Genomic DNA, 118,990 nt, shown 5'->3' on the forward strand with positions numbered 1-118,990 from the left:
GGGTTGTCCTCAAATTTGTGATCCTCCTGTCTCAGCCTCCAGACTTGCTGGGATTATAGGCATGTGCCATCGCAGCCAGCAAGGATAACAATTGTTGAATTCAGGTGGAGAGTGTACAAATGTGTTATTTAGTTCTGAAAAGTTAAAACTTTTCTGTACATTTAAAAATATTTCTTAGACATGGGTGTTAAAAAGGGTTATTATATTGGCTAAAGAAAAAGTATTCAAAATCAGATTAGTTTAGAGAGTTTGGTTCAGGGCCTTTCCACACTACCTCACCTAATCCACATCACATCCCTGTGGGGTAGGTGGCACAGGGCACATTTCACAAACGAACAGAAGCTCAGAGAGATAACAGGTTTGCTCAAGGTCACACAGCTTAGGCCAAGCCAAGAGTTGAACCCACATCTATCCAAATCAAAATTATCTGCTTCTCTTTTTAAAGCCTCTTCTCTCCCATGCCATTTCCCAGGGCTGTTGGATAAGGCGAGACCCATGTGCATTTACCACGTGTCAGGCATTGCATGTATTAGTCAAATCCTCACAACAACCTCATATGGTCATTACTAATGACATTCCCATTGTATTAAGGTACAGAGAGTTTAAGTAACTTGCTTAAGGTCACAAGCTAAGAATGGAAGAGCTGGGAGTTAAAGAACCCAGGCAGTCTGGCTCTATAGCCTCCCCTTAAAAGGGTCAAGTTAACAGTGGAAAAAGTACAAATTGCTTTGGAATATAGAGTAGGATTAATTTTGGTTCTCACAGAATCCCTGAAAAGTTCCCCACTCCTGGCTTCTGACATATTCCAAGACAGGGCTCTGATTTCAGATGTGCCCACATGGGGGACACTTGCCTCTTGGATTCACCTGGGAGCTTCTTGAAGATGGTAGGGTGCTACTGTCACTCCCCATGGGTCTCTAGCTATTGCTCACTGCCTTCTGAGGTGCTCTGGATCAAGGCTGATCTTGAGGTACTGTTTTAGATATGGTCCCGTGCTAAAGTGATGGGGTAGGGCACCGATTTGCCTACAGAATGAGCTGCAGGGTCCAGAGAGAACACTGAGGCAGTTTACGGCTCAGTAGTCAAGAGCCTGCCTTCAGAGTCAGGCCAGTTTTGAGTGGAAGGGCGTGACTTACTTCTTCCTATAGCAATGTCAGTTTCCTCTGGTTCCCTGTTCCCTGGGATGTGCACCTGTCTACAGGTCTCCGACTTCACTTGCTGGCCTTGGGTTCAACCTGGGGCCAGAGTGGGCTTTCTCTACCTCAGGGCCTTTGCCCGGCTGTTCCCCCTGGTGGCACTGCTCTGTCCTCACTTTGTGGCTGGCTCTTTCTCACCCTTGGTCTCAGCTGATGTCAGCTGCTTAGGGAGACCTTCCTTGTCTACTGTAGCCTGCTGCCAACACATTCTCCTGTTTTATTTCGCTCATATCTGTTATTAGTACCGGATAATTATTGATCGATTTGCGTTTATTCTCCTCCACATGAATGTAAGTTCAAAGAAGACACGAGATTTAATCTGTTTTGTTCTCAGCACCAACAATTGCATCTGGCATTCAATAAATAAATAATGAATTGATTGAATGAATAAATAAACGAATGAATGAAAGCGTATACCAGGCCGAGCCCCCCAAGCGTTACAATCCCAGTTCTTCTGCCGCAGTGGGCTACCAGACGGTCAGACTTTGGAGATGGCCCCTTGGTCCCCTTCTAGAGGAGCCCGAGCGCGAAGCCGGCTGGCTCTTGAGAGACGCTCCCCGCAAGCCTGGGCGGTGGCCCCGCGGGGAGAGGGGCTGTCGTCATTTGGTGACGCTCCCTAAAGCCACCGCGCTGCCGCGGGGGCGACGGGGGTCGGGCGGCGAGCGCGCGCGCGGGTCTTTTGCGACGGTGCCCGGCGGCGCTGGCCCCGCCCCTCCGCCCCCGTGCGGCCGCCCGCCCCGCCTCCGTCGCTGCGCTCGCTCCGGGCCGCGCGGCCCCCGCCCGCTTCATGTGGCCCGGCCCGCGGCGGCCGGCGGCTGGGATCGGCGAGGCGGCGGCGGCGGCGGCCCGCGAGGCCCGGGAGGCGGCGGCCGAGGCCCAGGCGGCGACGCACGGGAGCGGCGGGAGCAGGCCCGGCCCTCGAGCGGCCGCCCGGCTGCAGCATGCGCGCCCGCCGGGGGCTGCTGCGGCTGCCGCGCCGCTCGCTGCTCGCCGCGCTCTTCTTCTTCTCGCTCTCGTCCTCGCTGCTCTACTTCGTCTATGTGGCCCCCGGCATAGGTAGGAGGGGGCCTCCCGGGACCCGACCCCGACCCGGGCCCGGCGCGCCCGAGGCCGCCGCACCTTCCCGGCCGGCGCGCCCGGCCCCGGGGCCCCGCCCGCCGCCCCGCGGACCCCTTCCCGCCGCCCCGGCGCGGCTCCCGGCATTCCGCGCACCGACCGGGCGCCGGCGGCAGCGCCCCGCCGCCCGCGCATCCTCCCCCGGCGCCGGAGCCCCCTGCCCGCCCGAGCCGCGCTCCCGCGCCGGGTCTCCGGTCTCCCGGTCCCCCGGTCCCCGGGTCCCGCCCGACCCCTGACCCGCCCGCGCTGCCCACTCCCCCGCAGCGCCCTGCGCGCCCCAGGCCCCCGAGTCCGAGCCCGGGGAAGGGGGGTATCCGCGCCCTCCTTTCTTCCACTCGCCCGCTCCTAGCCTTGCGGGTGGGGAGGAGGCGGCTCCTCGTGTCAGCCGGTGCCTGCTTTGGGGACCGAGGGGAAGTTTGAATTGGCCCCAGTGGAGGGACTGTGACTAGGGCCTCCGGGAGCCGCTGCCAGGTGGAAGTGGGGGGAGCGTGGCGAAGACAGGGAAGGGGACTGGTTCTTCTCAGAGGCTCGTCCTCTAAGGAAGACAGCCCCGAGGAGCGCACCCCGCCCGCACGCACTGTGAGAACCGAGCCGACGGAGGACAGAGGACATCCAGGTCAAATCTGGATCCCAGCCCCTGCCCGGGATGACCTTGGGCAGGTGACCGAGCCTCAGCTTTTCTCCTCTGTAAAATGGGGGTACGGACCCCAACCCATAAAGATTTAAGGGTGGAAGTAGATAAATGCTTTTTAAAGCTATTATCACTATACCTGGTACATGAGAGTTTTCAAAATAAGTAAAAACATTGATTATGTGTAAGTTTCAGAAAAGAAGGGAGTAGGTGGAAGATTTAAGGAATGTCTTTACCTGCCTTGGCATCACCATGGAACTCAGATAAAACCTCAGTGTTGGGCGAAAAATGAGCAGAAGATGCTGTTGGGGGGTGAGGCAAGGACAGTAAATTCTGCTGAAAAATTCTGATTATTTGGGTGTCAGAGATGATGGTTTAGCTATAGGGAAAACGCCTTTTAGTGTTGTACTAGTAACGAGTGCCATTGTCTGTTGACTGCCAGTACTGAATTGGCAGAACAGAGAAATTTCCAGATAGAGCAGGAGATTCTCTCCTGATTATTTAAAAAAGCATATTTTCCCTTGATGGTTAATATTGATGTTTGGTACTGTGAACTGGATCTGGGAAGCTGGAACAGGCAGCATCAGATTACCCTAACCATTTATTTACCCAGTGTCTTAGGGAAATGCATCCCTCTAGGGAAGGAGAATATGTGGCTTGTTGGCACTGAATGATTAGATGGTAAAAAGATAGGGATTCTGGCAGAACAAGAATAGATGACTAATTAGTGGAATTAATTGAGAAAATAATTCATTAGCATACTGGATATTAGATTTCTTAAAAGTGGATCCGAAGTGATGGGTTTGGACCCAGAGGCAGTTGTAGAGCCATTCTCCCCCTCCTTTTGTGAAAGTGACAGGTATTTCTGGTCTAGTTCCATAAGTCAGCTATATCTAAAGGGGAAACTGTGTCCCATGGAGGAGATAATCACCCTTTTGATTGGAAAGGTTTGGAGCCAAATTCTTCTACAGAGTTGAAAATTAGGATTAGTCAAGATTCCCCAATGGTAGACTTTTGGTCCATGGAACTATGCTTAAAAAGCCATATATTGTATGACTGAAAGATGTAAAGCACTTCAATTTTCATCAGTGTCTCCTTGGATCTAAGTGTTTGCAAAGGCTGATCTACTTAGTTTTCGGTTCTTTTAGTGGGAAACAGGAACAGTAAAAAGGATGTGGAGGAGTCCTGGTCTTTACACAACAACTGTTAGGTTTAGCTGTTTGTCTTGCCTTGTTAATAATGAACTTAATTTTCCAAATGTCTAGCTTTGGACTGTGGGGAGGCAGATGCTCCCAAAAGGTTAAGGCAGCCTGAAGGAATACATGTGCCTTGGGATATGAAGACCTTATTTGAGACAGTTATTAAAATGAGCTTAGAAAATATATTAGTTTGAACCACATGAAATTCTGTTTTGTAGGTCAAAACAATGTATTAACTGTTTCATATAGTTTGGTCTGAAACATTTGCAGATAAGGACACATCTGTTTTCTGGCACAATGGAAAGTGGCAGACTCCTGTTTCCTCCTAGGTTTAATTTTTTTCCCGTCCTTGCTCTTGATTTATTTTGTATAACTTGTGGCCATGTGCTCAAGGGCAAAGAGAAATTATCACTCCACTAGTACAACTATATTCAGAAATAGGTAAACTTGAATTTGGAATGAAAAAAATCATGTTTTTTTTTTTTTTTTTAAGTTATTTGTGTTTAATACCACTTAGACAAAATTTCAGCCTAACTATTAACTTAGTAATTTTTAGATGATTGTAGTTCTTAACATTGTTGATCCATAATCAAAAGCAAATGGAAATTTTCTTGGACTTGAGAGTTTTCTGTGAAATGGGGGTAATGATACCAACTGACCTAGAAAATTAGGTACATGGGAAATTCCTGAATGTGACCATAGTGTGTTTGCAACAAATCCAAAGTACTCTAATATCCCTATCCAATCCAGTGAGTATTTTAAAAATATGGTTGCGCTGGATGTTATGTTTTTAATTCAGAGGTAGTGTTTTAGGGCTATGGTTGTAGCTCAGTGGCAGAGTGCTAGCTTAGCATGCGCAAGGCACTGGGTTTGATCCTCAGCACCACATAAAAATATATAAATGTTTTTTTAAAAAAAGAAATAGTGTTTTATATCAGCACTGTAGGAGAAATCAAAAGGATGGGCAGAAAGTATGAGAAAAGTGGTGGATTTGAAAAGGGAAGAGGAAGGTGATAAGATCATGAACATGTATGGCGTCTGTCCTCAGTTTCACCTGCAGGATTGAGGTATCCCTTTTCCTTTCAGGACTCTGAAGAAAACTTTGAACATATTAATGGCCCTTTAACTTAAAAAGAAATCTAAGGGCTCAGAGTACTTCTAATGTTCTAGCTTGATCCGGTCTTTTAAAAGATAACAGAAGTGAGCTATTTACAAATATACATAAAAGTGCTGATTTTAAAACATGGTAGGGACTTTATGGTGCCATCATGGCAAGGTACAGGTTCTTGACCTCTGCACATTGTTAACACAGCAGCCAGTACTGTGTGGTTAAGTGTAGTAGTTTGTACATTAATGGAATTTTGTTAATTAAAGTTCTGTTCTGCCATTTAAACTACTTTTCTCTTGTTCTTTGATTGCTGAAAAAAGGAAATGAATGATTTTCTTTTTTTTTTTTTTTTTCTTCTTTTTTTGGCTTGCTTAGTTTCAAGAAAAGTTTGATTTATGGCTAGCTTTTAGAAGGCAGGAACCAGGACTCTAATTTCACCTGACTTGATCAAATGACCTTGAGCAAGTCACTTGACTTCTGTGATCTGATACTTCAAAAAAAACAAAATGAAGCTATTTGAAAAACTAGATAGAACTGCATCTTAATAGAGTTTTTAGTCAGCTTTGAAAAACATTCCTCAATAGAGCTAGGGAAATGTTTTAGTATGTAGAAGGTTGATGATTCGTGTACGTGCTATACAAATATTGGACCTAAGGTTTTAGAGAAGATACGCGTTTTATATAATCAAATATCATTTTTTTTTCTAATAATCACTAAAATTTTTCAGATTTCCTCCAGTCAAGTATATCATGAAACAGACTTTTTTTGTTTTTTTCTTTACACCAACATACCCTTTGAACACCAGGTACTTAATGCCTGGGCTTTTCTCGAATGAAATGTGTATGGGGAAATGTGGGTTATTTCATTTTAGAAAATTAAAAAACCTCATCCTGCTAAAAGACACCTTCTGAATTTCCCTCAACCCACACACACTCTGGCTCACATATTTGAGTATAGTGTTGTGCATTCTTTCTTAGAAGGAATCCATATTTGGAGAACAGGTTGGAGTTATAAAACTGAGCAGCACCACCGTTGACCAGGGTTTCTCAGGGGTGGTTTCTGTCCTCTATGCGGAGGTGTTTTTTTTTTTTAATATTCATTTATTTTTTAGGTGTAGATGGACACAACACAATGCCTTTATTTTTATGTGGTGCTGAGGATGGAACCCGGGTCCTGCCCGTGCTAGGCGAGCACTCTACCGCTGAGCCACAATCCCAGCCCCTATGCAGAGGTTTTGCTATATTGGAATCAAGGTCTTGGGTTTGGAGTTGAAAGTTTCCTTTTTTTTTTTTTTTAATACTTATTTTTTAGTTGTAGGTGGACACAGTATCCTTATTTCATTTTTATGTGGTGCTGAGGATGAACCCAGTGCCAGTGCCTCATGCATGCTGGGTGAGCGCTCTCTACCCCTGAGCCACAACCCCAACCCCGAAATTTTCTTTAATAGCAAAAGCAGGCTAGTCCTGGATAGTCTGTGGGAGCAGCTGTTCACACAGTCCCGGTCACTCTTCTGGGACATGGGTACTCTAGTCAGTGAGCGCTTCTGCCACAGGCCTGTTTTTCCCTCCTGAGCCGGACAGGCTAGTGGGAGCAGTGTGTGATGAGCCCCAGGAAGGAGGTCTCTGTGGCCTTGCCTCTCAGAGTCTTTGGGAAGGTAAAATTCAAAGAGGTGGCAGGACACAATGCTGCTGGCTGTCCTTCTGCCTTGTATTTTGTGCCTTTTCGACCCTGGAAGATGTGCTGCGCGCATCCAGGGATGTGAAACAGACACAAACTTGTAGCAGGCCAGAAGCGGGGAGTGTAAAGCGGGGCCTGTAAAAGGAGCGAGAAAAGTGGAGGTTAACAGTGGTCAGGATCAGAATAATCGAAGCCAGCAGATTGGGCATGGGTTAGGGGAAGAGAGAAGGCGGGCCTGTGTGTGTATCAGTGAAAGCACAGTTATCCTTCAGGTTTCACGCTCCCCGGATGAGGGCTTGCCTGCCTTTGCACACTGCACACTGTGTGTGTTTTGTAGAATATTGTGAGAAAGTTAAAGAAATTTAAGGTCACTGGGTCGTTAATCTGGCATTTGAGTGTCTTTCATGTTCCTAAATATGGGGGATCTTTGAATTCAGTTTTTTTTTTTTTTACTTAAACAATAAGAAATTTGATTACTTTATTTAACAAAAGTCTTCAAGTTGGCAGTTCCAGGGTGAATTCTAAGGTTTGAACTGCTGTTCTTATTTCATAGATGAACATATAAACCCAGGTTAGGTTATTATCTTGCCCAAATTGGGGAATTAGTAAGATATTCCTGAGTATGATTAAAAAGACGTCACAAGAGACGGAGAAAAATAGAAGGCAGTGTGTAATTAGGTGCTCAATTGTGCGAGACTGGCCCTTAAAAAGATGGGGTTCAGATCTGGGAGAGAGGCGTGTAGAAGGTGTTCATTTGCTTTTCAACATAGTATTTGTTTTTGGTACCAGGAATTGAACTCAGGGGCACTCAACCACTGAGCCACATCCCCAGCCCTATTTTGTATTTTATTTAGGGTCTCACTGAGTTGTTTAGCACCTTGCTTTTGCTGAGGCTGGCTTTGAACTCCTGATCTTCCTGTCTCAGCCTCCTGAGCTGCTGGGATTACAGGTGTGCCCCACTGTGCCTGGCTCAACGTTTTTTTTTTTTTTTTTTTTAATTTAGTTTTATGTTTTTTTTTTTTTTTTTTAATGTGGTTCTAAGGATCAAACTCAGTGCCTCATGCATTCTAGGCAAGCGCTCTACCACTGAGCCACAACCGCAGCCCTCAACATAGTTTTTTGGTACCTCCTCTTGTCAGATGTGCGTTGGGGAATTGAGTGATCTAGAAGGGGTGAGGTCGAGCTATCTTTTATCATAGTACTGTGATTCTTGCGGGAGGGTTTTGTACCTGTGCTTTTACTATGATGGGAAGACGGCTAAGTACAAGTTACTTTGGATCGTGCTGGGAGTGACTTGGGAGAGCTTTTGAAGAAGTGATGTTTGACCTGGGGTAGAGCCAGTCACTCACCAGTCTCAGATGAAATGGTGGGGGCTGCCCAGCACACAGAAGGGCTCTGAGACTGGAGTGAGCTTGGGTGGAGTTGGCTGCAGTTTTGTGCGTGAGGGGCCTTCTTGTTCAGGAAGGTAGGAGGCTGGGTGCAGGCCATGGGAAGATCACAGAAGAGGAGTGAACCTGAGCTGAGAGATCACCCGCCCAGTCAGCCCTGACTGAGTGGGCAGATTGTTTTCCATTTTCTTACTCATCAAATAGAGGATACTGCTTTTCCCAGGGTGGTTGTCAGAATTGCGCACTGAGACTGGTACAAAGCCCTTCATGCTGTCATTATTTCTTACCGTAGGTGATGTCCTCCTGCTCTGTACGGATTCCAGGGTCCCTTTGACATCTGAAGTTAATGATTTGGAGCAGGTGTGTGACTGGGACCTTGAAGTAGAAAGCAGGGTAGTGATTCCTTTTATCCAGTAAAGATCCTCCCCGCCTTTTTGTGTGTGTGAGGTGCTGGGGATGAAACTCAGGGCCTTGTAAGTGCTGGGCAAGTACTCCACTGCTGAGATACATCCCCAGCTCTCGGACCCCCCACCTTTTTTTTCCCCTAGGGGAGCTTTACCACTGAGCTACATCCCTAATCCCCCCATCCCCCCCTTTTTTTTAGAGAGAGAGAGAGAATTTTTTAATATTTATTTTTCAGTTTTCGGTGGACACAACATCTTTATTTTATTTTATGTGGTGTTGAGGATCAAACCCAGCGCCCTGTGCATGCCAGGTGAGCGCACCACCACTTGAGCCACATCCCCAGCCCCTCCATCCCTTTTTAAAACTTAAGTTGCAGATGGACACAATACCTTTATTTTATTTATTTATATGTGGCGCTGAGGATTGAAACCAGTGCCTCATGTTTGCCAGGCAAGTACTTTACCACTGAGTCACAACTCCAGCCCCCCTAGTCCTTTGTGTGTGTGTGTGTGTGTGTGTGGTACTGAGAATTGAACCCAGGGTCTTATGCGTGCAAGGCAAGCACTCTACCAACTGAACTATATCCCCCCACCCCAAGTCCTTTTTAAATTTTTATTTTGAGACATGGTCTTGCTAAATTCTTGGGGCCGGCCTTGAACTTGCAATCCTGCCTCAGCCTCCTGGGTTGCTGGGATTATAGGTGTGTACCACCACCCTGGCTAAGGAACTCCAATTTTAAAGGTCCTGCGGAGGGGCTGTGTCTGCTTCAGGCAGCACAGCCTCGGTCTTTGGGGTGAGGGAATAGCCCCCTGTGAGCAGCCTCTTTGTTTAGGACATTTGCCTGGGAACACAGGTCTTAGAATTTCTACACTGAGTCTGTCTTCCAAAATCATTTTGACAAAGAAAGGGGAAAAAAGAAGGTGTGTTGTTTTGGTCAAAGGGAAAAAGTGAAAGAATTTTACAGGGAATATTTTTGGGAATTTTATGGGAATATCTTTGGGATGTTAAGAGCATTTTCCCCCCTTTTCCTTTTCAGTCCTCTTTTGTCCCCAGGGCAGTCCTTTTAAGTTTCAGTCTGCAGAGTCAGTTTTCCCCCTTCAGCTGCTAAGCATGGAGCAGAGCCCTGGACTCCTCCTCAGTGCTCTAGGAAGCTGGATCTTAAGTGGAAGTGAGTGCTGCATTTTGACCCACTCATTCTTTTTACAGGGTGGCTTTATGCTGAGGAGCATTCAGAGTCCTGCCAGTCCGGTGGATTCATTCTGTGTTTTCCCAAGCATGGGAATCACGTTCAATAATTTACAGTGCTACTTTTTTTTTTCAAAGTCCTCTCTCAGTTTGTTAGTTGAAGTGAACAATTATTTGCCCCTGGGCATCGTCCTTCTTCTTTTGAGGTGAGAGTTGCCCAAAGACTTTGCTGCCAGCAGAAGGGAGCGGGCCATTGTTTCTGAGGTGCCTTAGTTACAGCATCAATTATGGACAGCTCTCCCAGGAGTTGGCCTGAGGGGGCCGTGGAACTGTGGTGCTGAGGGTCAGGCGCCAGAAAGCAAAGACCCAAGCAGGCCCAGGGTTGTGTCTGAAACTTAAATTAACCTGGGGTGTACTAGAGAGCATAACTAAATAAATATTAGTACCCAGGGAGCTTTTTCCGCCCTCCAGGGGTCCTAAAAGTACAATTAATAGATATTGAAATCTTTTGCTTAATTCTCCTATGTTGAACAGCCAAAAATTTGGAAAGATGGGGGAAAGAAAACAGTTTTTTTCTCATTTAAATCTGCTGGTTATTTCATCCTGAGTTCTGCTGTTAGGCACTAAGCCTAAAGTGTATTCGTGATCGGATGTGTGTATTTTTCTGTTTGTTAGCCCATCGACCTGTGAAGGTGGGAAAATGTTATTTTCCCACATGATCGGGGTGTGTGTGTGTGTGTGTGTGTGTGTGTGTGTGTGTAGTACTGGGCAATGAACCAAGGGGCGCTCTACCACTGAGCTACTTCCCCAGTCCTTTTTATATTTAGTTTTGAGGTAGGCTCTCGCTAAACTGTGGAGGCTTTGAACATTTGATCCTCCTGTTTCAGCCTAGAGTTGCTGGGGTTACAGGTGTGCACCCACACCTGGTGCTGTGGTCATTTTGTGTAATTTAAAAAAGAAAAATCCTTTTAAAAAAAATATCTTTAGTTGTAGGTGGACATACCTTTATTTTGTTTATTCAGTTTTTTTTTTTTTTAATGTGGTGCTGGGGAATCAAACCCAGCAACTCATGCATGCTAAGCAGGCAGTCTACCCCTGAGCCACAACCCCAGCCCTCCCCCCTTATTTCTTTTCATAAAAATAACATAGTCATCAGCTTAAGGAAGTCAAACCAGATGAACCAAAAATGATAGTAGACTGACTTGGGGATTTATGATGTATTATTTATTCCTCAAATTTTCCTATTAGGTTCCTATTATCTTCCCAGCACTTGTAATTTTCTTTCTTTTTAAAATTAATTATGTGGCTCAGTGGTCAAGTGCTTCCCTAGCATGCCCTGGATTCCATCCCCAACACTGGAAGAAAAAAATACCCTAGGCGTCCTAGTAGATGTGAAATGGTACCTCACTGCAGTTTCAGTTTGCATTTCCCCATTGACTGACAGTGCTGAGCATCTTTTCATGTATTACTGGCCATTTGCCTATCTTGTTTAGAGAAGTGTCTACTCAGGTGTTTGCCCATTTTTGCTTTTTAATTTTTTTCAATTTTTTTGTACTGGGGATTGAACCCAGGGACACGTATCAGATTTGTGATTTGCAAATATTTGGTCCCATTCTATGGCTGTCTTTTCATTCCCCAGATAGTGTCCTTTGATGCACAAAGTGTTTAAAATTAAGTTGTTTTTTTTTTTTTTGTGTGTGTGTGGGGGGGGGGGGGCGGGTGCTGGAAGTAAATCCAGGGCCTTGTGTGTGTTGGGCAAAACTTTTAATTTTAATGAGGTCCAATTTATTTATTTATTTATTTTTTCCTTTGTACTTTAAAGATACCCTATCCTGCAAGTAGTATCACTTAACTTTTGGTCTCTACAGTGTTCCCATTTCTTTTTCTGCCCATGAAGCTACTGAGTTGATTGTATTTTATGTTTTTGGTACTGAGGATTGACAGTAGAGGTGTTCAGCCACTGAGCAACACTCCCAGACTTCTTACATTTTGAGACAGGGTCTCACTGAGTTGCTGAGGCTGGCTTTGATCCTCCTGCCTCAGCCTTCTTAGCTGCTGGGATTATAAGCATGCCTTGCAGAGCCTGGCCTGATCTGATTTTTGAGAAAGCTAGAATCAAAGTTTTGTTTTATTTTTTATTTTTGTTCTCTTGTGCCAACTGTAAGCTTAGTGTTAGTTTCTTGATTTCAGGTTCTTTGTCTTTAATATTGCTCCTCTGTTTGCCAAAGCTGAGATGCTCTCCATTGTTAGATGTTTCAAGTGTTTGAAGGAAAAGTCTTCTGGCACCTCTTCTGAGGGCAGGGGGTAGCCGTATCTTTTGTATTTCTTGTTTGTTGGTTATTTTGTTCAGCAGGACCTAAGTAGAACTCAAATTTTAACATTTTCTGCTTCTAACTGCAGTTCTGTAAATGCATGTAAGACAGGGCTAAATGTTGGGACACATGTAGCCCTGTCTTAATTTTTGGTGTGGGGGACTGTACCATTCACAGGTTATGCATAAATACAGAAGAGAACTTTGTAAAATACGGGTTGGTAAACAGTTAATGAGATGGGGGCTCATTTTTTTTCATATGGAAATAAAAGGGGAAATAAATTGTCCTTGGCAACTGCTGGGTTCTCACCTGTTCACGTGGTGCTACTTAATAATAAGTGGTGATTGATTATAGTAAAGACTCTGAGGTGGGACTTCAAGCCTGCTATTGTGGGAGTTTGTGTGTGTGCCTTCAGATTCTAAATTCTTTATTCCCTAGAACATTCCATCTGTCTGCTCAGGCTTCCCTAGTCCATGACACAGGCGCAGGCTCCCAAGATGGTCCTTGATGACCATAGACAGGTGTTGTGTGACCACAGAATTTTTTTCCCCTTTTCCTTTATAATATCAGAAAATGAAGAATCAAATAATGAAGAAAAAGGACAATCTAACTTAGAGAAACCCGCTGGACCCCTGCAACTCTGATTTGGTAAAACCTGGCAATTTTAGTATATTTTTCTTGATACCAGCTGAATTGTATGTGGTGTTGTCCAAGTGAGAAGGATAATAATAGTGATTATAGGCAGGTGGTACTAGGAAATGTTTAATATTTGGGGGCTTGGGTTAAAAGGTTAAATAACAAATTTGGCTTTGCATGTATTTGTCTGATTTGCCGCCCATTTGTATATCTTGTTTAGTAAATAGTCGGTAAGCAAATGAAGGCAGGTGAAGGTTGGCAGATCTGAAGTTCTAAGGTGTAAACTAACCTCCTGTTCCCTGCTCATTTGTGTATGTTGAAACTTGCTGCACGATTGAGCCTTTAAGGTGAGGAACTAAGAGGATCAGATAAAAACATGGATTTGTAAAAATGTTAATTACAGTTGGAAGTATGATTCACAGCACAATTTCAGATTCAGGTTCATGATGCCCCCTGCAGTCAGATGCTTGGAGGCTGTTCGGGGGCCAGATTTGTGCACAGTTGAGAAGTGTTTTCTGGCCCACTTAAGACTCAAGATGAATTTTAACATTAATTTCAAGTCGCAGTACTTTTTATTTTATATAGCATGTATATTGATACTGTAAATCACAAATTCATGTATTAATGCTTTGTCTTATGCCTAAACCTGAAATCTATATAAAAAAATTGACAAACATAAGGAAACAATTAGTACTGACAAGGATTGAATTTAGGCCTTTTCACAAGCACTCTAACTGAGCTACAGTTCAGCCCTTCTAAAATTTTTATTTTGAGCTGGGCACAGTGGTGTACATTTGTAATCCCAGTGATTCAGGAGACTAAGGCAGAAGGATCTCAAGTTCAAGTCCAGCCTCAGCAATTTATCGAGGAGGCCCTAAGCAATTTAGTGAGACCCTGTCTCAAAATAAAAAACAGCAACAGCTGGGTGGAAGGCGCACGCCCGGGATCCCAGCAGCTCCGGAGGCAGAGGCAGGCGGATCAAGTTCAAAGACAGCCTCAGCAATGCAGTAAGGCCCTCAGCAACGCAGGGGCCTTACTCTAATCAGAAAGGGGGCTGGGGATGTGGCTTTGTGGTTAAGTGCCCCTGGGTTCAATCCCTGGTACCACCAAAACAACAACAAAAAGGGGCTGGGGATAGTAAATGCTCCTGAATTAAATTCACAGTACCAATTTTTTTTTTTTTTAATTTTGAGACAAGGTCTTACAAAATTGCCCAGGCTGACCTTGAACTTGTGATCCTGTCTGCCATGTCCTAAGTAGTTGGGATTATAGGGGTGCATCACTGCACCCATTGGTATAGTAATTCTTACATATTGCTGTGAACATTGCTTCCAATTTTAATTAGAAAACACTTAAGTTTTCAAGTTTATGGTAAGATATATATTTATGGCTTAAATATGCTTGCCAATCTTTGCTTTGGATATGAAAGATTGTTTTATTCTTTATTTCTTTGAAAGAGGGACAAAGAAGAAACACTTTCTGAAAATGAAGGCCAAGCGGGTGATGTGGAAAGTCAGCATCATTCACAAACAGCTGTTTTTTGTGTTCCATATTATTGAGTAGAAAGTGGAAATAATTTTCCTTCTGTTGCTGCGATTGTCTAAGCTAGGCCCGAACCTGGTGGTTGCTTTGTCTGAAAGTGGCCACTGGAATCCTTCGCTGTGTGTGCTGGGCCTGTGTTGTGTGTGGGAGGAAGTTCAACGTTTGGGTTTTGGTGTTGGATTGATTTTCTGTTTCATTGTTGACTTGGCACGCCTAGCTTTTTTATTCTGGTTTAAAGTATTAGGAATCTTAAAGATTTGTAGGAATTAGAAGATTTGAATTTCATTTGGCACTAAGGGGAAATTAACTCCAGGTTAAGGGCTGCTTTTTGGGTTGGCTTTATGATCAAGGTAATTTTTTTCCTTAATAATTATAGAAAATTTCAAACATATAAGTGTAAAGTGCATAGTAGAATGGGCAAAAGTAATTTTTTGGTGTGACCAGGGATTTATCATGCAACACATAAAGGTGAAAGAGCCTCTGCCCCCAAGTAGAACATAATCACAGACTCATCCTTAATCTGTTTTTTTTTTAACATTAAAAATAATTTTTTTAAGCTGTAGATGGACACACAATATCTTTATTTTTATGTGGTGCTGAGGATGGAACCCAGTTTGATATGTGAGGCAAACACTTCACCACTGAGCTCCAGCTCCAGCCCATTAATCTGGGATTTTTAAGCTTCTTGGTAACTGAGTGCATTTTAGTTCAGGTATCTTGCTGACCCAGGTACCTCTGAAAAGGAGTGACAAACAATGTGTAAGCTCATAGGAACACTGTGAGGATTCAAGGGAGGCTGTCAGGTGTTTGCAGGGCTTGCTGCATCAGGTAAGTGTCCTGACCACAATGGTGGATGAGGAGAGAGCTGGCCAGGTACAGAGGGAGCCTCCTTGTACCAGCAGCGCCAGCAGCGCCAGCAGTCTCTGCGTGCAGAGGAGACTGGCGTTTCCGGAGGAGTTCTTTTCTTTTTGATTACTCAGTGTTTTCATTTGAACTCAAAATTTAGAGCCGCGAGTGCCTCCCATGTGGTGGCCTTACCCTGAAGGTGCTGCTGAGCCCCAGGAGCAGGTGCCAGGGCCACTGTAGCTGCTAAAGTCTCTCAGGTACTTAGGGAACACTCTAGTGTACATGGCACCTGTGTCCTTTTGACTCCCTTGGCCTTTTTTTCCTGAGAATCTCTTGTTAATTTCTGTAGTTATTTATAGCACTTTGACCAAAGCCACATGGGGCTTACAAAGGAAAGGGTGGCAGTAATGCCCAAGTAGGACTTGTTTGGGCACAGATACTGTGGTCTGTGTTTAGTGACATTCCCCAGCAGCCACAAGTCAGACATCACCACTGGTCTTATTTTAGTATTTAGTTTTATTAATTTATTAGCTTTATAATTAAAACAGTCTGCATAGATGGAAGCCGTAGTCTCAGGTGGTGGGGTGTGGGTGAGAATCAGGCAGTCCTCATTGTGAAGGTTGAGACTTACTGGTAGATTATTTATGTAAGTAAGCTGTGTCATCAGAGACATTCCAGAATGAGTCATGTTTAATTAGGAACTAACAAACGTTACCACCCTTGTTCTGTTGAACTATGTTTTTAAGCTATTAAGTCAACCTTAAGAGTGATAAAAGGAAATTCACTAATTTATTCATAATCATCTCTTCATCACAAGTGTCTGTTTGCCTCTCTTCTTTACACACATGCGGATATTTGTAAGTTTTGAGACTTAGGAATTGCCAGGCCAAGAGAAAAAGCATGGTAACAATTCAGTAAGTGCTGGGGCTGTGATGCAGTCTTTTTGCTGTGAGACCCTTTTCCAGGATAGTTCTGCTTCTGGTACTTTACTACACGTAGTAATGTCTGCGTGTGAGATTATTTCTGGCCAGGGGTTCTTGATTAGAAAGCTGTAAAGAAAACATACTTGCTGGTTTTACCCATGGGGGAACCTTGATGGGAATTTCTCGTGTCTTTGGCGTCAAGTCTGTTTAATCTCATTCCGAAATACTGTTGACAGAATTAAATAGAAGATTTTCAAATATCATTGAATGTTACCCCACTTCTTCCTTTGCTCGGATCCCACTAAGTGGAGATAATAGCCTTTTTTAGGGAGCAGTTGGACTCAGTGATTGCTCTTCTCTGCCTGTTAGGAATGAGTAAACTTGGGTCAGGCACCCAAGTTTACTTTGAGTTTACTTTTTTTATTTATTTACTCCTGTAATCCTAGCTGCGGGGGGCGGGGGGGTGAGGCTGGAGGATTTCAAGTTCCAGGTCAGCCGGGCAACTTAGTGAGATTCTGTGTCAAATTAAAATTTTAAAAATGGGCCGTGGATGCACTTTCCCAGCACAACCGAGGCCTCAGGATTGATACGCAATAGTACAAAAGGGAAAAAAGAGTGACCCTGGAAGATTAAGACGCTGTTGAGAGGTGGTCCCAGGGTCCCCTGGTCTCGGTTTCTTTGGAGTCCTGAGGCTTGGCTGCGCTGGCCACAGCACCCAGGCCTCTGCTGTCCTTCACTCCCCAGATGCAGCTGCATGGTGCAGCGGCGCTTTGAATCCATCCTCAGAGTTCAGCTGTGGCTTCCCTGGCCCTTCGGGAGGTCTGCTTGGAAGTGCTAGGTATAATGCACATTCAGAGTATTTCCTTGCTTCTGAGCTGTTGGAAATGATTAGGTTGAAATTAAATGTGGTATGTTCTTTTTCCACTTCCCTTTTTAATATCTTTACATGCTGTATGAGAATATTATTGATGTCATATAATTTTTTTTTTCTGCAGTGGTAATTATATATAGTTGGTTTTGCTATAGTGTGACTTAAGTATTTCCAAAACATCACTGTATTATACAGAATTGTTCAGTAAAAGCCAGAGAGCTTGGAGGAGAAATAATGTTATGTATCTACCATTCACACATTCCATTAGTGACACATTAAATTAAAAAAAAAAAAAAAAATGGACCAGGCAAGGTGGTGCTTGCCTGTAATCCCAGAGACTTGGGAGGCTGAGGCAGAAAGGCAGAAGGATTGTAGGTTTGAGAGCAGCCTTGGTAACTTAAGGAGAGATCCTGTCTCAAAATAAAAAAATAAAAAGGGCTGGGCTGGGCTGGGCTGGGCTGGGCTGGGGTTGTGGCTCAGCGGAAGATGCAAGGCCCTGGGTATGATCCTCAGCACCACATAAAAATAAATAAAAATAAAGGTTTGTGTCCAACCAACAACAACAAAAACAAACAAATAAATAAATAAATAAAAAGGGCTGGGCTGGGCTGGGGACGTGGCTGAAGCGGTAGCGCGTTCGCCTGGCATGCATGCGGCCTAGGTTCGATCCTCAGCACCACATACAAAGATGTTATGTCTGTCGAAAACTAAAGAAATAAATATTAAAATGCGCTCTCTCTCTCTTTAAAAAAAAAAAAAAAAGGGCTGGGCTGTAGCTTGGTGGTAGAGCCCTTGCCTGGCATGTGTGAGACCCTGGGTTTGATCCCTAGCACTACCAAAAAAAAAAGGTCCTAGTGAAAAAACAACATTAGCACAGTTTTGCACATTAAATGTTTAAGACATACCACGAGGGCCTGGGATTGTGGCTCAGCGGTAGAGCGCTCGCCTAGCACTGGCAGGGCCTGGGTTTGATCCTCAGCGCCACATAAAAATAAAGGCATTGTGTTGTGTCCATCTACACCTAATATATATATTACTATCTCAAAGTTAAAATGTTGCATTTTTACTTTGATATAGTCCTGAAGTTTGCTTGTGGAACTGGGTCTCTGCAGCTTGTGCCCAGTCACTGGGAAGTGGTGGCAGGAAGGTAGCCACGGTGTCGCCCACTTGTGTGCTGGGTGGCTGCTGGGTGTTGGAGCTGTGCGGTGCACGCTGGCTGTTCAGGTGGGGGTAGTTTTCTGGGTGTTCACCAGGGAGGAAGTCATACATGCAAAAACAGAATTTGAGTCACGCTCATTGTTCCTAGGTATTCAAGCATTATAGCAGAACTGACGGTAGGAGACAAAATGTGATATGTAATTTGAACAAATGTATGGAATTTTAAAAAAGCTTTGAAATGTCGATTTACAGAAAAGTTATAAGTTTAGTCCCGCAGTTTTTTCTGTTTGGTAACATGATGTTCCGTCTTCCCCAAATCCTACAGTGTGTTTTACCAACAAGCACTGTCCAAAAGAGAAACTCAGCCATTAAAATTAAGAAAATAATATTAATACTTCACTACTATCCAGTTACCCCAATGATGCCCCTTTTATATCAAAAGGATCCAATTTAGAGTCATAGTATTTTGTTGTCCTATTTCTTTGGTCTCCTGGAAAATCTGGAAAGTTCTCAGTCCTTCTTGACTTTCATGACTTTGACACTTTGAAGGGTGACAGGCCATCTATTCTGCAGTGTGTCCCTCACTTAGAATCCATTTGTTTATGGTCCCATATTCATTTTTTTCCCTGCTAGGAGTTGAACCTCATCCTTGTGTGTGCCACTGAACTGTATACACCTCATCCCTTTCTGTTATTGTTTTGAGGCAGGGTCTCCCCGAGTTGCTCAGGCCTGCCTCAAACTTGTGATCCTCCTGCCTCAGCTTCCCTTGTATCTGCCTTACAGTGTGCACCCACAGGCGATGTGGACTGTGACCTGTTGAAGGCCGCATTGTCACTTGTTCCAGGGGGTATCTGCCTGATTTTTCCAGCCCATTTTTTTTTTTTTTAACTTTTAAGTTTTCAGACAGGGTATCACCATGTTGCTAAGGCTGGCCTTGATCTTGCTTTTTTTGGGGTGGGGGAGTGGGTCCTGGGGATTGAACTCAGGGCACAGAAACACTGAGCCCAGGTACCAAAGCACCAGGGCTGTGTGGCGTGCCTCTGTAGAACCAGGTGCCTGTTGTTCATCATCGGACCTGTCAGTGGGGTCGTCTTTCTGTCAGTGTGGACTTACATATTTTGTTTTCGCAGTGCTAGGGGTTGATGGTTTTCTTTTCTTTTTTTAAGTGGCACCAACCTGCAGTTTTTCTGTTAATTTTCATGTGTGGTTGTGTTGATTGGCCATGGGGAGCCCTTGGCTCGGCTGTTTGTCTCGCCGTGTCCCGCCACTCCTGAGCATTCGCGTTCTGGAAGAACAGGGTATTTGAGGCAGGTTGTGCTTTACCCATCCAGACTCAGGATGGGCTTTCTTCAGAAACCTCTCGATTGTTCTGGGGAGAGTGGGGGTTTGGAAGCCAGCATCTGGGTGCTGGCTGCGCTCACTGCCCCTGGGCCCTAGCCCCGGTGTGGCGCAGCCTTGTCAGTGGGAAGGTGTGTGTGAAAGAGAACCCCCCCCACCCCGCCACACGGTGGGATTCCCACAGTGACGCCAGCTGCGGCGCCACACCCCGGGGCTCATTCTAGCTTGCTCCCTTTCCATATTTTTAGCTCCCGTTGTCCTTAGCGCACTTCTGGGTCAGTCCCCGTGGGACCGCGTTGCTCTGCCCTGCCCTGTTGGCCGTCCTCCCTGCGCACAGGCTGCAGCTCTCTGCCCACGGCCTGCCTCTGCTCCAGCTTGTGCTCCAGCCCCCTCAAGCTGGCTGCCAGCAGGGGCGTCCTCCTCGCCCTTCCTGGCTTTGACGCTCCCAGGCTCAAGGGATGGCTCCCCAGTGTGCACCTCACCCACCCCAAAGAAAGGGGAAGAAAGCCCCCAAAGAAAAATTCCAGGGGTGCTCTACCAATGAGCGACACCCCTGCCCCCACCCCCCCTTTTTAAATTTTTAAATTTTAAGACAGGGTATCACCAAGTTGCTAAGGCTGGCCTTGATTTTTTTTGGGGGGGGGCGGGGAATGAGGATTGAACTCGGGGGTGCTCGACCACTGAGCCACCTCCCCAGCCCTATTTTGTATTTTATTTAGAGACAGGGTCTCACTGAGTTGCTTAGCACCTCACTTTTGCTGAGGCTGACTTTGAACTCATGATCCTCCTGCCTCAGCCTCCAGAGCCACTGGGATTACAGGTGTGTGTCATCGTGCCTGGCTTATATAAGACTTTTTGATAAATTCATATTTTAGGGAAAAATATTTGCCTTGGCTATGTCATCTAGTTTTACATCCTGAAAATAAAGTCCCATATCTATTGGAAAAAAATTTTTTGCTTGGTTTTGTTTGGGACACAGGGTATCCCTCTGTTGCCTAGGCTGGCCTCTAACTCTTGTCCTCAGTTGATCCTCCTGCCTCAGCCTTCCAAGTAGCTGAGTCCATAGATACCACATGCCATGTTGAAATTCTTTAAGACTATTTTCTGTGTCTCTCGACGTTCTAGATATTCTTGATGTCTTCATACAGACTGCATGTTTTTACCTAACCATAGGGTGACAATGTTGGGAAACAGTCATCCCTTATTATTATGATAAACTTTTCGCCCTCCCCTCTCCAGCCTTCCCTTATAGATAGGGACTGGGTGTTTGATAAACTGTTTTCCCAAACATGCGAATGAGCCTGTGGTTTGTCTTGCTGGCGCTCTTGTTCCTTGGCCATCCATACCCCCCTCCCGCCCTGATGAGAGCAGCCGGCAGGTGCTGCTCTGTCTTTGCAGAAGCGCTTTGCGTGAGCCAACCTGTTAGCACACTAGCTCTTTGAGACGTAGGTGTGGTACATACGAGGAAACCAAGGCTTGGAGAAATTGAAGAATCGGTTCAGAGCCAGGCTGGTGGTGCACACCTGCCATCCCAGCATCTTGGAAGGCTGAGGCAGGAGGAGCCAGCCTCAGCAACTTAGCAAGGCCCTAAGCCTTAGGGAGACCCTGTCTCAAAAATAAAAAAAGGCTGGGATATGGCTCAGTGGTTATGCACCCCCAGGTTCAATCCCTGATTTACAGTCACCCAACTTGTACAGGGTAGATCCATGATTGGAGCCCAGGTGTCTCACCGCTACTCCAGCCTGTGCTCTTGAATAACTCTTTTTGTTTTTTGCTGAGGCTGGCCTCAAACTTGCAATCCTCCTGCCTCAGCCTCCTCAGTAGCTGAGATTATAGGCTTGTGCCACCATGCCCATCTCTTGAAAGTTATAGTTGGAAAATGAAAAGTAGATGCCATTAACGATCTGGAAACTCTGCTGCTTAAGTGGCTATATTGCTTAAATAGGTGCAAAGCAGTGGTGGGCACGAAGCCTAGCCAACCCCTTGACTCTCGTGTTGTCACAGGTATTCTCTTTACATAGACAGTGCACTTTGAAATATGAAGAAGAGAGCTTTTCTAATTTCCCTCTGGAAACTGGTGTGAACATTAGAGTCTTAAAAAGTGGATACTTAAGCTGACTGGTGCTTTTAAAAGAAGAGCAGCGGAGACCTCTGTAGCGCACTGCCTCCTCCCTCCAGCCTGCCCTGGAGTGGGGTTATGTGGCTGATGTTGAGGGGAGTGCAGTGTCTGTCCTGTGCTTTCAGTGTTTGCAGGTGCAGAGGTTAACTGTTTTGTGCCTTTGTTCCTTTTCATGGCAGCTCTCACTTGCCCCTGGCATTAGGTGTTTGGAGGTGGCTGTCTGAGGAGGGGGAACCCTGAACCCTCCCAGCCTCTGGGTGCAGAACTGCAGGCCTGCCCTGGAGTCGCACTGGCACTTACCCTTACTTGCTCTTCTAACTCCGGGCCAGTCCTGTCTGAGCAGAAGCACCCACCGCCAGCCACGGTTTCGTTTTCCTGTTCTTGGTGCAAGGGATCAACCCAGGGCTTCACCAATGCTAGGCAAGTGCTCGCCCGCTGAGCTGCACCCCAGCAGGCTTTTTGAAGTCTCTGAAAGTGGCAAAACTAAAGGAAGCTGGTTTCTTGATGATGCGTAGTCATTAGACGGGTAAGGCTATTCATGCTCAGAATTCCTGAGCCCCGGAAATCAGAGGTGTAGAGAGCCTGGCTCACAGGCCCTTGGAAACCATGAGCCAGTTTTGCTCTGTGTGGAACAACGGAATTGCGTGTACCTGGGCGATGACACACTGCCGCGAGCTCAGGCCAGCCGTACCTCCTGTGCTCCTGTCCCAGCCCTGCAGTTTGCTGATTTTGTGTCTTTGGGCCAATTGCTGAATGTCCTGTTTCTACACCAGTGTCCGTAGAGGAGTGATAATAGCGAAGTGCTTATTAGCGAGCCCTGCAGTGGAGAGCATGTCCAGTTATATCAGCTGAGGCCTGGACTGCTATTCTGCCTGCTGGGACAGCATAATTTTGGATGTGGTCTCCGTGTGAATTCACATATAGAGAGGATCTGAAGAATCGCAACATTTTGAAGTAAAGCAGATATTCAAGATTCCTGGGCCTACCTCTGTATTTTACAGATATGGAATCTTGGAGCTGTTACTGGGCCTGCGCAGCCAGACTAGATCAGAGGCCCAGCGTAGCTCTGGGATGGAGTTTCTGCAGCTACAGCAGGAGCTGTAGTGGTGATGCGGCAGGGGTGGGGGTTTAGCTGGGGTGGGCAGAGAGGCTGTGTGTAAATGGAAGCAGCTGTTCAGCCAACCATTGTTTTTATAATGCAGATGACAGTGAATAGGTTAAGACAAGTTGGCAGGTGAGAACACCCTGAAGACAGTGAGGAAGCTGTTTTTAGGGGCAGAGTTTAGAACAGGTGAGCGGCCATCTGCTGCTTTACAAACCTGGGGTGAGTGGGTTGCCCAGGTGTTTCGTTGCTGGGAGAGCCAGGTTATGTGGGTCTTTGAAGTGGCAGCAGGACAAATCGGGTACAAAGGGCATTGTAACTCCATCATCACCAGAGTGTGATAAGATCTGTCACATAGGGGTCATTACAGGTCAGTTACATTTCAGGTCAGGTTTTGTTTTCTCCCCAGTAACTTTTAAGAAAAAGTTGGCTTATAAAATAATATATTCAATGTATAAAATTTGAGAAATACAGCAAAGCATATGGTAAATCAAGGCAGCCTAAAGTCTCATAACCTGATGATCACAGGCTGTTGACATTTTGGTGCTGACTCCTCTGACGTCTTAGTTTAGTTTTGTATGTGTGTAATTTAAAAACATAATTGAGCTTGTGTTGCATGTACACTGAAAGTGTTAAAAAATATTCTAGAGGCAAAACTAGTGTCAGGTTTTCAGTCTACTAAAAAATCCCACAGAAGACCTGCGTCGGGGTGTGCGTCGGGGTGTGGGCTTTGAAGCTGGTGACTGTCCTGTATCTGTGGGGTTTTTATTAATATATATTTTTAATTGGCACACAGTAATAGTACATGTTTATGGGGTGTGGTGTGGCATTCAGTGCATGTATTATTGTGTACTGATTCCATCAAGGTATTGACATATTACCTCAGTCACATGTCATTTCTTTGTGCTGGGAACAGTCAGACTCCTAATTCAGAATAGTCATTTATTTGATTGTTGTCTGCCACAGGTGTTCCACTGTGCTGTAGAACATCAGGCTGTTCTTCTCACCCTGAGCCTGTCAGCCCTTCTCTCCCTCCCGCAGCCTCTCCAGGCTAGGTCATCCTTCCACTCTGTACCCCTTTGAGATCCACCCGCTCCTGTGCATACGTGAGAACATGCAGTGTTTGCCTTTCTGTGTGAACCTCTATTTTATCAGAATGACTCATATTTTCCATCTATAGGTTGTTTTAAATAAAAGTCATAATAAATTCCTTAATCCTCAAGGAAGTTTTGCCTGACTCAACAAACAATTTTGATCATTTACAACTCTTATCTGCTATTTGTTAAATAATACCCAGAGCACAGCCATAGTCCGCTAATTTATGTAAAATTAACTGATTGCAGGGTAACTGCAGGTCACAGCGCGAACAGCATTCCATCCTCTCCAAGCTAGGGTTCTATTTGGTCAAATGCAGAAGAGAAAACCAAGTACTCAAGGAATATAAATTATAGATACATTAACATCGAAGGTAGTGATTCTTCCCTAGAATATTTTGTGCCTCTGTGAATTTATAAAACAGCATTTCAGGAAACAAGAATAGTTGTTATACCTACGTTGGGCAATTAACCAGGGTGCTGCTGCCTTTGGAACTAAATACAGAATTATTTCATTAAAGGCACTGGCAGTACATTAATCATTACTTTTCTAAGATCAACACCAGAGACTTGATTGTTCAAAATGCAGTGGTTGAAAACAACGCTTTTTCTGGGAGGGGAAAAGGAGGGTAGGACTTGGGGAAGGGGCTTGAGGAAATTTTAGGGGTGATGGTGATGCTCATACTCCTGATAGAGATTTGGGAGGCGTACGTTTACCCACACCCAGCATGTGTACATTAAGCATGGTGTGAGACTGTACCCTACCAGGAAGGGAGAGAAATAAGCTATATTGATCTCTAATTAATGATATGTATGCTGACGTTTTTAGCAGGAAGCGTATTGATCTGTGTGTTTACCTGGAAAGCATCACAGAGTAAGATGGGTTGATGGGTGGAAAGATGGAGAGCGTGGTGGTGGTTAGAGTCAGGATGCTGAGCACGTGGGAGTGTTCACTAAAATTCTTTGAACTTTTGCTGAACATTTGAAACTTTTCATAATAAGATGTTGGTTTAAACATGTTATAGATTCGCATCTTTAAAGTTCTCATTACCTGAAGGCAGTAATGGAGACATTCAAATCCTTTAACTGGGAGGGTTGAAGGTTCTTCATCTTTACTGCCTTAAGGGTCTCCCATTGTCTTTCTTATTGTCTAAAGATTCCTTTTCTGATTATTGTACTATCCTGGGAGTGATTAGGTAAAATAAACTGTATAATTGTCAAAGACGCTCTATTACTGAGCTGTATCTCCAGTCCCACTATTTTATTGGATAGAGTTATTTTTAAAAACCCATAGTGGTATCTGGATCTTTTCCTATTTTGCTCTTTATTTTTGTTCTGTCTCTTGGTAATTCTGATTGAAAACTGGGCACTATATATAAAAAACTGTAGCCCTGGATGGCTTTTATCTGTGTCAAAGGCGACTCATTCCATTTGCTAGGCAAATAGGCTGGGGACTGATTCCATATATCCTCTTGGCAACCACCAGTGTTTGGGTCTTGACATCTCCCACAGGCCCATGTGTGTCAAGTTTTGGTCCCAGGATGATGCTCTTGAGGGGTGGTAGAACCTTTGGGATGTGGGCCTAGTGGGAGGAGGTCTTTTTTTTTTTTTTAAGAGAGAGAGAGAGAATTTTTTAGTTTTTTTTTTTTTTAGTTTTTGGCAGACACAACATCTTTATATGTGGTGCTGAGGATCGAACCCAGGCCGCACGCATGCCAGGTGAGCGCGCTACCGCTTGAGCCACATCTCCAGCCTGGGAGGAGGTCTTTAAGTCACTGAGCACATGACCTTGAAGGAGATGGTGGGACCAAGGTCCCTTCCTCACTTCTTTTTGCTTCCCGATGAGTGGTTTTGCTCATTTCCACCATGGTGTGCTGCCTTGCCATGGGCCACCTGATTATGGACTGGAACCTCTAAAATTGTAAGCCAGAATAAACCTTTTTCTAAGTTGGTTATCCCAGGTATTTTGTTACAGGAACAGAAAGCTGACTAACACAGCACCTGAGCTGAGCACAGCTGTAATGTGATTTGAAGTCAGGCTCCTTCTGCCTGTGGTTTGTCTGTGCCCAGCAGTGGTTCCAACTGAGGACCTGGGCTTGCACCTTGGCCTTTGCCCCATGCTGTCTTCATTCAGTTTTTATCTCCCCAGCACATGGAATCACTGAAGACTCTGCTGTGCTCCTCAGAGGCTTTCTTTGAGATTCTGCAAATGCCTTCAGGAGGAAATTGACTCAGTCCTTTTCACCAGAATCCTGGCCTTTTGCCTCTAGTTTTGATTCTGCAGACCTGAGCTACCATCACAAGCTCTGCTGAGTTCTCTGCCTGTTGGAGTGACTCCAGTTCTGTGCTCCGGCTGTGTGCCTGCTGCCTCGGCCTTCCTCCTGGCACCTAGAATTGTCCAAGTTCTGAGGGGGGGGGTCCACCCTAAGGGCTCAGACTTCTCTCAGATCTTGTTGGGGCTGCCTTGACAGCTCTCTGAAGACTTCAAACTTTTTTTCTTTTGTATTCTGGCTTTTCTAGTTCTCCTAGGGATCTCTGGTCTGCCATTACTACTTGGTCATAACCAAAACCTGGAGCTACTTTATGCAAATCCAGACTCCATGAGAAAGCCACCAGGAGATCCTTAACAGCAAAGATGACGAACCTGGCAGTCCTTAGTAGCAGAAGCTACTTCATGCAAACCTTTATACAAATCTTGCAAGTGTTGTTCCTCATGTTGTAGAAGAGATGATGTTTGTTAACCTGTATTGTACTTACTAAGGAAGAGACAGTTTATAGGGAGTTGAAAAGAAATGTGTTTATTTGTTAATCTGTAAGTGACCCTGCAGCATTGACTCGACACTCCCTCGTCACCAGCACTCTGTATCCAACAGTGTCAGGGTGGATGTGAGGCAGTGCTGGTTCCTTGGTCTCCGCATTGTTGATATTTTGGGCTGGATAGTTGGTGCTGTGGTATTAGCAGGTCCGTGGCCTGTACCCACTTAGGTACCAATAGCTATGTCATCAAATATTGCCCGATGTGCTCTGGGGAGCAAAATCAACCCTAGTCCCTAGTGGTGAACTGCTGGTCTAAAGGCAGGCCTTAGCATTCCTAATTTTCTAATATTGCCAGAGGAGTGGAGTTGAATTTTGAATCACTCTGGTCATTTTTTTGACCATTGAACTGTTTGCGGGTCTGGCCTGACAGTTGGTGGTGCTTGGGGCTGCCCCATGGTGTTAGGAGTAAATGGATGTTTTTCATCATTAGCTTGTCTTCTGGGGATTAAGCTCCGGTGGCTCTTTCTCTGACTTGGGGTAGAGAAGATGGTCTCTCTGGGTTTCTAGGTGACAGCACAGCCTGGCGGTGGTGTTCCCTTCTGCAGAGCTGTTAGCCCCGTCTTCTTTGCTGTCTAATGCGTGTCCAGTCGTTTCTTAAGCTAACAGGGCGAATCAGCGCAGGAGTAATCATAAGAAATTCAAGGTGGGAAGTCCATTGGAAAAAACAACTCAGAATTAGGGCGAAAACTGAGAGTTAAAAGAGAACAAAGGTTTGGGATCAGCGTGGGCAAAAAGACCCTCAATCGAAACAACAGAAGGGGGCGGGGGAGGATAACTTGGAAGACACTAGTTGGAGTGGACACTTCTGAAAGGCGTGAGGGCCCAAAGTGATTGCAGCTGTTAGTTACTGTTTCTCCTACTCTGTGGACAGTTTCTGGTTTTCCAAGTCATTCCGCTTTGATGCCAGAGGTCTGATTAATAATGCATGCCTTTTTAAATAGTCCTTCCCTCCAGCCGTGTCTTCTAGGTGCTGAGTCAGAGGAGGCTGTTAGAGCCAGCCAGGACCAGTGAGGAGGAGGTCCTCTGCAGTGCCCTGGCGGGCCATTGTTGGTGCATGTTTGTCTTGTGGCAAGCTTTTCTCCTTAAATGCTTCAACATTTCTGTTTGGAGGATGCTACTTTATTTTTCCTGAAGAATAAGACTTTAAAAGCTATCCAAGAATGTCTGGTGACCTAAGTGCTCTGAGCCAGGGCTCTGAATGTTAGTGAGCGGTGCGCTTGGTTTCCAGGATGGCGCTGGTGTTTTCCTGTCTGGATGTGTTTCTTCTGAGTTCTGATTTCTGTTTAGTACAACTAAAAATAGTTTCACAAAACCACTGTTATGCCTGAAAGTAGAAGAGACAGATATGAAGGAACGGGGCAGAATTAATTGTTCCACGAATGCCGGGAACCAGCCCTTTGCTCTCTGGACAGCCTCTGCAGAGTCTGGCCTTTGAGAGCCCAGCAGCCGCTCTCCCTGCTGCTTCCAAGTGCGGTCCTGTCTGGGCCGCAGTTTTTCATTGTCTCTTGGTTAGGAAATCACTGTTTTGAGAGTCCCTGGGATAAAAAGATGTGTTAGAGCTACCCGCGGGAGCTCTGGGATGGTAACGTGGAGAAGGGTTGCTGTCTGGGGTGAGCATGGCTCTGACTCTTGCTGCCTTTAAGCTCTGAGCGGCCGAGCAGACCTGTCCAGTCAGCTCCTGATGTGGACGGGGCGTTTAAGTGCTGGAGCCGGGGTTTCCCGGGGACAGGATTCACTGTCGCCATGGATTTTAAAGGTGTCTTAAAAGTTATTTACTTGTTTCCACATTCAGAATAGCTTGTGGACACAAGCAGTTGTACTGTAGTCACAACCTTTCTATAGACCTAAACTTAGAATAAAAGGCTCATAAAAGTGACCACTGTCTGACTGAGCAAAGCCTGACAAGTTCTGATCACTGCATTCTGGGTCTCCCCTGTGTTGTTTCTCACTCTGGAAGGACCAGGAAGTTTGGACATGAGCTTAGGACCACACACTGGCAGAGTTGGGGGCTCAGACTTCTGTCCCAGTTGAATGAAAGCCTGACCCCACCCCATGTCATCTCTGTTCACTGGGGAGTTGGGAGAGAATTATTTCAACCAGTAGAGGCTCAGTGCATCATGGTCCGCTGTAATACGCCTTGATTTCTTTCTGATGTAGCCCCAGTAATTTTGCATGGTACTTATTTATTTGCACAATTGTGTCCTTGGAATGTGGCCTCTTTCAAATGTTGGAAAAGCTTTTTTTTTTTTTTTTGTAATTAAAATGTCAATTCTGAGCTTACAAATTTAGGTGCTAACGGTACCAGCCCTGTTCTGCAGAGCCCGCCTGTGTTGCTTCTCTGCCAGCCAGTGAGGTGGCTGTGTGACTTTCCTCTGTGCTTGAGGACGCTCTACAGTGCCTTTAGGTGATTTGGCAGGGTTGCACAGTTAATGTGTGACAGAGCCAGCGCTCACACCTGGTTAGTCTTTGAGGATGGGCTCTTAGCCACCAAGCTTTATGTCTGTCTCATTGTCTATGAGCTCCTTAGATGTTGATGGATAAATAAATTAATGAATATAAAAGCAAGGTAGGTAACAATGCAGTTCAGGTTTTTATCTTTTTCACTTCTCAGGGCATAACTCATGCTGTGTCTGTAAGGGCTGGTCAGGCACTGGCGAGGGCTTGGGACAGCTGAAGATGATGTTCTGTTGGGGAGGCAGCTCCTAAGCCCCTCACACCCACAGTTAAGCCTCATGATAGAGATCCTTTGACTGTCGTTCCTAGATCATTCAGTATTTCAAGAGAAGCTGGAAATCTGAGTTTTTGTGTGAGTTATTAGCAGCGTTTAAATAAATATAGTATGTACTGTGTTCCAGTCTTTATTCTTTAGTATTTTACAAATATTCAAACTATGGATATTGTTATCCCCATTTTATGGATGAGAAAACTGAAGCACAAAATAATTAAATAATTTGCCCAAAGTCACTTGACTGATGAGGATTTAAACTCACACAGTCCTCCTCCAGGGTTGATAGGTAGGAAGAAAACCAGAAAACACCTGGTAGACCAGACAGAACACTTTATGTGCGGATGTTTTGCAACTTCTGAGCTGACCATTAACTATTCATGAGATCAGAATAACTTAGGTTGGGATCTAGCTTGACATGATTACAGCCATCTTGGTGGTACCCACCATTTGCCCAACTAGTGACCCTGGCATGCATCCCATACCCAATGGGATAAGCATAATCATTAAGCTAGCCAACCAAGTAGTTTGTGTTGGCCACCCAGTCTGCTTCTTAGCTGCATTTAACATGTTAATAACTTTGAGAAAGCCCAGGTGTGTTCTGATGTCAGTCAGCTTGTCCAGCTTAGCATATTAACTCCTTCCTCTCTGTGTGCAGAGGTCCACCTGTCCTGTTGCCACTCAAGACACATCCGTCCTTAAATCCCTAACAAATTGCTCTCTGTGCAATCCTGGAGTTGCCGGCCTTTCTTTATTATTTTTTGGTTCCAGGGATTGAACTCGGGGTGCTTTATCACTGAGCCACATCCCTGGCCCTTTTCTATATTTTATTTTGAGACAAGGTCTCGCTGAGTTGCTCAGGGCCTCACTAAGGTGCTGAGGCTGGCTTTGAACTTGTGATTTCCTGCCTCAGACTCCCGAGCTGCTGGGATTATAGGTGTGTGCCTTGCCTGCCTCTTTCTTCCATCTCTCTGTACCTTTCCTGTTTGGCAGCTGATTCTCCATACACTGGGTTTTAGTTTTCACTTAGAAAACGAGATAAAGTTTCATAAAATTTAAGCATCATCGAGCCGGGTGCAGTGGCATGCCTATAATCCCAGCATCCCAGGAGGCTGAGGCAGGAGGATCAGGAGTTCACAGCCAGCCTCAGCAACTTGCCAAGGCCCTAAGCAACTCATCAAGACCCTGTCTCTAAATAAAATATAAAAAAAGACTGGGCATGTGACTCAGTGGTTAAGCACCACTGGGTTCAATGCCCAGTACCAAAAAAAAAAAAAAAAAAAAAAGAAATAATATAATTTAGAAAGTTAAAAGTTCTTCAGTAATTCCATCAGTTCCTCTAGCATTCTTTTAAGCTTTTTCCTGAATATAAACCTATATAATTTCTGAGTTTATTTTGGGTATATCAGTCTTTTGGGGGGTGGGGGTGGAATGGAACCCAGTAGCACTTCACCACTGAGCTACATTTTGAATTCTGTTTTTTGAGACAGGGTCTCACTATGTCACTGAGGCTGGTCTTGAATCCATGACCTTTCTGCCTCAGCCTCCTGGGTTGCTGAGATCACAGGTGAGTGCCACTGCACCCAGCACCTTAGACAGAGAAGCCGCATTTGTCAAGGCCTTTGGCTGACAGCTGGTAAATCCAAAATCTAGAGTACTTTCAAAGTGGCCTTTTTTGGGTTACTTGATTTTTTTGGGTTCTCTTGCTCTTTCCTTCTGTTAAATACTCCTTTAAAAAGTAATACCAATTTTTTAAGCGCAGGTTTGGTGGTTTTTCACTAACTTATCCCGTTTTATTAACCTGCTCCATTAAAAGAGGAGTTTCCCCTCTGGTTCTGGTTATTTCAGCTAAAAAGGAGGGATGGAAAGTACACCGTGGGCGACCGGAAGAGGGTAACAGGATATGTGTCAGTTAAAATGGTGACATCTGTGGTGGTGGTGGTGCTAGGATCGTCCGGGCCTTCCATGTGCTGGACACGTGCTTTAACACAGGCCTACTTTCTAGTCCTTTTTAATTGAGAAATTTACCTTGAATTTTGGAGCATTGTTCTGTATTTGAAATGTGTTATAAATTGTATTTTCATATTCTAGTTTCAGTTGGGTCATATTCTTGACTATCTCTGTTAACTATTTTATCCTCCCTCCCCCCAGTTAGAATAGAAATCACGAGCTTTCCCCTAGGCTCACTAAGTATATTACATAGATTCTCTCAACTGCATTTGACAATATTTATTGCTGTGCTACCAAATACTGTGCACTGCTCTGGGCCCGGGATACAGGAACAGAACATACAGAAATCTCTGCACGTGCAGAGTTATATTCTGCTGTGCAGGGGTGAAATCAGACAGATAAAAAGGCAAATCACGTGTCATAGTAGGTGATTAGTGCAAGCAGAGAAGGGGGAAGGTGTGGTTCTGGGGAGGCGTGGGGAGAGTCTGTAATATTAAGTAGTGTGTTCAGGCAAGGTCTCACTGCAGGGACGGCTGCGTAAGACTCCCTTATGCCCCAGAGGGGAGAGAGCAGCATGGGCAGTGGCCCCAAGGTGGGAGCTGGCGTGGGGGTCTGCAGAAGAGCCAGGAGGCCACCGTGGCTGGTGTGGAGGGAGGGAGGCCAACAGTTGAGCTCAGAGGGGAATGCAGATCATGGAGCTGGTGTGGACAGACTTGCTCCATTAAGGGCAGGTGTGAATGCACAGGCTTGGCTTTGCCTGTGCTGAAGCATCCAGAAGTACTTGCCTGGTTTGTTCAGGGTCGTGGATTCAAGTCCCCGCACACACACAAAAAAGTCACTTCCATTGTGTACAATGTTTCAAAATGCATTCTACTGCCATTTATAATTAGAACAAAAAAATAATTTTTTTAAAAAAGTCAGAAAAATAATTCTACACTGAGCATTTTTTCCCGCACTGCAGCCTTTCTTCTTATTGTCATTATTCCAGTAACAATAAAGCGTAACAACTATTTATGCAGCATTACGTTGTATTAGGCATTATGATAGCTATTACAGTGCCTGTAGCACTTTTGACTCTTAGTGGATTGTAAGTTCAGAACTTAATGTTCTTGGGTTAGGTTTATTATTTGCTACTTGTCATCTGAAGTTGTAATTCTGGTTTTCACATATAGCTTTAAAAATTGTTCAACTGATGCTGGGTATGGTAGCATACACCTGTAATCCCAGCAACCTGGGAGGCTGACGCAGGAGGATCACAAGTTCAAGGCCAGCCTCAGCAATTTAGTGAGGCCTAAGCAACTTAGTGAGGCCCTGTCTCTAAAAATAAAAAGGGCTGGAGATGTGGCTTAGTGGTTGACCACCCCTGGGTTCAATCTCTAGTATCTCTGCCCCCTTGTTCAAATAAAGTATAGGGAGGGTATGCATCAGCTATACCAAATGCTAGGTCATTTTTTTTTTTTTTTACAAGGAACTTAAGCATCCTTTTGGCTGATACTTTATTTATATATGTACTTATAAGAACAGGCAGTAGGCAGGATTCAACCCTAAAGTCCTTGACTTCTGATTTAGAGCCTTGGAAGGCTTTGTTCAGAGTTTGATGCTTTCTCTGAGTAAGATGAGGATTCACTGCAGGGCTTTTTTTTTTAAATTTATTCATTTTTTTATTAATTAAAAAATTTTAAAATTATTTGTCTTGATTTGTTACACATGACAGCAGAATGCATTTCAATTGATAGTATACATATGGAGCACAATTTTTCATTTCTCTGGTTGTACACAAAGTAGAGTCACACCATTTGTGTCTTCATACATGTTCCTAGGTAATGATGTCCATCCCATTCCACCGTCTTTCCTACCCCATGCCTTCTTCCTTCCCCTCCCTCCCCTTTGTCCTATCCAAAGTTCCTCCATTCCTCCCATGCTCCCCCTCACCCCCATTATGGATTAATATCCACTCATCAGAAAAAGCATTCAGCCTTTGTTTTTTTGGGATTGTCTTACTTCACTTAGCATGATATTCTTCAACTCCATCCATTTACCTGCAAATGTCATGATTTTATTCTTTTTTAATGCTGAGTAATACTCCATTGTGTATATATATCAAGTATCCATTGTTCTCTCCTTTGCATTGTGCTTAGTTTGGGGATTGGCCTTATCGCCCCTGTCCCTGTGTAATCATCTGCTAAGCAAAAACTTTTACTAATATATCTAGAAATTGGAGGGACTTTGCTTTGGGCTCCAGGAGCCCTGAGGTCATGTATTTCTGTCCTTTAGCAGTAACAATACCAGCAGTGTCATTTGAAGTGACTGTGGAGGCCAAGGATCTCCAAGGCCTTCATATATTTTTTTAAACCTTAATTTAATTTATTTATTTTTATGAGAACCCAGGGCCTTGCACCTGCTAGGTGTCGCTCTACGACTGAGCCACAACCCCAGCCCCTCCAAGACCTTCATATTAATAGCTCGCTTAGCAGTGGACTCTTAAGCCAGATCAGAGCAACGCTGGATTCTCAACTCATTTTTCTATAAATGGGAATAATGCCTCCTTCCTCAAAATTAAATGAAACTTCTGAGCTTTAATTTTCCTTTTGATGAAGAAGGCATGAACAGGAAGGAAGTCTGAGAAGAACATGTGTCATAGTCACCCTTCCGTCTGGGCTTGTCCTCTGAGCCTGTCTGCCCCTGGATGTGTTCCAGGGCTTGGTGGTGGATTTCTTGAGCATTCCTTACTGGGCTTTCCCCTAGATCTCCTCCCCTTCCCGGGGAGCACCTGCACCAAGTGGTGGTATCCCCTCCAGGACTTGTGACTCTTGGCTGGTGCCTGTCCAGTGGCTGCAAGAGGACAGCGTCCACATTCTTGGAACTGTAGGTGAATACACCCAGGCAAGGGCCGCCCTCTTGTCCAGCCACATGCTCGTTCACTTGTCCTGGACTATATGTAGGTAATGCTGGGACACGTTTCCCATCCTGTTTGAGTTCCAGGGCTGGTTTCTGTCCTGATTCCTTTGAGCGGCCCCGGGGAAGCTAGTTGACCTGGTCTTTCATTTAGCCGGGTGGCCTGTGCTGTACTTCACAGGCACACCAGGAGTGGGGAGGTCCAGGCCAACAGCAGTGTCATCTGATTCTCTGCCTTTAGCTTTCCTCTGCTCTCAAAAAATAAAATTTGGGGGCTGGGGATGTGGCTGAAGCGGTAGCGCGCTCGCCTGGCATGCGTGCGGCCCTGGTTCGATCCTCAGCACCACATTCAAACAAAGATGTTGTGTCCGCCGAAACCTAGAAAATAAATATTAAAAAATTCTCTCTCTCTCTCTAACTCTCTTTCTTAAAAAAATAAATAAATAAAATAAAGTTTGTTTATTCTCTCGCCTAGGGTGGAATGTCTTTTAGAGCACATGCCAACATATAATTTAAGAGAGATTTACCCATTCCATCAACCAAACCAGAGATGTGATTCTGGAGGGTGTGACCTGGGTTTTATATGGCCTTCCAATTACATGCAATGTTTGTTTTATCCATTCAAGTGCATAAGGGAAGAAAGCAGTGTCCACTCTTTCCAGGTGCAGACACTTCCACCTCAGAAATCAGGAATTCATTGAATGAACATTCTCATGTATTCATCTTACTACGTGTTCTCGAGGAGCCTACTTTAGTGTAATTGCCAGCAGACGTCTGTCCCTAGCATGTGGGCTCAGAGGTTGGTATGCTCACAGTCTAAGTGGTGTGTGAGGAGAACTAGTCCACTGTGACTGATGCTCAGTGGTCAGGGGGTTGAGGCGCAGCGCTGTCCTGGGTGGAGGGGAAGGGGGGGTGGTACATGGAGAAGGAGGTTGGTGAGGCTCCAAAGTGTCCATGCTGGTGCTTTTAAGGCTAGACCTTTGGGAAGGAGGTTACAAGACTTAAAGAGGATGAAACCACTGTAGCTTGCTCTTAGGTCTCCTTTGTTCGCAGGTTGTCTTTATTGACATCTCCGACACCCTGCACTCCCCGCTCAGCCCCTGCTCAGCAGTGCCATTAAAAAGTTGTAGCATTCTCTGATACTCCGAAGGTCCTTCTGAAAAACCTGCAGAAATACCCCAGGAAACAAAAAACGTGCAAAAATAGAATGACTGCTTAAAGACATGAACAGGTACCCGTCCTAGGGCAGTATCGGAGTGCCCCAGTCGCAGTTATGGGACGATCATGTAGGTGGAGAATACCGAAGACATCGCTGCGTCTCGGGATGATCCCCATATTAATCACCAGAAAAACAGCAGATGGCGGTCGCCTCAAACAAGTTGTTCTTTTAAATAGGGGAGACCTTTCACCTTCAGGTCTCATCTCCCCTCCCTTAGAGGGCCAGACAGAGGTGCACAGGCTCCTGCCCAGGTACGGCCCTTTGATCAGCCGACCTCCAAGCATCTTGTGTGCCCCTGCTTCAGCACTAGGACTGTGGGGTCTTCACGGCTACCCAAGCTCAGCCACCGGAGCTTTCAAGAGGGAAGAGATTGGCAGGCCATCTAGAGCTGGGTCTTGAAGAAGGTGCTCATTCTTTTTTTTTTTTTTTTTTTAGTATTAGTGTGATATTTAGTCAATAGCTTAACTTCATCTCTGCTTTTATTACTGCTCCCAGCATCAATTATTTTTCATAAATGCAGATGTAATCTCATAAAATTACTTGGTATTAGTGTCTTGCTGTGAGCATCATTTTGAGTGTTTTGTGCTCTAATTGCAAATGAACAAGACACGAAGAGAGTCTGTCTGTGGATTCATCTACAGGGGTAAGTTGGATGTAAGGTTGCTGTCAGTGTTACTTGGTCAATATTTTTTCTTGTGAGGGAATTTTTCATTTGTTCTTAATATATTTAATAGCTTTCCTGTAACCATTTATAAATTTTTAATTTACCTTTTTACCCGATCATATTTTAATCCCTCTAGGGTGGACAGAGTCGTTGTATAGATGAGGATCCAAAAAACGTGGAGCTGTGTGGGGCTGGGGTTGGGGTGAGACAAGGGTCCTTAGTGAGCACGGGGACCTGAGGAGTCTGGGTGGGAGGGCACGCTGTCATTTGAGGTCAGCGGTGAGGTGTGTGTTAGGGTAGCCTTAGAGTTCAGCTGCTTCTTGAAGGTGAAATCGCTCACCCCTTAAAGATTTGCTAGATTGAAAGAAAAAAGCCTAGAGCTGAAAAAGTGCTCCTTTCTAGCAGCGATCTAACTGAGAAGCACAGGTGGCTTCTGACGGATTCTGAATGTCAGGCATTTGCTGAGTTTAAAAATAACTCTGAGAAGGGAGAACCAAGGGAAGAGGGGCCAGCTTTGTTGGGATCTTCCGGCAACAAGAGAAACAAAACCCAGCAATACTAGATTGGCTCTGGCAGTTCTGTTATTGCCGGCGCTGCCTCCCTGGCAGGAGGAACCGGGCGTTGGTGCATTGATTGGCATAGGCTCTGGGGCAGAGGCCGTCCGGGAAATCCACAGGGCCACCAGTGTACCGCGCTGTGGTGGGAAATGGTAATTGGCCTCTCGAGTGAATGAGGAGACCCCGAGGGTAGGGTTCTCTTCCCTTGGTAAACTTACTCCCTCTGGCAGTCTGGTTAGTATTTAAAAAGAGTGCCAAATCTATTACAGAGCATTGTAATTTAATTTTTGTTGCATTTCAGAGCTATATGGCTGCCAGCACAGGATTCATACCCAAAGGTCTTTGGCCCAACTAAATTTTAACTGTTTACCTCTTTAGTTTTTGTTTGTTTGTTTTTTAATTTTGATGTGTGCTGGCCTGGGACTTGTTTTTTTTTTTTTTTTGGTGGTGGGGGTAATGGGGAATTAAACTCGGGGCATTCAACCACTGAGCCACCTCCCCAGCCCTATTTTGTATTTTATTAGAGACAGGGTCTCACTGAGTTGTCTAGTACCTCGCTAAATTGCTGAGGCTGGCTTTGAACTCGTGATCCTCCTGCCTCAGCCTCCCAAGCTGCTGGGATTATAGGTATGTGCTACTGTGCCGGGCCCATAAATGGAATTCTTGATTCCAGAAAACAAATAATGAATTTTGGGGAGTGGAGTATTGCCACCAAATGCTTTAACTCCACGTGTGAACATTACTAGGATCTTTATTCCCTGAATTACAATTCTTTTTAAAAAATGTCTTCATTAGCATGTTGTAGTAATGTATAGTTTTGGGGCTTGCTGCGACCTGTTCAGGCATGCATGTAACATTTGGCTCCATTTAATTTCCCGGTACTTTACCTTGCCTCCCCAACTCCCTTTCTTTACTAATCTCCCTTCTGGTCATCTAATTGGTAAGTTGTGATCATATATAAAGTGGGGTGTGTTGTGTCTTATAGGCACATAGCACCATTTGGTTGATTTCATTCCCCCAAATTTCCTTTTCCTTTCTCCTCCCTCCCCTTTGAGTCCCTTTCTCTACTGAATTACAGTTCTTGACCCACTTATGGGATTTTTAGTATACTTGGATTTAGGTTTAACTGACAATTTAGATACATCCATCTTTTTAATCATGAACAATTGAAAAATTTTTTATTTATCTTTTTATCATGAAAAAATGAAAAACTTTCATTCAGGAAAGTTAACGCAGGGGACATATCACTTTCCGCCCAGAGTCATCAGTCATCATCATCTTGCTTTTTTGTTGTTGTTCTGGGGATGGATCTGAGAGGTACTCTGTCTCTGCCTACCACTGACCTACACCCCCAGGCTGTTTTGCTTTATATTTGGAGGCAGGTCTCCAATTTACGATCCTTCTGCCTGTGCCTCCTGAGAAGCTGGGATGACAAGGTGTGTGCCTCCGTTCCTGTCCTGTTGTAACTCTGTTTCTGTTTTTTCTTCTGAGCCATGGGAAATTAAATTGTTGATAGTTACCAAGACAGTTAACTTCTAAATATTTAATTTCCAGTCTCTTTTAATAAGCAGTATTTCTCTGTATAACTGTTGCAACTAAGAAAATTAACAGTTTTTTCATAATATCTTCTAATATCCACTCCACATCTGGATTTCCCTGGGCTGTTCAAAGTGTTTTTATAGCCCCCCCCACCCCCAATGCCATGTTCCCCCTGGCCCTTTGGTCTATACACCTGCCTCTCTCCTCTAGGCCAGTGGTTGTGTAGTACCCTACATTCTGGAACTTCCTGATGTCAGTTTGATGTGTTCCTTAATGACCTATAGTTTTGTAACCCTGAAGATAGTTCCAAAATCTTGATTAGATTTAGGTTAAAAGTGCTTGGCAAGCATATTCTGAAGATAATATTAGCTGGTTCTGGTGTTAGTGGTACCCAGTTTAGTCCCTTCATTAAGTAGTTCCTGAGTAGCTGAGTACCTCACTGTTAATACACATTTTCCCCCTTGAAATTAAGTAATCTGTGGGAAGAATTTGTTTTTCATGTTCCAGAATACAGTCCTGAGTTTTGAGTAATCATTCTGCTGTTCCCACGTTGCCTGTCGAATAGGCTGGCCCTTCTGTTTCTGTGGACTTGGGTCTGAATTGTTTTAGTGGGTGAACATCATACAACCCAAGAAAGAAAAACCAGGGCTGCGGGTGTAGCTCAGTGGTAGAGTGCTTCCCTGGCATGTGCGAAACTCTCAGTTTGATCCCCAGCACTGCTGGGGAGGGGGAGGAAAAATCAATGTCTGATTCTGGATGAAGTGATGGAGCACTTTCTCTGGCGTCTCTTGCCTTTCTGTGGAAGGCATGGCTCTGATCTCAAATTTGCGGTGTTGATATCAGCTACAATGATGCCTTCTTGAACAAATCCCCACTGGGGATGGAATGCAGTGGTGGAGTGTTTGCCTAGAATGTGCCAGTCCCTGGGCTCCACCCCCAGCACCCCCCCCCCCCAAAAAAAAAGTAGATAACCCCATTAGTCTGTTACAATCTTCAGGCTAACAGTAATGTGATTATAATATATTATCCCCACAGGACATGAAGAATAATCTCCTTTTCAAAAGAGGATCAGGACCGAGACCAAAGAACAGGCCGTGGAAGAGTGTATTTGGATTGTAGGCCAGATAGAGGAGCCTGGCTTGGCAGAGTTAAAGCTAGGAGTGCCCAGTTGGAAGGGTAATTAGGAGTCATTAGGGAGGAGGCCAAGGTGGAGCAACGGCTTAGGCAGGGGAGGACTTGAGCCTAGAGCAGTGCAGATGGGGAACCCTTAGTAAGACAGCCTGCTTGTGTTTCCATGTCCCCTTCATACAGAAAGGTCTGATCACCTGTGGACAGCCACTCCAGATGCTCTCACCTTCAAGTCCTGATGACCACGGGGATCTGAAAGATCTCTGTACTCTGGCCTGGTAGTGCCATGACTCCTGGCTCCATCTTTTCCCTCTCTCTGATAATAAGGCGTGACCCTGGGAGTGGGCGGCACTCAAAGGGTTGAGCTGCACTCACCTGTTCCCTTGTAATCCTACCCTTTGCCTCATTTGAATGGCTTCTCCCCAGTAAAAGGGTTCAGCGTGTGCTCTCTCCCTCTTTCCACGGAACCTAAGGTTGGAGGAGCCATCACAGGACCCAAAGAAAAAGTTATTTCTCTGTCTCTGTGTGATTATTTCGTGCTGCCCAGTTCACCTGGAGTGACCTTGAGTGTTTTGTCTAGGAACTCGACAATCACCTTTAAAAGAAAAACCGACCCCGTGCTAAGGCAGCTCCTAAGATCACACTCCTGAGGTGTGACCCTAGACAGTGAGCAAGTGCTGTGTGATAAGGCCTCCTTGGTGACTCTGGAAACTGAGATTTTGGGTTTGTCAGTTCAGACCTGGTCACTGAGAAAGACATCCTTGAATGCACTTCTTTTTCTGGAGGAGTTCCTCAAGCTCTGCCCTACCTCACTTTAGGAAGTGGCTGATCTGTATATCCAAGAACCAAATTAGGTACTGTTGATTACAGTCAAGTCCTTCAACTCCACGACTGATTCAACACATCAAGTAAGAAATGAGCCCTTCCAATACCATGGGAAACATCTTCCCTCATCTCCTTTTTTTTTTTTCCTATTCTTATTACCAAATCTTTAAAAGTTCATTTTTTCTTTGCCATAAAAGTTCGTATTCCATAGCCATTCTCAAACTGAGAATGGACTTCTTACGGATGTATGTGTTTCTTCAGGGCGGACACCTGAAGGTAGGAGCTCTTGGGTGGCTGTGAGCATCTTTGGACTCTGGCCAAGTAGCAGTTACCAGTTGATGCTGGTTTATGCTGCCATGAACAAGATAAGAGATACTTACTTCAGCAGAGCCTCACCAGAGTTCTTCATTATTAGCTATTTGGTTTAAAAAAGAGGTGTCCCCAAGGAGCTCATGTGTGAGACAGTGCCAGAATGTTGGGAGGCAAAATGAGCAGCTCATGAAAGCTATAATCTAATCCACGGATTATTCCACTTGATGGATTAACTGGGTGGTAGGGAGGGTGTGGCTGGAGGAAGTAGGTCACTGGGGGTGTGCCTTTGGGGTTTATATTTTGTCCCTGGCAAGCGGAGTTCTCTCTCCTTCCTGGTTATCATGCCTTGAGCTGTGACCCTCTGCCACTCCCTTCACGATGATGCTCTGCCCCATTGCAGGTTCGGAGCTGTGGAGTCAGTGACCATGGACTGACCCCTGAAACCATGAGTCAAAGTAAACTTTCCCTCTAGTAAGTTCTCGGGTCTTTGGGTCTTTTCAGTGATGCAAAAGCCAACTAAAACATTAGCTTTTGAGTCATTTAGACAAGCAGCTTCTAGCTTTGTCTTAAAATTTCATCGCATGTTTGCAAAGGGCTGGAAAAAATTTAGTTGTAGGCAGGTAACATTTCAGAGTTGAAGAAATTAAGCTCTTTGCTCTAGAATTGCATTCTTTTAAATCATGACTCATTGAGAGGAACTTCCCAGGAGACCAAAGGAGACAAACATTAAAATTCATTTTCTCTCTACCATGGTAAGAGAGGACGCAGAATTAGATGCCTTCTGTGGTTCATGCTGGCCCTAGGTGGGCAGGCCCCGTCCCTCCCTGACCCACTGACTCAGGCTCTGCTCCCTCGCCCCTCCTCTGGGAGGACAGGCAGGCAGCAGGGGGCATGGAGCCCAGCGGGGAGAGGGAGGAGGAAGATTGTAAACCTGAGGTGTGTGAAAGCCAGTTTCTCCATTTGGGAAGAAGGGAGAAACAATGAGTTTATTTAATTGTTAGACTGTTTAAAAAAAAAAATTGTAGTTGTAGATAGACGGAAAGCCTTTCTTTTTTTTTTTTTTCAAATGTGGTGCTAAGGATTGAAGCCAGGACCTCACACGTGCTAGGCAGCCGCTCTGCCACTGAGCTCTACAGCCCCAGCCCCTATAATTATGAGATTAAAAAACAATTTTTTTCCTCTTCATTTGTAGATGGACACGGTACCTGTAATTAATTTACTTATTTTTATGTGGTGCTGAGGATCAAATCCAGTGCCTCACACGTGGTAGGCAAGGGCTCTACAACTGAGCTACAGCCCCAGCCTCTATTATAGAGATTTTCTTTCTTTTTTTTTTTTAATATTTATTTTTTCGGTGTAGTTGGACACAATGCCTTTATTTTATTTACTTATTTTTATGTGGTGCTGAGGATCGAACCCAGGGCCTCGCATGTGCTAGGCAAGCGCTACCGCTGAGCCACAGCCCCAGATTTTCAAAGACACTTTGCAACTAGTGATTTTCAAGTCCAAGAGGAAGAGAGATGAGTCAAGATTTCCAGGGTTTGTGTAATTTTATAGAATCCCATTTAAAGTTCTGTGGTTTGTATTTGGGAAACAGTCAATGTGGATATAAACTGGTGACACCTTTTATTCAGGAAACTGTTCTGTAACGTAACAAAGTAAGTTTGCAGATGATTTCCTGGGCTATCGGGTAGGGTCAGGACCTTGCTCCAGTTTACTAATGCCATTGTCAGATTAGGAGCTGAGGTCCAGAGAGCCCGCCAGGGTCAGGGACGTGAGCAGCGTTGGTCTCCGCAGGCCAGCAATGCCCTCTCTGCCACCTCCATCTTTCTCCCCCAGAAGGAGGATCTTGTGGTGGTTTCTTTCTCTTCCCATCATGGCTGTGGTTTAGGTGGTGGGTTATCCACTGCTCCCAAGAGATGGAGCACTAGAGTCTTAGGTATGCCTCAATTCTTGGTTTCTGTGGACAGTTCTGGTTCTGAGAAGCTCTTCAGGGACAACTTAAGACTATGGTACCGAATTGGCACGTTTCCTGAACGGAACGTGGATGTGGAAGTAGTTCAGGTCACAACGGCCTGTGCCAAGCTGTAATTCATTAACAAATAGCCAAATCCTGTTATTCATCCAACACCGCAGAGGAGACAATTAGACGGTCTGTACTCCTAGGGAACTTAGAGTTGTTGAGGAGAGACACATGGAGAAGTCCTGTGTCAGCTGGAAAAGAGCTCAAAGGAGGGAGTGGACAGGTCTGGTCTTGGGGGAGGATGACAACAGGAGAAGCTAGGAAGAGTTCCATTGGAGCTTAACCCAGCTACTAGGAGACAGGAGGACGGCAAGTTCAAGGACAGCTGGGCAACTAGTGAGACCCTGTCTCAAAATAGAGAAGGTCTGGGTGCAGCTCAGTGATGGAGAGCACTTGGCTGGTAGGGGTGAGACCCTTGGTTCAGTCCTCAGTCCTCAAAAGAGAAAGAAGAGGGAAAAAAGACAAAAGCTGGGTCTGAGCATTAGGAGCCTGGAACTGTAGACAGGCTGGGGCGAGGTTCAGCTCCAAAAAAAAGGGGGGGGGGACCCACCCTGTTCTGGCGTCTGTGCCCCGAGCTTCCCAGCAGCATGCTGTCCCCCCTCACGTGACTTCCCCAGCTAGGACGCCAGGCTTCTGTTCAGTGCTGGCAGCACCCAAGGGTGTTGGTGGTTCTCTGTGCCCTGGGTTCCATTTGGGTGTGTGGCAGGGGATTAGGGCAAGTCTCCCCCCCCCCCCCCCCCCCGCCCAAGGAGCACGTGCCTGTAGACAGGGTCAGTGTGGTGCTGTTCAGAATTTACAGTTTTTATTTGTAATTAGAATTTATTTTATCTTTTAAAGAAGGAAAGAAATAAGAACTTTTTTAACCTTCAGAAAACATTCTTTTGGATATGAATCTTTTATTATTGCATTTTCTTATACAGAGTAATGGGTTTCGTTATGGCATATTTATACATAAAATAACATTCTTTGATGGTATGCAGTCCCCTGCCTGTCCCCTGCCTTCTTCTGTAGTCTCCTTGTTATTTTCATGTCATCTCTTTAATCCAAGGTTCCACACATGAGGGAAAATGTGTAATTGTCTTTCTGGAAGAAAGACAATTCTCAGTTAAGTGGTTGCCGTACGTTCTCAGTTAAGTGGTTGCCGTAGGTTACTCAGTCGGTTCATTTTTGTTTAGACAACTTTTCCACGTCTTGTCTCATACACAGCTTAACAACGCACAGTTTAATAGACCCCCAGGTCACTGGAAATGTTTACACAGTACTTCACAGCTGTTCACTTTACCGTTTGGCTTTTGGTTTTAGTGGGAATAACAGCATGGAGAATAACTAAAGACTGACTCTGTGGATTTCTGTCTGAAATGGGAAGGACTGGGAAAGTAAAAGATCAAATTGAGTTTCTCTCCCCAAATAATTCTTTTGGGGAGGTATTAGGTATTGAATCCAGGGGTGCTTAAGCACTGAACCACATCTCCATCCCTTTTTATTTTTTATTTTGAGACAGGGTCTCACTGAATTGCTTAGGGTCTCAATAAGTTGCTGAGGCTGGCTTGGAACTTGCGATCCTTCTTCCTCACCCCCTGAATTGCTGGGATTACAGGTGTGCCACCATGCCTGGGCCCCAAAATAAGTTTTGAGATCATTTTCTCTGTTGATATGTGTACTACCCCACCCCCAGTTTTCTTTAACCACTTTTTATGTGAAAATAGACACAGGTGCTCCAAAACATTTGAATAGATGTGACAATGTTGCCAAAAAATTCCTTTCATCTTGAAATAAGAAAGCTGTATTTGTTTCTTAAATGTGTGCCACCGTGTGCTCACAACCTTGGACCTCAGCATCTCCTGGTGCCTGCTACGAGCGTCCAGTATTTTAAATAGATTTGAAATGCCGACATTCATGATCTCCATTAGAGCTGCAAATTTAGAAAATTTCATAAACCTTATAAAATGTGTGGGAGGCATCATGCCATCATGAGTATTGGCACCACTGCTGAAGTGGAGTATTGGAAACCGGTTACACCTGAGATGTACACAGTAAGGATCCAGATGAAGGTGGGGGGGGTCCGTGGGGAACCTAGCTGAGGGCTAGGTGTCGAGCCCCTGGGACACTTCCAGTGAGGTTGCTGAAGACATGGGCTCTGGACAAAAGACTGCTGAGAAATCTCTGCTCCAGATGTCAGTGACTTCCTCAGACCTCAGTTCCTCGTCTGTAAAATGGGGTAACCACCTGCCTATCCGTTACCGTGCAGATGAAGTGAGATGACACACAGGGATCTGGGAACAGCACATAAAGACTCAAATAAGTGCATTAATATTTTCGTAGGAATCCATTTCTTCATAAGCAGAACGAATGGATTCATGTTTTCAAAACACCTGATTGGTATAGAGCAGGTGATGTCAGATTGAGGGTAGAGTTCAATTATTTTTTAGGTTCTGATACTATAGTGACACAGCCACACAGTGTACATAGCAGCTGAATTCACAGTAGCTAAACTGTGGAACCAGCCTAGATGCCCATCAATACATGAAGGATAAGAAACTGTGGCATATATACACAATGGAATATTACTCAGCATTAAAAGAGAATAAAATTGTGGCATTCGTAGGTAAATGGATGGAGTTGGAGAAGATTATGTTAAATGATGTAAGCCAATCCCCCAAAACTAAAGGCTGAATGTTTTCTCTGATTAGTGGATGCTGATCTATGATGGGGTGGGGGGTCATGTCATGGGAAGAATGGAGGAACTTTGGATTGGACAAAGGGAGGGTGAAAAGGGGTAATGGGGGTAGGAAAGATGGTGGAATGAGGTGGTCATCATCGCCTTAGGTACACGTATGATTGCATGAAAGGTACGTCTCTACACTATGTACAACCAGAGAATTGAAATGTTGCGTTCCATTTGTGTACGATGAATTGAAATGCATTCTGTTGTCATGTACAACTAAGTAGAACAAATAAAAATAATACATAAATAATTAGGTAGCACAGGTTTTACAGATACCCTAATATGCAAATAAATAAATAAATAGATAGATAGATAGATAAATAGATAAATAAAATCTGTGCCTAGGGGTGTACCTGAGTGGCAGAGCGCTTGCCTAGCACATGTGAGGCAGTAGGTTCCATCCTCAACACTCCATAAAAATAAATGAATAAAATAAAGGTGTTGTGTCCATCTACAACTTAAGAAAAAATAATGTTTGTTCTTTTGACACGCTTCTTTTGACACACTTTGTTTTCCCTTTTTTGCGGTCCGGGGGTTGAGCTCACACACAGTAGGCAAGCGCCCTGCCCGAGCGCCTCCCCCCTTCCTAGTTCCTGTTGTGTCCTGGGGATATGCTTCTCACCTGGGAGGGGCACGCTGTGAGAGTGGCCATGAGCCCCCTGCCCATTTCCTTCTGTTGAGTCCCCTTTGCTTCTGTTCTCTGTTTTCCTCCCCGTCCTTAATTTTACTTTGAAAGCATGGGCATGTGAATGAGGTATAACCACGTATTCAGAGATCGGCTCCAGTGTTTTCCTAAAACTCCCACATTGTTGTCTGGAGGGGGTGTTGAGAGCCGAGAAACGTGATGAGTGAGCCCAGGGAAAGGACGCAGCCTGCGCTGCCCGCCAGGGATGGGGATGCTAAGCAGCTCCCTGCTGGCTCTGCAGCCCTCACTGGCCACCCTCTCTGCCTAGCATGAGGGTGTCCATGGCTTCACTCCTCCTGCCCACCTCTTCAGGATTCTGAAGACGTGCTTTCTTCCTGCTGCTTCATGTAGACAGAAAGGACAGACTGGCACAGTTTGGGTGCCCAGCTTAGAGTAACCAAAGCCTCACTCATTCATCCAGGAGGCTTGGTCTGGACAGTTCAGTCCATAATCATCTGGAGCTCCAGATTTTGACTAGGGCTGAATTTACTTGTTTGATTGATTTCTACTAGTCGGTCCCCTTGAATTGAAGTGCAGTCTTGGCCCACTTCTTCCATGCCAAGTGCAGCATATGAAGCCTTTTGTAGTCTGGATGCTCCTGCTCTAGCTGCACCTAGGTGCCCTTCATGGTGACCGTGCCGGGCTGACTTTAGTTGCTCAGGTGTGTTTTCTGCCTGTGCCTGAAAGTCTTCGTTTCTGCTCTTCCTTTCCTGTGTTAGGGCTCTTCCTTCAAGACCCCACCCCCACCCCCACTCCAGGAGGATTTTCCTGGCCCTCGTGATGTGACAGATGTGACTGGAGGCCAGGCCTCCTTGTTAGCCTTTTCCAAGATGACCCTGGGACTGTTCAGGTCGTTTTCCCTGGAGTGAAGGGCAGTCCTGGCACGTAACACCTATGTGATGACTCTTGGTGACCGTGTGCTTGAGACAGTTAGAAGGGCTCGTCACCAGTCTCTGTGACTGGGGTTCTGTGTCTGTTGTGAGGATGTGGGAAATCATGAGGGGTCTTTGCTAAGCAAGTTCGGGGAACCTTGGCTCTCCACATTCTCCCCTTAAGCATCCTGAGCTCTAGGTCAGCTCTGAGTCTGGCAGAAAAGTAAAGTAACCTACTTAACCTGGCAGTTGCAACAAATTTAATTAACAACAACTGTTTCTTTCAGAAAAAAAGAAATGGCAGCCTCACAGGGAGAGAGACTAGTGGTGATTATGCAAACACCCCTCACCTGCATCTGCCACTTGCTAGAATTTTGCCACATTCCATGTGGCTCCACAGACACCTGAACCCCCTGCGTGCATGTGCACATTTTTCTAACCATTTGGAAGTAAAGTTGTAGATATCTGATGCTAGCCCCCTACACACTTAAATACGCTCCTCCTAAGAAGAGGACACTCTGCATGACCACGGCGCTGTGATCACTCAAGAACCCGAGGTGGGCTCGGTGTGTTCCATGTTGAGGTTTCTTCCCCTTGTCTCAGTGTGCCTTTCGCCCTTCCTGTTTCCTGTTCATGGTTTAATAAGAGTTCATGTGCTGCATTGGGTATGTCTCTTAATCTAGAACGGTTCCAGTACTTTTATGTGATGCCCCACATTTTGGAATTCTCTTCTGATCTCCTCTGAAATAGGCTAGCAGGACCACTGGGTAGGAGGAGCCGGCTCCTCTTACTTGCCTGTGTTAGGAGGTGCAACCTGAGGATGCTGGGGTGCCTGGGTCGGGACCCTTGGGTGTGGGGGAGGGGTGAAGGTGGCTGCTACTCGTCCTGCCTTTTGATCTGGGTTCTGGTTACCTAGGCATATCCATGCCTAGGTATGAGCTGGGACCTTGGTGAGGGGTCAGCGAGCGCCCGCCTTTGCAGCGTTACACTTCCTTGCGTGATTAGCATGTGATACGTGGGGTGAGGCATGGGGCTGTGTTGTGGTTGCCTCCCTCCAGTTGGCCTTTCCCTTTCCCCTGAGGGTTTAGCAGCCCTGAGCCCTTGAGATCCGTGCCAGGGGGTGACTCAAGTGAGGCTTCAGACACCAGACCTGCCAGAGTCCTCCCAGATCCTTAGGGGTGTTTTTTTGTTTGTTTGTTTTGAACAGGGGATTGAACCCAGAGGCCTTAACTGCTAAGCTACAGGGCCTCGCTGAGTTGCTGAGGCTGGCTTTGAACTTGTGATCCTCCTGCCTCAGCCTCCTGAGTGGCTGGGATTACAGACAGGGCCACTGCCCAGCCCTTGATGGTTCTTTTTGTCCTTCAAGTGTACTCCATTAAGGATGTCGTGTCTGAGTGCTGTGTTCACAAGTTACTTGAGTTGTTTTCTGTGGGCCCTGTTTTTCTTGCTGGTAATTCGTTCATGGATTTCCTCGTTTTTTGGTGACTATTATTGACGTATAATGTACGTATTAAACCTGTGTGAGTAAGTGAGCAGCTTGATGGATCTTTACAGCTTGGACATGCCTAGGTAACCGGAACCCAGGTCCAAAGGCAGGACGAGTAGCAGCCACCTTCACCCGTCCCCACGCCCAAGGCGGGGCCCTCCGTGGGCACGTGGGTTGGGGAGCTGCTCTCAGACGATGCGCACACCCATCCCACCACACATGGCTTTGGTGTCTGGCTTTGCTCCACGTGACGTGTGGAAGCCCTCCCGTGGTCCCAGCTCTCTCCTGTTGCTGTGCAGTAGTCCCCAGATGGGGGCAGGTCACTGGTGAGCCTCTGGGCCATTTGATGTTCAGGACCCTCCCAACAACTCCGGGTCTCCTTTGTGCCCTCGTGCACTCCGCCCGCCGCGAGTCCTTATTCAGCCACTTGCCTTTGGATGAACTTTCAGTTTTTTCTTTTTTTCCCAGGGTTTCCTGTTACAATTAATGTCGCACAAGTTCTGGATAAACTTGTGCTTTATAGTAAGGGACATTTTTTTTTTTTTAATATTTATTTTTTAGTTTTCGGCGGACACAACATCTTTGCTTGTATGTGGTGCTAAGGATTGAACCCGGGCCGCACGCATGCCAGGCGAGCGCGCTACTGCTTGAGCCACATCCCCAGCCCGTAAGGGACATTTTTAAAGAGCTTTTCTGAGGAGTGGGAGCAGCAGGGAGCACTTTGGGGAGGAAGCTCATCTCTGGCCCTGCCCAGTGGTGAGGGCGCCGGGCCTTTTCTGGTGCTGGGTTCCGGAGAACGGAGTCTGGCTGGTGGGAAATAAAGGCTTCCAGTGCCATCGGGTCTCTCTGGAGCAGGGTGGCGCTGAGGAGAGTCCACTGCCTTGTCCCAGTCCTCGCCCTTTATCAGCACATTTACTTGTGAGTGCATCTCACTGTGTGTCCTCGTGTCCCTGGCGCCCTGTTCTGTGTAGCCACCGGGTGCCCTCCTTGTCCCCCTGGAGCTTGTGTCCTAGTGGGAGGCCAGGTAGGCTCGCAGATGTGTGGCCCTCCAGGGGACGCAGGAGCAGGGGCAGTGTGGGGAGGCTCTGGAGGGCGGCTTTCTCCTCAGCCCACCCTGCTGGCCTCCAGGGGGGCTGGCGAGCGAGCGGGGAGTGCGTGACATGCACGCTTAAGTGTCCGGCTTCTTTCTTCCCCTGTCGGGTTCATGATGTCAAATCAGGTGGCTCCTGATTGGGAGAGTCAATTTCATTGTTTTGTGAGGAATTTTTCCAAGTCATGGTCATTTTTAGTGTGTTCAAGGGGACCTGTGTCGCCTGATGACAAGTTGGAGGCTGGCTGGGATTCTGACGGAGGGGGAGAGTAGGTCTTCCTGTTAGAGTCCTGGGCAAGAGGAGGCAGGCTGCTCTCTTGGCCAGGAGGTAACCTTGGTCCCCTGCCTCCGGTGAGGCCCTGGCCCAAGGCTGCTGCACTGGCCTCTGGGTGTAACCTCAGTGGGGTTGATTTTTCTCAGCTGCACTGTGGTTTTGAGAGCTTCCTCACCTAGACTCAGGAAGAGGTGAGAATTGGTATCTGATGACATGCACAACGCAGGGTCCTTGTCCTGTACTGCGCTCACAGTTCTGGCCGCAGCCATCCGCTGCCTGCCCCCTGCCTGCCGAGGGAGCTCATCCTGGCGTCCTGGGGCTAGAGCTGCGCACAGTGAGGCAGGTGCCCAGCAGGATGAACAAGCAGCCAGCCGCTGCCCACTTAATATTGTGCTTTAACTGCTGTTCAGCCGCTGGCTCAGGCTCATGCTTCCGCAGTTTCCAGGGCGAAGGGCATGAGTTAGGTCATGAAGCGCCTGACTTTACCTGTTGGGTTTTGACTTGCAGTCATATAGCCTTAGGCGAATTACCTCTGGAGGGCTTGGTGTCCTAAACAGAAAGTTGAGATGGTATTTGTCACAGAGGTGTGAACCCTAAAGGGAAAGCTGGTGTGGGAGGGCACAGAGTTCCTCCTTAGGCCAGAGCCCTGGGCTGAGTCGTAAGGCTTCTGACAGAGACACTGGGAGGCCCTACGTTCATTCTCTACGACCAAGTGGCACAAAACAGAAGGGAGCTTAGCATCTGCTGCTAAGACAGGGGAGTCCGCTTCCACTGATCTCAGTGTGGGTCTGAGGAGCGACTGCTGAATACCTACCTGACCAAGGGGAGGACCCTCTAAAGTCCACTCACAGAAGTACCCCAAACAGAATTTCCCAAAGTGAGCTCTGCAGAGAGCCACTCCATGTCACTGGTTATTATGCAGAAAAAGGTGCTGGGTTGGGAAATGGCAGGTTAGGGAGCTGAACATTCTGGGAATTTCTGGGCCTTGAGTCACTGTACATTACAAATCTCCAGAAGGGGCCGAGTGGACAGTTCTTTCGCAACAGGTGGAGCAGGGCTCCTAGTGGCTTTCCTTGTTCCTGGGCTCCTCCGAGTGCACCTGGACCACTCTGTCACTGTGGGCGCTGCTTTGTCGAAGGCAGACAGCTGGGCCAGTGTGCAGAAAGAGCAAGGATGGGAGAGGGAGGCAGGTGAGAGGCAGCGGGTGAAGGGGACTGGGAAACACTGTGGCCTGAACCAGGGTAGACTTTTCTTTGCAGATGGTGTGCGGACTGTGTCTGTGTGCATGGAATCCGTCATTTCTGGGGTCTGTGGAAGCATGAGAGGGTGTTGAGGAGTGTCCTTAAAATCCCAGCTGGTCCCAAGCCTGTGAATTTGTGATTATTTCCTTTTGTTTGATAATATTTACTTCCTCAGTCTTTTTTATTTTTAAGCATTGTACTAGTTCCTGTGGATAATTAGAAAAAGTATTAGCAAGTGTGAATTTATTAGCTGAATGGTGGCACTAGCACAGGAGACACGGGCGGCAAACTCAAGACAAAAGTAAACAAAAGCCAATTTTGGAGATCTGTTTGAGAAATGGAAGAGAACTGGCCTGGTACCAAGGCTTCCTCCAGAACCACGTCAGCTGTGCTTGAGGGGTTAATAGGATGTGCCTGGCAGCAGAGGACAGAGCCCCTGCAGGTTAGTGGCAGCTCAGGGATGAAGATGGAGCCCGGGTGGGCATCTGCATGGCCAGGACTGTGAGGAGGAAAGATCCCTGCAGCCGGGAGGGAGCTGAAGACTTGAGAGCCACGTGGGTCTTGAAACCTGGGAGGGAGGTGGTGACAGTGTAGCTGGGCCAGGCAGTGAAGCAGAGTTAAGAGGGTTGCACACTGGGTCACTCCAGCACCTTCCGTGGCCCTGGTGGCGATGCCTGGAGAACCCGAGGCTGAAAGTAACTGGCGTTAGTTGGGTCATAGTTGCTGGCCTCTTAGGTTAATTTCAAGGATTGAGAAAAAGAATCACACACTTCAGGACACAATAAATACGGACGATTTTTATTTATTGGGTAACTGAAGTTCCCGGTAGCGGTGGGACAGCAATACGGTATCTGTCCCCCGAGAGCTGGTTATAGGTGCAAGCTCATGGGCCCTGCATACCCAAGGACTCGAGCCTTGCAGGAAACAGGCTTTCCGAAGATCTGGAGGAGCAGGACAGGCCTGGAGAGGCGTGGGGAGGCCATCCCACAGGAATTCACAGCTGGAGGCACAGCCGAGGGGGGAGGGCTGAAGGGGCTGGGCCCCTGTGGTCTGTGCGCAGGTGGGAGGAGTGGACTCTGCAGGCCCAGCACAGGCTCAGCTGTGCTGCTCCGTGAACACTGTCACTGGTTTAGCAGTCAGTGGGGATGAGGGGAGATTTCAGGGCCACAGCAACATATTACATAGCCCAGATGATAACATAGAACAAAGTTAGAAACTTGGTACGAAGTTGGAATCTTAGGGTCATTGGCTATTCATGGATGGCCGGCCCGCTGCGAGCCAGCACTGTGCTGTATTCTGGAGTTAGAAAATGAGACGTCACTCCTGTTGCTTAGGTTTCGCAGAATTACATGTTGCTTGGGTTTGGAAGCTCTCTTTTTCCTTAGCTTTTTCTAGCCATGATATCTGATCTGTTTTCTGACGGAGTCGGAAAGTAGCGGCGCCTTGGTCAGCTCAGAGCACTCTGAGCCACGCCCCACTCCTGACGCTGCACACTGACTTTCTGCTCATAGAGGGGACTTGGAATCTTTGGACGAGCTTGTGTCCATTTCATGTTGGCCTCTGGGGTTTAACACTGGGGAGTTGTGCCCGTCATTGTCCCCAGCCTCACTCCCATCACCACTACCAGCATAGATACCAAACACAGCCGCTTGGAATAAAGTAAATTGACTTTTGAGCGTCATTCATTCATCTGCTCAGTCACTGTTTACTCCCATTATGTCCCTGACACTCTGGTAATAATGATCAGTGTCAGCAGGGTGCTTCTGTTGAAGAGCAGAATTGGTGGCCCAGGCTGCACAGGCTGCCTGGAGGGTCATTCTGCTGAGGCCCGTGCTGCCTGCGGCTAGGCTAGAGTCCGGCCAAATGTTGGGGTGGTTCTACCTTCAGACACAGAGCTTGGATTGTAACTGGCCACCCATGAAGAACACCCCTTCTCCCTGATGAGGGGGAGTGAGTAAATAGAATGCCTGATTGGGAGTGTTTTAAAGCCACACAGTTTCTTGAAAATAGGCGCCCTCATGTTTGAGATGGCAAATGGGGTGCACGAGTTCCGTTCGACGTGTCTGTGATCTCCTGGTTTTGCATTCTAGAGAGACTTAAGGGACATCAGGTGGTCACCCTGCAGAGATGACAGTGACAGATTAGGCTGGCTAATCTGAATGCTCATCTGTTCAGTGTATGCCCAGGTGACAAGACCATGCTGCCTGCGCTTTCCCTGTTGCCTCGCACCGTTGTGCTGGTTGGTGGGGACGCAGGGCGGCTGGCATTCAAACCCCACGGGAGGGTGCAGCCTTAGTCTGCCATTTCAGGAGGGTTCACAGGACCAGACCCGGTTCCAGTGTGTGCAGAGGCAGAGGAGTCAGCAGTTTCAGTTCTCTGTGTGGGGCCATCTAGTGTGGAAAAGGTGGCCTTAAAGAGAGCAGAGACCTCTTAAAAATGATTTAATTGACTCATAAGAGTCTTCCTAGGGCTGGGGTTGTAGCTCAGCGGTAGAGTGCTTGCCTTGCATGTGTGAAGCCCTGGGTTCGATCCTTAGCACCATGTAAAAATAAATAAATAAAAATAAAGATATTGTGTCCATCTACAACTAAAAAAAAATTAAAAAAAAAAAAGTCTTCCTAGCATCACGGTGCTAGGACAGAGATTGGGGCTGGAGACCAGCTTTTCTACAACTGATGAGTATTGACAGAAATTCCCCTGAGCCCTTCCAGGAAATGTTAGTGTCCTGAAAACACTGAATCCAGTGTGGAAAGTAGAGATGTGGCCTTGTCGGGTTTTAGAGCTGAAAGAGGTTTTAAAGGTGCAAAAAGTAAAGAAATCCATGGCTCAGCGGTGGAGCGCTCGCTCACATGTGAGGCCCCGGGTCTGATTCTCAGCACCACATAAAAATAAATAAATAGAATAAAGACATGGTGTTCAATACAACTAAAAAATAAACGTTAAAAAAAAGAGAGAGAGAGAAACCCAAAGTCGCACGCTGCTGAGTTCCTGTGCTCTGCGCTCTTGTTCTGCAGTGAACACCTACCTCTTCATGATGCAGGCTCAAGGCATCCTTCTCCGGGACAACGTGCGGACGATAGGTGCCCAGGTGTATGAGCAGGTGGTGCGCAGCGCTTACGCCAAGAGGAACAGCAGCCTGAATGACTCAGGTATGTTCTTAGTAAAAGGGAGTCCTGGGGTGTCTCCTCCCAAGGGGTAAATTGGCTTGAAAATGGGAAAGGGTGCGTTTGAAGGCGGGGCGGTTGGCCTGGCCTCGCTGGCATCGCTCCTGCCCGGCGCCTAGCTCACTCCTGCTCACAGGCCTTGAGGGCGAATGGGTGGCTTGTTACCTCTCCTGATGCTTTTCAGGCAGGTAAAGGGCCTTTCAGAATACTCTCAAAGACCCCCTTCCCTGTAGTGGCTACCAGTGTCCTGCAGTAAGCAGGTTAGGGGTCTGCTTGGGACCACGGCAGAGCAGGAGTTCCAGAAGCTACTTGAGGAAATGGTTTTGACTTATTTTCAGGAAACGTGTTTGTCCAGCTGCTGGTGGGAAGGGGAGTTTGATCAGGCTCCTCGGACTCGCTGCATGGCTTAACACTGGGCTTGTTGATCTGTTTTTGAGGTACACGTGGTGGGGAGGGGTCATGTCTGTGTGGTGCTCTGCGGTGTCATAATCTGGCGCTGGTTGCTGAATCAGGAGAGGTGGTCCAGCTCTTTGTCCTCTTGGACCCACTTGAATTTTTCCAGCCTGAGACGTCTCCAGCCCCTGTTCACGGGTGCTGTTGTCGAATCTGAACGGATTTCCATTTCATGATGATCATGTGATTTGGGGACAGTTTTCACAAATCACAGTGGCAGAAAGGCAGCTCCTGGAGCAGGTGCAGTGGGTGTGCTGGCTTTCCCTCTGGCCAGGCGTGGCACTCATCTGTGGTCTGGTCTCTGCTGCGTGGTTGGGTCTGGTGTGTGAGCTTCCCTTGCTTAACACACACCTGAAATAACCAGCCTAGGAGACGCTCACTGTGGCTCACCGTCTGGGAGGTCCCAGGCCACGGTCAGCTGGCACCATTGCTTTGGGCCTGTGAGAGGCCGTGTGTCATGGTGGACACTGGGTTTGAATCTCAGCACCACAGCCAAATAAATAAATAAAATAAGAAATTTCATTAACAACTAATACAAATATTTTTTAAAAAGACTGTGCCCATCAAGTTCTTCACCTTTAAGATGAAGCTTTTCCTTTCTTTTTAACTTTTCCAGAAACTGAATACAACAAACCTTACAAAAGGAGGTTTTCCTGTCCAGCCTGGGATGGTTTAAAAAAAAATTAGAAGGGTCTGAGATTTTTACATAAGCACTCAAAATTTGCCTCCTATTTAACCAAGGATAATATGCTTTTCTGTGGCTTCTTAGATTCCATCTAAGCCCAGTTGTTTGTGTGTGTGTATATATATATATATATATATATTTTTTTTTTTTAGAGAGAGAGAATTTTTAATATTTATTTTTTAGATTTCGGCGGACACAACATCTTTGTTTGTACGTGGTGCTGAGGATTCTACCCGGGCCACACGCATGGCAGGCGAGCGCGCTACCGCTTGAGCCACATCCCCAGCCCGTTTGTGTATATTTTTAAGTAGGTTCTTTCCTCTGACTCAGTCCTGTCTCCTGTCATAAGTTCTGAGATGGTCTGAAGTTCACTGTAGAAAGTGAAATTGCTTTGCTGTGAGAATTACCCTATGGTACTTGGGAAATCAAGAGAAAGTATTGCTTCTTGAAGGGAAGTTAAATCCTTAAAAGATCGACCATCAGCCTGCCGCTGGCCAGTTTAGCAGCAACGTAGGTTGTGAGTCCGCAGAGTGATAAGCCCTTCGCCCCTTCTCCCCGATGGGCTTTGGATCCAGCGCTGTACCACTGAGCTACACCCCTGGCCCATTTTGCTTTTTATCTGGAGGCAGGGTCTTGCTAAGCTGCTGAGGATTTGGGATCCTCCTGCCTCAGCCTCCTGAGTGGCTGCGGTGCCACCACACGCAGCTGTTTGTTTTGACCCTGTCTGCTTTGTCTTCTGAGTTTTGGAAATGACATCTGACCACATCATTTCTCTGTCTCCTCTCTAGCCGCCCCCTCCTGTCTCCCTTTGCTGTTGATCCAAGCCAGGGCCTCAAGCCTGCTAAGATGGGGTACCACTGAGCCATACTCCAGCCCCTCCATTTTTTCGCAGGGAGAAAATAATCTTGGGGTTGGATAGTGACTTACCGACCCCTGCATTGGAAATTCAGCAAGCCTGTCTTTGAGCAGTTGCCTCATTAAGTAGGCACAGAAGACACTGATGTTGGGTAGAGGCCCCCTGAGCAGGGCGTGCAGTGACCCGCTACTTCTTGGCAGTCCCTGTGCCATCTTCCCAGGGCCAGAGCTGCTCATTTCCTCTGCCTCTTCCACAACTTTTTTGTTTGTTATTTGTTACCAGAGATTGTTATTTGTACCAGAGATTGAACCCAGGGATGATTAGCACTGAGCCACATCCCCAGCCATTTTTATGTTTGTTTTTTTTTTTTTGAGACAGGGTCTCACTAAGTTGCTGAGTCTGACTTTGAACTCACTATCCTTTTGCCTCAGCTTCTGGAATTGGTGGAATTACAGGCGTGCACCACTGCGCCCAGCTGTCTTCCATTTCTTTAAAAGGTTTCTATGGTTACTAAGAAAGTAGATTTAATTTATTTTTTATTTTTGCAGAGCTGGGGATGGGACCTAGGGCCTCGTGCATGCTAGATAAGCACGTTGCCACCGAGCCTCTTCCCCAGCCCCTTTTGACATTTTTGCTTAAAGGATTTAAAATAAGAAATGAGGAAATTAGGTTTTGTTTTGTTTTACCTCTAAGGTGTAGTGTATTTGAGAGGTGTTGTTTTTTTTTTCCCTTAAATGGCACATTATTAATGTAGAAGTCAGAAGAAAAGTATTGTTTTGTTTCATGCTACTTGTTACCGTGTTTATTTTTTCGATGTTTGAAGGAAGTAGAAGGCAGTTTATCTTCTGACACATCCCAAATAGCAGGATCCTTCCAGATGGAAATGTCTGGTCTCTTTTTGATTTTTTTCCCCCTCTGAAATTTCCTGTTTCCTGTTGAGGTTGTGCCTTTAAGGCTTGAAACTGCCCTTGCCTAGACTATTCCTCTTCTGTTTTTGTTGTGGCCTGTGGCCTTGAAGGTGTGTCTAATGGTGGTGCTGCTGTTCCCACCAGTTCCTCTCTCCTCACCAGGGCCCCGTGCCAACATAGACCCATCAGGGACATGTTGGTCAGCAATGGGACATCCTTTTTTTTTTTTTTTCTTAAGAGAAACACATCTCAGAATCATCCAGGGTCATAGTTAGTACTTGGGTTCTTCACATAGATTTTGAAGTCGTTATTACCTTCAGAAGGAGGGTTGGCCCGGGATCGGTTTGCATGTGTGAACTGAGAACTTGGAGCTACTTTCTGTGAAATAGTTTTGCCTCTAAGGCTTGGACTTCCTTGGTTTATGTCTTCACATTCTGGTTTCCACAAGTGCAGGTTCAGTGTCTCAGGACAGGTCTAGCTAGAAGGGCAGAGTCTTCCTTTGTTAAGACCCAGTTAAAATCCCCTTCAGGCCGCCTCTCATTGGGTTTTGCCATAGGTGCTTACAGAGTTGGTGCCAAGTCCATGTATTTTGAAAGAATTTAGTGATTCATTCAATTCTTGGAGGCCCTTTCTCAGTGCTTTTTAAAAAATAATCTGAGTTGAAGATTCTGCGGTTCTAGGTTGCAAAGTGAATGTGAATACCAAATCTTCATTTTCATGGAATCATCACGAATCTAAAAGGACTGGGAAAGAGACGTCAGTAAACACTGCAAGAGCCACGCAGCGCGGTGCAGAGGCCCAGCCCGGGCAGCCCGCCACGCACCAGCCCCCTCCTGTGTGCGCTTGGCGCTCCCCTCTATCAGTCTGGAAAGGCAGGCAGAAGGTCCTCTTCCCGGGCCCCAGTTATAGTCCCTAGGAAAAGGGCGTCTGCTGCCACCCTCTGCAAAGCCCACTGAAGTGAGGGGAAGGTGCATTCATTTTTTAATGTCAGGAATCCTTAAGAATGAAGAGGGGAAGGACCCTCCAGCCAAAAGCCTTGGAGGTCGGAAAGCAGAGGATAAGAGCAAACCCGTGGTAACAGACGTCTGGGTCCCGAGAATACTGACTGCTCATGCAGCAGCAGGGACAGCCACAGCCAGCCCAGACACCAGAGTCCCCCACAAGCCAGGAATCACCAATGTCTGCTGTTTTGGGAAATAAGAATTAAGGTGCAGCGAAGATGAAGCTGGGCTGGACGCTGTTGAAAAGTGGCCAAGGCCAGTTCTCCTCCCCAGGCATCCTAGCACGGGAGGACGCGGGAGGACGGGGACCTCAGACCTCAGAGTCCCACTGTTTCAGTCAGCTGTTCTGTCACCGTGACCAAGTGCCTGACAAGAACAACTTAAAGGAGGAAAAGTTTACTTGGGGCTCACAGTTTCAGAGGTCTCTGTCCACTGGTGGCCGACTCCATTGCCCTGGGACCTGGTGAGGCAGCGCGTCGTGGCAGAAGGGCCACTGCAGAGGAGGACTGCTCAGCTCATGGCAGGGTCTGGAAGCAGAGAGGGAAAAAGAGGAGGGGAGAAGGGGCCACAGGGAAGGTGCGTCTCCCAGGGCACCCCAGTGACCCTCCTCCAGCCATGCCCACCTGCCTGCAGTCACCAGTCAGTCAGACTAGGATGGGGGGATTTGAGTCAGAGCCCTTGCCACCCGGCTTCTCCCTCTGAATCCTGCTGCCTTACGGGAGCTTCGGGATGCCCCCATCCAAACCATCTCCTCTCCCCTGCTTGGCAGCTTAGCAAGACCTTCTGTCAAAGAGGGCTGGGGCTGGAACTCGGTGGGAGAGCGCTCGCCTACCACACCTCTTGCTCCTCCTCCTCTTCTTGCTCCTCTTCCTCTTCGCACTGCGTGGACAAAAGACTGACCGGGTGGCCAGCACAGTGAGGGACGGTAGAGCCTCAGTGAGGCACACTGATAGGAACTCTCCCAATTTCTGTGAGAAGTTCTTCATACATCCAGAAAGAAATTACTGGCTGCCTGTAAAGATTAAGAACTCGGGGGCTGGGATGTGGCTCAAGTGGTAGCGTGCTCGCCTAGCATGCATGAGGCACTGGGTTTGAGTCTCAGCACCAAATACAAATAAAACAAACAAACAAACAAGAACTGGAAGGCTTCAGCCCTAGCAGCCACAGTGCAGCCACCTCGGAGGCAGGGACACAGCACCTTCACGTCGCAAAGGGAGATTATTTCCAGTCGAGAATTCTATAAACTGAACCACACCGTGACTCAAAATGAGAAAGAACAGAAACTCTGAAATGCACAAGGTTTCAGGACTGCGCTTCCTCTCGCTCCCCTTAGGAAGCTGGGGGGGTGTGAGGCTCAGTGCAACGAAGGTCTTCTCCTCGAGGCCTTGACACAGCTAGAAAGCCACTGGTCACACCTCCCGCAGGGAGTGGAGTTGACAGTCCTTGGGCCACAGTAAGCTGAGCCAGAGGAAAGGCAGGAGGTGGCTCCAGGAAAGCTAGGGGCAGACTTCCTGGTGCTCAGCCCTGACATTTACTACACCATCACGTCCACACTGCCGAGGACCCCAACCCCAGCTAGGGTAGGTGACGGTAGGGACCCTGGGGGCAGGAACTGGAGAAGGGAGGGGGTGACCTCCTCACCTCCTGTAGTAGGAAGTGGCCGACCAGCTTTGAGGCCACTTTAGGGCTGATAGAGGCAAATACTCAGTGTAATTGTCCCCAGGAGGGAGAGAAGAAGCCTGTGGCAGGAGGGGAACCTGGTTAAAGCCGTCCCCTCCAGTTCCCTTTCTATCAGTGGGTTCCTGTTTTAAGTGGTGGCTTAAAGCCACCCATGCCTGCTCCCAGCTGCACCGAGGAAGGCCTCTCCAGAGGCAGGAGGGATGGCGTTGCTCTCATGGACCGCTCTGAGTTGCTTTTCCCCTTGTCCCCCCAGATTACCCTCTTGACTTGAACCACAGTGAGACCTTCCTCCAGACCACGACCTTTCTTCCTGAAGACTTCACCTACTTCGCCAACCACCCCTGCCCCGAGAGGCTCCCTTCCATGAGTGAGTAGAGCGCCAGCTCCCCAGCCTCTGCTTTGAAGCAGATTAGTGTTTGTGTTTGTTGAACTCGCAGCGGGTCCGTCTGCTGGTCTCCCTCTCTGAAGCCCATAAACACTCCTGGCCTCTGGAGGCGGCCCGCTGCAGGCATTGGTGCTGGCTCCGCGTCACGCCTCCCAGGCTCGCCTGGGCTCGGCTGCTGCTCCTGCCCCTTGTTTATAAGCTGTGGTCTATTAGGTTGTCCTGGAAAAGGCAGAGACAGCCAACTGTGTCCCCTTGGTACAGATCACACTGTTGTTAGCCAGTTGGGTAGGCATATGTTATTTTCTTCACAAGCTGCTGTGTGTTTGAAAAAGTCTTGGGCCTGGTGCAGTGGCACACGCCGTCATCCCAGTGACTTGGGACACTAAGTTTGTGGCCAGCCTCACCAACTTAGCAAGACCGTCTCTCTAAATAAAAAATAAAAGGGGCTGAGGGTAGCTCAGTGCTAAGGCACCCTGCATCACTACCCAGCATCACTCAGCCAGCCAGCCAATAACATCAGTTTGTGATATTTTTTCTGTTGGAACTCCACGTGTAATCTGACACATTGACAGCTCACGCTTTTTCTGTACTTTGGGGCTTCTTAGTTGTGCTTTTTATTTTTTAAGACAGAAGCTAGTGTTACCACGTCATCCTTTTGCTAGCATTTATTGTTTGTTGAGTGTGTCCTCAGCCTAAGTCAAAGACTAGTGTTCTGAGACTGGACACGATCCCCTGGGCCCCGGCTCACGGGCAGGTGAGTCCGGAGACAGCAGTGTGATTGGACCTGCATCAGGAGCGGGCTAACACACCTGAGCTCAGCCACTCTGTCCTTCTCTGAGAAACTCAGCTGCCGTTCTGCACCCTGGGACGAACTCTGAAGTCCTAACTCCTTGAGCAGCTTCTTATGGATGGCAGTGCTCCGCTGAAGTGCAGAGATGGAAAGCCACACAGAGGACCCCACTGTCCCCTGGCACACAGTCAGATGTGAAGGCTCAGAACTTCTCCAGAGAATGAAACCCTGGATAGAGGGGGAAAACAATCATTTTTTGTTCTTTTAATTTTATTTTTCCCTCTCTCTTCAGAGGGCCCAATAGACATAAACATGAGTGAAATTGGAATGGCTGACATTCATGCACTCTTCTCCAGAGACCCGACCATCAAGCTCGGAGGCCACTGGAAGCCTTCGGATTGCCTGCCTCGGTGGAAGGTAGGCCGTGAAGTTGGACCCCAAGAGCTGGAGGGTTCATCTGGGGTTTGCCATCCTTTCTAACCACCCAGGAATTCCTAATTGTGGCCTTTTTAAATTTGCCCTCCTCTAACACCACACCCCCAACACATTTGCATTTAGTACTGCAAAATACTGAATATTTTGAAGACATGAGTTTTCCCTAGGACTCTTGTGTAGCCACAGGAATTTGCATCATCCTAATGATGAAGCAAGACCCTTTTGTCTTCCTCACAGGAGTATTAGCAAAGCAGGGGGTGGTAGGTCTCGGGTGACACATTTGCAGGAGTCCTCTCCAGTCCTCTCGTGTTTCAGGCCTGATCGCTATAAGATCAGTGGGAGAGAAAGCAGAGTCAGGTCGACACTGAGGTTCATCCAGTGGTGTGCTGTGTGACCAGGTCAAGAGAGGAGACTTGACATGGTGCAGGTTGAGCTCATGACATCAGCTTAAATCTGTTCTTTCAGCAAGTGTTTCTTAAGGAAGGCTTCTGTGCTGGTCCCTTCAGGCGCTCGTGGTGCGCAGAGGTCAGGCAGGTCTGGAGCGCAGCAGTGTCCCACCCATCACTGGGATGTAAAATCAGTCTAACAACAAGCTCTTAGAAATATGTACATAGAGCCAGGTACAGCAGTCACACCTATAATCCCAGTGACTCAGGAGGCTGAGGCAGAAGGATCACAAGTTTGAGGTCAGCCCTGGCAACTTAGCAAGACCCTGTTTCAAAATCAAAAGGGCGGGGCTGGGGTTATGGCTCAGCGGTAGAGCGTGTGCCTCGCACATGCAAGGCCCTGGGTTCGATCCTCAGTACCACATATAAATAAATAAATAAAGTTAAGGACTGGGGATGTGGCTCAAGCGGTAGTGCGCTCGCCTGGCATGCGTGCGGCCCAGGTTCGATCCTCATCCTCAGCACCATATACAAACAAAGATGTTGTGTCCGCCGAAAACTAAAAAAAAGTAAATATTAAAAAATTCTCTCTCTCTCTCTCTCAAAAATAAATAAATAAATAAAGTTTAAAAAAAAATCAAAAGGGCTGGTGCCGAGCTCATGGTAGAGCACTCTTGGATTCAGTCTTAGCTGCACTCCCACAAAACGTACAGACACACATGCACTTTTGGCTATGTATGTGATAATGTACGGGATAGTCTGTAAGTGTGCAGTGTGCATACAGCTGAAAGCTTGTTCTGATTTACCCATATGTTTACCTGTCTGTGGGTGTGTTTGCGTGTCGTGTCACAGTGTAGAATGCGTGTCTTCTGGGTGTGTTCTAGCGTGGATTGGTGGAGCAGGCCCTCCCTGTACACGCTGTGGTGATGTAAAAATGAGATTCGATTTGTTCTGGGGTGGACTTGCTAGCTCAGGTCTGTATTAGAGAATGTCAAGGACTCCCTGGGGACGGCCCAGACATCTGCTTCACTGTGAAGCAGAAGTTCAGGAACTAAGTTCAGGGACTAAGAAGTTCAGGTGACCTGTTTTGCTGTAATCACCTCCAGGTGGCGATCCTCATCCCCTTCCGGAACCGCCACGAGCACCTCCCGGTCCTGCTCAGACACCTGATCCCCATGCTCCAGCGCCAGCGCCTGCAGTTTGCGTTTTATGTGGTCGAGCAGGTACGTGGTCCTGCTCTCCCTCTCCTTTCTCTTTTGGGACCGCAGTGTAGAAGGCCGGCCCGTCTTCAGTGTGAAGAGCCAGGGAGCTGAGATCTTCGGACTGAGCTCCCTGAGGGGGGAAGGGCAGAGACCCTTCTGCGCTTGGTGTGAGACGTTGACTGGCCCCGGCAGATTCAAGTCCGGGATGGAAACGCTGCCTGCCTGCCTGCCAACAAAGGCCTCTTGTTATGGGGTTTTGCTGGCAGCTGCCTTGGGTGACGTCTTTAGGCTCCCAACCCTTAAGATAGGAGCTGCCTGTTGGTCCAGCTCAGAGAATATGGCCTTGGAGTCAGGAGACTGCACCTGCTGTTAACCAACCACGTGGCCCAGGACTTTCACAGACTTCTAAGCCTTGGGGTTGGTTTTGCTTCAGTCTAGGAGTATTGGATTAGATTTAAGTCTTTTTTTTTCCCCAGTCCCATGTGGTATTTTGCCTGGCTCAGTTACAGTCACATTATTGACCAGGCTTCTTAGGCACATTTTAAACATGTGATGCTTTAACTAGAAGCTCTAGGGACAAATGAACGGTTGACAGATTCCCCTCAGTGCTCCGATTCTCAACTCTGCGCACTGTTGGCAAACCTGTCCCCCCTCCCGGCAGGCCTCTGAGCCTTGTCTGGCCTCCCCAGGGGTCTCACAGGGAGTGAAGCCCAAGGAATGAGCACCACTGTTCTAACAGGGGAGGGAGTTCTGTTTGCAAGAGAAGAGCCCAGGGTGCTCTGGAAAGGAGCTTTCATTTCTGCATTGCTGTGGCTGGTTGACATTGCTGTAAAACGTCTCCGCTCATTAAGTACCAGATCAGGTGTTTTGGTTAAACCTCACGCGCCTATCCTGAGTCGGGAGTTTTGTTATTGGCAAGAGTGAGCAAATGCTGGCATTTAGATAAGTTAGGCGCTGCCTGTTGTGCACTAGCGTCTTCATAAGTCACCAGCCTCTTTATTCAGGGGCAGGAGTCTCTGGTGTGTTCAGGGACAATTGTCTTAGTTGAACCTTCAAAATAAAACAAGTCAAACAAAAACCTCTATTATTATATTTGGTTATGAAATAGAAACGGCAGATTGGTCGGCGTGCTGGTGGCAGGTGCTAGGGATGTGGTAAGAAGCAGAAGTGGCTGTGTCCCTCACCTGGTCTCCCTGTGCGTACTGTTATGGGCTGGAACTTTTGCCTTTGGCAGTCTAGGGGAGAGAAGCTTGGCTTTCTCACCTCTTACTGCCAAAGAAGTCGAGGCCAGAGGTCTTTTGACCTCTGGGTCACAGCAGGTGTCATTGATGAGAGGTGCTGGTCCCACTCACAGGAGCCCAGGGGTCTCTTTCGTTGGTTCTAGTAAGTTCTTTCTGCCTAGCAAGGATTGTGGGGGGTTTTTCCAGGCTCCTTTTCAAAAGAGAGTTCTTCCTTTAGGTCGGGACCCAGCCCTTCAACCGAGCCATGCTTTTCAACGTCGGCTTTCGAGAGGCGATGAAGGACCTGGACTGGGACTGTCTGATTTTCCATGATGTGGACCACATTCCAGAGAGTGACCGCAACTACTATGGGTGTGGACAGATGCCCAGGCACTTTGCCACGAAGCTGGACAAGTACATGTATCTGTGAGTGTCATTTCCCTGAATGAAAAGGTCTCATCTGAAAGGGTGAGAGATGCAGAGACCCTGAAATGCAGTTAGCTGCGGCCCCGTGTCCAGCAGCTGGTGAAGGGACAGCAGGCTGTGACACGTCATGCAGTGGAGTGCTGCCTGACAGACCCAGGAATGATGTGCTGACTCCCACCACGGCGCAGGGCAGCCGTGAGCCCTGCCAAATGAAAGAAGCCAGGCACAGAGGTCCTGGTTAGAGTAGCATGTCCTGTGTGTGAAAGGTCCACTTAGGGCAAATCTGTAAGATAGAAAGGAGATCACAGGCACCTAGGACTGGGGGCTTGGGGTGGTGACTGCTGATGGGTACAAAGCTTCTCGGAGGGTGATGAAGTACACTGATAATGATTGTGGCATGGTCATACACAGACAGCTGTTGAATCACTCCCTTTGAATTGGGGGTCAGGAACATCTCTGTAAAGCTATGGTTAAAAACCAAATAGGACAAATTCAGTCCTCTCCTTTGGTGTGTGTCAGCACCAGGAGACAAATTCAGCTGGCTCAGGCCAGCAGCTTGGAGAGGCCGTGGGCGCTCCGCTGAGCTGGCCCGCTGAACAAGAGGCCGTCCTTCGACACACAGGAGACACGCTCGCTCTCCCTGCAGGCTTCCCTACACTGAGTTCTTCGGTGGAGTAAGTGGCTTAACAGTGGAGCAGTTTCGGAAGATCAACGGCTTTCCCAATGCTTTCTGGGGCTGGGGCGGAGAAGACGATGACCTCTGGAACAGGTACTGCCCTTAGCTCGGGTGCTGAGGCTGCGTGCAGGCTGCCCGCCAGGCAGAGCAGCAGCCAGGACGACACAAATGTCCCAGGAGCCACCTTTCTTTCTTTTTTCCCCAAGGATGGGGGATTGAACCCTGGGTTGCTGTACCAATGAGTCCTTTCTATTGTTTATTTTGAGACAAAGTGTTGCTGAGGCCGTCTTTGAACTTGCCATCCTCCTGCCTCAGCCTCCAGGTCACTGGGATTGCAGCGTCTGCCGTCTAGTAGCCATATTTTAAAAGATTCAATTAAAAGAGGTGAAATTCATTTTGGTAGTGTATTAACAAAATATTTAACACCCTATATTCAAAATAGTATTTCAGTGTGCAGTCGATGTAAAATGCCCGTGAGTTGACCCGCTTTCAGTCTTTGAAGGCTGCTGGGCACTCTGTGCTCATAGCCCCTGCCCTTCTTTAATGACAGAGACCAGAGTATTTGCAGTCAGAAAAATGTTTTTTATGTATTTTAAAAAATGATAGTTATCACCTTACAAAAAAACTACCTCCCACCAAAGCAGCTGTTTTCTTTTTGTTCTCTTTTGACTGTAAAAATAAACCTAAATGATTTTTCTTATAATAAGGAATATACTTGGGCTGGGCATGTGGCTCAAGTGGTAACGCACTCGCCTGGCATGCGCGGGGCATTGGGTTTGATCCTCAGCACCACATACAAATAAAAATGTTGTGTTCACCAAAAACTGAAAAATAGATATTTAAAAAATCATTCTCTCTCTCAAAAAAAAAGGAATATACTCATTATTAAATACAGGTGATTACAAAAATTCATTACCCACAACCTGAACACCCAGAAATAACATTCATTACCATCTCAGTGAGTTTGTCTTTAAATAAAAAGTGGAAGGTGGCGCAGGTACAGTGGCGCACATCTGTGATCCTAACTGAGGCAGGAGAATCTCAAGTTTGAGGCCAGTCTTGGCAATTTAGTGAGACTCTATCTTGGGGGGAGGGGGGGGCTAGGGATATAGCTCAGTGGTTGAGAAACCTGGGTTCAATCCCTAGTACTACCAAAAAGAGAATTAAAAGTGATAAGTGGAAAGTTGGGGACATGGCTTAGTGGTAGAGCACCAGACTAGCATGTGTGAGGCCTGGGGTTCAATCCTCAGTAACTATCCTCTGCCCCCCAAAATGTATAAAATCTCTGTGCTCCCCCCACACCAAAAACAAAGATATAAAATCTCTGAGCAGGGCTGGGGCTATGGCTCAGCCATAGAGCACTCGCCTAGCACGTGCGAGGCCCTGGGTTCGATCCTCAGCACCACATAAAAATAAATAAAATAAAGGTATTGTGTCCAACTACAACTAAAAAGTAGTATTAAAAAAAATAAAAAATAGTAAAATAAAATCTCTGAGCATCAGTTTTTTAGATCTGTAAAATCACAGTAGCATGAGTCTCAGGGACGTGAGGATCAGGTGAAGACGTTATGGTGCCCCTTCCCAGTGTCTGACCGGCAGTGTGACATATTAGATGTATTGCGGGTAGGATGCCAACATTAAGTCACGTTCAGTGAGTGGCTCATGTAATCCTTTCTGCGGTTGTGCCCTGCTTTCTCTAACTGTCCTTGTCGTGTGCTGCCCACCCTTTCCCTACTGTAGAGTATGACATAGTGACATTCTGTTTACCGATTGCTTTTTCGCACCTGGGAAGAAGCCCTAGAAATGATGCAGCCAAAATAGGACTGTTTTAAGGCCCTTAAGCTACATTATGACAAGTTGATACCTTAAGTTTGCACGTGGCCAGCATTCTGTGTGCTAAGTGCCCACATCACCAAAGCCTCCCTAGTAAAGTGGCGTTTTGGTCGTGTGCGGTTTGTCCCTGCTGTCCCAGGAGGCTGCACTGTACACGCTCATGTGAACTCTCCGGTGTGAGTGGTGGGTGTTTATACATTGATGAGTAAAGAGTAATAATAAGGAACAGGTGCGAAAGGATTCCCACCGTCTGTTTACTTTCTGGCTTAGCTTTTGAAAATAAAGTAAATGTTGGTCATTAATTGCAAGTTAATTTTCTGTAAGTATTCAGATGACACGCAGGTATACAAACCCAGAAGGGTCTGAGTGTCCTCCCAGTGCCGTCGTCCTGCCCCTTTCCCTGGTAGTGCCCATGGAACAAGCTCTACTCCTTTTCTATTGGTGACTGTCAGAAGTTATAACTGTGAACCTCCTTGTTCATATGTGCAGGCATTTATTTAGACTAAATAGTTGTGCAGCTAACAGCCAAGAAATCCACGCATTTCTGCTGGACATGGTGGCGCACACCTGTGATCCCAGCAACTCATCAAGACCCTGTCTCAAAATAAAATTTAAAAAGACCCAGTGGGTATCTCAGTGGTGAAGCACCCTGGGTTCTCCAGTATGGGGTGGGGGTGCAGAACTTAAGCATTTGTAAATTCAGATTTTTTTGCCAAACTCTCCTTAAAAAAAAAAAAAAATCACTTTGCCCTTAATTCTTTCAAAGCCGTCAACTCTTCATGGAAAGAACTGTTTGTGTTGTTGTTAATTTGTGTATGATGCAATTAAATTGCAAAACTTTGATATTAGGCACAGTTAGCATGAAGTCTGGGTGGGAACCGCTAGCCTCTGCTGAGCGGCTGTCTGGCGAGTGGTGCAGGCTGGCGCTGGGCACGTTGGCCCCTGGTAGGAGCTGTTAACTGGAAGTCCAAGTGGCGTGACTGGCGGGTCTTGCTCCTGCAGAGTGCAGAACGCAGGCTATTCTGTGAGCCGGCCGGAAGGTGACACGGGGAAGTACAAGTCCATCCCTCACCACCACCGAGGAGAAGTGCAGTTTCTTGGAAGGTTGGTGCCGCGTCCCCACTAGACCTCTTGTTCCAGCCCCCTCCCTGCCGCAGGCCCGGCCGGGGCGGATGACGGCGCTGCAGGTGTTCTGATGTAACTGTGAGGCCGGTACCAGGGGGACAGACCATTGGAGGAAATGTGGGCAGCCACGTCTCTCAGGGGGTCTCCTCTCAGCCCACAGGGAGGTAGGAGAAGCCCCCTGGGTAGGTTGCCTCGTCGGCTGGGGCTGCGCAGGTGCTCCCGAGCTTCACCTGTGGCCTTGGCAGCTGGGTTCCCTCTTGTCTTTTAAAAGTAAGGTGCAAGTAGGCACAGTGACATTCTCCATGCTCCTAGAGTGACTTTTCCTGGGCCTTGCAGACTGAGAGGTGGACTTTCTGTAGAAAGCAATTCTGATCCCTTAGCTCTGTCCCTGGGGGAGGGATGGGCACGGACACACTGTCACTGTCATTGGATTTGTCTATAATGTCTCACCTCCCTTCCCCACTCTGTCACCCCCAGCAAGTCAGTTAACAGGGCTGAGCCGTGGCTCCTCGCTGGCTCGGGGCTGGCCGGTTAGTGAGGTGACCAGTGAGCGCAGGCCGGCGGCAGCTGGGGGTGTCTAGGAAACTAGCGCCAGAAGCCGCGGCAGGATGGCCGGCCACCGCCTGTGGCCCAGAAGTGCTGGCCTGGCTCCTCCCCCTGGGCTGCCCTGCTCCGCGCCTCCGTGAAGCGCTGGAGCCCCCGCTGAGAGCCACTCTCATGGTTTCACAGGTACGCGCTGCTGAGGAAGTCCAAAGAGCGGCAGGGGCTGGACGGCCTCAACAACCTCCACTACGTCGCCAACGTCACGTACGACGCCCTGTACAAGAACGTAACTGTCAACCTGACGCCTGAGCTGGCGCAGGTGAGCGAGTACTGAGACGCCAGGGAGGACGCGTTTGCTTTCCCACCGCCACACGGACACGGTCCTGCCGGCTGCCCTGGGTCTGCACGGGGAGAGCAGAAGCGGTCCAGCAGAGGACCTCAAGGTTCGAGGAGACGTGACCGAGCACACGCACAACGCCTTCATTTGGGGACCTGCTGGGATGGAGGGCCAGCCCCCGGCTTTCTGTGCCCACGAGGTGGACATCTGTCCTGCTGCTCTCTCCTGTCTCCCACCCCAGCGTCCTGACGTCGCCAGTCTCCAGAACCCTCGCGGGCTGTGAGCGGCTGTGGCCCTGCCGTCGCCTGGCCAGCCTTGGGTCCCGGACAGCGCGGCCGGCGGCGGCTGGATCTCCACCATTCCCTGCATCTCTGGTGTTCTCTTGGTTTCATTTTTTTTTTTTTTTTTAATTATCTGCTTTGGGCAGGGATTGAGGGTGGGGGAGGGCTTTGGGTACAACAACTAGACATAAACATATAACAGTCACTTCTTGAAGAAGTATAATTGTAAATAAGCCATGTAAAATGCCTTTTTAAAATTTAATTTTATAGCTGGCTCCAATTCAAAGCGAGGATTTATACATTAGATCACTTTTTTGGTTGGCAAAAGCAGGAACTTAGTTAAATTGCAGTTGAAGAATATCATCTCCCAAATTGTGGTCACTTGGAAGGGAGACAGGGCACATCACCCAAGAGCAAAACAATCTGACCACCTCACCAGTAGCTGGCCTTTCTGTTCCCTCCCTGTCCCTCCTACAGAGTCCTGCTTGGCTCCTGCTGTGCAGACCCTCCCTATAGCCCTGAGGCCCACTGGGGCCCTGTGGGACAGGAGAGGCGCTGCTCTGTCTATGCCAAGCAGACCCTTGGCTCCCTAGGCACTGGCTCTCTGGACTTCAGTTCTGGGCCTTCAACATCATAAGACAGTGGGCATTTCCCTCTGTTTTTCTTCTCTCTCCTGTGGACATTGGCCAGTTTCTAGGAGCTGTGCCCTACACGACCAGCTGGCTTCAGGGATTCCTCTGCTTCCTGTTTCCTCTGTTTCTGGGAAGATTCTTTATCCTCATGGTTCTGTTCTGGGCCACACAGAATGACGAGCAGTTGCACTGGGGGAGTGAAGCCAGAGAGCAGGTGACACCTGTGTCCTGGGTCAGCTGGGGTCCAGGGGAGACTCCAGCCCAGCTTTGAGGTTAGCAGAGCGCCCGTGCTTTCTGAGGTCAGATTCTGTCTTGCATTTGAATTTGTGCCTCTTTCTTTCCCCTGAGCCAAAGCCCTCAGTTCATAGGTCTGTCCACTTGTGCAGGATCCTGGAGAATCCTGGCTCCTCTCCTTTTCCACATGTGATTGGGAGTGCTTTCTGAAGAGTACTTCATATTTTTTTTAATTGCCTTGTTTGCCTTCAACCTCCTGAATTTTCATGGTTTACATGGGTGTGTGTAGGGCGTGTGTGAGCGTGTGTGTGTGTGTGTGTGTTGGGTTCCATGGACGTATGATCCCCACGAGCTGTGGGAGTGATTGGCCAGGCCTTATTTTTTGTTTTTTGGTTATTTTGGTTTGAGTTTTTGTTCTTTTGAAGAACAGAGTGGTATTTAGGAATAAATTGCATTGCAAACTCTTACCAGCTCAGATGAGAGAGCAGGTACCTGCCCTTGAAAATGCTGGTGAGTTATATCATGTATTAAAAGAAATGTATGCATTTCATGCGTTGAAATCCCCTGAGGGAACGGCAAGCACAGGCCCGTTGGATGTCCCTTGCCCAGTGCTGCCGACAGTGATCCCCCTCCACCCGCGCGCCCACCGGCCCCTCTCATCCCCCCCCCATCACTGAAGGCTGTGGTCTGCTTTCCCGTGACGGACTGGGTGTCATTTGGAACTCTGCCAGAACAGATGTGTTCTGGTCCAGGGTGAGGTGTGTGAGGCAGGCAGGCAGGACGTGGGAGGCCACCACACCCTCCTGAGGACGGAGGAAAGCTCTCCTCTGCTGCAGGGCCATTCAGATTCCCTTCAGTCATGTCTGAGTCTTCTATCAAGTGGAGTTTCTTCATGTGCACTGTTGATCATTTATGCCCCACGTTGATGCCATGTGTAACCGTTATGATCACACAGCCAGGCACATTGCTGTCACAGCATGGAATTCTCGTGTTAAAAACACCCCTAGAACTAAATGTGACCTTGAGCATATTTCGGCAGCTGAAATTCTTCAAGGCTACTGATGGGGTCCCCATAAGCCAATCTCATCTTGGATTGTTGTGTGCGAGAAAGGTTTCCCTTGACGCTGGTGTTTGGGGGGTGATATTTGCAGAAATGTTAATTTGACCTGCCAGGGACCCTGTCAGAGCTCCTTGAACATCAGGAGCCGAGCCACAGCCACTGTCTCGATGGCTTCCACTCATGCTGATGATGGCATTGAACATAGCTAGCTTCTTTCCATCACTACATTGATTTGAGCTTGCTCTTATGTTTTAAGAGGTGCCAGGGGTACATTTTTGCACTGAAACCTAAAGATGTTTTAAAAAACACTTTTCACAAAAATAGTCCTTTGTCATTACATTATTTACTCATGTGTTTGTACATTTTTGTATGTTAATTTATGAATGATTTTTTCAGTAAAAAATACATACTCAAGAACCAAACCTTGGTCGCCTCTCTCTTTTGTCTAGCACACTGTGGCTCCTCGGGGACCTTTCCCTTCTCAGCAGCCAGCTGACCTGTCCCTGGTATATACTGTGGCAGAGGTGCCTGTCTGCCCACGGTGGGCATCCCCTGCCTGGTTTACTCTTAGGGATTACCACGTCATACCTGTGAAGTTGAGGGGCGGGGGGGGGCATGGAGTTTGGTTCTAGAGGGTTCTATGGGGCCTGACCCTGCTCAGAGGTTGTACCCACAGCTTCTGCTGCGTGCTCACCGCTCAGGGCGCAGAGTGAGGCGGAGCGCAAAACCACGCAGGCGCAAAGGCAGGCGCAGCTTGCTGTGGGCTAAGTCCCGCCTCGGGGACTTCTGAAGGAGAGCCGTGGGGGCACAGAGGGCAGTTAAGGGACAGAAAGAAAGTGGTGTGGCTTGCGCAGAGCAGGTGAAGGGGCGCTGGACGGCTGGGCGATGGGCCAGGCCGTGCAGGACAGGACCTTGTGGGGCCCCAGCCAGGAGGCTTCTGGGCCTCGGGCCGCGCGGTGGGTTTGCAGGGCGTCCTCAGGGGATGCCTCGGTCGATCGGAGGAGGCGAGGCCGACTCTGGGGTGCATGGTGCACATGGGGGGGCCGTCACGCTGCCCCGGAAGATCACTAGGTTCGTCTTGACCCCTGCCTTCGGGGATCTGGACACAGCCCAGTAGAAACGGCCAGGAGGCGGCCCATGGCCGGCTTAGCACTCAGGCCAGCTGGGCCAGCCGGGTCCGAGCGTCCCTGTGCAGCAGGTAGTGAAGGTCTTTGAGCGGCCGGCAGGCAGAAGGAGCAGCGGGAGGACACGGGAGTGGCAGGTGGCGGGGTCACAAAGTGATGGAGACAAAAGCCGAAAATAATGGGAAGGGGTGGGGGGGCAAAGGTGCTGGAGGAGAACAGGGCGCCCGGAGAGTTTGGGCTCTAGTTTTCCAGCAAGAGCAGATTGAGTTTTTGAGGCATAGGGACATCACCAGGAAAGGTGGCACAAGGTACCAGGACACGGGGTGTTCCTGCAGGAACTGCCCGTATTGGTGGCGGGGAAAGAGATTACAAAGGAGAGCTGGGGGCTGGGGTTGTGGCTGGGGGCAGAGCGCTGACCTAACACGCATGAGCCACTGGGTTCGATCCTCAGCACCACAGAAAAATAGAATAAAGGTATGTGTCCACCCACAACTAAAAAATAAATATTAAAAAAAAAGGAGGGCTTGGAATTCTTGTCCCTGTGAAGCTGCGGCTGTGGGTGAGGAGGGCTTCCTGCCAGTCCCAGAGTGAACCCAGCCAATCAGGGTCCTCATTCCACCCCTTCCTTCTCACTCCCACGGATGCCTTAACCTGGGGGACACCCCGTGGTAAAGACAGCAGTTTGTCTGATGAGGACCTGTCTGGCCAGGTCTGTGCAGAGCACATTGGATACAACCCAGACCCTCACCCTCACTCTAACCCTGCAGGGTGGACACCACCCTTGCCCTGGAGCAGGGCCCCTCCACTGCCCATTTGACGTTCTGGGTCAGGTTATCCTCTGCCTGGAGGTGTGGGGTGGAGCGTGGGAGGACGGGTGGTTAAATATAGGGTGCAGTGCTCTTAGTAGGGTGTTTACCAGCACCCCTGACCTCTGTCCTCTGCGTGGCTTTCAAGTGTCACCAGGGCCAGGTATGGTGGCACATGCTTATAATCCAAGCCTCTTGAGAGGTGAGGCAGGAGGGTCACTAAGTTTGAGGCCAACCTTAGCAAGACCCTGTGTCAAAAATAAAAAAGGGTTGGGGATGTAGGTTAGTGGAAATCACCCTGGTTCAGTGGTTATTATGGAGGGGGCAAAGGGAGATAGGGGCTGTCACCAGACTATCAGGTGACTCCAGAGAAGCAGTGGGAACAGCTGCTCTAGATGACTGGCAGCCCCCAGCTTGCCTGAAGTCACAAAGTGAGCAGCTGAGCCAACCAGGGAGGTGCTAGCCTTTGACCCTTAGGCCACTTTTGACCCAACTTCTGTTTTGCATACGTGCTCTTAGTAGCTTTCTCTTAATAGCTTTTGTTCCCAGGGGTTTAATAGTATTTTTTTAATTATAAAAGCAATAAGGGAGTATAGGCCTGCGAGAAGGCAAGACAAGGTCCTCACACTGGGAATGACGGGACTCTGCGCCTAACTGGCAGGGAACCTGTTCCCTTGCAATGGTGAGTAGGGAGACAGTCCTGGTTCTTAAATGTCCTGCGTTACCTTGGCTCGTTCTTGTAGCATCCTTGGAGACCTCTTTTCCACAAGTGACAGTAGAGGCACCTTGTTGGGAAGACTTTGTGTAAGGGCTCGGGCCAGGGCACACCCTCCCTCCCTCTCCTTACGCTGCTATGTTTTGCTTCCCGGGATTTCTCACTCCGCATCATGTTGTACTTGTGTCATTCTTTGTTCATTGTCAGCCTCAAACGTAATCCCACCAAGGTAGACTCTTGTTCTGCGCTCCATGCCCGGTGCCAAGAACTCATCCTGACACATAGTAAATGCTCAATAAATATTTGTCAAATGAATGACTGTGGGCCTATCGTATTCCTTTGATGACTGCATGTAATAACTCGTGGTATGTATGTATATAATCTGTTCAGCCATTCCCCATGATGGATCTGGACGTTTCCCATGATTGCATTATATGTACCACAGTGAACACAGCCATGCATGAATCCAGGAAAGCTATATGAGCAGGCCACCTTGAGAGACTGCAAGAAACACTGATGGAACAAAGGATCCCTACATTGTGAATGATGGGATACACCAAGCTAAATGCAGTGTGAGCAGGCATGGTGGTGCATGCCGGTAGCTGCAGGTTTGAGGCCAGACTCAGCAACTTAGTGAGGCCTTAAGCAGTTCAGTGATACCCTGTCTCAAAGAATAAAAAAGAGCTTGGGACATGGCTCAGTGGTTAAATGCTTCTGGGTTCAACCCCATTACCCTTCCCCCCAAAAAATAATTAATTAATTAAAACTACAGAGTGAATTAGCCCTTCCGCCTTCCCCCATGCATGACACATGGCCCTCGATGGCCCTTCTACCATCTGTAAATGACCTCTTGCCATTTATATCTCTAATCCCCTGGAATTTATTTTGTGTATAGGAGATAGGGGATCTATTTTTTCTGAATGGATTGCTAATTGCCCCAAAGAATATTGAATAATTCATAATTTCCCCCATGTCTTTAACAGACTCCATCTGGTACATGTAAATTCTTGATGAAGGCCCTTCCTTTCACTCGGCCCTGGGTCTCACTGTGAGCAGTTCTGTGTAGTAGGTTTTCTAAAAGACAAGTGTCTCGTCCCCATGTTAGTCTGTCTTCAGCAGCTGTGTCAACACCTGACACTGGGAATTTTATAATCAACAGAAGTTTATTTGGCTCATGGTTCTGGAAGGATTCCAAGAGCGTCATGCTGGCCTCTGGTGAGGGCCATCGAGGGCCATGTGTCATGCATGGGGGAAGGCGGAAGGGCAAGAAGGCTGAGCTTGCTTTTCTAACAACCCATTTGTCGCCAGGCCCGGGGCTCAGCTGTAGCTCCAGCTGCTCAGGAGACTGAGCAGGATCACTTGAGCCCAGGAATTGGAGACAGCATAGCCAAACCCCATTTTCTAAAGAGGGGCGGGGGGACAGTAACTGTGAAAATGACGTTAGTTCATTTAGGAGGTAGAGCTGCCACCAGGCCCTGCCTTCACACTCTTGCATCAGGATTAAGTTTCTAACACATGAGCTTCTGGGGACACATGCACGTCATGACACATTGTCCTCCGTGCTTTTTTATAAAAGGGTGGTAAACATACAATCCATGAATCATAAGCCAACAGCTCTTTGAATGGTCAGTGTGAATGTGGTCATGTCACTCCATGATTGTTTATTAAAATTTTCTCAGTAATTATATTTCAAGAGGGATTGAACCAAGGGTGCTTAACCACTGAGCCACGTCCCCAGCCCTTTATTTATATTTTATTTTGAAACAGGATTTCACTAAGTTGTTCAGGGCCTCTCTCCGTTGCTGAGGCTGGCTTTGAACTCACTCTCCTCCTGCATGCACCACTGTGCCCAGCTTTCTTTGCAGATTTTACGAAGTTTCTCCATCCAGTGAAATCGAAATTTATTTTGTCAAGTTCTATCAAAAACCTACTGAGGCGGCTAGCGATGTGGTCCAGTGGTAAACACTTGGCCTCTCATGCACCAGGCCTGGGTTCAACTCCCAGCACCACCAAAAAAAGGGATCGTATGTAGGGACTGGGGTGCTGCTGTGTCAGGCCCTGGATTTTATCCTCAGCACCTTGGTGGGGAGCGGGGAGAAGGCCTCTCAAGCACGAGGATGGTCATTGTGTCCACTACACTTGGTTGTTGACCTGGGGAGGCTACGCTTCTTTAGCGTGTTTGTGACAGTCGGTCTTCATTCTGGAATCAGTAACGTTTTGGCTGAGAGAACCTTGGCTGAACTGCGTTCTTATTGGCGGGTCCACAGCCAAAAGCAGTGTGAGAGGAAGAACCAGTGTAGCCCAGACCTTTCTTTTCTGTGGTGTCGTCTTGCACGAAGTTCCCTGAAGACCTTCCCTCAAGGGGGACGCTGGTGGTTTGGCACCGACCTGCCGCCTTGCCCAGGTGCTGTGTGGCCTGGTCTCAGGGACGGGCTTTCCTGAGCTCCCTCCTGCAGGAGGAAGCTGCCACAGGCCGCGGCCGGTGCACCTCAGCCAGCCGCCGTGCTTACTGTCTCGGGGACCTGGGTTGGAAAGGCGTCACCTTCCTCTCCAAAGGAGAAAACAGGAGAGAACTGCAGCTTCGCCCAGGCGCTGGGCTCCCAGGTGGGACTCGGTGGCTCGCCTCCTGCTGTGGCCTTGCCTCGCCGGGGACCTGTCAGCCCTGAAGGCTCCTCTTTCCCGTCATTCAGCAAGTCTGTGCCCCCACTGTGCCCACCCCGCGTGCCCAAGTCCTGGAGCTGGTGCTGGGGACTGAGCCCTGTCCGGTCCTGTCCTCATGGGGAAGAAGGACCACAAAGACCAAGCCAACGCAGCGCCTCCAGCACACACTGGGGGCGGGGCAGCCCCTGTCCTCGGGTCTGTGGCCATGCCAGGGACCAGCCCAGGCCCCGCGCTGGCCACACCCAGCCCTCGCTTCCCGCTTTCTGGTTTGGCCAGGTGTTCAGGCAGGCGACAGACACGATGTAGGGAACCGCGTTGCCAGTCCCAGAACCCAAGAGGGTGGTTTCCCACTGCCCCCCAGCACGCCCTTCCTGCCGTGTGCCCGCATGATGGGTCGCGGCCGGTCACTTCCTTTTCCTCTTTGCTGACGGAGCCTCTCTGCTGGCCTGTCTCCTCTCTTTGCTGCTCTGATGTCCTCCTGTTCTTGCTGTCCTGTCACCTGCCACGGACCGGCCAGGACACGTTCTCATTTGTCCTTCCTGGATGCCTTGCTCTGTGGCTCCTCTTCCTTTTCTTCTTGTGCTGGGAGTGGACCTGGGTGCTCCACAGGCCGGGCAAGTGCTCTGCCCCAGCCACACCCCAGCCCCTTTATAAAAATTTTAATGTTCAGACAGGGCCTCGCTAAGTTGCTGACGCTGGCCTCCAACCTGTGATCCTCCTGCCTCGGTCTCCTGAGTTGCTGGGATTCCAGGGATGTGCTACGAGCCTGGGTTCACTATTCATAGTCTGTTAATTTTTAACTTCACTCAGAAGTTGGCAAGTTGTGGCTGGTCCGCTGCTTGGGTGTAAATAAAGTTTTATTGGCACACAGCCTCGCCCATTTGTCTGTACTTAGTCTATGGCTGTTTCCAGCTCTAACAGCAGAATCCAGTAGTTGAGTAGTGGTCAGACTACTCACGGCCCCGGACTCAAAAGTACTCACCATCAGGCCCCTGACAGAAGGCTTGCTGGCTCTTGCTTTTGTTGAAAGAAGAAGAAGGTTAGATTTGGAGCTGGAGCCTTGCCGCAGTCTGGCTGGGCACACAATCACGAGCCACCACACAGCTTGTAGATTCAAACAGCAACTCCTTATTCCCGAACTCACACCAGCCATCTACAATCACGTTCTGGGGAAATCCACGTTCTCTGCCCAAATCCACCCCCACTGGGCTTCTGTCTCCCCAAAAATACTGTCTGAATCCTGTGAGAACTCAAGGGGAACTCAGGCAGCAGGATACGCCCTATTCCCAGCAGGAATGATCTTAAACCTGGGACGGGAACACCCTAAACCCGATTATCCTAAACCGGGAACACCCTAAACCCGGATCCGCCCTGGTCCTTGAGCAAGGTCACCTACATGCAATGTCACTGCAAAATGTCCTATTTCCACGAGTCCTTCCACTAAGCAACATGGGGTACGCTGGCAAGGAAATTGTCATACCTACTTGGCTAATGGCTCCCAGCATCTCCCCCCTTCTGATTAATTAAACAACAAGCAATGTGGCTTAAGGACCGTGCCTGGTAGGTTGTCCAATTCAACATATGGTTCTTACCCGTCATCGGAAAACTGATCTTTAGGCGTCAGCCTCCTGTCTTAGGTTGATACCACTGCAATTGGATCATACCCGTCACTGACTACCGGTCCAGCATAAGCCATTGGCCCCCAAATTTTAGACCATCACTAGCAGAAGGGAGGAGGATACAGAAATGCCACGACACCAAGCCAATTGACGGCTCCTTGGGAAAAATTGCATCACTGGTGACACCATCAGCAAAGATATGCCAGCACTACCACAATTAACATGGGGTACACTGGCAAGGAAATAAAAATTGCATTAATGGCTCCCAGCAGAGCCTGGCCCTTCTCAGGCAGGGCAGCGAGCCGGAGTGTCTAAAGCCGCCGTGTCGACGACGCCTCTCATCCTGAACCATGTGGTCACCCTGTTCTGTGCGATTCTTCTTCAGACCATCTGTGCCTGGGGGTGCTGGGTGCACGCGACTAAAATGCGCAGGGGTCACCCCAGGGAAACTGGGCTGCGCGAAATAACCACCCAAGAAACAGAAAGACCTTTTTCTTTGGGGTCGCTGTGACGGCGCCTCTGATCTTAAGGGTCCACAGAAAGAGAGAGAGAGAGAGAGAACGCACTGACCCCTTTTATTGAGGAGAAGCCATTCAAATGAGGCAGGGGTCAGGTTTCAGGGGGCTGAGTCTATCTTCATGATGTCCACTGTCAGCAGACTGACTGACACCTGGGTAGGCCACACCCAAGGACCCAGTAAGAGAAGGGGACACACACAAGACACTTCCATGGAACATTCTGTCCCAAACAGGGCAGGGGGTGATATCACAAAGGAACAGGTGAGTGTAGCTCCACCCCCGGGGCTGCAGGAGGGCAAGAAGACACCACCGCTCACACCCTAGAAGATCGGGGCAGCGTGACCCAGCGTGACCGCCGCCCGATGCCACCCGCTCAGGTGGAGTCAGGCCCAGTCGCGTGCTAGTCAGCCTCCCACACAGGTGACCCCGCTCCTCCGTGTTTGTCTACCTGCTTGTTCACGGGTCTCCCCTCAAAGCTGTGACCTCCCTGAGGACAAGGGCCTGGTGCCCCACCATCCAAGGCAGTTCAGACAACAGACGGTGCCCAGAGGTTTGTCCAGGGAACAAATGGAATGTTCCGCAGGTTTCTTTACAGTCTGTCCCTGGGCTCCGTGGCCACCCTGGTTCACCTGATTTCTGTCCCCTGACTGCCGGGAACAGGTCTCTAGGGAAGGAGGTGGCTTCCCGGCGGAGCACAGCTGGGGAGCACCTCGCTGGTCCTGCTCTCTCCAGAGCTGGGAGTGGGAGATGTCTCCCCGCCCCCCTGTTCCTTCCCCAGGCCCCCACCGCTGAGTAGGGTGCCGAGGCTGTGGGAGAGGGTGGCAGGGAGGTTTGTGGTGGGGCAGGGGGAGGACACGCCTTGTTGGTGGCTCTCAGCCTCCAGGGACAGCGTCCGGCAGCACCCAGCAGAGCTCACTCCCCAGGTGGCCTCCACTGCTCCTGACAGTCTGTCCTTGCTGCTGGCCACGGCAGGGGTACAGGTGACACACTACCCGCCCACCCTGTGCTGCGGCTCTGAGGCTGCGGGTCAGGAGGGAGCCAGCATCTGGGTCTGCCCTGAACCAGGAGCTTTGTGTCAGGCCTGGGCCTTGCCGTGGCCGGTGTGGGAGGTGCCCCGTCCCCACCACTTAACACCCCAAAGCCACCCCAGTAAACACAAAATGAGGAAGACCAGCTTCTAGGCAAAGGCACCTCCGACAAACCCCCGCCCCTGCTTTTGACCGGGTGCCCAAAGCCCTGCTCCCCAGAGACGTCCCCAGCTGGCTGCTCATGTGCCCTTCTCACGGACCAGGAAACCGCCCCCAGAGGCCGCGACTTGGTCTAGATTCACGCTCTCGTTTCAGAATCCAATACAATTGGGAATAAGTCACCAAAAGACCCCAAATTCTTAACCTCTTAAAGAACAAGAGCCACTCTTCTAAATAGACCCAGAATCAGACGGAGATCAAGATGGAGATGGCAGGTCGTGTAGACTAGAGTAGGGACCACGGCAGACGCTGCCCATAAATGAAAAGTCAGGTCCTTAAAATGTTCATTATTTAAAAAAAATTAAAACAAATGGATAAATTAATTTAAGAAAATAGCAAGCTGGGCTGGGGGTGGCACACACCTGTAATCCCAGCAGTTCAGGAGGCTGAGGCAGGAGGATCACGAGTTCAAAGCCAGCCTCAGCAACAGGGAGGTGCTAAGCAACTCAGTGAGACCCGGTCTCTAAATAAAATACGAAATAGGGGGGCTGGGGATGCGGCTCAGTGGGCGAGTGCCCCTAAATTCAATCCTCCGTACCCCAAAAATGAAAATAGTATGATTTAAGATCAAAAGGGTAGAAGTATGAAATTAAAGGTAACTCTGCAGTTAATGAGGACAAATTATTAGAAGTGATGACTAAAATGAAAAAAAAAAATTCTCTAAAAAGAAAATCACGCCTGAGTCAGGTGTAATCCCAGCAACTCAGGAGGCTGAGGCAGGAGGACCGCAAGTTGGAGACCAGCCTCAGCAACTTAGTGAGACTCTGTCCCAAAATAAAAAATAAAAACGGCGAGGACACGGCTCAGTGGTGAAATGTCCCCGGGTCTGTGGAGGATGTGACAGCCCCACCTGGCTTCCTCCACACTGTAGAGGCTCCGGGAGGGCAGGGCTGTCACCAGGGTTGCCTTTTGCCTGAGAAGGGCCCTCTACAGGGGTGGCCAGGCCTATGGTCTCGTCCACATAGTGTCTCAAGGTCCCCTTTGTGACCCCCAGTGGGGACAACTCAGAAGGTCCTCTGGCCTGCGACTCTGCAGGGCCACCAGCCCCTGGTCCTGGCCACACCTCCTGGTCCCAGGGCAGCCGCACCTCCCAGAGGCTCCCCAGCGGCCACCTGTGTGTCCAGTGAAGGCGCAGGTTGGAAGAGGCCCCGCTGCAGGCTGAGCTGAGGGGTCCTCCTGTCCTCCTGTCCTTCTGTCCTCCTCAGGCTGCCCGAGGAAGGGCCGGAGGGCTGGAGAGACCAGGGGGATGCAGCAGGACGGGAATCTCCAGGGCTGTGGCTTTGCTGGAGTCCCTCTGTGTGGGGGTGGCCCCCTCTGGTGCTGCAGGGTGAGTGGGGGTCTCCCTCCTTCAAACCTGCCCCTCCTGGGAGACTCTGCCATCGGATTTCTGTGGCTTCCCACCTCCCCTGTCCCTGCAGAGCCCCAGCTTTGCACACTGTCAAAGCTGGGGACAAGGGCAGTGACCTGAAACCGTGAAACCGCTCCTGCGTCTGCATCTGGCCAGCTCCGCGCCTGGGCCTGAAGCTCTGGGCTCCGAGCCCTCCTGCAGCCCCTCGGGCACAGCGCAGGGGCTTCCCACCGCACGCTCTCCAAGGGTCACCAGCCCTCCGTGCCCCCGACCTGGCTGAAGAGGCAGACGTCGTAAACTGCTCCACTTCCTAAGGTCCAGAAAGAACGCCTGATGTCTCCTGGGGGTGCGGCGGGCACCCGTTGGGACCAGTTCTGAGAGCTCTGAATGTCCCACAGAAGGGTCTGTTGTCTATTTTCTAGGGGCGGGAAGCCAAGGTGGGTCTCTGGAGAGGCAGGGTCCAGCTGTGGCCGCACGGCTAGCGCCCATCTGTAAGTGTTATTGCGCCTCTACCATGTGCCAGACACTGTGCCAGGTACCTGGCTTCCAACATGGAATCCATGTTCTGGGGAGAAGGGTAGATAGAGGAGAAACAGGCCAAGAAGCTGGCTCCAAGTGGGAGTGGTGGGGTTGGCGGTGGCCAGGCGGGAAGGGATCCCTTAAATGATCAGAGAAGTGACTCTGATGTGATGGTTGAGACGAGGCAGCTATGGTGAGAACAGGAGGCTGAGCGAGTGACAGTTGTAGGAAACGCCATTTCAGAGGCCCTGGTGCGGGAGCCTGGGCCCACTGTGGGGAGGGGCAGGAAGCCCTGCAGCCGGAGAGGGGCTGCAGGTGGACAGGGCTCAGGGCTCGGAGGCCAAGGTGAGAGCTGAGGACCTTGGGAGGGCAGCCGGGCCCCTGGAAGCCTTGTGGAGGCTGTTTTGATTTTGTCGTTTCTGGAGGTTCCTCTGGCTGAGAAACAGGGAGGGAGGCTTCAGGCAGCCAGGCGGGGCTGGACGGGGCCACGGTGAAGTCGGAGCAGGAAGGCCTCTGACGTGCTAATTGAGGTGACACCCACCCCAGGTCTGGCCACGCGGGTGTCACTGAGGAGCGAGGCTGGAGGCCGGCAGGACGGAGGACAGGGGAGACCGACCAGCTTCCCGGGATGCTTCAAGCCGACACTTAGGAGCTCTGGGGCGGAGCCCAGGAGAGGGCCAAGGGCGCTGAGGTGTCTGCGCACGGCCTTCTCAGCAGTGGAGGAGGGCGTTGGGCTCGGTGTCCTGAGTGGGCAGGGCTGCGGCCAAGGACGTTTCTGGAAGGAGCGCGCTCGGCGGGGCGGGGAGGCTCTCCTGGGGGCGTCGGAGGCTTCTCTGGGTTTGTTCCAGTTCTGCGCTGCCCAGGCCTGCGCCTGCCAGGCGAGCACCCTGCCATCGAGCCGCAGGCACCGTCCCTTCCAAGTCTTTTGACACGAGCGAACCTAAGACGGCCGCACAGGAGGCAGGTGGGCTCCCTCCCTGAGTGACCTTGGGCGTCTGAGCCTCAGCTTTTGAATCTCCAAGTTGGTCACAGGCCCAGGTGGGTGTGGGCCTGACCGTGGGAAAGGGCCTGGCAGGAAGCAGCGGTGATGGCCACGACTCTCAGTTGCATTGTCCCCAGAGAGGCGACCAGGCCTTACCAAGTCCACCTTGTGCTCTTGAGGCCCTGAAGGCCTGGCTGGCCGAGGGTGACATGGCTCGAATGAGGAGGATGAGAGTTTTAAAGTCCAGGGGCTGCGTGACCCAGGCCAGGGCTCTGGAACAAGACAGGCCTGGGTTTGATCCTGGCTCTGCTGCTTGCTGGCTTGGGGACATTGAGCAAGCTTCACCCCTCTGGACCTTCGTGTCCTCATCTGCAAAATAGACACCCTCCCCCTCCTCCTCCCCCCATCCCAGGCTGTTGAGATGAAGTGGGGCCATAGCCACAGCTCCGTGGGGACAGCTTGCGTCAGGTGTCAGTAAGCGCTGGTGCTGGCTCACTCTGTTTTCTAAGAAGCAGGTCCCCACAGAGGAGTGTCCCTCTTCCAATTGTCTGGGTGGGGCCGGGTCCTGGGACAGCTTTGGCCTCTGCCCCTTCCACGAGCCTGCGGCCTTGGGCTCCCAGGCCTGCCCTTTCGTGTCCCGCCCTCTGCGCTGAACCCTGGGTCAGCAACCAGCCCAGCCTCAAGTGAACAGGGAGGGGCGCAGCTGACTAGCACTGGGGCCAGACTATTGGGGCACTGCAGGCCCAGAAAGGGCAGGGCACTTGCCTGAGGCCACACAGCAAAGGGAGTAGAACATTTCTGGTGGCAGCTTGTCAGCCTGTCACTGGGGCTCTGGGTGGTGGTGACCCGTACTGCCTGGGGAACGAGGGGTGGGTGCACTTGACAAGTGCTGGGTGGGGTGCTGGGGACAGACTCTGGGGTGGCGACTGCTGCCAGAGGTCAGCTCTGTGCCCAGTCTGGTGACTCGCAGAGCCTGCTGGCCGGGCCTGGTCATGATCCCAGCTGCCCCGCAGGGAGGGGGCCTTCATCCCGACAGTACCCAGTGTTCCCTGGAGGTCCCGCAGCAGGGCTTGGAAGCTGGGTCCTGGCTGGGGCCAGCTGGCCCCTCAGTGCCCCTGCCGCCCCATAGGCTGGGTCAGCCCTGCTCTGCTGCTCAGCAGTAGGGTGACCTTGGCCTTGGGCAAATCCTTCCCCCTTTGGAGCCTCGTTTGATTCTGCATCTGTGCACGGGGGTGGGGTGGGGGTGGGGGTGGGGGGGTAAGGGGCTGATGCTCCAGTGGGAAGGGTGAACTGCAGGGAGCTGGGGCAGCAAGGCTGTGCCCACCCAGGCCTGGCCCGACCCCACCAGCCCGCCCTGCCCTGGGCTTACTCCAGCCTCCAGCCCTGCTCTGTGCTCTGCCTCCCTGGGCTCTCTCCCCCTAGGACATTTGCTCTGGTGGATCCTTCTACTGTCCCCAGAGCCACCCCCTCAGAGCCCCCCACGGCACCCTGGCTGCTCTCCAGTTTGGAGCTCCTGACCCTGGAGTGTGGGCTGCTTGGTCACAGGGACTGAATCCCCGAGGCACCGGGTACCTGTGGCTGGAGAAGGGAAAGATGAGGTCACCCCTTAATTCGCTTATTCATTCAAAACTGGGCGGGCAGGTGGTGCACACCTGTAATCCCAGCAGCTCAGGAGGCTGAGGCAGGAGGATCGCAAGTTCAAAGCCAGCCTCAGCAATGGGGAGGCGTTGAGCACCTCAGTGAGACCCTGTCTCTAAATAAAATGCAAAACAGGGCTGGGGACATGGCTCAGTGGTCAAGTGCCCCTGAGTGAAGCAGAGTGTCCCATGGTGCCACCTCTCAGGCAAGGGCGGCTCAGCCCTCCGCCATCTTCAGTGGCTGCCTATTGCCCCAGGCCAGGGTCTGCCCTTCTCCCTGTGGGGGTCCAGGCAGCTGTTGGAGCAGCAGCTCTCCGTGTTTGTGGCCACCACCAAGTTGTCTTCTGTTCTCGGGGTCCCTGTTCCTGCTGCCGCAGCTCCTCTGGCTGCTCCTGAGCCTGAGACGATCTGCTCCCCCCCCCGCCCCCCAGCCAAGCGCCTGCCTGGCCCCTCCAGGCCCTGCTCAAGTCCCCTTCCCCTCCCAGCCTGGAGCACTGGTGCTGCTCACTGGTCACCACTTGGGCCCTCAGCCTGTCAGCCATTCTTTGTGGAAATAGCCTCCCATCAGGACCTCACGCCTACCTCGAGGCCCAGGAGGGGTGATCTTATCCGTACTTCACAGAGGTGGAGACCACAGCACAGAGAAGTTAAGTGACTTGTCAAAGACACACAGCTGGTCCTCAGGACTCGGCCCGGCAGGCTGACTCTGGGTCTGCTGTCCTCACCCCTGCTCTGCTCCAGGCACTTCAGCTGGGCCTGTCCAGGGTGCTCTCTATCAGCCTGTGAGGAGCGCACCCTCGCTTCCCCCACCTTGGCGGAGGCCCGGTCACAGCTCCTCCTGGCTCCTGCCCCCAGAGGCTGGTCAGGCCTGTGCTGTCCTCGGCCTGCCCTCCCGAGGCTGCCGTCCAAAGCTCTGGAAGCCCTCCTGGGCTGCGTGCTTCTTGGTCATTGCCCTGCATCCAGCTCTCAGGGTCCCCATTTCCTGATGGGGACACTGAGGCACGGGAACGGCAGTCACACCTGCCCCAGGTGTGTAAGCAGGAGATCCGAGGTCTGATGAGCAGAAACCTCAGCCATGCCCCCCACTCGTCTTCATGCTGGGTACCATGGTAGTCAGGCACTGCAGGCGGCCACCTCCCATGGCCACTGCAGCCGACCACCTGCTGGGTCACGTGTGGCTTGGCTGCTCTCCCCACAGGGCCTTGCACCTCCCCTGGGAAGTCCTTCCTGTTTTCCCGCTTTTTTAGATGGGGTGCACGGTGTGGCCAGGGTTACTCAGCCAGCAGGAGGTGGGGCTGGACTTAGCAGGGCCACCCGAGCCCTGCGGTGCACCAGGCCCCGTCCTGGCACTGAAGATCCTGCAGTGGACATCCCAGAAGGCTCTCTGCCCCGGGGAGGCCGCTCCGCATACGGGGAAGACAAGGCCCAGAGACTCAGCGACTTCTGCCCTGCGAGGCCTGGTGGAGCTGGGCCCCCTCCCCTGCCCGCACGGACTTGACCCTTGGTGTTCTGCTTCCTTGAATGGCCGTGGGGCGGTCATCTGGGGTCCAGCAATGCCTGCTGGTGGGTCCTTCGGCGTGAGCCCCACTTGCCTTGGGTGGGGCCCAGGCCAGCCCAGGACACAGGGACACTCAGTAAACAGATGGCTGAGCAGGTGAGGGCAGTGGCTCTGGAGGTGCCGTCCCCCTCTGCAATCTGAACAGGTCGAGTGTGTGCAGTGCCGAGGACGACGCGGGCGCTCTGTATTCTGAGACAGGGACTCAGGCTGGTCTTGAACTTGTGATCTTCCTGCCCCAGCCTCAGGAGCAGCTGGGATGCCAGCCCTGAGCCACCTGGCTCTGGCAGTGCCTGTCACCTGGGGAAGGAGGTGATGCTGCTAGGGTCCTGCAGCACGGGAGAGGCCGGGCCAGGAGGATGGTGGGCGGGGTGCCGCGGCCTGGCGCCACCTGGTGGCTGCACAGAGACTGAGCGGCCCTACTGGCTGGCGGGATCAGGAACCATCCCTTGGTCGCAGCATGTCCAGGTGCCACGGACCCCAACCAGGAGGCGTCTGGGAGCAGGCGTGTCTGAGGGCTTCTCCAGGTCTCCCCAGAGCCCCTTGGCCGCAGCTCCCCCACCAGACCCAGGGGGTCCCCAGCCCTCTGTCTCCCCTGTCCCATGTCCCATCCACCTCCGGGATCCAGCCGATTCTGACTCGGTTTCCCCACCTGCCCTGCCCCCACCAGACCCCAGCCACCACTATCTGGGCTGCCACCCACCGTGTCCCTGGGTTCCACCTTCCACCCTTGTCCCTAGAGGACTGGCCCTCATGTGCCAGTGGGGTCCTGTGAGAACCCAAGTCAGGCAGGGGCCCTCCCAGCTCAGAACCTTCCAGTGACCCCCCCACACACAGTGGGGTCCCCGCCAGGCCCGTGAGGTGGGCTCCACCATTTTTTTTTACCTTTATTCCATTCGTTTATTTTTATGTGGTGCTGAGGCTCGAACCCAGGGCCCCGTGTGCTAGGCCAGCGCTCTACCCCTGAGCCCCAGCCCCAGCCCCACCATTCAGAGGTGAAACCCACCCCGCAGCACCCACCCTCCCTCTCTGCAGCAGGAAGCACCAGGGGACATAGACTTGACTTTCTTATCTCGCTTCTTGTCTGACTTGTCCAGGTGGCCAGTTCCTGCGGTCTGTTAGGTCACAGCTGTCCCCTCAGCCGGTGCCCAGCATATTCCGGTATTCAGGTATTTGTGGATGGACGGATCTGCACCACAGCTGCACGGTGGCTTAACAGGACAAATCCCAGGGCTGTGACTGGGGCTCAGGGGTGAGCACGTCCTATCACAGGTGAGGCACTGGGTTCAGTCCTCATCACCACATAAAAACAGATAAATAAAATAAAGGATAAGTTCTAAAAAAAAATTACTGCTTCACACGACAACTTTGTAGGTTCTAGTCCCACCTCCACCTTCTATAAACTGTGCAACCTTGAGCAGGATAGTTAACCTCTCTGGGCCTCAGCTTCCTACCTAAAAATAAAAATAGTACCCATCTGATGTTTTGACAGCATTAAATGAATCAATCCACACAAACTTCCAGCTAAATCTGGGCTAAGGCATATAGTGGGTGCTCAATAAATGGATGCAGTTGAACAGGTGTCATGGCCATGCTTCTGGCCGCTGTGGGGGCAAGCAGTTGGTGCTCAAAAGAGACAAGGTTTTGGTCACATTCCCATTGTCCTCCTCCTCTTACCCTCTAGGACCCTGAAGAGATGGGTTCATGTCCCGCCATTTTTTTCCTTAGTCCTTTGCGCACAGTAGGTGCTCATTAAGTGCTGGTGTTGAGGGAGGAACATTGGTGCGCATCCTGGAAGATAGCCTCTGCTGCCTCATCTTATGTGGAGAAACCAAGGGTCCCAGAGGACACAGATGACTCCGTGCCTGGGAGCTAGTGAGGTGCCTTCTGGCCAGCTCTGGGGAAGCAGAGCGGAGGGATGTCATTGCCTGGAGTGACCAGCAGGGGGAGTGCAGAGTCCGGGACTCCCCTGTGGCTCCTAGGACCAGGGCTGCTGGTGACAGCCCAGAAGACCTAAGCGCCATTGTCCCACCCTAGTGCCAGGCCAGGCCCGTGGGCCGTTTCACTGGGAGACCGTTCCCCTGCCTCGCGCTGGGCGCGCTCAGGCAGGCGCTGTGCTGGGGGCTCCCACGTAGATCGACTCTTGTGCCTCCCCATAACCAGCACGAGGGCCCGCTGTGGGCCCATTACTGAGGCTGGACCCGGTGGGCACCAGCCAGAGCAATGCTGCCCCCTGCTGCCTGCGGGTGCCTGGAGGCCGACCTTGTGCCTGAGGCCGGGCCGTGACAGTGTCAGAGGTGTCACTCCTCCGGGGAGGGAGGGGCTGGTCTGCGTGCTGAGGCGGGGAAGCAGACAGCTGTGAGCAGCGGTGTGGACGCAGTGGACTGCAGGGGCTTCTGTCCATAGTGCATGGCGGCACCTCCATGTCAGAGCCAGAGGCTGATAGTCAGGGCTTGGGCAGCGGGGCCCAGGCTCAGAGGTGTGCCCAGCGGGAGGGGAACACGTGGAGGCAGGGGGCAGGGGGAGGACTGTGGGGTTGAAGGGCAGCGTGTGCAGGGCTCTGGGGAGCTCAAGGAACCGAGTCTGGCTGCAGAGCCATGGGAGGACTGAGGGGGCCTGGGCGAGGCAGCAGGGGCAACCCCTGAGACCTGGCCACGCGGTCAGACCATCTGCAGGGGACCCGGGACACACAGGATGCTGTGGCACCCCAGGGGACGGCCTCCACCGCCCATCGAACTTCAAAGGGCTGCCTACCCATGTTCCGGGGGGACTTTGATTGGCAGGGAGGCTGAGGGGCGCAGGCGTGGGACCCACTGGGCCAGCCATGACCACGGCTGTGGACCTGCGCCTGCTCTGAGCACGTCCACATTTCTCTGCTTTTCAAGAAGACATGATGGCCGGGCACCGGGTCGCGCCTGCGGTCCCAGAGGCTGAGGCAGGAGGAGCACAGGTTCGAGGCTGGCCTGTGCGACTTAGAGAGGCCCTGACTCAAAATGAGAATCGTAAGGGCCGAGGATGTGACTCACGGGGGGAGCACTTGCCCCACATGCACGGAGCCCTGGGTTCAGTTCTCAGTGCAGAGAAGAAGGAAGGAAGGATGGAGGGAGGGAGGGACACTTGAGTGGGTTCCGATTGAGGGAGCGAGGCCTTGGGGTCCTTCCCGGGCTGTCTACTGAATCCGCAGAGATGACCACAGGAGGAGGAGCTGTTTGCTTTTCTTCTACAAAGAACAAAGGCTCAGAGAGGGCCAGGACTCGCCCAAGATCACACAGGCCACATGTGTCAGGAGCCGAGTTCAAGCCCAGCCCCTTGGTCCGTAGTCCACAAGAGTCTCCTCCAAGCTCCAGGCAGCTCTGAGCCGGTGCCACCTCTGCTCTGTTTCCCTGACGTGTATTTTCAGTGCATTCCCCAGCCGTCTTTTTAAAAAGGCCGCTAGACTTGTTCTGTCCAAAGGAGACTTTACATCATTAGCGAACGTGGAAAACTTGTATGAAAGTAAAGACAATAAGAGCAAAGAACTTTAGTGTTCCTGCAGCCGCCGGTGCCCGCCCAGGCGGGCGTCAGAGGTCCACCAGAGCTGGGCGAGACGGGAGAGCCAGGCAGGCGCAGCAAGGGCGCTTCTCCCTTGACATGCTCAGAGCAGGGGCAGAGAGCCCCGGCAGGAGGACTCCCTCTGCAGGAAGTGACGCCTGTGTGACCAGGGCCCCTGCAGTCCTCGGGTGCCCCAGGCTTGACCCGCCTGTCCAGCCCAGGCCGGACCCTTCTCCTCAGCTCTCCTGGGCCCTCCCAGCCCTGCATCTAGACCCTGTCTGGGTGGGATGGGTCCTGGGAACACAGCCTAGGACAGTCCACCTCACCCTGTGCCCCTCCTTCAGGAGGCCCCTGCAAGCAGGGTATACAGCTGGTGCTCAGCCAGGCCTCTGGAGCCCAGGCTGCAGAGGTTTAGCGTCTAATCATGGGTTTTATTTATTTTCGTTTTGTTTGTAATAGCAAAATGTTCCCTGAGCTACCAGCTCTTTCCTGGGCAGGGTTTGGAAACCATTTCCAGATGAGAAACAATTTTAGGAAAGAAAAATGGCTAAAATTACAGGCCCTTCTGCCGCCAGCCGCCCTGGCTGCCTCCTGGGGGAGGGTGGGTCTGAGTGCCTCCAGGATGCAGGGCGCCTCCTGCAGCCTGGGCAGCTGGTTCAGGGGCTGCACGTTGGTGTCCCACCACCGGAGAGCTGGGGACGGTCCCCCATGAAGCCTCTGGGCCCAGCTCCCTGTAGCTGGAAGTCCTGGGGGGACCGTGCCCAAGGACACCATAACCGGAGCCAGGGCAGGCCCAGGTTTGGCAACAGGTCAACTGTGGGAGAGCCAGGGGACGGGAGGAAATGGGCTTAAGTCACCACACTTTCACACACAGCCGTGACGGGCTGGCCAAGATCAGAGGGGGCAACGCGGAGGCTGCCATTGCTCTCAGAGGGAGGGCGGCGAGGGAAGGTTCCTGCAGGGCCGCGGGGAGGTGGCCTGGACATGGGGTGTGTGGCCTTATCACAGACCGTCACTGTTTATAGTGGTCCTTTATCAGCAATTGATTAAAAAAAAATTTTAGGGTGCAGTGGTGCACGCCTGTAATCCCAGCAGGTCTGGAGGCTGAGGCAGGAGGATCACAAGTTCAAAGCCAGCCTCAGCAAATCCCCCATAGAAAGGACGAGGTGGAGACTGGGGATGCCGGGCCCTTCCCTGGGTGGGGAGTGAGCTGCCTCGAACCCCAGCCCCCTGCTGCTCCTTTTCCACTCAACAGAGATTCACAGGCCGCAGCGGGGTGGGGGGGAGAGACACCACCCTGTGGAGCCCCAAGGCTCGGCAGCGGCTCTGAGCCGCGACACCCTCCCGCCAGGACACCTTGGCCCCAGAGCACAGAGGGGCAGGGAGGAGCCCAGGCGCTACATTTCACTCCTTGTTTCTTCCTCCGCCCTCGGTCCTCCTCCTTCTTGTCTTCTGAGCCCTGAGCACCCGGGGACCACGGCTGCCTCCTTCCAGGGCTGCACCCTGCTCCGGGGAGGGACCAGGACGAGGCTCGGGGGGCTGACAGTAACAGGCCCGGGCCTGCCCTTGTGCCCACCTGGCCAGTTGTCCCTGTGACCCCCGCTCTGCGGGTTCCCAGGCTGCCGAGGACCCCAGGCCAGGAAAGAAATGGGGGATTCCAGAGACCCTCGTGGGTCCCGCGGAGCCCCCGGGCTGCTCTGGGCAGACCCTGTGCCCGACGTCAGGGAGGCAGAGAAGGGAACGTAGGCCCCCTGCTTGGACGGGCCTCAAGGGGACACGGAGGGTCCTTCCTCAATGGAGCTGCACCGAGAGCCACGTGTTGGTGTCGGTGGACGGGGTGGACACCCGAGGAGTTCTCTGGAAGCAGGTTTATTTACTGCCGGATCCAGAAGGGCTTCACCTAAAAATCTCCGGGCCCCAAGTCTGGGAATCCTTTAAACGTCACCCTCAGCGGGCGTCCGTGTCCACGGGTGGGAACTCAGCTGTCACCCTGGGTCCCCTGCTCTTGGCTGGCCCGGGGTTTCCCAGGCTGTCTGCAAACCCGGCCTTTACGGGGAAGGGCAGCTGCCAACCACCCAGCGCCTCTGCAGAGCTCCTGGGACGGCCTGGGGACACTCGAAAACCTTTCTGACAGAAGAGGAGTTAGCCACGGCCGGGGTCCTCTGGGTGGGGTGCCGAGTGCGTCAGTGTGGGGGAGTCAGGGGGCGAGGGCGGGAGAAGGTGGGGGGGAGCAGGCTGAGCAGAGCCCAGCGGGCGTGGGGGGCAGGGAGCAGAGGGGAGGAGGAGGCTGGGGTTGGGATGGGGCCTGGGCTCTGGGCCTGTCCAGGACACGGAGGTTTCTGGAAGGCCGGTGGGAGCCGTGGAAGGACGGGGGCAGGGCGAGGGCTGAGAGTGTGGGAAGGCCTGGCAGTGGGGCCGGGCAGGGCAAGGCTGCTGGGGACAGCTCCTGACGGTGGGGCCCTGGCGCCCCTCTGTCTCACCCCAATCTCTGCTGCCTCAGCCCTGGCCACGCGGCAGTGGGACGTGGACTTCAGAGCCATCTTCCTGGCTGCTGGGTACAGAAGGGGACTGTAGGGAGGGGACGAGGGCAGCAGCAGGAGGTGGGCAGGGCGGGGAGAGGCTGGGCTGGGGACCCTGGGGCTCAGGAGCTCCTTGTCACTCAGTGGGGCACCCCGCTCTTCTGTCTCAGACAAGCTGTGTGACCTCGGCCACTTACTTCACCTCTCTGTGCCTTCCTCCTTTTCTCACCCGTGAAGCAGGATGGCAAGGCCCATCTAGAGGGTGTTTGTGGGACTGACTGAACTAATGGTGAAGCCCGTGGTTCCCGGAGAGAGCTGCCGTGTTGGCTGCTGGTATCATAATTTAATCACTGTTATTATCACCCCTCCAAACTGCACATGTGAACGCAGATCCAGAACAACTCGTAAACCTGGGGTTTAACTTTTGAGACTATTTCATCCATGGACGTGGCTCTGACCTCAAGGGTCCCAGCACCTAATACCTCAGACCCTCGTACCCCCTCCTGGTGCCCCAGGACCCCATCCCTGAGCTTTTGGCCCTGTCTGGCCCCCACACCTGGCCCATGTCCACCTGGTGCGGACCTGGGTGGGGCTCCTGGCACAGTCTTCCTCCTGCTTCCACCTGCTCCTGTCCTGCGGTTTCCCCTGTGACATCTTTCACCAAAACAGTCTGCTTCTCTGTCTCGGTGGCCACCGCCCTGCCCGGGCCACCCTCACAGTGACAGCCTCCTGCTCATCTCTGGCTTAGGAAGAAGAGGGTTCCGTGTTTAATGTCAAGTCTCAACCTACAAGCCCCGAGCTCAGGAGCCCGCTGGTGACGTCTGGGGAGCTGCCATGGGGCGGGTCAGGGGCGCGTATTTCATCCCTTCAGCTTTGTGATGACGAAGCCTGTTTCCTGTCTAAAAAAATCCGTGAAACAGACAAGCCCTGGGCCAGGAAAGACGTGGTGGGACGCGGCTCGGTGGCGGGCTGCTGGCCTGGCGTGTGCGAGGCTGTGTGACGGTCCCCAGCACAGGGACTGATCATCGTCATCATCGTGTGAAACATCCAAGTTGTGAAGATGGCGTGAGCCGTCGAGTCGTGTCCACCGGGCCCAGGTCTCGGTCCACGATCCCAAGGCAGCCGTGGGGGTGATTCCCGTGGGGCCTCCTCAGTCCCCCTGTGCAGGTCCACGCGGCTGACTGTCCTCTGTCACACAGAGAGGGACAGGGCGCATCCGCCTCATGTCTTTTCTTTTCGGCGCCAGGATTGAGCCTTTTTGTTCTTTCATTTTGAGTCAGGGTCTTGCTCAGTGACAGCTGGTGACCCTCCCGCTCCAGCCTCCTGAGTCGGGGTTACAGATGTGGCCGCCACCTGGTGCCCTGCTGAACTCATCTGGTGACCTTCCTGATTCATCCTGGGCACACCCCTGCCACCTGTGGTCACTGTCTGGACCCCATGGACTTCAAGGTCCCTTAAGGATGGACCTAGAGATCGGCTTGCTTTCCTGGCTATCACAGAGCAACACCGTGGAGGCTGTTTGTCCTTAACGTCTCCGTGCGTCTGTCCAGCAGTCGGACCTGAAGGCCGTGGGAGCCCTCACGCTGTGACCCACGAGGCGGGCAGCCTGCCTCCCAGGGCGCTGGTGGCGGTGCCTGCTTCCCCGCGACTCAGCGACACTGGGTATGGGGAGCGTCTTGGCTTTTCTTGTGGCTCTAGTAGAGGAAACAGTCCCCTCAGCTGCTTTAAAACGGGACTGAACAGGGCACCTTTGTTGTTGAGATGACACTGTCCCCGGAGTCTCCGCCGGTCGTCAGGAAGCTCCCTTGTTCTGATTTACTGCACTTTGTTATAGTTTCTCCTTCGTCCTTGATCCCCAGGCCCATGACCCCGTCCCTGGTGGCTGCATGTCCTTAGGAAACAGTCTCACCCAGGTGTGCCAGGCCCCTGGGGTCTCTGGTCCCCCGGGACGTGGCTGCCTGGTCTCTGTCACATGCGGCCTGGCCTCTCCAGCCTGCGACGCACTCATTCCTCTTCCTTTGCTCGGGTCTTTGGGTGGAATATTTTTCAGGCGTGAGGAACCTGGGCCCAGGCTTGTCTGCTGTGGGACGCAGCTGCCCGGTGACGAAACCTCCCTCACTGGGCGTCCAGACAGGTCAGCCATGTCCATGGCCTCGGCGGGGCCAGAGCAGCTGTCTGGCTGGGCCTTGGGAGGGGCTGGGGCGGTGCCCACTCGGGGCCCACTCGGGCCAGGGTCCCTTCAAAGCTGCCGGCCACAGCGCTCTGTCTCTCCTGCTGAGGCACAGGAGGCTGGCCCCTTCCGGGAGCTGAGTGGGGACACTGCTCAGAGTGACTGTGGGGCAGGGGCGGGAGGCCATGCAGAGGGCCAGGGGCTACGTCACCGGTGGGTGTCTCTGAGTCACTGACTCCACACCAGGAAGATGAGGGGACCCCTGGCACATCTGTCACCCCTTGGTCCCCTTCCTTCAGCCCGCACTCTCCTCACCAACCCTGCAGTCACCAGGTCTCTCTGGCACATTCACTAAAGCCACCCACTATGCCAGCGTCAGGCACGAGGCAGCCGCAGGCCCCGCGGGAGCTACCACCGGTGTGTGTGAGGCAGAGAGAACGATGCCCCTTCCCCCAGAGGCCCGGCCCAGAACCTGTGGCCAGGGCAGGTCACAGGGGGAGGGACCTGAGGCCGCTGGTGGAATTGTTTGCTTGGCAGCTGACCCCGAGCTGGGGAGAAGAGCCCGGGTCCTCAGTGGGCCCTGTGCCACCACAAGGGGCCTCGTGAGCAAGAGGAAGCAGGACACTCGGCACAGGGCAGCTGGACTTGGTGGCTTTGAAGATGGGGAGGGAGCCGCGGGCTGGGGGTGGCCAGAAGCTGGGAAACGCAGGAGGTGATCAGCCCAGAGTCTAGAGCAGAGCCGGCGCCCACACCGCTGCTAGCCCGGGAGGCCCACATGGCACTTCTGACCCCCAGGATCCCTGGATAATAAACCTGTGGACACAGTACCTTTATTTTATTTATCTGTTTTTATGTGGTGCTGAGGATCAAACCCAGGGTCTCGCACGTGTGAGGCCAGCGCTCTGCCACTGAGCCCCAGCCACAGCCCAAAACCTGTGTTATTTTCAGCTACAAAGTTTGTGGGAATTTGTTATAACAGCCACAGGAGCCAAAGACACAGGCCGACAAGTATAAAGAGAGCGGCCACCTGGCGAGGAGTGCCGTGGGGATGAAGCCAGCGGGAGCAGAGAGAATGCTGGGAAGGTTGTGCGGATTTAAACCAGGTGAACAGTCAGGGAGGGCCTCACTGGGAGGGTGAATGTAAACGGAGGACTCAAAGAGGTGAGGGTCTGAGCCATATGCTTAATGGTTGAAGCCAAGCCAGGTGGCAGGTGCAAAGGCCCTGAGGTGGGAGCATCTGGTGTGTGCAGGGTGTGGCAGGGCAGCACCGCAGCTGGGCAGAGTGAGTGGGGATAGGAGGTGGCCAGGGAGGTGCAGGGGGCTTCAGGGGAGCTCTGGTGAGATGGGCCTGGCAACAGGAGCTGGTCCACAGACACATTTTATGGTTCTAAGAGTCACGCTGGGCCAAACGTCCCAGGCTGGGCGTCAGAGCTTTTCTCCAGAAGCAGTTTAAATTGTCCCTCTGGGGGCTGGGGATGTGGCTCAAGTGGTAGCACGCTCGCCTGGCCTGCGTGCGGCCCAGGGTTCGATCCTCAGCACCACATACAAACAAAGATGTTGTGTCCACGGAAAACTAAAAAATAAATATTAAAAAAAAAATCTATCTCTCTCTCTCTCCTCTTTAAAAAAAATCAGTTAAAAGTTCATCAAAGGAAAAAATAATAATAAAAAAAATAAATAAATCGTCCCTCTGCCCGGGCCTGGGGAAGTGGTTTCCAAGCCACCAGAGCAGGAGGATGGCCGCTCCCCGAGTCCTGCTTCCCAGGGCAGCAGGTGCTTGGAGTCTCCCTCTGGATGTCAGAGCCTGGTACGGCCTGCTCCAGGCGGGGCAGGAGTCTGCCCTGGGGGACGTCCTGGCCTCTCCCTCACCCTGGAACTGCCAGCCTGGAGGAGAGGCCTGGCTGCTCCCGGGAGTCAGCGCCCTGGGAGCAGCTGGAGGAGAAAGGTCACCGTTTTCCTTCCAATTTCTGTGCTGCCTACTGGTCGGAGGCTGCCCTCGCTGGGCCTCAGTTTCCCCGCGGGCCGTGAGTGGTTGGTGAATCCGGGTCTCTGCAGCCACATCCTGCCCACAGATGACTTTCAGTGTTTTAAAATTAGTCCCAACGGTTAAGAGTTGAGAAATTTCTTGTAAAACTCAAGGTCTCTGGTTTTTCTTGAGAAATCAGGTCTGTGTGTGGGGGACCAGGGCTGAGTAGCCAGCGGCTGCCACCGACCCCACCAGCTGAGTTGGTGGTTTCTTTCTTTTTTTTTGGTGCTGAACCCGGGACTTGTGTTACTTGTGGTTTCTGATCCCTGCCTGGCGCTGGGCGCTGGGTGCTGGGCGCTGGTTTGTGGCCCTGCTCTCCAGAGACCCTCCCATCACTGATTTCACTCATTCGTTCATGTGACTCGATGTCATGCTCAGTACCTGTAGGACTAAGTGACAATAATCCTGGCCAGGCCAGGTGACCAAGGGAGGCTGGGAGAGGGTCACACAGGAGGGGTGGGGGCTGATAGTGGACGACTGGACTATGGCCCCAGTTTATCAAGCGCTGACCGGGCCCAGCCACAGCCCTTCCCAGACACGAGGTCCTGCCTCTGGGGGCTGATGTCACCCAGCAGCCAGGAGATCAGCGGTACAGAGGGGACGGTGTGGTGTGGAGACGGGCCGATATGTGAGGCCTGGGTCTTCCTCCTCCTTCCTCCTCCTGTGAACCCCGTGGACGCTTGGGTGAAGGATAGAGTGGGGGTCTCACTGCTGGTGGCAGATTTTCCACTAAACTGATGGTGACATGTGGCTCTGGAGCCAGATGGCCTCCGGTGCCTGCCTCTCACCCTCCGTGTGATCTTGGATTAAGGGCCATAATCTCTGGGACCTCAGTTGCCAGATCAGTAAGACAGGACAAAGTGTCCGCCCCCCAGGGGTGTGGTGGCGGCGTGGAATGAGTTACGGAGTCATGAGTAAGTGGGCTGGGACACAGTTGTGGTCAGGTGGGTGGCATTAGAGTGGCCTCCGCTGCGGAAGCTGAAGAGGCTGTAGCCCACCCACGGGGCAGCAAGGACCCAATGGCAGAGCCGGAGGCCAGCATGAGCCAGCGGGGAGCCACTGCGGGGCTGGGTCCAGGTGGCCCCGTGGGCGTTGGCCCCCAGCTGACCGCGGGAACTGCCCACCGCGGCGGGGTCCTGGGTCCACTCTGGGGCACACAGGAGACCAGGATGGGCATGTCCCCTGGCTGAACCCAGCCTGCCCAAGGGTGCAGCCTGGGGCAGGGGCTGGAGGAGGGGACAGCGGTTCCTGCAGCCGCAGCCGCGGAACCCAGTGTCCCCTGGCCGGGAGCTGGCTCTTGGCTGATCCTGTGGAAACTGCTGCTTCCCGACAGGCCGCAGCCTGCCTGCCTCCGCTGTCCTGCCCCCCTGCGCCTGACAAGAGACCCCGCTCACCGGCCAGCTCCGGCCACCTCCCTCCCCCAGGGCCTCAGGGGAAATGCTCACCCGAAGCCCAGCCCAGCCCGGGGCCCGGCCTCAGTCCCGGGGAGACGGCGGGTTCTCATTTCCACAGGAGAAGGGCTGCGCCTTGGCAGAGAGCCGCCACTGAGGTCCCGACCCTCCGTCCCCCACCCCACTACCCCTGGAGCTCCCCTGGCCCTGGATCTCCCAGGAGAGGGGCCCTCTCAGCTGGGGACAGGGTGGAGCAGGAATGCGGAAGGGTGGGCTGAGAGAGGCCCTGTGACCCCCACTCTGTCCCTCACCCATACAGTGCTGGCACAGAGTGACCTCCAATAAACGTGTTGGATGGACAGACGGGGGGGACGTCTTTGTGGGTGGGTGGGCGTGTGGACAACAGAGGGGCGCTGGGTGGAGGGGGATGAGTGCAGGGGAGCAGAGAGGACAGGGGGATGAGTGCGTGGACGGACGGACAGATGGTCAGGGCCTAATCCTGAAAAAACTGATCTTGGAGGGACATTGCTGGGTCATCATGATCCTGACCCCGGGGTCGTTGGGGTGACTCCTCTTCCTTCCCTTGTGTCTCCCTTGGGCCCTAGGATCGTGCTGGAGAGGAGTCTCCCCAGGGCAGGAGAGAGGTTCCCTGGACGCGACCTGAGGCCGGAGGCCGGACTCCAGAGGCTGCGGCTGCTCTCCATGCCCCCCCCACAGGTCGCGTCCCCAAGGAGCTTCCTGTCTGTGCTCCTGCCTGCTCACTAACCAGGTGGGTGACGTGGTGCGGACCTCAGGTGAAGCCCCTGCGAGGCTCTCTGCCCTGGGCCTGCCGGGATTAGTCTCGGCCAACAGTGACCATTTCTTCTCGCGGTGTCACTGTCCAAGTGCTGCCCGTAAACGGGCTCATCTGGCTCTGACCCCGGGAGGGGTGGACTCACTGCTTTCCCATTTTATGGATGAAGGCGGGAGGGCCCTCGGAAGGCTGAGCTGGACCGAGGGGAGGCTGGCCCCCCACCGGGCCTGTGGCATTGTCCCCAGGGAGCCGCGGAGGCCAGTCTTGTGGCTTTGGAGTAGTTTCTGGGTCCCGGGGAACAAGCAAGGGAAGAGGGCCTCAGCGTGGAGCCGGTCTGTCTCCAACACCCTCTCACAGCCGCCAATCGCCTAAAGGAAGAGGGCAGCCCGGGCTCAGAGTGTCCATCTGCACTGGCGTCTGTCAAGGATTTGATAAGGTCACTTCTTTGAGGAATTAATAGTTTTTCTGCTGTTGATAGTAAGCGGCTTCTATTTGTTGTGACTTCATCAGGATTCCTTTAAGAACCGGGTGGGGTGACTCAGGCCTGTAATCCCAGCTGCTTGGGAGGCTGAGGCAGGAGGATCACAGGTTCAAAGCCAGCCTCAGCAACTTAGCAAGGCCCTAGACAACTCAGTGAGGCCCTGTCTGTAAAAAAAAAATGTAAAAAGGGCTGGGGAGGTGGCTCAGTGGTTAAGTGCCCCTGAGTTCGTTCCCTGGTACCAAAAACAAAAACCAAAACCACAAGATTCCTTTAGGTAAGTTTCTCTTTGTTTGTTTATTTTGTGATGCTGGGGATTGAACCCAGGGCCTTGTGCCTGCGAGGCAAGCACCCCACCAGCTGAGCTATGTCCCAGCCCATGAGTAAGTTTCTTTTAATAAAATAACTGGCTTAAAGAAAAATGCTAAGGGGCTGGGCTGTGGCTCAGTGGTAGCGCACTTGCCTGGCCCCATGAGGCCCTAGGTTGGATCCTCAGCTCCGCATGTGAATAAATAAATGAATGCTAGGGGACCGGCTGTAAGCAGGTGTGTGTGCGTGTCCAGCAGCTCCGTTGAGCTGGGCTCTTATCTCTTGTCACAGCAACAAGACTATCTCAGAGATCTTTCCAGCCCAGATACTCCCTGAACCTTGCTGGCATCTGCTGCAGGAGAGGCCCCACCTGGGAGGCCCGCAGAGCCCAGCTGGGGGGGAAGGGCAGACCAGGGGCAGGAGCAGCCAGAGCTGAGGGCAGGGCGGCAGGTGGCCGGTGAGGCTGGCCTCTGACAGTGACTTCAAGGGCGAGTTCAGCGCGGTGGCCTCACCCCCATCCCCGAGTGTGGTCCCCAGCCACAGCCTCACTTTCCCAGAGCGTGCCCGAAAACGGGGGCCCTGCGCAGACCTGCTGCCCTCCACCGAGACCCGGCGACTAGTGTTACAGAAGGTTCAGGATCATCCGGGGACACTGTGATCCTCGAGGGCGGAGACCAGGCTGTCCCGCCCTCTGTCTCCACATCTCCCTCCAACACCTCCCCAGGCTTTCCACAGGTGGCCGGACAAAGAATGAGAAGAAGAGGCGCCCCCAGGCGCCCGGCAGGAGCCCGCAGAGCCCAGGGCACCGACCAGGAGTGGCCGGGAGCCGGCCAAGGCATGGCCCGGGGCTTGTTTTTTATGTTTGATTTTTTAATGAGCGCTATTTCCTGCCTCAGCTTCACAAAGCTCTCCGCTGTCCTCCCCCTAGAGTCGCGGGCTCTGGGGCATCGTGGCCTGGGGTTGGGGTGACAGGAAATGACACTCTGGGCAGTAACGCTGTTCCCCAGGAGGGGCGCCTGGGGGGAGCTGTGGTCTGAGGAGAGCGGAGCCAGCAGAGCCACTGGCCCTGACCCGTAGGGGTCTGGGTTCCGTTGCGACCCCCCCAGGCTGCCTGCATCATAAAGCCCCTTCCCCCACGGGCCCCAGGTCCCCAGGTCAGGGTCCTACAGCCACCATCTGTGTCAACAAAGTATTCTGGGGCCTAGAAAAATAACTTCTCTGGTCAACATTTCTGGACATGATTGTTCCCTCACCTCCAACTCCCTTGTTTGAAAACACCAAGACGGGCCCAAAAAAACACAGGATTTTATTCCTGAATGTCGCTTCAAAAACAAGACACGTTTGGACTCCAGGCGTCCCCAGGGGAGTGACTGGTGGCAGCGGGTCCCGCTCTGGAAGGCTTTGGATGACAACCAACGGGAGGGACAGCTATTCCCAGAGTCTCGCTGTTTTCTTAGGGTCTTTGATCCTTGGCCTTCGGCCTTCCCGGTCTGTCCCTGGCCCCCCCAGTTTCCTGGACCTTCTCTCGGCCTCCCTCTGCCCGCACAGGAAGGAGCAGTGTCCACAGCAGAAACGTTTGGCCTAAAGGTCCTGGAGGCTGTTTGGGGGGCTCCTGGCAGTGGCGCCCGGGCCCAGCTAACTGCCCAGTTTCTCCCAGCAGCGCCACCTTGGTCCTTCCTGCTGCCTGCAGTGTCCTACCTCCCGGGCCGCACCCCCAGGGCCACCGCGAATCTGGTGTCCCCTAACTCCATCGCCACTCCAAAGCCACCCCACCCGCGCGGCCTGGGTCAACACTGATGTTTCCAGCGGCCCCTTTGCATTTGGGGTCCCCAGGCCACCCGCCGTGGACACTAGGTGCCTGTGGCTGGACACCCTTCCTCACAGCAGAGGCCGACCGCGTGGTTCCGGGACAGGTCTGCGGCTGAACCCCGCCTGGGCCAGCTGGCCGAGGGCTGGGAGCGGGTCCCCTGGCCTTCTGGCTTCCTCCCCTGCGGTGTGAACAGAGCCGTGTCCTTAACCAGGGGCCACTTTGCCCCCAGGAAGCTTGTGGCAGGGTCTAGACATACTTCAGGCTGTTCCACCGGGGCCTGCTGTTGGCCCCAGGGGGGCGTCCAGGGACAGTTGCGCCAGACAGGGACTTGGCCAGAGTGACTCAGTAGTGTCGAGGTTGAGGAGCCCAGAGGGCAGCGATGCCCACCTGGAGGGCAGCTGACACGGGTCCCGCCCGAGCTGAGCCCCAGATCCATGGCAGCAGTCTCACCTCTGCCCCCTCCTGCCCTGACCAAGGCCAGGGAGCAGCCTCCACGCGGGGCCACGGGGGCTCCACCTGGCTTTGCCCAGAGGCCACCAACCGCAGCCATTTCCACGTCCGGCCACAGGACAAATCCTGAATCCTGCAGTGGCCTCCCCCGGCCTCCCTGCCTCCTTCCCCCTCCCCGCTGCCACCTCAGGGAGTTCACTGATGACTGGGAAGGTTTTTCGAGCTGTGCGCAGTGCTTTGTGCTCATATATACGTTAGTTGTAGGTGGACACAACATCTTTACTTTTTATTCATTCATATCTGGTGCTGAGGACCGAACCCAGCGCCTCACATGCACTAGGTGGGCGCTCCACTGCCGAGCCACAGCCCCGGTCCCACACATTATCTTTCTTCTTTTTTTTTTTTAATTTTTTTTTTTTTAATTGTAGATGCTGAGGATGGAACCCAGTGCCTCACATGTGCAAGCCAAGTGCTCTACCATTGAGCCCCAGCCCCAACCCACATCATCTTTCTTAATCCTTAGAGTAACCTCAGGAAGCAAATACTAAGATAAATGTCTCCATTTTAGAGGAGGCGAAAGTGCGCCTCAGAGAAGTGCAGTAACTGGCCTACAGTCACACAGCAGCCGCAGAGCCGGGGCTTCAAACCAGGCTTGTCTGAGACCAGAGCTTCTTTGCACTCTCTAAAAGGGTGGCTGCCTCCAGATCCCCGGGATGGGGCCTGTTGACACAGCGGTCCAGGGATCTGTGGACTGACAGTCGTCCCCAGTCCCCAGGGTGGGGGATTCTGACGCTCCGGTCATGAACCACACTCAGATCCTGTTGCTCTGCTTCCTAAAACCACCAGTGGCTCCTTCCCTCAGAGTGAGGCTGAGGTCTCGAGGTCTCGGGGTGGAGACCCCTGCTCTTACTCCAGCTTTGGACCGCGTCTGGTCTCTCTCACCCCCGGGGCATTAGCACATCTGTCGCCCTCCCGCAGTGCCTGTGGTCCCTGGCCTGGGGGTGAGGATGCCTCTTGGGACCGTGGTCTCACTGCGGAAGGAACCTTGGTCATAGCCTTCACTCTCTTGGGGCCTCAGTTTCTCCCCTGAGCTGAGAGGATGGGACTCGATGTGGGTCCCCGGCACGGTCGGGAAGAGCAGCACCAGCTGCCCAGGCTGGGCGTCTGGGCTGCTGTGGGGTCGCAGGTCAGCACCCCGTGTTCCTGGCAGGTGCTGAGCGCTAAGTCATCCTGCTGAGATGTTCTCGGGAATCCAGGCCTGGCGCCTGGGCTGCAGCCGCTCTGGCCAAATCCATGTTTCCCCACCTTATCTCCAACAGGCTCACTCATAATATTTAGACACTTGGCCCCAAGTTGGGTGACTCATAGAGAGAGCAGCTGCGCTGGCTGCTGACCCCTGGCCCTACACCCCCACGCCCTCCCGACAAGGAACACACTTTCTCCACCAGCAGCCCTCCGGGAGGCGAAGGAAACTGGGGATCAGAGAGGAGAAAGAGCAGCACACAATGGTACAGAAGCTTTCAACGTTTACTGAACACCTACTATGTGTAAATACCTTAGGCGCTGAAAAGGCAGACAGACTGGACAGAGAAAGGATCTGTCCCCAAGGGGACTTTATCCCTAGGCAAGGCTCCTGAGCATAGTAAAGGTCACCCTTACGAAGGTCTTACATGGGTTGAAACCCACCCCAAATGCTTTTGTGATTTATTTACTCTCCATAGTAAACCAATGAGGTGGCCACTGTTGGAAACTGAGGCACAGTGAGGTAAAGACACTTGCCTAAGGTCACACAGCTGCATGGTGGTCCTCTAAGGCATTGGGTCCTAATCCCAGAGCCTTACATGGTCAAGCCTGGAGATTTGATTGAATGAAGGATCTTGAGATGAGGGGATTCTCCTGGGTTGTCCAGTCGGACTCTAAATGGCATCAGATGTATGATAAGAGGAAGAGAAAGAGCAGACAGACACACAGAAGAGGCAGCGGCAAGGCAAAGACCCAGGCAGGGACCACAGTGACACGGCTATCAGCAAAGGAATGCCGGCAACCGCCCGAAGTTGGGAAGGGCGAGGAGTGATTTTCCCGTAGAGCCTTCTAAGGGATTGTGACCCTGTCAGCGCTTTGATTTTGGCCTGGTCAAACTGATATCAATCTTGAATACTTGCTCTTTATGTTTTTGGTGTATGTGTGTGCAGGGAGGTAGGATTGAAGGCTGGAGCTAGAGCAATTATGTTGTACCCAGAAGTCAAGGCTGCATGTTGGAAATAGCTAAGTTGCCTTACCAACTCTGGACCAGTGATCTCTAGATTGTAACACTAGAGACAAAACAAACTTTTATGTTATTAAAAAAAAAAAAAGAGAGAGAGATGGAAAGAGAAAAAAAGAAAACAGACCTCATAATTTGAGTGCCTTCCAGAAATGCCTGTGACTTCATAGGCTGCCTCCCACTTTGTGGAGAGTGAAATGAGCAGTGTCTGTTCCAACATTTTTTTCTGTTATAGTCCATATATGAACATCCCTCACAGCCACTCTCCTTGGAGCCAAGGCCAGGAAAACGTCTGTGTCTCCAAACAAACTTACAAAAATCTATATGTCCTCTTTTCCTTTTTTAAAACTTTCAGTTAAATAGGATGATGCAGCCAACACATTTCCCTTTTCACCTTAGCTGCCAGGAGGCTGCAGATGTTATTCAAACATCGTGATTGGTTCATCTCAGGTGCATGGTAACATTGGTGTCTGTGCTACACTGACTTGAGCTTGACCACTTAATATTTTTAGTTTTTCTGAGATACTTTGCAGAACAAAGATCCAAATTAATTTCTGTCTTATGTACCAACTGAGGACACTCTTGAGCTTGTTTCCCCTGCTTGCAAAATGGGGATGATAATCACACAGCAATAAATTCTTGAGAGTTCCTTTTCCTTCTTCTTTTTTTAAAAGGTATTTTTAGTTGTAGATAGGCACAAAACTTTTATTTTCTTTATTTAGTTTTATGTGGTGCTGGGGATTGAACCCATGGCCTCACACATGCTAGGCAAGTGCCCTACTGCTGAGCAACAGCCCAGCCCCATTCTTTTCCCTTCTTGATATCTCTTGTTTCCATCCTGTTGCTGTATCTGTCAGCTACTGCTGCATAACAAATTTCCCCAAAACTCAATGACTTAAAGTTATATGAATTTACTACTGCTCACAAGTCAATGGTCTTCTGGGAAGCACTGGTCCCAGCTGGTCTCATGCAGCTATGGCCAGCAGGGGTCAGGTAGGCAGCTCTGCTGATGTTGATGGCTCATTTACACATCAGGAGGTCAGATGGCTGCTGTCTGGTCTGGGGTGGCTTTTGCTGGAGGATGGGTCTCTTTTTCATGTGGTTTATCCACCTGAAGCAAATTGGTGCAGGTTGGTTCTGGTAGTAGCTACCCAGAGTCTTCAGAGAAAGGGGAGAAACTGCAAGGACCCTTCAAGTCCAGGCTGGGGACAAGCACAGCCCCCTTCCCTTGTAGTCTCAAGCCCAGCCCAGATTCAGAGCATAAAAATAAACTCCCAGCCCAAGGGACTGAGTGCAGGGACGACACTGCTTGGGGTGCCAACGCTGTAAGATTAGCCCAGTCTCCACCTCCAGCTCCACAGGTGGGCAGGAGACCCTGGGCCTGGCCAATAGGAGCCTGTCATATGACTAAAGGAATTAGTAAAGGGGTCTGCATCTGACTTCAGAAGGCCAACCTGAGCCAGTCTGAGACTTTCATTAAGACGAGATAAAGAGACTTGTCCTACTGAGCTGGAGACTGTAAGGGCAGCTAAGGGCCATCTTGACATGACACAGGGAGAGGCTGCCTGGAGGGGAAGCCAACCCAGAGGAAGACACTACTGAGAGCTGGAGAGAAATGAACCCTGACTCCTTTGGAGTCCCTGGATCCTGCTGCTCCTGAAGCTGTTTCAATTCCAGTTCCCTGAAGCCAAGATTCCACCCCTGGACTTTTCCTGCATAAGCCAAAAAATCATCATTTTTTTGGATTAATGAGGTTTTTCCTGAAGGGATCAAAGTGACATGGGTCAACTGGAGCACAGAATCCGAATCCTGTCCCATTATTAGGATTGGGGCCACAGTGAACGGGAGTAGAGAAGGCCAGGCTTGGGGCCACCTGATGCCACCATGGCTCCCACGCTCCACAGCACGGTTAAGGGCTCGAGACTCTTCCTGCCCAGGGGGGTCCAGGACTCAAGTCCTCCTGCTCCTCTACGCTGGCTGAAGAGAGGACTTCACTAAAGGGCGCTTCCTAACTTTGACCTTTCCCCTTGGGGTTGTTTCCTGGCAACCAAGATGGGGTCCAGGCAGACGCCATCTGGGAGAGGAGCAGAGGATGGAGGGAAACCCAGCAGCTGAGCTTGACCCTAAAACACCCAAGTGAAACCTGTTTTATGGAGAATAGTTTAAATTATTAGCCTGGCTTAAGATTTTTTATTTCTTCCGTCGTGAGGGCAAGACCAAGATCAGACCAGGGACAGAGAACAGTAATAGCGTCTTTTGTGGAATTTACTATATGCCAGACATCTGTCCACCCGCATTCCTCTGCAAAGCAAACTGAGGTCCAGAGGGGTTAAGTGACCTGCCTCCGGCCACACAGTATCAAGAATGAGATTTGAACCTGGGCCCTCTGGCTTCAGAATATCTTGTGCTGCTAACCACTGCACTACACAGCCCCTGTGGAAAATGTAGAAAGTTCTGTTTTTCTTGTTTGCTTTTTCTTTTTGGGAATCAAATCCAGGGGTACTTTGCCACTGAGCTACATCCCAGTCCTTTTTCATTTTGAGACAGTGTCTCTCTAAATGGTAGAAGCTGGCCTGAAACCAGCCTTTTTGGTTGTTGTTGCAGGTCTAAATTCAGTGAATTTGCTGGGGAATTTGAACTCCGGCAGGTAGCAGTGGTTCACTTCTTGCTTTGAATACAGGCAACTTATTTTTTTTTTTTTTTTTTTTTTATTGTTGGCTGTTCAAAACATTACAGGCAACTTATTTTTAAAGCGGACTTGCTTCTTACTCTCCCGCTCTCCCTGCTCCTCCTTCATTTCCCCCGTCCCTAATCTCAGGAGAGAAAGGATTATACCTTCTTCCCCATTTTTGGCAGATTTATCTGTCCTTGAGCACCCACCCGCCATAAGAACGAAGTGATGCAGCCTTTGGGGCAGGTACCAGAAGATCTGAGAAATGACTTTCCCAAATTAACAAGCGAATCGCAGGCCCACAGGGGACAGGGCGCTGTGACCTGTGAGAGCCCCTCCAAGGGCCTCCTCCTGTGGGCGGAACCACAGCCTCGGACGGTCCCGGGTGCTCCTTTGCGGGCCAAGCGATGCGATTTCCTCTCCCTTTTCCTTAACAACCTGAGCTCCTCGCTGCAGTTGGGCATCAAGCACACCAGCTCCTGTGTAAATAGGCTTCAGTTTGGTGGACATTCCGGGACTTGGAACTAGTCATGCCGGGGCCGTGTCCAGGCCTGGACATATTTTATCGGGTCCTCAGTGGTGTACATGCTGGGAATGTGCGCCTCTGTTAATCTGTTTCTGATTAATCTGTCTCTGAAGATACGGGCTGGGCTGGCGCTGGATGGAGGCCGGGCGGCGGGGAGCGAGGGCCTCCCGACAGCAGCGGCCAGTCTGGGCAGCTTCCTGCAAGGCCGCCGCTCATTCCTGCCAGGCACAATGGCCTGCTGTTCCCGGGCCGGCCTGCTGTCCCGGGGGTGGGGGAGGAGGCCCGGGTCCACTGTCCCAGGCTCTGCCCACCCCGCCCCTGTGGCCTTCCCTGTCCTCCTTCGTGGACTGGCGGGAGCACGTGGCCCAGCTTCCCGCCCTCTGATGGAAACCCTCTTTTCTCGTTGGCTGCCCATCCAGGTCAGGGGGCGGGCGCATGCCCAAATCAGCCAATCAGACTCTCTCAGGGCCGTGAGCGAGCCAATGACGAGCAGGGAGGCGGAGGGAGCCTGGAAGGCCCCGCCCATCGCTCCTGCCCCTGCCGGTTCGCGCCCTTCCCAGGTCCTGGTGGTGGGCGCCCACTGCCCAGCACCACCCAGGTTCTCGGCCTGGTGCCAGGTGACCTTCTCTGCTCCTGAAGTTGATGAGAGGGTCACATGCCGGCGCACGAGGCAGGACTCTGAACCGTGAAAGGGCCGCCCAATCCGGAGTCGCCAGGCACGGCACGTGCATGCTCTGGACCTAGGCCCGGCGACAGGTTCCTCCCCACCCCTTTCCTGCTGTGGGACCTCGGGTTCTTTGCCTCCCCTGGCTTAGCCGGTGCAAACGAAATTGTGAGGCTCCTTATTCAGAATCATGAAGCATTCCACCTCACGTCTGTTGGGATAGCTGCTGTCAAAAAGACAAGAGGTGACGGGTGGGGGTGCGGAGGAAAGGAACCCTGGGCCCTGCTGGTGGGAGAGTGGATTGGTGCAGCCATTCTGGAAAACAGTTTGCAAGTTCCCAAAGACATTAAAAATAGAACCGCCATGTGACCTGGAAATCCCTCTTCTCGGTGTGTAGCCAAAGGAAAGAAAGCGCTGCTCTGGAAAGATGTCTGCACCCAGTGTTCAATGCAGTGTTCTCCACAGTAGCCCAGATGGGGAAACCAACTCCGAGTCCATCAGTGAATGAATGGGCCGAAGAAACTGCGCATGTATGTACACAATGGAATATTACTCAGCCTTGTAAAGGAAGGTCCTGCCATCTGGCACAACATGGGTCAGCCTGGGGGACATTATGCTGAATGAAAGAAGCTGCACACAAACAAGTATCACATGAGATCCATTTATATGTGGAGTCTGAAGAGGGAGGAAGGAAGTCACCAAGTTGCTTTGGGGGTGGGGGAATGATGATGGGTCAAAGGACACAAAGTAGCAAGTATGCAGGTGAACACATTGGAAGATTTCAGGTGCAACAGGTGGGCTGTAGTTAACAGCATATTGTATTCAGATTTTAGTGAATCACAGCTACTCTTGTCACAGTGGGGAAAAATGTATGTGAGAAGATGGATATGTAAATTTGTTCCACTGTAGTAAATAAATAAATAAACGTGTGTGTGTGTGTGTGTGTGTGTGTGTAGTATAGCATCATGTTGTATACCTTAACACACAGTAAAACTATTATTATTACTGTTGTTGTTGTTGTTGTTATTGACAGGGTCTTACTATGCTGCCCAGGTTGGCACTGGACTCCTGGTCTCAAGCAGTCCTCCTGCCTCAGCCTCCTGAATACCTGGGACTCTAGACATGCACCACCATGCTTGGTTCATAAACTTATTTTTTTTTTTAATATTAAGAATTCCAGGATTGAGAGCGGAGCATTAGGCCACGCTTGGGGCCACCGAGCATAGAGCCCTGTGTGGCACCAGGCATGGCCCTGAGGCTGTCTCTAATATGCGGCTGGCCACAGGGGAGCATCTTACCCAGGCTGGGCGAGGGGGAGGGAGAGGGCGCCCTCCCCCCTAGTTGGAATCTAGTCCCTGCAGCCTGGCTCTGGAACCAAGCTCTTGTGAGACAGCCTCTGCGGACAGGTGGTGCATGTGGACATTGGGCTCCGTGATGGTCCACACATCAGGTTTTGGGGCTGCGGACCGTGGGCATGGTTCAGTGGCCACCTGGAGGTTTTCTGATTTTTATAAAGGCTGTGGAGTCCTCGCTTGTTTGAGAGAGAGCTGTGTGAACCCGGGGCAGACCCGGAGCTGACACCTGAAGATGTGGGCCCGGGACTCATGACCCGGCTTGTTTGGCCTGTTTGGCTGCCTGTCCCTCCCCCACACCCAGAGGGTCCAAAGCAGAACCACCCAGGTGTTGAGGACAAGACCTCCTCATTCCCATGGCTTTGTTCTGATTAGGCATCTTACCAAAGGCTCTGGAAAGAAGGTCAACCCCTGCCTTTTCTGCTGTGGAAGAACAGAATGATCACGGGACCCTCTTCCCCCAAGGTGCCCCTGGAAACACGCTGGCCTCTCCTTCCAGACTTCTATGCAACAGGCCCGGAGGTGAGTCCATGAACCCACGTCAGCGCGGGCACACAGAGTCTACTCCTTTGAGAACAGGGTGCACGTCGTATCAGACGCTCTGTGGGTGACCTCTTCCTTGCACTCCGTGTTACGCGCAGTCCCACGTTTAATTTCCTCCTGTCCTCGGTGTCATTCGTAATGGCCACAGTCTGCTGTTGGGTCATGCGGACGCCAAAGGAAATAGATCTCCCTCTATGGGCGGTGAGCCAACCTCTGCTCTCAGTAAATGTCTAAGGGAGCCCATTTCCCAGGGCCCACCCACGAGGCACGTGACCAAACCTTTGTCCTGCTGGGTGAACAGGTTCGTGGCAGTTTTTGTCTGTTTTGGGAGGGGGCCCTGCTCGCTTGCTGAGGCTGGCCCTGAACTCAGTCGCTGCCTCGGCCCTGGGCAGCTGGGATCACAGGCCTGTGCCACTGTCTGTCCAGCTGCCCGTGGAGCTTTGGTTTGCGCCTACTGAATGCCGAGGAGCCGCCTGCGTCTCGCTTTCTGTGAGCTGTTGGTGTTCCTGTCCCACTTCCCCTACATGTGCTCCAAAGTCGCCCCCGCCCAGCCCACCCCCCTGCATGTGCGTGGCTGGCCTTTCGTGAAATCAGCCGCAGCGCTGTGTGTTCGGGAGAGGAAGGGGTGGCACACAGTGGGTCTACGTGACGTGAACCCATTTTCTCAAAGAGAGACGAGCCCGTGTGGACCTGGATTCACTTGCAGACCTGCTGCGTAGACATAAGTCTAGAAGAGAAGCTCGGGTGGAGTCAGCGCCCCTCCCGCTGCATCAGGCTAGCGCTGTGACCAGTGCCCCAGTGCCGTGTGGAGAAGTGACATTCTGAGAATTCCAGACTCAGGCCCTAAGAAGGCCTGACAGCTCTCTCTTTCTTCATGTTAGATCTGAAGATCTGAAGAAATCCAAGATTTCTTGATACAGCAAGAGGTCACAGGGAGAGGTCCTGAGGAGTGACAAAGAGACATGTGGAGGACAGCCAGCCCTAGGAGCAGACAGAGTGCCCTGAGTTCAACCCCTGGTACCAAAAAAAAAATATATCATGCATGGCACTGTATGTGTGATTTGATAGAGTTGGTAGAGAAGACCTGTCTCTGCTCAGCTTCCTGCCGCCCAAGGATCCCCCTCCACGTGGCCCACTCCCGCAGCTGGAGCTGGTGTTGGCTGTAGTGAAGAGCGATTCACCTCCACCAACCCTGGGCTCCCCACAGGGTGCATGGGTTTCCAAGGCAAGCGTCCCAGGCGTAGAGGAAGCCAGGTGTCTGACCTAGCTTTGGGGCTATTTCTAGAAAATATGACCTACCACATTAACTTTGTTACCTAATAAGTTTCTGAATGGATGTGATTTACTTCTGAGCTATTTTGTTCCTGTAGGCTATCTATTGTTCAACAAGTGCTGCCAATTTTGGATTACCATTCCTCATAGAGGCAATTCCCTCTCATAGCTACTCTCTTCCAGATAACTTCCTGTGAAATGTTGCTCATTTAATTTTTCATATTATTAATTTTAAATTCGAGGTAAAAAGGTGCTGGTTCTCTTCTTGCGATAGCATTGGACTTATAAATCAGCCTAGGTGAGCATAGCGAGCCGCCCTGTCCGCCCTCACGCCGTTCTTGTCCCTTGCTACAGGTGTCTGTGAGTGTTCAGTAGCGAGTTCAAGTTTCCTTTACCTAGGACTTGCACATCTCTGGTTAAGTTCATTCCTAGATATTTAACCTTATTTTTGATTTTGTGAATGAGGGATTTTATCATATCCTCTAATGGATGGTTGTTTAGGAAAGTCACTGATTTAAAGCCTGCTAACTTATCTTAAGAGTTTTCAGATATCAGGGCAGTCGATTTCATGTGCAGGATACTGTTCCTTTTACCTTCATTCGTTCTGTTTTGATGTCTCTGTTTTTCTAATGGCCACCCCATTATATTGGCTGGGAATTCCAGGACTATTTTAAATGTGCAGTTCTGTGTGACATCATAGTGGAGAGGGGAGAACTATTTGTTTCTCTTTCACTGAGTGTCACGTATATTTACGTGCTGAATGCATGTATGTTTGACTCTCATCAAGAATGGGTGTTGAACTTTCTCAGATGCCTTCAGGTCATGACTTTTCTCCTTATATCTGTTAATAAGATAAATTACTGGAATTCCCAGTATTGAACTATCTTTGCCTTCCTGGAATAAAACCAGTTGGCCATAATGTGTTACTTTTTGTTTTGTTTTGTTTTTTGTGGTGCTGGGGATGGAACCCCAGGGCCTTGCCCCTGCTGTCTCTACCACTGAGCCGCACCCTAGCTCTGAGTTATTCTTTTCCTGTGCTTCTGGGTTTTGTTTATTTTACTTAGAATTTTTGAACCAGTTGTTACAGGTGTGACTTGTTGGTCTCTTTGTGAGGTCTTTCTTAGGCTTCAATGCCAATATTATACTTGCTTCCTAAAAATAATTTTAAAGTTTTCTTTCTTTGCTAATGAAACAATTTAAATACCTTAGAATAATCTCTGTTTAAAAGTTTCATAAAATGTCCTGTGAAACTGTCTGGTGTTTATCTATTATTACCATTTGTGTTACTGGGGGTTGAACCAGGGTCACCCCGCCCCTGAACCAACTGCATTCCCAGCCCTGGTCTCACCAAGCTGCCCGGGCCGGCCTTGAACCTGCCATCCTCCTGCCTCTGTCTCTCCAAGTTAGGGAGATGTCACTTGTCTTCTTGTTTTTGCTTTTTGTTGAGTGGATCTTTGACAATCTTCATTTTCCTATGGCCTCAACATTGGAAGTGTCACTTAGAGACCAGCCGCAGAACCACCGCAAGCCTTTATTTTGTTTGTTTACTTTTATGAGGTGCTGAGGTTCGAACCCAGTGCCTCACACACCAGAGGCAAGTGCTCTCCCGCTGAGCCACAGCCCTCATCTAGATCGTTAATTATCTATATAGAGGAGAAAAAAACAGACCTTAACAATCCTTTTAATTTTCTCTTCCGTCTTCTCTTACTTAGTGCCCTGTACCGTCTCCGTGCTCTCTGGATGTGCTTGTGGGGGACCCTTGTGCTGAAGGACTAACATTTTCCCTCCCGTGATTGGAAGAGGCTCTGTCAGTTACCTCTGTAGTTGTTGTCTACACTAAAGCCTTTTAATAGAGCCTTTCATTTGTAGAAAACCTTTTAAGTTGAATGCCTAATTGCCCCTTTCCCCTTCTTTTAGTGACATTTAAGCCCATATGGTTAGTCATTGCTCCGTGGAAACTTCCAGGCTCTGATGTGGAATTGCTGTTCTCTTTGTGTTTTAACTGTTCTAAAATATTGATTTTGTTTCTTCTTTGACCAAAGAATTAGAGATGTGCCTTTAAAAAATGTCCAAGTGAATGGACCCTTTAAAATCATTTTGTTATTGGCTTCTAACCTAACTGCACTGTGATCTCAGACTATTATTTGTACTTTTATTTTGCTTTTAAAAAATGATGGAGGTGTCTTTGCAGCCTGTGGATGGTCCGTGTTTGCAGATGCTCACTGGGTGTTCTTTGACCTTGAGATCCGTAGCTTGTGCTCCCTTGTGTTCTATTCAAGGGCAGAGGTGAACCGAGTCTCCATGTCTGTAAGGACTTGTTGCTGGGGGATTGGGCACAGGGATGCTCACGTCTCTGCGTCTTTAATGACAATTGTACCGTCAGCACCGTTAAGAGCTCCTCTTTGTCTAATTCAAGGCTTCCTTCCTTGGATTCTGACTGATGGAAGACTGCAGTCCCATCTCCCATTTTGTTTGCGTTTGCCTGATGTTTTTACACCCTTCCTCTCCCCTCTCCTGTTTAATCTTTCTCACATTGTTTTGCTTGTTTTTTTTTTTTTTGTTTTACACTGGGAACAGAACCCAGGGGAGCTTTACCACTGAGCCACTCGCCAGCCCTTTTTATTTTTCACTTTCAGACAGAGTCTCACTAAGTTGCTTAGGTCCTCACTAAGATGCTGAGGCTGGCCTAGAACTTTTGATCCTCCTGCCTCAGCCTCCTGAGTCACAGGGACCACAGGCGTGGACCACTGTGCTTAGCGTACTATATTTCTTCTTTGGAGGATTCCAATTATGTATGTGTTGGCTCACCTTTGTCTGTCTCCTTTCTGATCTTTCTAGTGCTTTCTTACTTCTGTCTCTTTTTCTTGTTTCTAGAACTGTGCCCCCTCACTGTATTCTCCACAGGGGCTGTTCCTTCGTGTTCCCTCTGACGTTGTCTTAATTGCTGTGACTTTCCCCTTTCTACCTCTCTCTCATGTTCAACCCCCTCTTGCTCATCACCTCCGTGTTTTCTGAGTTCCTGGATTGTGGCTCCCTTACCTTCCATCATGGAGGTGACTGTCGTTTCGGTTTTTCTCCTTTAAACTTCATGCCAACATGATTTGGATTCACTTTGTGTGAACATTTTCTCATCCAGGTGGTAGATTTTTCTGCATATTTTATTATAACATCTTACATTTGGGTTTTTACACTCATTGTTTCCATCCTGTCCTAGAAGGGTTGAGTTCCCTGGGTCTGTTCTTTGCTGGCTGCTCCCGTGGGTGGGAAGACTCAGAGCCGTTTCCTGGGCTTCATACCAGCAACTCTCTCCTCTGCCACAACGACAGAGGGCTTCCTGCCAACATGTCTTCTCTAAAGCTCCTCGTCACTCCTGCTCTGTTTCTCTGAACCCAGCCAGCTCTGGGGGACCTTCTCCCCCTATCCCCAGGTCCCCAAACTCGTTTTCTAAACAAGGACTCCAGCTCTCACCTGGAGCAAGACGAGTGTAGTTTTGCTGACTCCCGCTGAGATCTGTCACCACCGAGCCTGCTCCTGCCTGGGCTCTGCCTTCTCTCAGCAGCTTCTAGAAAACGTCACTCAGGCTCTGAAGCCTGTGGATTCCATTTCTCTCCTGCTCTTGCTAAAACTGGAACTTCTGGTTTTGTTTGTTCCCTCGTTCTTCTTGGTGCTTTAAGGGAATTTCCAGAAGAAGGGAAAATGTCGCAGAGGCAGCCGTTTCCCCACCCCCATCATCTCACTGAGTCCTCTTCGGCAACTCTGGGACATGAGCAGAGCCACTGTTTGTTGTCCCCATTTCCTTTTTTTTTATACTGGGGATTGAACTCAGGGACACTCAACCACTGAGACACATTCCAGCCCTATTTTGTATTTTATTTAGAGATGGAGACTCACTGAGTTGCTAAGCACCTTGCTTTTGCTGAGGCTGGCTTTGAACTCGTGATCCTCCTGTCTCAGCCTCCCGAGCTGCTGGGATTACAGGTGTGTGCCACTGAGGCCGGTTGTTGCCCCATTTTCTATATGAGCAAACAGAGGGGCTGTGGCTCTCCAGGTCTGTCTGGGTAGGGGATCCACACGGGTCTCTTTTCTTCTTGACCTCCACAGGGGCCTGGCTCCCAGGCGGCACAGCAGGGAGCTGAGGGGGTTGAGGGCTGCCTGAATCACTTTTTCCAGTGCAAGGTGCCCAGGCAGCGGGTAGGGGCCATGGCTGCCTATGCACTGGTCCTGGGGAAGCCAAAGGAGGCAAGGCCAGCTGGAGCCCTCTCCTCTAGTGCCCACCCCCTCTGGCCTCTAGCCTGGAAGAGGGTGGCCACTCCCCAGAATCATCTCCCAGCCCCAGATGGCACCTGTGTGGAATCATCCTGAGAAAGCTGAACAAAGGGCCGTCCGTCCAGCCCCTGTGCGTCTGCAGCTGCCCCGGCCTCTGGGCTTTCTGCCCAATACATTCCCTTCGTAATCCCAGCTCTCCTGGGGAGAGGACACTGCAGGGCAGCTTCGTGGTGGCTGACGTCCTTCGGATCTCTCAATACACAGATGGGCCCCATCCACAGAGGCCGCTGGCAGCAGGACCTGGACACAGGAAGGGCCAGTCTCCCATCTCGCTGCCTCTGGTCTTCCCTTTCTCCTTTGAAATTCCCAATGAGAGGCTGCTGAACACACGGGTGTGTCCCTGTCATTAAGTGCTTGTTGTGGTTGGGAGGTGAGGTGTCCCCTAGAAGCTCACGTGTGAGACATGCAAGAAGGTTCAGAGGAGAAATGGTGGGGCTGCGAGAGCCTTAACCCAACCAGGGAGTTAATCCCCTCCTGGGGATTAACTGGGTGGTGAGGGCAGTGGGGTGTGGCTGGGAGGTGGGGATTAGGGCGCAGCTTTGGGGCACATATTTGTATCTGGCAAGTGGTCGCTCTGCCTCCTGGCCACCGCGATGTGAGCTGCTTTCCTCGGTCACTCTCTCCTGCCATGATGTTGAGCCTCACCTTGAGCCCCGAGGAATGGAGCCGGCCTTCTGTGGACTGAGACCTCTGAAACCCTGAGCCCTCAAAGAAGCTTCTCCTCCTCTACAGTTATTCTGGTTGGATCCTCCAGTCACAGGAGTGATAAAGCTGACAACACAGTGCTTGTGGCCTGTCCTAGACATGTCCCCTCTGTGGGAGGGGAGCCCTGGATTACCCTGCCCAGATCGGAAACCTGGGGTAGAAAACAGTCTGCTGTGTACGTAAGCGATACAGAGAACACCCCAACAGAAAGGACCACGGCGTGTGATCAGCTTGACGTGACTGTGACCATCTTGAGTCCTAACCACCGTCACTGCCCCAGGTCGGTTTTCCCTGAATAGTTTCCCGGCACAAAACCATCAGAGTGGTATGTGGACACCTGTCATCCACCCTGGTGCCAGTAATGCGCCCGGCTGATGTTAGCTTCAGATGACCAGCTCCATTCTGTTTGAATGAAGTCACTTTCATCTTAACTAATACACAGCCCTCCCTTTGACCCAGACGGTGCAGATCCACCTGTTCTCACTGCCGCCCAGTGGGTAACTCTCCCAAGAGATGGCACTCTGCAGTTTGAAATCTGCCTGCCTCTTTCTTGGGTCCTGGGGCACCCTGGGGGCTTTCCTCCTACAGAGAACTGTGGGTTGCTCCACAGCACACGGGTCCTTGGCACAGCTAGATTTCAGGGCAATCATCAGACGCGTGTAGTTGGCCTATTCATGTTTTAAAATCATTTGAGATGTGGTTTCTTGCCTCCCTTGAGCCTGGAGTCTCGCCATGCTGGGCCTGTATATCTGTGTGCACACAGTTGGCTGGAACTCGGTGAAGGCCGCTTCCTTTCGTAAGGAACAGCATGTTCCGGTTTTCCAGTCCTCACCCCTCCCTATCGCTTCCCCATATGACTGGCTTGCTTCATGCTTGGAAATACTTGCTGGGAGCACTGATATTAGCTTGAGATAAACCAGACACATTCCAGCTTGGAGGAAGTCTCTTTTGTTCTACCCCCTGTCCGTATCCTTGGTGGAGGCATTGAATTTGCCACCCTCTTTAAAAGCACAAAGCAACAGAGACTTTGCGGGTTTGGTCCCTGTTTCCTCTCCACCCAGTTGCGCTCCAGCAGGAGGAAGCCGCAGCAGGGATTCCGGCTCTTGTTTCAGAGGTCACCGCACTTCCAGCTGCAGCCGCCACGGGAAGGCCCCTCTCAGATGTCCCGTGCAGGAGCTTGACTGACAGCTGGACCCTGGGGTGGGCAGAGGCCCTGCTTTTCCGGGTTTGCTCCCAGCTCTCGCCCAGGGGTGCAGGGACGGGAAGCCGGTCACTCTGCCCGCTCCTGGGCTGGAGCCACGCCCCCTCCCGCTCCTGGGCTGGAGCCACGCCCCCTCCCGCTCCGGGGCTGGAGCCACGCCCCCTCCCGCTCCGGGGCTGGAGCCACGCCCCCTCCCGCTCCGGGGCTGGAGCCACGCCCCCTCCCGCTCCGGGGCTGGAGCCACGCCCCCATCCTCTCCCGCCTCGTTTCCCTACCTCCTTTCTTTCCATTTTTTCCCATCTCTTTCTCTCAGCTTCCTCTGGCTCCCTCCTCATTTCCCTCCTAGAAATGTCACATCTCATCCTGTCTTGGTGACTCAGAAGACCAGGGTAACATCCCTCCCCATAACAGATTTGCCAGAACCAAAAGGGCAGAGGGGCTTCCAGAGAGGTGTTCGCAGTCCATGCCCTGGCTGATCAGAGGAAGTACTCTGTGACCTTGCGTAAGTTACTGACCCTCTCTGGACCTCGGTTTCCCCATCTGCAGTTTGGGAATAATGATAGTACCCATTTTATAGGATCCCTGTGGGGAGTAAATGCGATTTTCTGGAAAAGAGTTTCAAATGACCTTAATTACTGTTTTAGTCAGTTTTTGTGTCATTGTGAGCAAAACACCTGACAAGGACAATTTAGAGAAGGAAACATGTATTTATTTGGGGTTCATGGTTTCAGAGTCTCAGTCCACAGACGGACAACACTTGGCCCCGCAGGGAAAAGCTGTCCCTTATGGCATTGAGGAAGCAGAGGGGAAGGGCCCCAGGGACCCACCTCCTCCAGTCACATCCCACCTGCTGACAGTCACCATCCAGAGGGGTCATTCAAACTTGGATGGACCAGTCAGGTCACGAGACTCATAATGGAGGCATTTCACCTCCACACTCCTTTAACAGGGGCCCGGGGACACCTCCTATCCAAACCCTAACAATCACCTCCTCAAGTGAGAGCTACAGTTACCACACACTGAAGACTGCCCCCTCTGACGGGGCGGGTGTCAGCTCTGAAGAAGATGACACACCCGATGTCCTCCTTTCTCCATACCATGTGTTCCTAGTCCTTAGGATGCAGACACACAGGCCCAGGAGACAGAAAGCCGGGGTGTAGGGCGCCCAGGGGGCCCTTCCGGGCACACTCCATGTTCTGACGGCGGGGTCCTGACCCTGTCCTCCTGACCCTGTGGCAGCCACGTTAAGTCATCGGACGGAGGCTGGGTGGAAAGGGACACTTGCGCAGATGTCTTATTTCTGGGGACAGCAGACATCTGGACACACTGGACTCGTCCAGCAGAAGGTCCTGCTGCTTGGCACAGCAGAGTTTCCTGGGAGGTGGACGAGCCTGTGGCTTCCACTTCCCAGATGAAGCCTTGGATGCCAAGGTCAGCCTTGTGGGCAACCCCTGAGATCACCAGCCACGTGCCCATGGCACAGATGCGGAGGTCAGGGCTCAGAGAGGTGAAGTGACTTGCCCAGGATTGTGTGTGATGTGAGGGACTCTGGGGTGGGAACTTGACGCTCAGGTCCTGTACTCCAGTTCCTCTGTGGAGGGCCAGCAGGTGACCTTTGGGGCAGCCCTCACTCCTCTTTGTCCTTGAGGCCACAGCAGCCCAGGCCTCGGCAGGGTCCTCCCAGTCCTCGGGGGGAGTTTGAACTCTGGCTGCTTTTCAGGGCCGCCTGTCCTCGCCAGAAGGCACAGCCAGATCTGAGTTTCCCTGCTCTGAGTTCTTACCAGGGCGAGTCCTGCACAAGGTGCTTTGGATGCCCGATTAGCTCAGTCCTCCCTACGGCCATCGCAGAGGTCGTCTTAGGAATGGAAGACAGAGTCTGACTCACGATGAGCCAACCTTAGATCATCTCATGGAACAAGTCTGGGTGGGGCTTCCAGGGGTGGCGGTTCTGCAGCTCCGGTTTGGAACTTTGCAACATCCCTGGCCTTCCACGCCCCCATCTTGTCCTTTCACAATGATCCCCAAAGTCCAGAGGAGGCAAATAGAAACATTTTCCAGAAACTTACACATATTT

The 118,990-nt window shown here is 50.8% G+C and overlaps 1 protein-coding gene across 1 annotated transcript; it reads left to right on the forward strand.

Annotated features, from left to right (window-relative positions):
* Positions 1–2,051: 2,051 nt before the first annotated feature.
* B4galt5 (beta-1,4-galactosyltransferase 5) lies at positions 2,052–71,607 on the forward strand. Its single transcript, XM_071609002.1, has 9 exons — positions 2,052–2,252; positions 53,888–54,022; positions 59,874–59,987; positions 61,088–61,212; positions 62,723–62,839; positions 64,277–64,464; positions 65,111–65,233; positions 67,976–68,077; positions 68,828–71,607. The coding sequence occupies exons 1-9, from the start codon at positions 2,138–2,140 to the stop codon at positions 68,973–68,975; spliced, it is 1,167 nt and encodes a 388-aa protein (XP_071465103.1). The 5' UTR covers positions 2,052–2,137; the 3' UTR covers positions 68,976–71,607.
* The last annotated feature ends 47,383 nt before the right edge of the window (positions 71,608–118,990 follow it).

This window comes from Marmota flaviventris, chromosome 2, assembly GCF_047511675.1.
Source record: "Marmota flaviventris isolate mMarFla1 chromosome 2, mMarFla1.hap1, whole genome shotgun sequence".
NCBI classification, from domain to species: domain Eukaryota; kingdom Metazoa; phylum Chordata; class Mammalia; order Rodentia; family Sciuridae; genus Marmota; species Marmota flaviventris.

What these genes read in the sequence shown, in the direction of transcription:
- B4galt5 (XM_071609002.1), top strand. Translation starts at nt 2,138, where the DNA reads ATGCGCGCCCGCCGGGGGCTGCTGCGGCTGCCGCGCCGCTCGCTGCTC. An exon ending in CTATGTGGCCCCCGGCATAG is followed by an intron (nt 2,253 to 53,887) that starts GTAGGAGGGGGC and finishes CTTGTTCTGCAG; the next exon opens with TGAACACCTACCTCTTCATG. An exon ending in GACGATGACCTCTGGAACAG is followed by an intron (nt 65,234 to 67,975) that starts GTACTGCCCTTA and finishes TTGCTCCTGCAG; the next exon opens with AGTGCAGAACGCAGGCTATT.